Below are 144,179 nucleotides of genomic sequence, written 5' to 3' on the forward strand. Positions count from 1 at the left end.
AGAGTCAATCATCTCTGCGCCAAATTGTCAAAGTGCCAATTTGGAATACAAGAGGTCTCATTTTGGATGTATAAGATAACCTCGAATTCTTTCAGTATGGAGCCTCTAAAGGTCATAGCCATTGAAAACTGAGAGCAACCAAATAACCTTAAAGCTCTGCAGAGGTTCTTAGGTTTCGCTAACTATTATAGGAAATTCATCAAGGGGTTCTCGCTCATAGCCAAACCCCTTACAGATCTAACTAAGAAAGGGGTGGATCTCGAAAACTGGACCCCAGATGCTATCATGGCATTTAACCCTTAGAGGACCTGGCCAATTTCAATTTTTGCGTTTTTGTTTTTTCCTCCTTCTGCTTAAAAGGCCATAGCACTTGCATTTTTTCACCTAGAAACCCACATGAGCCCTAATTTTTGGCGCCACTAATTGTTCTTTGCAATGACAAGCTGAATTTTTTCATAAAGTACACTGCGAAACCAGAAAGAAATTCAAAGTGTGGTGAAATTGAAAAAAAAAAACGCATTTCTTTTATTTATTTATTTTTTTTCGTTTTTACGCCGTTCGCCCAGGGGTAAAACTGACTTGTTATATATGTTCCTCAAGTTGTTACAATTACAAAGATATGTAACATGTATAACTTTCATTGTATCTGATGGCCTGTAAAAAATTCAAACCATTGTTAAAAAATACATGTTCCTAAAACTCACTCCATTCCCAGGCTTATAACGCTTTTATCCTTTGGTCTATGGGGCTGTATGAGGGGTCATTTTTTTGCGCCATGATGTGTTCTTTCTATCGGTACCTTGATTGCGCATATGCGACTTTTTGATCGCTTTTTATTACAAATTTTCTGGATTTGATGCAACCAAACAATTTTAAACGTTGGGATTTTTTTGCACTTACGCCATTCACCGTGCGAGATCGGGAATGGGATAAATTAATAGTTTGGGCGATTACACACGCGGCGATACCAAACATGTTTGTTTATTTATTTATTTGTTTATTTATAACATGGGAAAAGGGGGGTGATTCTGACTTTTATTAGGAGGGGTTTTTTTTTATTAATAATAACACTTTTATTTGTACTTTTATACTTATACTAGAAGCCCCCCTGGGGGACTTCTAGTATAAGTGCACTGATCTCTCATTGAGATCTGTGCTGCATAGATATGCAGCACAGATCGATGAGATAGGCACATCAATTGCTTCCAGCTGCTGCAGCTGAAACCAATCGAGTGCCAAGCCGGGATCAGCGCCACCAAGGCGCTGATCCCGGATGGGGTAAGATGTGACGGGGTAAGATGTGAGCGATCCACCCCACTAGACACCAGGGAACGGCTGCATCAAGTAGTCGGATGCAGCTGTCAACTTTGACAGCTGCATCCAATTACTCTATTAGCGGGCACGGCGATCGGACCGTGCCCGCTAATAGCCGCGGTCCTGGACTACAAGCGGCACCCGGGACCGTGGCGGTTCAGAGCGCGGCCCCGCTTTGGACGCGTGTAGGCGGCCCTGGACGTGCGGGTACGTCCAGGGTTGCCTTGCGGTTAACCAACTCAGAAGGTGTTTCTCAGTGGCTTCAGTACTGACACAGTGGATGCATCCGAGGTGGTGGTAGGAGCTGTTCTATCTCAAGGGTCCGCAGATCTTACCAACCTCCGACCAGTTGCATTCTTCTCTAGGAAGTTCTTCAAGGCCGAATTCAACTACGATATAGGTAACAGAGAGTTGCTAGCTATTAAAATGGCTTTTGATAAATGGGGACACTTCCTAGAGGGTGCAAAACATAAGGTCGTGGTTCTTACTGATCATAAGAATATCATGTATTTGGACAAAGCCAAACGTCTCACACCACGCTGGGCCATATGGGCTTTGTTTTTCACTAGGTTCAATTTTGAGATAACCTACCGGCCTGGTTCCAAGAATGTCAAGGCTGACACCCTGTCTCACAGCTTTGACACATTGACACGCCCAGGGTCCAACCAGATACCATCCTGTCCCCTGGTGCGGTAGTGGCCATTTTGCAGCCGAACCTAGTGACTCAGATCGCTGAGTCTCAGTCCCTGGCACCCCAGAACACTTCAGAATCATTACTATTTGTACCTCTGAATCTTCGCCTCAGGGTCTTGGAGGAAATTCACAGCTCCGTGTTGGCAGGTCACCCAGGGGTGGCGGGAACCAGGTACTTGCTCTCCCGCCATTACAGGTGGCCTTCCTGGGCTCAAAATGTCCTTTGTGGATGCATGTGAGACCTGTGCTTTGTCCAAGGTCCCTCATAGGCCACCTGAGGGTTTATTACACCCTCTACCAGTGCCTACAAGACTGTGGACACACATCTCGATGGACTTTGTTACAGACTTGCCCCTATCTAAGGCTACGTTCACACAGAGCAAAAGGGGCGGATTACACAAGGAAATATTTCCGCCTGAAATCAACTGACGCTGAATTCTGAGCAGAATATAAGCAGAATGTAAGCAGAATCCCTGCGTATTCTGCTAGGAAAGTGTTCAGCTCGTAATCAGCTCTTGACAAATTCAGCGCGGAATACTCGAGGAATCCGCGCTGAATCAGCATGCACTCAGCGCTGAAACTCAGCGAGTATTTGGTGAGTAAACTAGACTATACCAGAACATATACTAGAATCCTCCCCCCCCCTTTTCCCCATTTCCGCGCTGATTCAGTGAGTAATTTCCGCTTGTATTACGCTTGTATTTCGCGCTGAATACGCTTGTATTCCGCGCTGAAACAGAAAATCAGAGCCCCATTGGTTTGTATAGGCTTCCGCTAGCAGAAGAATGAACATGTTCATTCTTCTGGCGGAAAGCGGATTAGTTCAGTGCGGAAATTCCACTGTGTGAACTGCAGAGCAGAATTTCCATTCAACACAATGGAAATTAGTTTTGCACCTATTTTAACGGCTGAAATTTCAGCGCTGATTCAGCGCAGAAATTCAGCTGCTTTTGCTCAGTGGGAACGAGCCCTAAGGGGAAGACAGTTATTTGGGTTGTGATTGACCGATTCTCCAAAATGTGTCATCTTATCCCTCTGTGTAAATTTCCTAATGCTCATATCTTAGTCACACTTTTCATAAACCACATTTTGCGCCTGCATGGTATTCCTGAAAATATTGTGTCTGATCGAGGTGTTAAATTAGTGGCTAAGTTCTGGAGAGAGTTCTTTGGTCGATTGGGTATCTCCTTGTCCTTTTCATCTGCCTTTCACCCGCAAAAGAACTGACAGGAAAGGATTTACCTATCTCTCAAACAGTTTCTGAGATGTTTTGTGGCTGATGCCCAAGACAAATGAAGGGACTTTATATCTCTAGCTGAATTTGCTTTAAACAATCATGAGCAGCGCTCGCTTAAGATGTCACCGTTCTTCTGCAATTATTGTTTTAACCCGAGGTACTCCTCTATTCATGCCCTTGAATCAGTTAACCCCTCAGCTGAAGCCATATTTTCTAAACTGCGCACAGTTTGGGCCCAAGTTCACCAGAGCTTGGTCAAAGCCCAAGAACAATCCCAAAAGCATGCTAATAAAAGATGCATACCTGGCCATCAGTACTTGTTAGGTGAAAAGTTTTGGCTCTCTACGAAGATCCTAAGCTTAAGGGTGCAGTCCGGCAAACTGGCACCCAAATATATTAGTCCATATACCATTGTGGAGATAATGAACCCAGTTACTTTTAGATTAAAATTGCTTGCTTCTTTCTGAATCCATAACGTGTTCCATAAAGCACTTCTGAAAAAATATGTTCCTCCAGTTTCTTCATCTACTCCTCCTGTTCCACTGGTCATCCAGGGGGAGTTAGAATATGAGATAGAAAAAATTCTAAATTCTTGCTGAGCACAGGGTTCCATACAGTACCTGGTTGACTAGAAACGTTTGGGACCAGAGGAACGTATGTGAGTTTCTGGTAAGGATATGCATGCCCCACATCTGGTTCGGCAATATCACGCACGCAATCCATCTAAACCTGGTCTGTTGAATAAGGGTCCTGAGGCCCCTCATTAGAGAGGGGGGGAACTGTCAGGAATGTGCAGTAGCCTGATGTAAACTGGGCCTGTTTTTACTTTTGTGTGACACACCTGCTTGCTACTCAGCTTACGGCAATGCAGGAGTTACAATAAGCTCTGCTAGACTTGATTGCTGCAGCTGAGCAAGTCTTTTGATTGGCATATTTCTCTGCCTGTCCGGAACCTTGAGATGACCTTTCTGTCCTGACACCTAAGGAAAATATTAGAACTCCTGCCCTTCTTAGAAAGTTTATTCCCTAATTTGTACTTATGAAGAGTTTGTGTTGAAGAAGAAGAGGGTACTGTAAAGCCATTGGTCTGCTTTTGCTGTATCAAGCAGCAATATCTGCTCTACCTTGCCTGAGCATTGTGTTCCAGTGAAGATGAAGATTTGTTTTCTTCCTATGTTTGACCTGTGTTTGACCTGGACTCTTTACCACATGCTTGTACTGCCTGCTCTAACATATTTACCTGTTCCTACTAAAAAAAACTGCCAGCCCAAAAGCTATTCTGACATTGCTTCTGTCTTACACCTCATTGTTTTGTATAAGTGTGTCTTGGTTTGCTTGGACACCCACCACACACACTCTCAGAGGGGGTGACCTGGTAACCCCTGGCAGCAAAGACCAGATCCTTATAGAAAAGGGTTAAAGGGTTAAAATGGGGTGTCCTGGCTAGGGTGGCAGATTACTGCTGTCAAGGATGCGTGGCCATCCCATACAACAGCTGGGCATCTAATCAGTAGTTATGGGAGTATAAGGCTTGGTGGGCCAAATAATGTGGTGGTCTAGCAGTCCATCAGGAGCTCCAGCGTGACTTTTGCAGAAGATTTAGATGGGCAGCTTAGCATAGTTGAGATAGTTGAGGTTTTGCCCTCTACACTTATATATCATATCTCTAAATTATATTTCGTATATCTCTGACATATACTGTATACTGTAGCTGACCCTTTGCTTGTTCTCCCCTGACCTGAGCTTTGTCTATTGATTTTGTACCTCAATGCTGACAGTGTTTCTGACCTCGACCTGTTTAATGTTTTCTGACTAATCTCTGGATTCTAATTTTTGTTTTTGGTTGTTTCTGTCTGTTGACTATTCTTCCCTTGATGGCCTCGGCATTAAGCAGTGTAGGGACCGTCCCCAGTTCGGGTCTGCCACTTAGGGCAGCACATCAAGTAGGCGAACAGGGCCAGGTTCAGTTAGTGCTCACTGTGCCTCCCTGACTTGACACATAGGTGTGTGGTGTCCCACCACGGGTGTTTTGTGTCTCTCCTATGAACCTCTCAAAATGCTTCTCATTCCAGGTTAAGTGGTGATGGAGCACTTTACAGTTTCACCACTAGATGTCAGTATTTTGTGTTCTTATGTATTGCACAGCTGTGGAAGGTAAAGGGTTAGTGTTTTATATGTACCGTGTGCTCTTATTGACCTATAGGAGGTGCTTTCTACTTCTGACCTATCTCTTTTTATTTTCTCTTGTGAACACACCCCTCCTCACCACTCACAGGATAGGTTACTTAGCCCTTGTAGGAAATCAGTTACTTGGTGGAGGAAGTTCAGGGAATCTTATTCAGATTCTCGTGGAAGAAGGACACACAGAGCAAACATCCCTGCTGTAGCCAAGAGTCTAGGAACAACCTGACCCACGCAGAGAACCAGTCTAAAAAGTGCAGGGCAATATCCTAGGAGCCAGAGGAACAAGCCTGGATAGGACAAAGCTACCAAGGGAGGTCTATGTATGCTATCTCACAGTGCAGGTAACTAAAACACCCCCAGAAACTTAGCCTCACCCAGGTAACCACGTCTGGGGCTTGTATCACCTTATTAGGATGGGTCATTCGAAACTGTAGGGCATAAGGTGGTCAGACACAGTCTAAACACGGGTACAAGTAAACTTCTCACTCTACAAATATTCTCTAAAGTTCCGGCAGAGTACATTGCTACATTGGGTTGGGATTCCATCAACAAAGTCTTCTCCTCTACTCTCCACTTTCCAAGCGCCGCTACAACTACCTCTCTTCTACTCTACTTCTTCACGCACCTCCTCGGGTACAAACAAGTTCAAGCACTAAAGTCTGTGTGAAGAGCTATTTATTTTACCAAACTGTGTTGTACTATTGAAAGACTGCACAGTAAAGCTGTTTTATTTTTTATATCATTGGGACTCCGTCATCCTTTACACGCACCAGCACCCATAAACACCAACCGCACACCTTGGGCTATTTTTCCCCCTTCTGTGGGTGGTGATAGCGATAGTCCGGGTGGGTAAATTGCCACTCAGGACTACCATGACAACAGCCCAAGGGACCCACTACAACCTGGCAGGTTCCCAACCACTGGGGAATACAACAAGCCACCTAAATAAGCAGGTACCAACATCACACCTGTGTGCCGGACAAGCACTGGCATTATGACAATACCATATTTGGCTGAGCTGATATAACAATTCCATGAACAAAACTAAGCCACCAAAGGAACAACTTCGAGAACACCCTCAAGGGTGGCCCAAAGCCAAACTGATTGAATGGCACCGTTGGTCCACACCCACCCCACTACACTAATAGTTGGTTTAAATGGAAAGCCCTATAACACATATATTATCTGCCAAATGAGGCAGGGACACTTTTGTGTAATAGAGCCAGTGATTACAAGACAAGCGAGCAAATGCTCCTCAGTTGATTACTACAGTATCTTTCAACACATCAAAAGATAATCTGCCACTGGCCGCACATCTCTGCAAGTAATACAAGATACACTGCTGACTAGGGATGGTCCGAACCTGCCGAGGTTCGGGTTCGTATGAACCCGAATGCTCGGCAGCAGACTCCCGCTGTCTGGCCGCTCCGTGGAGTGGGCGGATACAGCGGGAGGAACGCCTGGAAAACTGGGATACAGCCTATGGCTATGGCTGTATCCCAGTTTTCCAGGCGGTCCTCCCACTGGATCCGCCCGCTCCACGGAGCGGCAGACAGCTAGAATAATTACCGAGGGTTCGGGTAATGATGTTAGTGCATCCCTTGTTGCACGATTATCAGACTGTCTCAGCAAACAATTATCAAACTGTCTCTTATCAAACTAGCTCTGTAAGCAAGCGCTGATCATGCAGATCGGCCTTCCCTTGCACAGTCAACCGGACGGTTTAATATGGTCTTTAAACTAGAGAGTTTGCGGATGTGTCAGAGCCACAACATAAGCTACTGTGATAAGATAACATACTCGAAGTGGAATTTTCATCCGGCTGCGAGTATGTAAATGCTGGCCCCCTTAACCTGAGGCAGCCCTGTGCCTACCAGTCTACACTCCGGTTTACTTCTGGGGCTCCTGACATCATGACCCACTGAGCCAATCACTGAGCTGTCCTGCCACAGCAGATTTCACGTTACATGGGAACCAACCCTTAGCCCTCATTCACACTATGTATTTTTTTTTTATTAAACAACGGCCATTGTTGCATGTTTGCAACAATGGCTGTTGTTTAATCGAAGTGGCTGATCACATTAACCCCTATGGTATCCCGGCCGCAGTGTGCACACACTGTATACACTGTGTCCAGGATTCCATGCAGTCACCCAGAAAACTGCCATGTCTATTTTGTGAGGCCACTGCTCATCAAAAGCGGCCACTCAATGTAAAATACGGCTCCCAGCATTCCAATTAAGTTCAAGTGTTGTTGTTTACTGCAGTATCGGCTGGGTTGAACATCTCAGACAGCAGCCGTTCTGTGACACGGCCATGTCACAGAACGGCTGCTGTTTTGAAATGTCTGAACATGGCCTTGCTGTTCTTTTAGACCTAACAATCTTTGGCCAGACATGTGCAGCTGATAGTGATATATTTTGCCGCCGTACAAAAGATGCGATCAGTCGTGTTTTCCCGCTCCACGGCGCATCGCTGTCAATTTTTCATGGGCCAATTATTGTCCGAAGGAGCGTTTCTAGCAATGTTTTTAACCGCATTTGTTTTTTAATTAAGGATATGATCGAAAGAAGAAATCTTGAAAGTTGCAAAAAATTTTACACAAAGTACATACTGTAAGTAAATGGAATATCCATTTAACAATTTATAGTAATCAGTCCTGAATACTTTATTTTAGCTTGTGTTGTCTTACTAAGGTTTTGTCATTCAACAATAGGGAAAAGTACATAATTTCCTCTTAATTAAGACTTAATTTAGATTCTGGCATGGAAGGACATAATGCACAAAGCGCTCTTCCTGTAAAGGAAGGCTCCTGTCTTATTACAAATGCACCAGTGGCTCAGAACCTGGAGCTGCCACTCTCATATTGTCTAATAATTGTATATATTTTTTGTTGACATTGTTTAGGAATATTAATGGCTTGGTAGATACAGTGTATTAGAGCCAATATCTTCTAGATGTAAATTGTAATGAAATATTTACAATCTACAGGATAAAATATTGCAGCTTTCATTTGTCTACTTTGTCTAATAATAAGCTGAAACTATAAAGATCACTTGCCAGTAGTGCCCTCCTCATCATCACAGACAGGACCTGTACAGTGAAGAAAACACCAGAGTATAGATAATAGGCCATTCAAAATAGCTGAAGCTCATAGTTCAGCCTCCCCTTCCTATGACACATACCCTGGTGACATAAAATGCTCCTATTCTAGTGAGTAGTACCTGGGACAGCCTATTGCGTTTATATTCATGTGTTATTAGTGAAATAAAACAAATGTAATCAGTTGGATTTCACCTAAAATAGTGCAGTATGCAATACTTTTATCCAATAAAATGCAGTTTTGTTGTTCATTTTGTTGTTCCACTCCTATAACAGAGAAAAAAAACAAGGATGGTGTGAACCCAGCATTCTGCCCTAATATTATCTATTGCTTTGTGTTTATTAGGGTATTTTCACACAACTGATTTCTAATGGAAAAAGGTTTGAATGTGGATTTGCAAGAGAATCCAAAGCAGAGGTCCAAGGTAGATCCTCAGATTTATGTCATGTGTAGCAAATGGTCAGCTTTTTCAACCAGAATCCAGGCAAAATCCATCGAAGGGTCCATTTACACAGAAAGATTATCTGACAGATTATCTGCCAAAGATTTGAAGCCAAAGCCAGAAACAGACTATAAACAGAGATCAGGTCATAAAGGAAACACTGAGATTTCTCCTCTTTTCAAATCCAGTCCTGGCTTTGGCTTCAAATCTTTGGCAGATAATCTGTCAGATAATCTCTCTGTGTAAATGCACCATAAGGGAAGTCACATTTATTTTCTATAGTGCAGTGCAAATAGCGTGGAAAAACATGGCTGTTTAGAGATCAGTGTGGATTTCCCATTTAAGGCTATGTTCACACTACGTAAAACTACGGCCGTAGTTCTCGCCGCAGAACTACGGCCGTAGTTTTGAGGGTGGAACATAGCCTTATTTTTTAATGGGTTCCCGGCCGGAGCGTACACACATCGTATGTGCTCTGGCCGGGATCCCATGCAGCGCCGGAAAAAACTGACACGTCAGTTTTCTGCGGCCGGAATTCAGTGAATTCCGGCCGCAGAAAGACCTGTCAGTTCACACAGTGAAGCAAGCGGCTCCGGCCACTTGCTTCACTGTGGGCTATGGGAAGCTCTAATGCGGGCGCGCGCTGACGCACCCGCATCAGAGCTCCGTGGCCGGAAAGATCACCCGGCCGGTACTTAAGTACCGGCCGGGATGATCTGGGCTGAGACCGGCTGTTCCGTGACCCTGCCGGGGTCACGGAACGGCCGGTCTCACACACCGTGTGAACATAGCCTAAATCAAAGGGAGTCAGTTTGTGGGCAAAAGTCACATGGATTTCTATGCAGAACACACTGCAGAAACTGCATAAAAATGTTGTCATGTGAACACACCCTCAGCATATTACTATGCATGCAGATAAAACCCTCTTTGAATGGTACAATGCATTTTTTTCCGACTTTTCAGCTGTCAGATTTTATACTTTATTGCTAGCTTTACAAGTACCGGATTCGCAACGGATTTGCAGTGGATTTTCATTCCGCTGCCAGTATGTGACCCGGCCCCGTTAACCCCCGCATGCCACCGTCCACAGCTTGTGACCGTCGCATACATTACCTGTTCGGCGATGCGGTTGCATGTGAGGCTCCCGTCGGTCCCCATCAGCCAATCAGTGCACAGGGACCGACAGAATATGTCATAGCTCCTGACAGATGTAGGTCCCATCTCTGGGACTCTCACCAACTGGAAAGATGTGGGTCAGGTGCCCCCAGTATGCTGATTAACAGCTGCAGCCTTTAGTAGAGTATATTAGTAGAGTTATGGAAAAGCCTAGCCAGCAGTGCTCAGCATTTCTCATTTTGACTTTAATTGAAAGGGCCACACATGGGTGCACTCATCTCTCCCCAGAGGTCTATGGGGATGTGTGAATCATTAAACAAATAGGGGCAACAACAACAGGTTAATTCTATGTTTCAGTTAAAAAAAAAAACCTTTAAATTTACAGTTTGCAAGAAAGAAGTCACAAATTGCATTATTAAAGGGGTTGGCCACTTTATAGTAAAATAGGTCAGTACAAAGTATTAGTAAGTGTGCTCACTGTATATACTGACAGCAGCTCTCTGTGTACCTCATAGAGCTAATATCAGACTCCCCTCCTCCAGGCTGGGCTGCCCTGCTGTGTTTTGTTTCTGTCCATAAAATGGCCGACATGGAGGAGCATGTGACCATGCCCTGTCCCCTGTGTCCTCCATAGACATATACAGGCTCAGTGGCGGACACTGGGGGACGGGGCTTGGTCACATGCTTCTCCATGTAAGCAATCTTATGGACCAAAACACCACAGAGCAGGACAGCCCAGCCTGGAGGAGGGGAGTCTGATATTACCTCTATGAGGTACATATGGAGCTGCTGTCAATATATACAGTGAGTACACTTAGTAATACTGTACACTGAGCAATTTTACTATAAAGTGGCCAACCCCTTTAAATACCTTATCAATATATAGAGTATTTGTGCCCTCCAGATTCTGCTGCCTGCGTCGATAGCATCACGATAGGGTCAGCCCTGGTTGCTATGTAGCATTTAAGGATAGATGAGAAGTGAAATGTGGATCCTAATACTGACTCAGCATAATTGCATATTTTATTTGGTTATTAGTCATCAATGTGTGGCTGTAATTTAATAGTCAAATGAGATTCTCTATTGTACTGTATCCTATTCAGTATAAGATTATGACATCCCATCTCATAGTTTTTGTCATTTAGGGAATTATTCTGAACATCTGAAATGATTAAAAATATCTTTCTGAGCTGGAGTCTTGTGATAAGTTATGATCGTTTCAAAGTGCAGCGTAGAGCACTGCTTTGGACTGGATGCCTGTGAGCAAAATCATTTTTCAGTGGAGGGTTTTTACGTACGTTCAGACCGCAGAAAATAGAGCTGGAGAAATGATTTGTGGATCCATGGTAGAAATCTGTATGCCGCAGATGGATTACACATATTCACTTGTCATTTAGAGTGAATTCTATTGATAACTATGTTTATATGTGAAGGAATCCACTTGGAATGGTAAAGGGGTAGTGCGGCGCTAAACAATTATTCACAAAATAACACACATTACAAAGTTATACAACTTTGTAATGTATGTTATGTATGTGAATGGCCCTCTTCCCCGTGTTTCCCCCCACCCACGCTAGACCCGGAAGTGTGGTGCATTATACTCACTGCATCTCGTGTCGACCCCCCTGTCCGCCATCTTGGAACAATGACATAGTCTTCGGGAGGCCGGCCGAACAACTCCATGCATCCCTCATGCCGGCCCCCCTCTGCCGCATAATTGTGGCCAATCGTGGCTGAGCACAGTTATGACGCGGCAGAGGGGGGCCGGCATGAGGGATGGATGGAGCGGTTCGGCCGGCCTCCCGAAAAACTACGTCATTGTCCCAAGATGGCGGACGGGGGTCGACACGAGATGCGGTGAGTATAATGCACCACACTTCCGGGTCTAGCGTGGGTGGGGGGAAACACGGGGAAGAGGGCCATTCACATACATAACATACATTACAAAGTTTGGTGTGCGATTTTTTCATGTGAGTTTTGATTTTCACAGGAGAGTTTAACACCACAAAAACCGCAGCTACTTTTGTGCGAGTTTCATGCCAGTTTTGTGCGATAAATACGCAGCGATACGCATACCTCCCAACTTTTGCAAAGAGGGACATGTGCGCCGTGGTCCCCATAGCCACGCCCCCATTGCGACCCTCTATAGCCACGCCCCCATAGCGACCCTCCATAGCCACACCCCCATAGCAACCCTTCATAGCCACTCCCCTACAGTCACCACATGCTGCTGACTAAATAGTGCCCTATACAGTATCCAATCCCCCCCAAAATGCCCTATATAGTATCCAATCCCCCCATCCAATATACAGTATCCAATCCCCCCAATAGTGTCACACATAGTATCCAATCCCCCACATAGTATCCAATGCCCCCATATAGTGCCCCACATAGTAGCCAATGCCCCCATATAGTGCCCCACATAGTATCCAATTCCCCATATAGTGCCCCACATAGTAGCCAATGCCCCCATATAGTGCCCCACATAGTAGCCAATCCCCCCATATAGTGCCCCACATAGTAGCCAATCCCCATATAGTGCCCCACATAGTAGCCAATCCCTCCATATAGTGCCCCACATAGTAGCCAATCCCCCATAGAGTGCCCCACATAGTAACCAATGCCCCATATAGTGCCCACATAGTAGCCAATGCCCCCATATATGCCCCACATAGTAGCAAATCCCCAATATAGTGCCCACATAGTAGCCAATGCCCACATATATGCCCCACATAGTATCCAATCCCCCATATAGCTCCCCACATAGTAGCCAATCCCCCCATATAGTGCCCCACATAGTAGCCAATGCCCCCATATAGTGCCCCACATAGTAGCCAATCTCCATATAGTTCCCCACATAGTAGCCAATCCCCCAATATAGTGCCCCACATAGTAGCCAATCCCCATATAGTGCCCCACATAGTAGCCAATCCCCCCATATAGTGCCCCACATAGTAGCTAATTCCCCCATATAGTGCCCCACATAGTAGCTAATCCCCCATATAGTGCCCACATAGTAGCTAATCCCCCATATAGTGCCCACATAGTAGCTAGTGCCCCCATATATGCCCCACATAGTAGCCAATCCCCCATATAGAGCCCCACATAGTAGCCAATGCCCCCATATATGCCCCACATAGTAGCCAATCCCCCATATAGAGCCCCACATAGTAGCCAATGCCCCCATATAGTGCCCCACATAGTAGCCAATCCCCCATATAGTGCCCACATAGTAGCCAATCCCCCCATATAGTAGCCAATCCCCCTTATAGCGCCCCACATAGTAGCTAATCCTCCCATTTGTGTGGCCTGACCAGAAAAACAATAAACCAGTAACTCACCTGTCCGCCGGTCCCAGCAGCTCCTCTCCCGGCAGAGCGCGCACTCCCGTCATCCTCTGGGGCGGGCAGCGGGGTATACAGACACTGACTGTGCCGGAAGTAATTCATGATAGAGGCTGCAGGTCACTTCCGGCAGTCAGTGTCGGTATACCCCGCTGCCCGCTCCGGAGGATGACGGGAGTGCGCGCTCTGCCGGAAGAGGAGCTGCTGGGACCGGCGGACAGGTGAGTTACTGGTTTATTGTTTTTTTTCGGTGGGGCCACATATAATGCAGGACGCTGGGTGCCGTTCCGGGGCTGCGGGACAGCACCCCAAAAACGGAACTGTCCCGCGGAAGCTATGCGATACGGTATGTGTGAAGGCACCCTAAGAGCCTGTCTACACGTACAGACTCACAAAGTAAATCTCGGTGCGAGTCTGTCAGGTCCTGGCAGTTCACTGTCACTACATACCCGCAGCAGTCTGAACAACCGCTGCGTGTATGTAATTCTGCCGCCCTTCGGCTCCCGCCCCGCTGTGTCTGTATATACGTTACCTGTCCTCGCTGCACGGGGTCCCACTGACCTGCTCGCCCACCCAGCCAATGAGTGGCTGCGGCTGGGCAACACACTGGCCGGGCGGGAGAGCAGGACGCCGCGACCCCGTGCAGGAGACAGGTAATGTATATACAGACACAGTAGAGCGGGAGCTGAAGGGGTTAAGGGGCCGGCAGAATTACATACACGCATCAGTGCGAGTATATGGTGACAGTAAACTGCCACTACCTGACAGACTTGCAGCGAGATTTACGCTGCGAGTCTGTACGTGTGGACAGACCCTTAAGCAGAGTTGCCCAACTGTTCAGGTTTAGCAATGTTCTGCAAACCCAAACGCTCTGAATTTGACTCAGCCTAAGGGGAAGTTGGAAGCCACCCTAGGGAGTCCTGGAAAACATGATACAGCCATAGGGCAGCATCCAACTTCTCCAGATGGCAAGAGTCAAATGCTGAGTGTTTTGGTCCGGAAAACGTTGCCGAACCTAAACAGTTCAACAACTCCGCTCAACACTATGGGGGAGATTTATCAAGCATGGTGTTAAGTGAGACTGTCTCAGTTGCCCCTAGCAACCAATCAGATTCCACCTTTCATTTTCCAAAGAGTCTGTGAGGAATGAAAGGTGGAATCTGATTGGTTGCTAGGGGCGACTGAGGCAGTTTCACTTTACACCACGTTTGATAAATCTCCCCCTATGTATTTCCTGATCATCATGTGCGAGTGAAACCATGCCCCTATGCAATTTTCAATATTGCATGCAGGAAATACTGGGTTTTCCACCTAGACCAAATTGTAGTCTCTGATTGGGGCTGATCACTGGGCTCCTAACAATTGCTGAAATAAAGGGGCTTCACACATATCCAAGGACTGTTTGCTTTACTGAAAACATAAATCCATTTAGTGTAATAGAATAGACCAACCTCGTGTCTAACTACTAATGCCAAATGTGGCCACTAGAATTTCAGACGGTCTAATATAACCTATAAATATACTGTATACTATATACCTGAATACTGTGACTTCTATTACCTTCTAAAGGGAAAACAATCCTATATTATATATGTTTAGCCCTTTATATATATACACAGATAGATAGATAGATAGATAGATAGATATAGGCACATCATGAGTAAAGTAAACATAAAGCGATATGGTGATAGGCATACTGAGGGTACATTGGGTTACAAAGAGTTAGGCCATGTTCACATAGTGTATGGGAACGGCCGGAGCAGCCGGTCTCAGAAAAGATCATCCCGGCCGGTACTGCAGTACCGGCTGGATGATCTTTCTGGCCGCAGTGTTCTGATGCGGGCGCATCAGCATGCGCCCGCATCAGAACTCCTCACAGCTTTAGCTTCACTGAATTGCGGCCACAGAAAACTGACATGTTAGTTGTTTGCGGCGCCGTATGGGATCCTGGCCGGAGCGTATAATATGTGTATACGCTCAGGCCGGGATCCTATAGAAGAGCATGCAGCGTTCCTAGTGTTACAAAGTACAGCCGTTGTTGCTGATTGCAACAACGGCAGTACTTTTACGCTGTGTGAACACGGATGTGGAATCCCTGTAACGGACTCTCCCCTGGGGGAGAACTGTACTGATGTGCGCCGCACACAGCGCTCCGCATATTTGTACAGTTCCCCCGCTCCCAGCATCTAATTACAGATGCTACCCGGACAGGGGAGAGTCCGTTACAGGCATTCCACATCCGTGTTTCGTCTGGAACGCGGATGGTGTGAATATAGCCTTATGTAGGCAGCTGGGAATTATCCAGCATGTACGGGGTTACCTATGGGAAGCACAACAGAGTGTCAGACACTAGTACACTAGGGTATGGGGGTGGAACATGTTAGGATGGTAGTGGCAGCATTCAAGGTAGGGAAAGAAATACAGTCAGGGGGTAAAAAATGCAAAGTGAGAGCATGGGAAGATGAACAATACCTGTATACTGTGCGGAGAAGCAGGCTGGTGCGCTATGGCAGTAATCCTCCGCACTAGTAAAGTGTCTGACACTCTGTTGTGCTTCCCAGATGTAATCCCTTACATGCTGGAGTCTCCAGCTGCCTACTTAATTCTTTGTAACCTTATGTACCCTCAGTATGCCTATCACCATATCACTTTACATATACTTAAAGGGGTATTCCCCCCCAAAAGCTAAAAAATGAAATGCTCCCAAACCTAGCTGACCTTACTCACCAAGTCCCCCTGAGTATTTAGAGCCGTCTCCCATCTTTCTAGCTGCTGTGGTTCCTGAGTTACAAGTTTTTCTAAAAGCCGATCTATATCCAAGATAGGAAACTATATTTCCCATCATGCAATGCTTATGCCTGATGATGGTGAAGTAGCAGAGCTGAGACAATGAAGGAGATGATGACGGTGTAGCAGAGCTGAGTTGGCGGTGACTGTGTAGCAGAGCTGAGTTGGGGATGACAGTGTAGCAGAGCTGAGTTGGCGGTGACTGTAGCAGAGGTGAGTTGGTGATGACGGTGTAGCAGAGCTGAGTTGGCGGTGACTGTGTAGCAGAGCTGAGTTGGGGATGACAGTGTAGCAGAGCTGAGTTGGCGGTGACTGTAGCAGAGCTGAGTTGGCGATGACGGTGCAGCAGAGCTGAGTTGGCGGTGACGGTGCAGCAGAGCTGAGTTGGCGGTGACGGTGTAGCAGAGCTGAGTTGGCGGTGACGGTGTAGCAGAGCTGTTGGGGAACGGTGTAGCAGAGCTGAGTTGGCGGTGACGGTGTAGCACAGCTGAGTTGGCCGTGACGGTGTAGCAGAGCTGAGTTGGCGGTGACGGTGTAGCAGAGCTGTTGGGAAATGGTGTAGCAGAGCTGAGTTGGGGGGGGGCGGTGTAGCAGAGCTGAGTTGGGGGGGGACGGTGTAGCAGAGCTGAGTTGGTGACGCGGGCGATTGCCAGGGGTGGAGCTTGCCTCGGGCAATCACGCGGGGGCGGAGCTTGTCGCGGGTGATCGCGCGTGGGGCGGAGCTTGCCGTGGGCGATCGCGGAGAGCGGAGCTTGTCGCAAGCGATTGCGGGGGCGGAGCTTGCCGGGGGGGGGGGTGCCACGGGTGAGTGCCGAGGAGGCTATGCCGCAAGTGAGTGAGGGATGCCACGGGTGATGGGGGGGCGGGGGGCTGTGTGCTGCGGGTGAGTGCTGGACACAGGGGGTGAGCTCTGGGCTGGGGGTGACCGGGTGGCTGCTGTTAGTTAGCTGCGCTGATCACTGTCTCCCTCTCTAACAGCAGCCACCCCATCAGTGTTCTCAGTCACTTCACTGTGCTGGGACTGAGGACACGTGATGCCGTCTCGGAGGGTCGGGAGCAGGGAACGTGTCGGAGTGGACTGAGGTCTGATGATTCTATGCAATCGGTGGGGGTGAATGCAGCTGGATAACAGCAAAACTCTGCAGAATCCATAATAACTTTATATTGGAAAGATGGAAAGCTACGGGGTGGGCAGCGTATTAATGCAAAAATAATTTTGGGGGGAATACCCCTTAAACTCATGATGTGCCATTACCTTACATATAAACATCATAGGGGACGTTTATTAAGTCAGTCGTTCTTTGCGTCGAGCTTAAAAATGTCCCCACAGCGCCGACTGTTCGGCTGCCTCTACATAAATCCTGTGTGCACCAGTGTGCACATGGAGGGAAAGCAATGTTTCAGGCAATGTAGCGTGTATTTCAGGCAATGATGTAGCGTGTGCTTTTAAATGTGTGTGTTTCATTATCATTTTTTATTTGTTGTAGTTCTAATAAAGTTATCCCATTATTCCGTATCACATTACAGTGGTACCTTGGTTTAAGAGTAACTTGGTTTAATAGCGTTTTGGTTTAAAGGGGTTATCCAGTGCTACAAAAACATGGCCACTTTCTTTCAGAGACAGCACCACTCTTGCCTCCAGCTTGGGTGGGGTTTTGCTGCTCAGTTCCATTGAAGTGAATGGAGCTTAATTGCAAACCGCACCTGAACTGGAGACAAGAGTCGTGCTGTCTCTGAAAGAAAGTGGCAATGTTTTTGTAGCACTGGATAACCCCTTTAAGAGCTCACAGTTTTTCAAAATTGTCACTTGTTTTAAGAGCATTGCTTTGGTTTAAGAGCTCCCTGTACTGGGTGGGAGGGGGGGATGGGCATGGTCTGCAAAGCGGGGTCTACAGCACTGTACTCTGACCCAGGAGGTCTCCTTCACCTTCCAATTTATAGCAGATCCACTTCTCATTCCTTCATGCTCCCTGCAGTCTCTGTCAGCCCTTGTGTTTCCCATCCTCTCTATTCCTGTACAGTAACTTATAATGGAAAAAAAAAAAAAGACAAATTTGGTCAGCTCTTCTAGAACACCATTCACACCAGGCAGGAGCACGTTGCTATGGCTGAAGTTGCAAACACACAAAAACACACAAAAATGCAACAGCTCACTGCAATGGCAAGATACAGACCCACTACAGACATGAAACTAGTTAAAAGCAGCCCCCCCCCCCAACTGCTAAAAAAAAAAACGTCCATAAAAATAATGAGGCTCTTGGTTACCATTTGAAAATGGTGTAAACTACCCCACCACGTTACGGTGGTCTCATTGCCATTGCGGTGAGCTGTTGCATTTTTTTGTGTTTTTGTGTGTTTACAACTTCAGCCATAGCAACGTGCTCCTGCCTAGTGTGAATGGTGTTCTAGGAGAGCTGACCAAATTTGTCTTTTTTTTTTTTTTTTTTCTGTGTTCCAGATGGGGGAGTGGCTGCCTCTACTTGGTCGTGCACTCCACCTACCCCACCCAGGTGGTGTAATTACTTGTGCCGGTATAAGACAGATCTTGCATGTCTAGAGCATAGACGTATTTCATGCCATAATACAGTGTAGGACTGCCCCGGAATGAGGCCACCGTAACGTGGTGGGGCAGTTTACACCATTTTCAAATGGTAACCAAGAGCCTCATTATTTTTGTGGAAGTTTTTTTTGCAGTTGGGGGGGGGGGGGCTGCTTTTAACTATTTTCATGTCTGTAGTGGGTCTGTATCTTGCCATTGCGGTGAGCTGTTGCATTTTTTTGTGTTTTTGTGTGTTAGTAACTTATAATACCATATATTCTGCTGTTTCTGAATGTTTGTTTCATTGGTTTTACATGTTAGTCAGACTAATAAATCATTATATTTGGGGTGCCGAACCAATTGTCTGCATTTCTATGATTTCTTATGGGAAAACTTGCTTTGGTTTAAGAGTGGATTCGGATTACAAGCACGGTGTGTATGGAGCAATTCTTGCATATTACACTGCCCATATTACACTTCCCAGTGCCCCGATCCCCTCATATTGCACTGCCCGGAGTGTACTCATACTACCCGCTCCCCTCTTATTGCACTGCTTGAAGTCCAGTCCCATCACCCAATCCCCTCACATTGCACTGCTGGGAGTATAGTCCCACCACCCAGTCCCCTCATGTTGCACTGCTGGGAGTATAGTCCCACCACCCAGTCCCCTCACGTTGCACTGCCTGGAGTATAGTCAAACTACCCAATCCCCTCACATTGCATTGCCGGGCGTATAGGTCCCACCACCCACTCACCTCACAGTTGGCACAGGTGAGCACTTTAGTGGTCCAGGACTTTGGCCCCAGCACCTCTGTATGGGTGTCCCTCAACGATGCTGAAGTTGGTTTCTTATTCACGGGATTTATCTTTTTGATTTTTTTAGCCATTATTCTTACAGAAAATTTATAATAAGGGTAACTTACCTAAGTACGTGAGGTGCCCTAAGGGGAACAGAGTTAAAAATGGCCAAAGTACCCAATGGTTGGCATTAAAATAGGCATCAAAGTGAAAAAAAAAAATCTCACACTGATCTCACACTGCCAACATGCGGAGAAGGATAACCCGTATCACAAAGAAAAAAGTACAGCCTGGCCCAAAGTGGTTCTTGGTGTAAAACCTGGTATCAAAGTGGGCAGATAGGCATTTATTCCTGATTTGAAGGAAGGGTTAAATGAGTTTGGGCAACTGATCTGCCCACTTTGATGCCAGTTTTTACAACCAGAACCACTTTGGGCCAGGCTAGACTCCTTTGGGTGTGATGAGGGTTATCCCTCTGTGTGTATTATCAGTGTAAGATCAGTGGCCCAAACTCATTTAACCCATTAAAAACACCAGTTATGTATTCAAATCAGGGAAAATGCCCGTCTGCCCATTTTGATGCCAGCTTTTAAACCCACAAATACTTTGGGCCAGGCTGGACTAATTTAGATGTGATGAGGGTTATCCCTCTCTGTGTATTACCAGTGTGAGATCAGTGGCCCAAACTCATGTAACCCTTTGAAAACACAGTTGCTTATTAATATTAGTTTTAAGAAATGCCCATCTGCCCACTTTGATGGCAGGTTTTACACCCAGAACCACTTTGGGCCAGGCTGTGGGGCAGCCCTCCCTGTGTGCTGGCAGTGCGAGATTAGTTGCCCAAAGCCAATTTTTCTTTTAAATCGCAATCTTTTGGTTTTACTTTGATGCCCATTTTCTGGCAACCTTTGGTACTGTGACCATTCTTAACTCCCTTACCACCAGGGCTCCTCACTTATGGGGAAGTTGTGATTATTATACATTTTCTGTTAGAATAATGGCTAAAAAATGAAAAGAAAAATCCTGTGAATAAGCAACTGCTGAATAAGAAAGCAACTTCAGCCCTGAATAAGAAACTGGCCGAATAAGAAAGCAACTTCAGCATGGTCGTCCCTCACATGGGAGGTGCAGTGGGCGGCATCCTCCCCACACTGAGCACCGTGTACAGAGCTGGAGGGTGTGGGGCTTCTCACTTGTCTCTGTGCTCCTGGCTGCTGCCAGATCAGTGTACGGGACAGGAGCAGAGGATCTGCAGGTAGTGCAGGAGGAGGAGGAGGAGGACGGGACAGGAGCAGAGGATCTGCAGGTAGTGCAGGAGGAGGAGGACGGGACAGGAGCAGAGGATCTGCAGGTAGTGCAGGAGGAGGAGGAGGAGGAGGACGGGACAGGAGCAGAGGATCTGCAGGTAGTGCAGGAGGAGGAGGAGGACGGGACAGGAGCAGAGGATCTGCAGGTAGTGCAGGAGGAGGAGGAGGAGGACGGGACAGGAGCAGAGGATCTGCAGGTAGTGCAGGAGGAGGAGGACGGGACCTCAGCAGCAACTGGTGAGTAATCACAATCTTCTCCTGTATACTACGGTATGTATAGTTGTCTGCTGATCACCCTGTATACTACGGTATGTATAGATGTCTGCTGATCACCCTGTATACTACAGTATGTATAGTTGTCTGCTGATCACCCTGTATACTACGGTATGTATAGATGTCTGCTGATCATTCTGTATACTATATATATGTCTGCTGATCATCCTGTATACTATGTATAGATCTCTGCTGATCATCCTGTATACTATATATAATGTAGGTGGCTGCTGATCACCCTGTATACTATGTATAGATGTCTGCTGATCATCATGTATACTATGTATAGATGTCTGCTGATCATCATGTATACTATGTATAGATGTCTGCTGATCATCATGTATACTATGTATAGATGTCTGCTGATCATCATGTATACTATGTATAGATGTCTGCTGATCATTCTGTATACTATATATATGTCTGCTGATCATTCTGTATACTATATATATGTCTGCTGATCATTCTGTATACTATATATATGTCTGCTGATCATCCTGTATACTATATATATGTCTGCTGATCATCATGTATACTATGTATAGATGACTGCTGATCATTCTGTATACTATATATATGTCTGCTGATCATCCTGTATACTATGTATAGATGTCTGCTGATCATTCTGTATACAATGTATAGGTCTCTGCTGATCATCATGTATACTATGTATAGATGTCTGCTGATCATCCTGTATACTATGTATAGATCTCTGCTGATCATCATGCATGTACCACACCAGACTCTCCTGTTCCTCCTACACCAGGACATCCAGTACAGGTCTGGAGCAGGATATCACATGGGGTGCTGTGTCCACTGCACTAGAATGGGACAGCAGAAGTTCTGCTGGTCAGTTGTAGCAGAGCTGATTTGTTTCACATGTCCATATGTCTTATATCCTGACACAAAAAGCAGCCCTAGAGAGATATAAGACAAACTCAGCTCTGCTTCATCAGTGCAGCCACTTAGCAGGCTGGGAGGCTAGTACTGATTTACTACAAGAGCTATGGGTCATCAGGCAGGGAGATCACTAGTGCTGCCGCCCGCATGCTGGTGATTCATTCACCCTTTACCATCCTGGCACCCTGACAGTGCTGCCATATGTACTATACACATTAGAGAACCTTGGAGGGATAGGGATGTATTCTAGATATTAACAATGTGCGGTTTCTGGGGATGATAACCAGGATGTGATCTGTCCTGATTATGATCATACATGAGCTTTATTACTGACATGTTGGGATTATATGAGACTTCGGCTATTAAGTTTTTAATAAAAAGTTATAGATCACTGTGGCTTGTTGTAGCGTCACACTGACACCCTGGAGATGAGCGTTTCCACAGGAGGTTGATTTGCAGTAATACATCTGTACTGGACAGCCATAGACCTCCTCCTCTCTGTAATGAATTTACACTTCACAATTACATGAATTACATTCCCAGTAGGGATATAACCATTAGCGTCTCCACTCTATGGCAATGAACTCATTATATGCACTTCAAAAGATAGCTTTATGTACAGTACCCAGAAATATCTATCATGTGTAATATTATAGACAATAAAGGATGGTGAGCAGAAGGTCTGTGTGTACAGTGTAGACCCATCATTATCCTCTTAGGCAGCATGGGGTGAATGGACCAAACTGTGCTGTCGGGTATTTGCCCATGTGCCCTGTAAAGCAGGTACATTAGTATTGGTATTAGTGATTGCCAAAGGATCTAATCATTTGTGGATGCATTTCCCACAGTCGGTGGATTCCGGCATTGGGCTCATTCTGTTCAGCAAGTGAGTCATTTGTGATTCACAACAGTGTATGGGAGAAAAGTATTGGAGGTGGCACAACACCCACATTCAGAAGTGGGGCAGAATATTGCACAATAAACAAGGGAATAGGACAACTCTGAAGAAGTTCTGGTAAAATGAATGATCACTAATGGTAATCACCATGTCTACAGTAATAGGAAAGATCCCAGCACCAACATACTTGTCATTTCCAAGCACTCTCAGATGTTATTTAGTTGATAAATTTATTTTACTATTGTCCAGTGCAAATCATCCATATCTCCCACCATACAGACAGTTCATGGCTAAAGACTCTTCCGAAGAAAGTGATCATTAAAACATCTGTTGATCTGAATGAAATTGAGAGCCAAAAGCTATCTGTACTCTAAAATAGCTGTGGGTTAAATGCCTATATTTTAATAATTATGGATATGCTTGTTCATCCGTAAGCTGTCCGTCCCAATCCCCCCCCCCCCATATACATGCATGCTCTGTCTAGCTGAATATGCATGTGCTTTGATTGGAGTGTGGGAGTAATTTGCTGCCAGACATATCTGGTGATGGCTTGTCTCCCTGGGAACAAAAGGATTGGCACTAAAATTCTACATGCTCAATCCTTATCTCCGTGACATCACAGGAAACCATCAGACCACCATATACCTTATATACCATATACCTGAGATGGTCAGCCAGTCCAATTTTGAAAACTTATTTCCATATGCAACATTAGAGTTAATAGAGGGTGTTTCACATTCAGGATGAGCCACTTTCTCTCTGCCCTATCCTGTGTACAAGTGGAGATGTACAGCCAACTCACAATGATTCGTAGAGGTTCAAAACTAAGGCAATCAGCGAACAAACAAGCTTTTACTCTTTGATAGGCTTATCACTAGCTCTGTTACACAATACAATATTGGCCCTTTAAGCGTATAGTCACCCTGTGTAATAGGCTCTTCATTTGTACAGGGATAGCCATATGCAGTTTGATAGCCAATGCGATTCTTAACATATCTGTAAATACTTTTATTACCAGAAATGACTACCCACCCAAGAAAAACAGTTCTTAGGTTTTGGCCACTAGGTGTCTCATTTCTCTGCAATCTGCTGCCCACAGTCTGTCCTCTGGAAATTAAGCCAGATTTATCAAAGGGTGTAATATATACAATGTTGTTAACTGACCACAGCAACCAATCACAGCTCAGCTTTCATTTTACCAGAGCTGAAAGCTGAGCTGTGATTGGTGGCTATGGCCAGTTTATACCAGTGTATATTTACACCCTTTGATAAATTTCCCCCTTAGTCTCTGGTAATAGACCAGGACAACTTACAGAAAGTGAGGGCAGTGATTAGCATGTGCAACGCCTGGGTCTTTACCTGCAATCTGTGAGCTTGTTTCTTTGCTGAAGATTATCTGCACTGTTCCTCAAAGGTAAATCAAGGATTCTCTAACATCTCTTACTACCCTTAAAGTTCTGGGCAGCTGTCTCACCTTGTGCTGCAATGTACTCCCGACCCCCCCCCCCCACACACACACACACACACACACACACACAACCTCTCAGAAGCAACTGTAGCAGGTCAATACTTAGTGTAAACCCTTAGCTGCTGCTGTTTCTTTCCTTTCTGCTCACATAACACTTTGCAAGCACAGTGCATCAATGCACATTTTTCTACTATCTTAAAGGACAGAAACTAACATATGAAAGGAATAATGCATGTCCTCTCCCTAACAGCATCAGCAGTTTGGAACATGATTTGCAGCTGACACCTTCGCTTTTAGATATATGTAATCATTGCTACAAAAGATCTCCCCACCTAGCAGGAGTGTGCAATGTAGCCAAAATACATGGAGCAAACTGCACATGGTTTTACAGTAAAGTAACATGGTTTTATAATGGGATTTTGGCCACGTTTCAGCTGTACAAGCTGCACAGCCAAAAGCTGGTACCATTGTGACAGTAAAATATTGAGCATTTCCTTCGAAAATCCTTGAAGTTTTGTCAAGTTGTTAAAATGTCTATTTGGCTATTTTTATTGTTAAGTTATATTTGTTTTCCTAGAAAGCTGGTACAGAACCAGCAAGGATGGGGCTGTCCTTAAAGTGGTTAGCCAGGAATAGAAACAACACAGCTACTTTCTTACAAAGACAGCACCTCTCTTGTCCTCAGATTGTATGTGGTACTGCAATTTAGCTCCATATAAATAGAAAAATCTTCCTACATATGTAGCTGCTAGTAGTTAGTAGATTTGCTTTTCACACACTGGGAAAGGGTGGGGGGAACACTTCAAGGGAGCAATGACCACAGTTATACCCTTGCATTTAAAAAAGAACAGCAATAGAACCATCATATTCTAAACTGTTGACTCTATTAGACACATTTTAGGTCAAGGAGACGCATGATACCTTTCATGTATCCGTCTGTGCCCCCATAGCATAGAAAATGGCTTTTATTGTCCTGCAAAGTTTTTAGAGTCTTTTTCCAAGCTCCTAATCTGTTGCAAAGTGGAATGCATCCTCACTCTCCCATCCCTGACCCTGCTTAGGACTTTGCTTCCAGCTAACTGTCAATCATACTGTCTTATGTATGGGACGGGGAGCAAGGAGACATTCTAGCTTGCAACACTTCAGGAGCTTGGGAAATTCTCACTGACATCTTGCACTAGAGAATAAAAGCATTTTTATTTAATGTAGCGATATTGGTTAATTTATTCTGGGACAACATATCAAACTGCCTAATTTACATATTAATAAAACATGGGATTTAACTAAAATGGTGCTAAGGATAAAAGGTAAGAAAATTATGTTAAAGAGTTATTCCAGGAAAATTCAACTTTACACTAGGGGAAAAGTTCCCCCGCTTCTGTGTAATGAATGGAGCTGCGTGTATATAGACCCGCGGCTCTATTTATTCTTATGGAGCCAACAGAAAGAGCAGAGTACAGTGCTCTTCCAGCATACTCAGCACTTTCCATCACTCCATAGGAATGAATAGAGCTGCGGGTCACGTGCCGTACCTGTGGCTTTATTAATAATACAGCAGCAGCTCAGTTCCAGTCTGTGCTACTAATTCAAGCTGCTAACAGAAGTCTATGGAGAGGGGAGGGGTGAGTGGGAGAGGGAGAGGGTAGACTTAAAGTGTCACTGTCGTTTATTTATTTATTTTCAGAAATCAATAGTCCAGGCAATTTTAAGAAACTTTGTAATTGTGTTTATTAGCTGAAAATGCATTTTTATAATGAAAAATCAGTTTGAAGCTCTCCCCCCCTGTCTTCATGGTTCTCTATGGATAGGGGAGGGGTGGAAAGAGATGAGGCACTAAAACAGAACAACAAAGAGTTAATTTACAGCTAAATCACTGGCTCCCCTGAAGTCAGCACTGACCTCTCTGACTTCTGAATACCGGCTTTCACATAGTTCCCACTGTGTAATCCTTTGATCTCTTCTCTCTGCTGGCGACTAATTTCCCTCCTCCCCCCTCCCCTGTTCATAGATTAGACAGGGCTCGACTGATGTAAACTAGTTGAGATTTCCTGATAATAAGCAGTAAAAGGGAGAGAGAGGAGGGAGGGACCTGGGGAAAGTCTTTTTGAATGCAGATAATGGCATACTTGCCTAATAAACCTAATTACATTGATTTCTGCAAAAAAATTAAAGATGAAATGACAGTGACACTTTAACCCTTAGAGGACCGGGCCAATTTCAATTTTTGCGTTTTCTTTTTTTCCTCCTTGTGCTTAAAAGACCATAGCACTTGCATTTTTTCACCTAGAAACCCACATGAGCCCTTATTTTTTGCACCACTAATTGTACTTTGCAATGACAGGCTGAATTATACAGTAAAGTATACTGCAGAAGCAGGAAAAAGTTAAATGTGTGGTGAAATTAAAAAAAAAAAAAAAACTTTTTTTTATTTGGAGGGTTTTTGTTTTTACGCTGTTCGCCCTGTGGTAAAACTGTCTTGTTATATATTACAACATGGAGAGAAAGGAGCTGTTGCACATCACACCTATGACTGACACTAATGCCACTCGGCTATATTTAAAAACCAACGCCAGGATGTTGGTATATAATTTGATCAAACCATATTGCCCCATGTACCACGTGTCGGTCTCCTGGTTCACTGTCTTGTTATATATGTTCCTCAAGTCGTTACGATTATAATGATATGTAACATGTATAACTTTATTTTATTTGATGGCTTTTAAAAAATTCAAACCATTGTTAACAAATATGTGTTTCTTAAAATCGCTCTATTCTAGCGCTTTTATGCTTTGGTCTATGGGGCTGTGGGAGGTGTAATTTTTTGCACCATGATGTGTTCTTTCTATCAGCACCTTCATTCCGCATATGCAACTTTTTGATCGCTTTTTATTACAATTTTTCTGGATTTGATGCGACCAAAAATGCACAATTTTGCACTTTGGGATTTTTTTGCACTTACGCAGTTTACCATGCGAGATCAGGAATGGGAAAAATTTATATTTTGGGCAATTATGCACGCGGCAATACCAAACATGTTTATTTATTTATTTTTATTTATAACATGGTAAAAGGGGGGTGATTCAAACTTTTATTAGGGGAGGGGGATTTTTATTAATAAAAACACTTTTTTTTTTTTTTTTTTTACACATATACTAGAAGCCCTCCTGGGGGACTTCTAGTATAAGCACGCTGATCTCTCATTGAGATCTATGCAGTATAGTTATACTGCATAGATCCATGAAATCGGCACTTGATTGCTTTCGGCTGCTTCGGCTGCTTTTTGGTTGTTTTCGACAGCCGAAAACAACCAAGTGCCAAGCCGGGATTAGCGCCATTACGGCGCAGACCCCGGCTGGGTAAGGACACGGGGATCGCGCCTAGACACTAGACACCAGGGATAAGGCTGCAAGTGGTAATCAGATGCAGCTATCAACTTTGACAGCTGCATCTGATTACTGAATTAGCGGGCACGGTGATCGGACCGTGCCCGCTAATAGCCGCGGCCCTGAGCTACATGTGGCCCCCGGGACCGCGGCGGTTCAAAGCTGGGTCGGCGAGTGGCTCCGCTCTGAACACCCCTAGGTGGCCCAGGATGTACAGGTACGCCCAGGGTCGTCTCGGAGTTAAGGTACTCCGGTACTAAGGTACTTAAGGACACTCCGGAATCCTGGATAGCAAAGAGGTGACATCCGGACCAGAGAGGTAGAACTGAGTGTCATTGGCGTAGAGATGGTACCTAAAGCCATGGGATTCTATGATATTTCACAGGCCAGAAGTATAGATGGAGAAGAGAAGAGGTCCGAGTACAGAGCCTTGGGGAACACCAACAGTAAGAGGACGAGGAGGTGGTGTGGGAGTGGGAGACACTAAAAGTGTGGTTGGAAAGGTAAGAGGAGATCCAGGAGAGGGCTAGGCTAGTGACACCAAGATATGAGAGAATTTGTAGGAGAGAATGGTCAACTGTGTCGAAGGCAGAAGATAGGTCAAGGAGAAGGAGCACAGAGTATTGACGTGAGGTTTTGTCAGTCAGCAGGTCATTAGCCACTTTGGTGAGGGCAGTTTCTGTGGAGTGGTGGGGGAGGAAGCCAGATTGCAGGGAGTCAAAAAGCGAGTTGGATGAAAAGTGGGAGGATAGTTCATGGTAGATATGTTGTTCCAGGAGTTTTGAGGCAAAGGGAAGAAGTGAGATGGGGCGGTATGTGGATAAGGAGGTAGGGTCAAGGGATGGCTTTTTAAGGATGATGGTGATGGTTGCATTGAGATGGAAAGACGCCAGAAGTTAATGGTAGATTGAAGAGATGAGTTAGTGCTGGGACAAGTGCTGAGGAGAGGTTGGGGATAAGGTTGGATGGGATAATAATAATAATGCTTTTATTTGTATAGCGCACACAGACTCCGCAGCACTTTACATAGTTTCGCCAATTATTGCTCCCTGTCCCCAATAGGGCTTACAATCTAAATCCACCTATCTGTATGTTTTGGGTGTGGGAGGAAACCGGAGTACCCAGAGGAAACCCACGCAAACACGGAGAGAACTTACAAACTCTTTTCAGATGTTGCCGTTGGTGGGATTTGTACCCAGGACCCCAGCGCTGCAAGGCTACAGTGCTAACCACTGATGAGATTGGGTCAAGTGCGCAGGTGGTGAGATGTGATTTGGAGAGTAGTTTGGAGAGACGTTCTTCAGTGACGGTGGAGAGGTGAGTTAGTGGGGAAGAGAACTGGACAGGCATGAGGGGGGGCTGAGGGGACTGTAAGGTGAAGCTTACTCTGATGTCATCGATTTTCTGCTTGAAGAATGTGGCAAAGTCCTCAGCAGAGATGAGAGAAGTGGGGGTGGCAGTGGGGGGCGGAGAAGGGAGTTGAAGGTGTTAAACAGTTGCCTAGGGTTGTGAGATAAGGAAGATATGAGGGAAAAAAAGTAGTCCTGTTTAACAGAGGTGAGGACAGATTTGAATTTAAGGAGAGCTCGCCTGTATGTCTGGAAGTCTTCCTGTTTTCTTCAAGTGCCGCTAAGCAGCTCTGGACACTCGCCTTAGTTGTTTGGTTAGGTCAGTGTGCCAGGGCTGTCTGTTGATGCGTCGTGTTGTCTTTTTCGTGAAAGGGGCGACAGAGTCAAGGGCAGAGGTTATTGTGGAATTGTAGAAGGTTGTGGCTGTTTCAGTGTCGTTCAGAGTGTCTATGGTGGAGAGTGGCAGAAGGGAGTCAGAGAGTGTTTGAATTTTAAGGTTTCTGAGGTTCCTGCAAGGGTGGGAAAAGTTCTGCACTGGGGGGGGGGGGCAAATGAGGAGATTAGAGAAGAGAATGTTAGGAGGTTGTGGTCAGAGATGTGGAGAGGTGTGCTGGTGAGGTCAGATATAGGGCAGAGGCGGGAAAATATAAGGTCCAGTCAGGCCCGCTTCTGCCATAAGGCGGAATGAGCCTTCCGCCTCAGGCGGCAGATTTTGCGGTCTGGCAGGTGGGCGGCATTATGTCCCCCCTGCTGTCATTTTTGTTAAGTATCACTTAACAAAAATGACAGCGGCCGCTCACCTGTCCCGTCGCCCGCGCTCTCCACATCCCGTCAGATCCCGCGATGTCACCCTGCAGCTGTCACGGACCTCCAGGCTGTGGTGAGTGCCCAGGGTCGGTGGGGGATGCGCTGGGGTGATCGGGTCGCGCGAGACCCGATCACCCCACTCACTCACCACAGCATGGAGGTCCGTGACAGCTGCAGGGTGACGTCGTGGGACCTGACGGGATGTGGAGACAGCGGAGAGCGCGGGCCGGCTGCGGCGTGGGACAGGTAAGCGGCTGGCTGCGGGGCGGGGGAGATGCCGGCCATCACTCGGGGCGGCCGCCTGAGGTTTGCCTCAGGCGGCAGAAACCCCAGAATCGGCCCTGGGTCCAGTGTGTGCCCCCTTTTGTGAGTGGCCATAGAGGATCAATGTGTGAGGCCGAATGAGGAGGCTAGGCATAGGAATTTAGAGGCGGCTGATTTGGTTGTGTCAATGCGGATGTTGAAGTCGCCCATGATGATGGTGAGAATATCCGTTGAGAGGAAATGCAATAGCCAAGTGTTGAATTGGTCTAGGAAGGTGGTTGCGAAGCCTGGTGGTCGGTAGATGATGGCTACTTGGAGGTTAGAGGGGGAATAGATAGGGATAAAGTGTACTTCAAAAGAGGTGAGGGTGAGGGCTGGGAGAGCGGGGGTTGGGGTAAAGGAGCAGTTGTGCATTAACATGTCATAAAGTTATGTCAAAAGCTTTGATCAGCTGGGTATTGGTTTTTCAAATCCCATTGATGAACGAGTGGGAAAAAGCACCCAGCTGAGCACTTCTCTCCTAGTTTCTCTCCTTGCTGCATAAGATGGGCTCCATAGGTTTTCTATAGAATCCATCTCCTGTAGAAAGCAGAAAAAGAAGCACTTAGAAAATGTAGGTGACACATTCCCTTTTTTACTAATAAAATTAGATACAAAAACTTGTTCTTTTATTCTAATCTGTTTCTATTTTCTGACTGTAATTAATTTTATTTCACTATTTGTACATTGTTATGGGGACTGCCATCTTGCCTGGGCTGTTCTTAACAACATTAGTGAGATGCTTTACAACAAGCCTCATGGACATAGACGACAATAGACAAAGTCTGTGATGAATGTGAATCATTAGCGAGCGTACTCTGTCACCTGTGAAGAGATCATTCCACAGGGAGTTGCTATTGTCTCCTTTATCTACTGGTGTCACATGTCGCTGCAGTGCTCTACAGATCACTTTACAGCAGTCTCTTCTTACCACCACAGGCACAACAGTATGTCTCAGCCAGGGGCGTAGCTAGGATTCATGGGGCCCCATAGCAAAAAACTGTATGGGGCCCCATAAATCCTGTACGCCCCCCCCCCCCCCCCGCCAAACACAGACATTGACGCACATATACACACACAGAGGCACCATTAACATATATACAGATACGCCACTGACATACACACATATATACGCTGTAATGTGATTACACTAATGCTGATGTATACACCATGAATAGACTGTACACAGGAAAATCATCTCAGTGTAATAAGAAATACTCAACCAGAAATAAAAGAAAATGCTGCAGATATTAATGGTGGGTTCTTTTATTAGCGCCCAGCATTAATAGAAGCTGCTGCAGAACATCTTTGGGAGCAAACACACACATATACACCAGTGCTACAGACATTGCTGACATACACACACACACATATATACACCAGTGCTACAGACATTGCTGACATACACACACACACATATATACACCAGTGCTACAGACATTGGTGACATACACACACATATAGCCCCAGATACATACACTGACATATAAATATATACACAGATACATATATACACACACTGACATATACATATACCCACAGATACATATATACACTCACTGACACAAATACACAGCACTTACAGCTCCCAGGCTTCCCCCTCCTCCTCCTCCTGTAGTCCGAACTGATCTTCACATAGGTATTGAGGACCTTTCGGTCATGTGACCCAAAGGTCCTTAAAGGGGTATTCCCCCAAAATTATTTTTGCATTAACCCTTAGGGGACACAGCCAGTTTTCATTTTTGCGTTTTCGTTTTTCCCTCCTCGTGTATATAAGGCCATAGCGCCTGCATTTTTCCACCTAGAGACCCAAATGAGCCCTTATTTTTTGCGCAACTAATTGTACTTTGCTAAGGCAGATGTAATTTTTGCCTAAAATGTGCCGGGAAACCAGAAAAAAATTATATGTGTGGTGAAATTGAAAAAAAAAACGCATTTCTTTTATTTGGGGGAAATGTGTTTTTACGCCATTCGCCCTGGGGTAAAACTGACTTGTTATGCATGTTCCTCAAGTCGTTACGATTAAAACGATATGTAACATGTATAACTTATATTGTATCTGATGGCCTGTATAAAATTCAAACCGTTGTTAACCAATATACGTTCCTTAAAATCGCTCCATTCCCATGCTTATAGCGCTTTTATCCTTTGGTCTATGGGTCTGTGTGAGGTGTCATTTTTTGCGCCATGATGTGATCTTTCTATCGGTACCTTGATTGCGCATATATGACTTTTTGATCGCTTTTTATTACAATTATTCTGGATTTGATGCGACCAAAAATGCGCAATTTTGCACTTTGGGATTTTTTTGTGCTGACGCCGTTTACCGTGTGAGATCAGGAATGTGATTAATTAATAGTTCGGGCGATTACGCACGCGGCGATAGCAAACATGTTTGTTTATTAATTTATTTATTTATTTTTATTTATAAAATGGGGAAAGGGGGGTGATTCAGACTTTTATTAGGGGAGGGGGTTTTGTGTTATTAAAAATACTTTTTTCTTTTACTTTAGACATATACTAGAAGCCCCCCTGGGGGGCTTCTAGTATATGCACTCTGATCTCTCATAGAGATCCATGCAGTATAGTTATACTGCATGAATCCATGAGATCGGTGTTCTATTACTTTTGGCTGCTGCAGCCAAAAGCAATAGAATGCCGAGCCGGGATCAGCGCCATTACGGAGCAGACCCCGGCCCGGTATGGATGCAGGGATCGCCCCCCCGCAATCGCGCCGCAGGGGGGCGATCCCCCCACTAGACCACCAGGGATGTGTAACCGCAAGTATTTAGAAGCAGCTGTCAACTTTGACAGCTGCTTCTAAGTACTTAATTAGCGGGCACGGCGATCGGACCGTGCCCGCTAATAGCCGCGAGCCCGGGCTACTCGCGGCACCCGGGATCGCGGCAGTTCAGAGGGTGGTCGCCGCGCGACCCCCCTCTGAACTCCCATAGCGGCACGAGGACGTTAAATAACGTCCTGGTGCAGCTATGGGTTAATACGCTGCCTACCCGTAGCTTTCCATCTTTCCAATATAAAGTTAGTATGGATTCTGCACAGTTTTGCTGTTATCCAGCTGCATTGACCTCCACGGATTGCAGAGAATCATCAGACCTCAGTCCACTCCGAGATGCTCCCTGCTCCTGGCCCCCACCCTCCGTGTCGGCATCATATGTCCTCAGTCCCAGCACAGTGAAGTGACTGAGAACACTGATGGGGTGGCTGCTGTTAGAGAGGGAGACAGTGATTAGCGCAGCTGTGACTGTCTCCCTCTCTAACAGCAGTCACCCGGTCACCCCCAGCCCAGAGCTCACCCCCTGTGTCCAGAGCCTCCCGGCACCGTCCAGCACTCACCCGCAGCACAAACCTTTCCCCCCCTGGCATTTCTCACTCACCCGCAGCATAGCCTCCGCACTCACCCACTTCAAGCTTCGCCCCCCGCAATTGCCCGTGACTAGCTCCGCCCCCCGCAATGGCCCGCGACTAGCTCCGCCCCCGCAATCGCCCGCGACTAGCTCCGCCCCCCGCAATCGCCCGCGACTAGTTCAGCCCCCGCAATCGCCCGCGACTAGCTCCGCCCCCCTCAATCGCCCGCGACTAGCTCCGCCCCTCCGCAATCGCCCGGGGCAAGCTCTGTCCCCCCCCCCCCCCCCCCCGCGACAAGCCCTGCCCCTCGCAATTGCCCGCATCACCGCCAACTCAGCTCTGCTACACCGGCGTCCCCGCCAACTCAGCTCTGCTACACCGGCGTCCCCGCCAACTTAGCTCTGCTACACCGTCACTGCCATCTCAGCTCTGCTACACCGTCCCCGCTAACTCAGCTCTGCTACACCGGCGTCCCCGCCAACTCAGCTCTGCTACACCGGCGTCCCCGCCAACTCAGCTCTGCTACACCGGCGTCCCCGCCTACTCAGCTTTGCTACACCGTCCCCGCCAACTCAGGGCTGCTACACCGGCGTCCCCGCCAACTCAGCGCTGCTACACCGGCGTCCCCGCCAACTCAGCTCTGCTACACAGTCCCCCCAACTCAGCTCTGCTGTCACCGCTAACTCAGCTCTGCTACGACGTCACCGCCAACTCAGCTCTGCTACACCTTCCTTGCCAACTCAGCTCTGCTACACCGTCCCCCCCAACTCAGCTCTGCTGTCACCGCTAACTCAGCTCTGCTACACCGTCCCCCCAACTCAGGTATACACCATGAATAGACTGTACACAGGAAAATCATCTCAGTGTAATAAGAAATACTCAACCAGAAATAAAAGAAAATGCTGCAGATATTAATGGTGGGTTCTTTTATTAGCGCCCAGCATTAATAGAAGCTGCTGCAGAACATCTTTGGGAGCAAACACACACATATACACCAGTGCTACAGACATTGCTGACATACACACACACACATATATACACCAGTGCTACAGACATTGGTGACATACACACACATATAGCCCCAGATACATACACTGACATATAAATATATACACAGATACATATATACACACACTGACATATACATATACCCACAGATACATATATACACTCACTGACACAAATACACAGCACTTACAGCTCCCAGGCTTCCCCCTCCTCCTCCTCCTGTAGTCCGAACTGATCTTCACATAGGTATTGAGGACCTTTCGGTCATGTGACCCAAAGGTCCTTAAAGGGGTATTCCCCCAAAATTATTTTTGCATTAACCCTTAGGGGACACAGCCAGTTTTCATTTTTGCGTTTTCGTTTTTCCCTCCTCGTGTATATAAGGCCATAGCGCCTGCATTTTTTCCACCTAGAGACCCAAATGAGCCCTTATTTTTTGCGCAACTAATTGTACTTTGCTAAGGCAGATGTAATTTTTGCCTAAAATGTGCCGGGAAACCAGAAAAAAATTATATGTGTGGTGAAATTGAAAAAAAAAAACGCATTTCTTTTATTTGGGGGAAATGTGTTTTTACGCCATTCGCCCTGGGGTAAAACTGACTTGTTATGCATGTTCCTCAAGTCGTTACGATTAAAACGATATGTAACATGTATAACTTATATTGTATCTGATGGCCTGTATAAAATTCAAACCGTTGTTAACCAATATACGTTCCTTAAAATCGCTCCATTCCCATGCTTATAGCGCTTTTATCCTTTGGTCTATGGGTCTGTGTGAGGTGTCATTTTTTGCGCCATGATGTGATCTTTCTATCGGTACCTTGATTGCGCATATATGACTTTTTGATCGCTTTTTATTACAATTATTCTGGATTTGATGCGACCAAAAATGCGCAATTTTGCACTTTGGGATTTTTTTGTGCTGACGCCGTTTACCGTGTGAGATCAGGAATGTGATTAATTAATAGTTCGGGCGATTACGCATGCGGCGATAGCAAACATGTTTGTTTATTAATTTATTTATTTATTTTTATTTATAAAATGGGGAAAGGGGGGTGATTCAGACTTTTATTAGGGGAGGGGGTTTTGTGTTATTAAAAATACTTTTTTCTTTTACTTTAGACATATACTAGAAGCCCCCCTGGGGGGCTTCTAGTATATGCACTCTGATCTCTCATAGAGATCCATGCAGTATAGTTATACTGCATGAATCCATGAGATCGGTGTTCTATTACTTTTGGCTGCTGCAGCCAAAAGCAATAGAATGCCGAGCCGGGATCAGCGCCATTACGGAGCAGACCCCGGCCCGGTATGGATGCAGGGATCGCCCCCCCGCAATCGCGCCGCAGGGGGGCGATCCCCCCACTAGACCACCAGGGATGTGTAACCGCAAGTATTTAGAAGCAGCTGTCAACTTTGACAGCTGCTTCTAAGTACTTAATTAGCGGGCACGGCGATCGGACCGTGCCCGCTAATAGCCGCGAGCCCGGGCTACTCGCGGCACCCGGGATCGCGGCAGTTCAGAGGGTGGTCGCCGCGCGACCCCCCTCTGAACTCCCATAGCGGCACGAGGACGTTAAATAACGTCCTGGTGCAGCTATGGGTTAATACGCTGCCTACCCGTAGCTTTCCATCTTTCCAATATAAAGTTAGTATGGATTCTGCACAGTTTTGCTGTTATCCAGCTGCATTGACCTCCACGGATTGCAGAGAATCATCAGACCTCAGTCCACTCCGAGATGCTCCCTGCTCCTGGCCCCCACCCTCCGTGTCGGCATCATATGTCCTCAGTCCCAGCACAGTGAAGTGACTGAGAACACTGATGGGGTGGCTGCTGTTAGAGAGGGAGACAGTGATTAGCGCAGCTGTGACTGTCTCCCTCTCTAACAGCAGTCACCCGGTCACCCCCAGCCCAGAGCTCACCCCCTGTGTCCAGAGCCTCCCGGCACCGTCCAGCACTCACCCGCAGCACAAACCTTTCCCCCCCTGGCATTTCTCACTCACCCGCAGCATAGCCTCCGCACTCACCCACTTCAAGCTTCGCCCCCCGCAATTGCCCGTGACTAGCTCCGCCCCCCGCAAGGGCCCGCGACTAGCTCCGCCCCCGCAATCGCCCGCGACTAGCTCCGCCCCCCGCAATCGCCCGCGACTAGTTCAGCCCCCGCAATCGCCCGCGACTAGCTCCGCCCCCCTCAATCGCCCGCGACTAGCTCCGCCCCTCCGCAATCGCCCGTGGCAAGCTCTGTCCCCCCCCCCCCCCCCGCGACAAGCCCTGCCCCTCGCAATTGCCCGCATCACCGCCAACTCAGCTCTGCTACACCGGCGTCCCCGCCAACTCAGCTCTGCTACACCGGCGTCCCCGCCAACTTAGCTCTGCTACACCGTCACTGCCATCTCAGCTCTGCTACACCGTCCCCGCTAACTCAGCTCTGCTACACCGGCGTCCCCGCCAACTCAGCTCTGCTACACCGGCGTCCCCGCCAACTCAGCTCTGCTACACCGGCGTCCCCGCCTACTCAGCTTTGCTACACCGTCCCCGCCAACTCAGGGCTGCTACACCGGCGTCCCCGCCAACTCAGCGCTGCTACACCGGCGTCCCCGCCAACTCAGCTCTGCTACACAGTCCCCCCAACTCAGCTCTGCTGTCACCGCTAACTCAGCTCTGCTACGACGTCACCGCCAACTCAGCTCTGCTACACCTTCCTTGCCAACTCAGCTCTGCTACACCGTCCCCCCCAACTCAGCTCTGCTGTCACCGCTAACTCAGCTCTGCTACACCGTCCCCCCAACTCAGCTCTGCTGTCACCGCTAACTCAGCTCTGCTACGACGTCACCGTCACCGCCAACGCAGCTCTGCTACACTGTCATCCCCAACTCAGCTCTGCTACACTCTCCCCTCAGCTCTAGTACACCTTCTCCCCAACTCAGCTCTGCTACACCGTCACTTCCAACTCAGCTTTGCTACACCATCACCGCTAACTCAGCTCTGCTACACTCTCATCATCTCCTTCATTGTCTCAGCTCTGCTACTTCACCATCATCAGGCAGAAGCATTGCATGATGGGAAATGTAGTTTCCTATCTTGGATATAGACCATGTTTTAGAAAAAGTTGTAACTCAGGAACGGCAGCAGCTAGAAAGATGGGAGACGGCTCAAAATACTCAGGGGGACATGGTGAGTAAGGCCAGCTAGGTTTGGGAGCATTACATTTTTTTTTAGCTCTTGGGGGGAATACCCCTTTAATCCCTCTCCTGTGCCGTCTGGCAGGTCCTGCTCCTCTGTTCAGCCCGCTAACCCGGCACTACAGTGAGGGGGCTGAACAGTGCAGTGGGGGTCCCTCTTCCTCTCTGGACCCCTGGGGGAGCGGGGTACCTACCATGAAGGCAGGGCAGGTTTCCTTGGGCCCCCTTCATGCAGGGGCCTCATAGCAGTCGCCTTCCCTGCCTTCACTGTAGCTACGCCACTGGTCTCAGCTTAGTTTTATCCTCAGGGGTGACAGTAAAAACTGCAAGATTTCAGCATTATTCTATAATATAGATAGAAAAATGGAAAGTTAGAAAAAGAAGTCACCAAAAACTCTTTAAAAATATGTTTAACACAAAAACATTATTTAAACAATACATCATTTTCTGATGACATATGCTCTTTAAGGTACCCATACATTTTAAATAACTGTTGGCCAAATGATAGTTCAGCCGACAGTTATCTTTCCCAGCTTTCCCAGACACATGAATATTCATGTGTTCCATGACCAATCAAAACTTTTGACATCTTTATGACATGTGAAAAGTTTTTTAAATGACTGTGACATGTTAAAGCGACTCTGTACCCATAATCTGTCCCCCCTCAAACCACGTGTACCTTTAGATAGCTGCTTTTAATCCAAGATCTGTCCTGGGGTCCGTTTGACAGTTGATGCAGTTATTGTCCTAAAAAACTATTTTTAAACTTTTTTTTTTTCAGCCCTGTGCCCAACAGCTGTGACCTAGAGTATCTGTGCCCTAACCTTGCACCGTCCCTCCTCCCCGCCCTCTTCATCATTAGGAATGCCACTGGCAGGATTTTTCCTATTCCTCTGCAGTGAAAACTGCACAGGTGCCTTAACGATCCAGCCCATGTGCAGTGTTCTCCAGCCCATGTGCAGCTGACGAATAGGCGGCAATCTGCCTGGAGCATTCCTAAAGATGAAGAGGGCGGGGAGGAGGGACAGAGAGGTTGTGCCAGCCTAATGCACAGACACTCTAGGCCACGCCAGTTTGACACAGGGCTGCAAGTTTAAAAGTTGTTTTTTAGGACAATAACTACATCACCTGCTAAACGGACCCCAGGACAGATCTTGGATTAAAAGCAGCTATCCGAAGGTACAAGTGGTTTGGGGTGGGCAGATTGTGGGTACAGAGTTACTTTAAAGATTCCAATTACTCATGAAGAAAGCCTGATTTACATAGCAGTTACTAGGTGTCCACACATATAGACAAACACAATTTACATCTCACAGTATCTTGTTGTGAAAAGCTGGTAATCGAACACCATACATCTCACAGTATGTGAAGCTTGGAAATTAGTTGACAAAAGACACAACTGTAGCATTATTTAGATGTTATGCGTGCCTAGCAATTTCAGGTTCACTTTGTAAGGGGACTTTACACTTAGGATTGGTTCTTTGCTAGCAGGGGATTTGAGGTTTCAGGTGACCCTCCAGAAAAAAAGCTGAAAAAGCTTTTTTTTCACAGAGGGAAGCATCCAATGTCACTAGACACCTATTACCCTGTGCAGGAAACAAATCTACAATCTGCCTGCAGCACCCAAGTGTGATATATTATATGCTAGCCCATTAAAAAAGTTATGTGGAAAAACTCAGCATGTTTAGTGAGTAATATTGCAGTATGGTATTGATTGAATGCCATACATTGACATACTAAAAACTGGTATTTTACCCAAACTGACCCAACATGAGTTCAGGAGAATTTTCTAAATATGGAAATAAATTAAAACGATATTGCTTTTATTAAAGGACTTGGCTCTCATTTGTGTCAGAACTGTTTAATGGAACTCTACCTCCCCTGGTGTCTCCATTAGCTCATACCACAATCAATCTCATTAATGATGTCGACACAAGACGTCTCAAAGATTAGCTGAGAAGCGCAAGATAAAATAGTAACATCCATTCCATTCAGAATGCAATTGAAGATAGAACGTAACAAATTAATGGTGTGAAGGAATTTGTATTACACTTCTAGAAAAAAAAAAACTTTTATAACAACCTAAGAACTCGATGTCTTGAAACTTAAAGAAAACCGTGAAGAAGGGATGGCACGGACGGAGAACAGTTTGTCATGCCAGATGCAGGAATTTAGCTGTGCAAGGACACTTCTGCTATTGCTCAAATCTTTGTGGCCTTCTGGCTAAACTTAGTATAGCATTGCCTACACTTAAAGGAGAAATCAATCAGGGGAAACAAAATCAGTTCAGCTATGGCCCAGCTTATGGATGCTCCGCTCAGCCAGTCAGCACAGGGTCCAGGAAGTATACTTTCTTTATTATGTTTCTTTATTTATTTATTTTTTCCGCCGGACTTCTCTTTTAACTGTCTTTAGCGTATACCTTACAATAGGGAATTATGTTGACCCTAACCATAAATATCCAAGTATCTCAAACCAACACCAGTGTTTGCCAACCTATGTAGGCCCTCTACAATGGCAAATAAATAAATTAGATTTCATATACAGTATATTTCCCCAACAACTTAGTACTTAATGGAGTCATTCAGTAAAAACTTTTTTTTTTTTTTTTTTTGTTACAGAGCTTAGGCAACCCCTTTAAAGCATATTCATAGACTTTCAGGCAGTAAAACTGCTTACAGAGCAACAGCTTGTATGCTCCACATTATAGGTACTGTTTTCATTACACAGTGAGTTATTATTTATGTATATTTCCTTAGATGCCTGTGCATTACTGTTTATTTGAACATATGGATGCCATATATGATTGATATGTATGGTGTGAACATATGCAATGGTCTCCACTCTAACTATACATAGCGGATTTGATTACCGCATCTTATATCTGTCCCGGGGGCTTTCACAGTGATCTATCCCTTTTGTCAACATACTGTATGCTAACTGGTTTTGTGCTTTGGGTGGTTTGCATTTGCACAGTTGCTCACTTTTGAGTATGCTTGATAAAGACCACATCGTTTAAAACATCACACCCTACTTGTAACTGGACATGTGAATAAAGCTTTGTAAACTCTACTACAGCTTCAAAGTTGTGGAGTCGAAGATAAATTTGGTTAGAGTCGGAAGTCGAAAGAGTTGGAGTCGGAAAAAGTGTGCCGGCTCTGACTAAAGCTTTAAAAAACATCTTTCAAAATTTTTTTTTGAGTTTTCATATAAATTTTACAAAAATCTCTCATTAATATTTTTTATGTTCTATCAATCTAAGGAATTTTGGGAAGGTTACTTAATAGACTGTTTTTTTAGCATTGAAAATTCACTAAATTTTGTGCAAATTTTTGCAGCTTTCCCCCGATGTAGCTTATACTGTGTGCTGTTAGAGGAGACAGTTGACCACGGAAGGTGGAGGGGCAAGCAGTGGCACTCTGCACAGCCACCGTGAGCCTGTACAGACTCTGTTGAGCTTCTTTCTGTTGTGCCCTGGCTGCAGTAGTCTTACTTCCTGACTGCAGATTTCCCTGTACAAAGCATACTCTGGACTATTGCACTGTATAAATGAGGATTATTAATCCTTACTTACACAGTCATAATAGTGCAGTGAGCATGGGGAAACCTGCACTCAAGCACACACACTTACTGAACAATATACACGCACACAAAAGATCCTGTGCTCTGCCCTCTCCCCCACCCATCCCAGCAACACACAAGGTTGCTGAGAGAGGCAGTACTGCTGCCTGATCAATGAGGATGGAGGGGGAGGAACTGTCTGCACAGAGTCTGCTGTCCTCTAGGGTATGTGCACACTGAGGAATAGGTAAAGAGGAAGAGGAAAGTTTTCTGCTTGAAATTCCTCGCCCATTCAACTCAGAATAGGAGCAGAATTTGAGCAGAATTCAAGCCTCATTGACTTCTATACCATTTCTCTAGTGGAATCTGCCCATAGAATTGACATGTCAATTATTTGAGTGGAAAGCTGATCCACTGCAGAAAATTCTGCTTAAACATTATGCCGTGTGAACAACAGAGCAGAAATCCCATTGAATACAATGGGACATTGCTCTGTTCATATTTTATGAGTGGAATTTCAAGCAGAATCCGCAGGAAATTAGGAGCAGGCTCCGCTTCAATTTCTTTGCCTGTTCCTCAGTGTGTTTAAAAGAAGTCAAGGGACTGTGGTAGAATTACTATAATATGTCTTGCAGCATGTATTTATTATAAATGACAAACAGTGGTGGTATTACACACAAATCCAAACAGATTTCCTGACCCAAAGGGTTGTATTGGTTGTGGACAACCTTCAGAATTGTTCCTGAAGGGTGCTGTTCTGGAAAAGAGGTCAGAAAATTATAGAACTTGTCCTATTTTCATCCGGAGTCCTGTCATGGATGCCCCATAGAAGTCCGGAGCGGGAGCGTCCGGAATTCCAGATGCTTTCCGGATGTGCATCTGGGAAGCATCCAGAATTCCAGATGATCAAGAAATCCTGAAGGCATGCCTGATGGTTTCCTAAATGTAAATACTGAATAGTGTATGAAAATCCTGATGGTTACCTGAAGCCTCCTGGAGGCTTCCTGATCAGGATTTCCTGACGGTAAAAATTTGCACGGGCATGTGAAGGGGCCTTAGGTTTGTAATACAAAGTATAATCTTTTCTCATGTTGTGGCTTAAGAGTTTTATTTATAAAAAGGTTAATAACTACTTGTTCTAGCACATTAATAAAAAAAATTTAACAAGAAGTATCTAACTTTTCTTTGTAATATAACAATTCTTCATTTATCTAAAGCTATGGAGAACTTTGTGGCACACTACATTACAGAACTTTTTATGTTATTTTTGTTTTTTTGGGGTTTTTTTGCATAGAAGCCACAAAGATCTAAAAATCATTCACGAGTTTATAAAATAGAACAAATATATAATGATAAAAGATACTGGCATGATATTAATGTAACATTGTCAAGAGCATCAATTATTCATTCCCTGACAGAGCTGACCTACTTGTTGGCCAGTGTGACCAGTGTTTGTTTTGACCATGATTTCTGTTTTGTTTGTATATTTGTATTGTATTATATTGTATATTTCTATTCTTAACTGCGTTCCCCAGCATACATTATGCCCCTTAATTCCCAAGTAGTTTGTTTTTAGTTGGACTAGTTGTACTTTTTATTGCTACCTTGCTGAAATACATATGATTTGTTAATATATTTTTTTTTGATAGGTGGATTATCAAAATACATCACTCCTAGCTGTTTTTTTAATCTTTATAAATTTTTTTTTTACCACGTTTGCCATGTGAGATAAATAATAAAATATTGTTCTTGTTAAGGTTGCTGTGAATGTGGCAATACCTAATTGTGTATTTCCTCTTATGAAGACATGACCGTAAGCCTGCAAGTGTTATGTTGACAAGCTAAATACAGTATTGATCTAATCCAACGTCTTTAGCCACCGGTAATCAAATGCTTAGAAATCAGGTTTGGGCAAACCTAAGCGTGCCCAAGGATCGCTCATCTCAAGAAGGGACATATTAGTCAAGCTACTATGAGCAGAGAGGACTGTGCAGCAGACACTTCTCCCACAGTAAAGGAGAAGTTGCAATCATTGTAATGAGGAAGCCTGTCACAGTTTCATGCTGCTCATAGCATGAATAGATTCCTTTCAAAATACTGCTGTTGACTGTATTGCCTATGAATTAAATCTACTTGCCAAAATAAAGTGAAAGCACAGTATAGGATTCTAATTATGTCATCTTACATCAAACTTTTTAATAATATTTTCGCTACATATAGGTGTACATTTGTCATTGCATTGTCATGGCCCCTTATTCCCTGCCATTATAGCTTTAAAGTTTAAGGTTAAGTTCACACACACAATAAAATAAAAGTAAAAAATGGCCGTAAAATAGGTCTATCTGCTTGTCCTTAGACTTTAATGTGGTACTTTATTAGATTAAAAATACTGCCTTACTATTTTACGTCCGTTTACTGTGTGTTATCATAACCTAAATGTTATTGCTGAGCAGTACCACCACATCACCATCCCGCCGGGACCCATCACATCCTACTTGCAATGCTGCTGTTAAGAATATAAAATAGACATTATCAAGTATAAAAAGTGTATAATCAATCGTTTCTTTTCATTACTTATTTCTGACAGTGGCTTAAAGGATCCTCACTTAGGCTATGTTTACACAACATCAAAAATTGAGAAAAGACAGACGAATTTGATATTTACAAAAACGTCCGTTTATACCTCGATTTAAAGGGGTATTCCCCCTAAGAGCTAAAAAAAAAATGCTCCCAAACCTAGCTGGTCTCACTCGACAGTCCCCCTGAGTATTTTGAGCCGTCTCCCATCTTTCTAGCTGCTTCCGTTCCATAGTTACAAGTTTTTTAGAAAGTCGCACTATATCCAACATGGCGCCGGCCAGAAAACTACATCTCCCATCATGCAATGCTAATGCCTGATTGGTCCATGATGTAGCAGAGCTGATATCCACAATATATAGCAGAGTGACATAGTAGAGCTGTGAGTGTTGCATAGCAGAGTTGTGAGTGTTGCAAAGCAGAGCGGGGGTGAGGGAAGGGGTGCCGGTCACCGGTGGCATCAGGAGTGATGCGGGTGGGTAGGGAAGGGGTGCCAGCCACTGGTGGCATCGGGAGTGATGCGGGGGGGAGGGAAGGTGTGCCGGTCCCCGGTGGCATCGGGAGTATGCGGGGGGAGGGAAGGGGTGCTGGTCACCAGTGGCATCGGGAGTGATGCAGGGGGGGGAGGGGTGCCAGTCACCATCGGGAGTGATGCGGGGGGGGGGGAAGGGGTGCTGGTCACCAGCGGCATCGGGAGTAATGTGGGGGTTTGCAGGTCACCATCGGGCGTGATGCGGGCGGCCGTCCGTGATGCAGGGGAGGGGGGGTTAGTTAGTGCTGCTGGCAGTCACCGAAGAGATGCCGGTAACTCAGGGGAAGGCCACTGTCAGATGGGATTCGGTCGGGTGCCGGTTACTGGACATGTCAGATGAGATTTGGGGGGGGTTGTTCGTGCCGCTGCCGGTCACCATCGGGAGTGATGCGGGGGGGGAGGGAAGGGGTGCCGGTCACTGGTGGCATCGGGAGTGATGCGGGGGGGAGGGAAGGCGTGCCAGTCATCAGTGGCATCGGGAGTTATGCGGGGGGGGGGAGGGAAGGGGTGCCGGTCACCGGTGGCATCGGGAGTCATGCGGGGGAGGGAAGGGCTTCCGGTCACCGGTGGCATCGGGAGTGATGCGGGGGGGGAGGGAAGGGGTGCCGGTCACCAGTGGCATCGGGAGAGATGCAGGGGGGAGGGAAGGTGTGCAAGTCACCATCGGGAGTGATCCGGGGGGGGGAGGGGTGCCAGTCACCATCGGGAGTGATGCGGGGGGGGGAAGGGGTGCTGGTCACCGGCGGCATCGGGAGTGATGCGGGGATTTGCCGGTCACCATCAGGCGTGATGCGGGCGGCCATCCATGATGCAGGGGAGGGGGGGTTGGTTAGTGTCGCTGGCGGTCACCGAAGAGATGCCGGTGAGCTCCGGGGGAGGCCACTGTCAGATGGGATCCGGTCGCGTGCCGGTTACTGGACATGTCAGATGAGATTGGGGGGGGGGGGTTGTTCGTGCCGCTGACGGTCACCATCGGGAGTGATGCGGGGGTGCCACTGGCGGCCGTCCCCGATGCCGGGTGAGTTTCAGGGGGGGGAATGGGTTTACACACTGGGGGGGGCTGCTTTCAGAGTGGGAGACAGCGATCAGCAGCAGCAGCTGTCACTGTCTCAGTGTCCTCCCTTACTTAAGTGTGCAGGGTTAAAAGCTGCCCATTGAAGAGACTGAGGACACGTGATGCCATCTCGGAGGGTGCGGGTCAGGAGCAGGGAGCGTGTCGGGTTGGACTGAGAGCTGATGATTCTATGCATTTGGTGGGGGTGAATGCATCTAGATAACAGCAAAACTGTCCAGAATCCATAATAACTTTATATTGGAAAGATGGAAAGCTATGGGTGGGCAATATATTAATGCAAAAATAATTTTAGGGGGAATACCCCTTTAACTGACTGCTATGGCAATGAATTGAAGTCAATGGGAAGACGGAAGTTCAATGCACACATTGCATTGAATAACAAAACGGACGTCAAAATAATGAACATGACCATTATTTTCGGAAGTCGTTTGCAAATAACGGACGTTTATTATTAGTTGTTCACACACAGTTTTTCTTTTGTCCCCGTTCTTTCTCCATTTTTACTAATAAATTCAATGGACTTTTCAATTAAGACACACCCAAAGTCCAATTAGTAACCCCAAACTACAATAATGTACCAACAGCTGTCATTGTACTAAGGGGAAGCCAGACAGCTAAATAACGTCCGTTATTTCAGACTCAAAATAACGGACGCCATTTTAAATGGAACTGAAAAAACGTTGTGTGAACATAGAGAGATTTATCTGACAGATTTTTTAAGCCAAAGCCAGGAATGGATTTGAAAAGAGGAGAAATCTCAGTCTTTCCTTTATGACCTGTTCTCTGCTTATAGTCTGTTACTGGCTGTGGCTTTCTGGCCCAGACTATTTTCTTTTTTTTTCCTCTTTGTTCTTTAAGAGCCAGAGTTCTCCTATTTTTCTTAATTTAATCATATGGGAGCTTTTTGTACAGTACTTCATATTACTATAAAACATATTGTGGAACAAACAAAATCTTTATTCTATTTTTATTCTTTGGGTCAGTACGATTACAGTAATACCCACTTTATATTGTTTTTGTTACGTTTTACTACTTTAAAAAAGTTAAAACTCTTTTTTTTAAATATGTTGCAGGCCTATATTGTAGCCCCAATAAATTGTTCATTTTTCTCTCTACAGAGCTCTATAGGGTTTATTGCACTCTGATCCCTAGTTTGTATTAACACGACTTGAGGATAGATGGCATTTTTTTAATCACTTTTTTATTCCCTTTTTTTCTGACCTTTTGATATGATGTGGGTGACAGCCCACTCAGCACCCGCATCCCAATTCAGCACAAATGAAGTTCATCCGGCCGGTACTGCAGTATCGGCTGGGATGATCTTCACTGTCACCGGCCATTGTCATCCTGCTGCAAGTACACTACCATTCAAAAGTTTGGGGTCACATTGAAATGTCCTTATTTTTGAAGGAAAAGCACTGTACTTTTCAATGAAGATAACTTTAAACTAGTCCTAACTTTAAAGAAATACACTCTATACATTGCTAATGTGGTAAATGACTATTCTAGCTGCAAATGTCTGGTTTTTTGTGCAATATCTACATAGGTGTATAGAGGCCCATTTCCAGCAACTATCACTCCAGTGTTCTAATGGTACAATGTGTTTGCTCATTGGCTCAGAAGGCTAATTGATGATTAGAAAACCCTTGTGCAATCATGTTCACACATCTGAAAACAGTCTAGCTCGTTATAGAAGCTACAAAACTGACCTTCCTTTGAGCAGATTGTGTTTCTGGAGCATCACATTTGTGGGGTCAATTAAACGCTCAAAATGGCCAGAAAAAGAGAACTTTCATCTGAAACTCGACAGTCTATTCTTGTTCTTAGAAATGAAGGCTATTCCATGCGAGAAATTGCTAAGAAATTGAAGATTTCCTACAACAGTGTGTACTACTGCCTTCAGAGGACAGCACAAACAGGCTCTAACCAGAGTAGAAAAAGAAGTGGGAGGCCGCGTTGCACAACTAAGTAAGAAGATAAGCACATTAGAGTCTCTAGTTTGAGAAACAGACGCCTCACAGGTCCCCAACTGGCATCTTCATCAAATAGTACCTGCAAAACACCAGTGTCAACATCTACAGTGAAGAGGCGGCTGCAGGATTTTGGGCTTCATGTCAGAGTGGCAAAGAAAAAGCCATATCTGAGACTAGCCAATAAAAGAAAAAGATTAAGATGGGCAAAAGAACACAGACATTGGACAGAGGAAGACTGGAAAAAAGTGTTGTGGACGGATGAATCCAAGTTTGAGGTGTTTGGATCACAAAGAAGAACGTTTGTGAGACGCAGAACAAATGAAAAGATGCTGGAAGAATGCCTGACGCCATCTGTTAAGCATGGTGGAGGTAATGTGATGGTCTGGGGTTGCTTTGGTGCTGGTAAGGTGGGAGATTTGTACAGGGTAAAAGGGATTCTGAATAAGGAAGGCTATCACTCAATTTTGCAACGCCATGCCATACCCAGTGGACAGTGCTTGATTGGAGCCAATTTCATCCTACAACAGGACAATGACCCTAAACACACCTCCAAATTGTGCTAGAACTACTTACAGCAGAAGCAGGCAGCTGGTATTCTATCGGCAATGGAGTGACCAGCGCAGTCACCAGATCTGAACCCCATTGAGCTGTTGTGGGAGCAGCTTGACCGTATGGTACGCCAGAAGTGCCCATCCAACCAATCCAACTTGTGGGAGCAGCTTCTAGAAGCGTGGGGTGCAATTTCTCCAGGTTACCTCAACAGATTAATAGCTAGAATGCCAAAGGTGTGCAATGCTGTAATTGCTGCAAAAGGAGGATTCTCTGACGAAAGCAAAGTTTGATGTAAAAACAATGTTATTTCAAATACAAATCATTATTTCTAACCTTGTCAATGTCTTGACTCTATTTTCTATTCATTTCACAACGTATGGTGGTGAAGAATTGTGACTTTTCATGGAAAACACAAAATTGTTTGGGTGACCCCAAACTTTTGAACGGTAGTGTATGTAAGTGGCAGCACTGATTGGCTGAGCAGGACGTCCAAACGCTGGGAGCCACAGAACAAGCCAGAGAGCGCAGACAGGGTAATGTATGCACCAGGCTACAGGGGGTTAAGGAGGGTGGCATTAACATACTCACAGCAGGATGATAATCAGGTTAAGGAGAAGGAGCACAGAGTATTGGCGTGAGGCTTTGGCAGTAAGCAGGTAATTGGCCACTTTAGCGACTGCAGTTTCTGTAGAGTGGTAAGGGCAGAAGCCGGATTTTAGGAGGTCAAAGAGCGAGTTGGATGAATAGTGGAAGGATAGTTCAAGTTAGGGCCTTATTCCACGGAGTAGTAATCGGCCGGATCAGGCCGATTCTGGGGATTATCACTCTGTGGAATAGAGACAACGATCAGCCGATGATCGTTGTCATCAGCTGATCGTTGTTATAGGTAAGGACCTATATTTGTCGGGCACCGACCGCGCACCACTACGTGGAATAGCGTTGCGCGGCCGGCGACTGACGATATACATTACCTATGCATGGTGCAGGGCTCCTCTTCTCCTGCTTCTCCCGAGTCCCACGCGCTCCTCCAGCATCAGGGCTGCCTGTCTCAGCTCAGGCCTCTCAGCCAATCACTCAGGCCGCTCAGACAATCACTTGCCGCCCTGACGCTGGAGGACCCGGGAGAAGCAGGAGAAGAGTAGCCCTGCACCATGCATAGGTAATGTATACTGGTTAAGCTAGGGCTGCAAGGACATCGGTAACGATGTCCCTGCAGCTCTTGTTTAACAATAATCGGGCCGTGGAAAAGGCCCAGTAAACGAGCGACGATCTATCAGATCGGCGCTCGTTTAACGGGCCCCATCGGCCCGTGGAATACCACCCTTAGACAAGGATGGGTCAAGGATTGACATTTAAACCTTTTAAGGACGGAGACAATTTTCATTTTTGCGTTTTCGTTTTTTCCTCCTTGTGTTTAAAAGGCCATAGCACTTGCATTTTTCCACCTAGAGACCCACATGAGCCCTTATTTTTTGTGTCCCTAGGGGACTTCTAGTTTATACTTTCTGATCTCTCATACAGATCTATGCTGCATAGTAAAACAGCATAGATCGGCTGCAGCCGAAAACAACCAAGTGCCGAGCCGGGATCAGCGCCATTTTGGCGAAGACCTCGGCAGGTATTAGACACGGAGATTGCTCCTCGGGGACAATGACCTGGGGGGGGGGCAATCTCCGCCACTAGACACCAGGGACGGCTGCATACAAGTGATCGGATGCAGCTGTCAACTTTGGCAGCTGCCTCCGATTACTTAATTAGCGGGCACGGCGATCGGACCGTGCCTGCTAATAGCCGCAGCCCCGCAGCCCGCGGGATCGCGGCGGTTCAGAGCGCGGCCCCGCTCTGAACGCGGGAAGGCGGCCCAGGACATACGGGTATATATAGCACGGCTTCAGTTCCTGAGTCTGCTCTATATGCAATGTAAATGCGTATGGACACTTGTTAAGAGCTTAATTATCCTGAATTTATGTTGACAATTTTCTGTGGCAGAGTGATTCCAGACTGCAGTTTATGTTACACATAGTATATTACAGAATAATTTAGCAATGAAAGAATCCTTTGATGGTGGTAAAGCACGCACGAGTCTCATCACATATTTTTTAGATTCTGTAGCCAAGAAGAATTGTTTTATACCTGACTCATGGAATATCTAGTTTGCTGAAAAGTGTTTTTTTTTTTTTACCCTGTAATTTAAATTTATGAAGCTAGCAGGTCATACATTTTACATTTATTTTAATGGTTAAGTTGTTATCATCCTTTGGAAAAAAAAAAATCAATTTGTCTCTAACAAACATCCATCCACAGGTGTTGAACATAACATTTTCATTTACACTACAGTTAATCTCCAGGGGAAAGCACGTTATTTAGCATTTTGGTTCTTTGCAGAGATAGTTATTTACTCCCATTTATAATTACATGTCAAGGTGTCAGGGTGAAGGTTGTGCTTAGAACAGGCTGATTATACAAGGCAACGATCCACAGGGGGATACAAGGATTTCTTATTCCAAACTCTGCTCCAGCAGATGATACTTGGTCAGCAGGGACAGTCTTACCAAGGGGTAGTGTCACTTTTCTAAGTCTATAGCATTTCTTTCCCAAACTTCTAACTAGTACAATATAAAAAAGAGAAGTCAATTAAGCTAGCTTCACACAGTAAAATAAAATTTTAATACAACCATCATTTTGAGTGAAAATAAAACAGTGTGTCAACAAATGTAAAAAAAAAAAATCTGTATTTCGCAAAAGCAGGTCGTAAATAATGAGCATGTTCATTATATGGACAATTAAAATTAATTACAGCCATTATTCTATACAGTGTGGGTGTCGTCCAATTTCCCATTGACTTCAATGGGCTAGGTTAATGCTATGTAGAAATTACGTCCATCTTTCTTAACAACGGCCGCAAATGATATCATGTATTTTCAAAATATCTGACATTTTTTGCTCAATAATGGCCTTTGTTATGAAAGACGGACATCATTTTTACATTGTGTGAACCTAGTCATGAAGTGTATTAGATCAAAAAGCAGCTGTATTTTCTGTCTTTCTGATTAACAAGGAATGGGGTTTCCAAACTAAGGCCAACGTATGTGTTGCCTAAATCAAGGACGTTCTTGGAATTTACAACAGCGCCCATGATTTATACAAAACATACGTTGTATGTGAACGAATGGAATCCCGGCCGGAGCGTATACACGTAGGGGGACTCAAAAATGTCCCCGCAGCTCAGACGGTACGGAGATTTATGTAGAGGTGGACTTCCTCTACATAAATCCCGTGCGCAGCAGTGTGCGCTCCAGGAAATGTACGCCAGCTTAGAGCTGGAGCAGGTTTTCTGCTTATTTCTTTGCTAATCTAATGAAGTATAGCGCGGACTCTGAGTCCACGCCCCCCTTTCCGCCCCCTCCACACCCCCTCCCCGCCCCCCTGGCGTACCTGGCGAAAAGTGTCCAGATGCAAATATTTGGCCCCTTTAAATACGCTTTTTCAGCTTGATACATGTCCGCATAGTATACACTTCGTCTGGGATTCCATCCGGCTGCATAAAAAATTGACATTTCAAGAAGCATGAACCCTCCCATAGACTGCCTGTATGACACGGAGACTTGTGGGGTTCCACTGTGGAATTTCGCCTGTTTTCCTCCGTGTGAACTGACCCTCAGGGAAGAAAGGTCTTCTTGGTGGCAGTCAATAAAATGTTTCAATAGACCAGATAATGTGCCACTGAAAGTGAGCCGGGATGCAGCAACCACATGGGAAACATGTTCCGTGAGTCTCTTCAATTTCCGTGTAGTACAGCCCATATATTGTAGTGTACAAATAGTGCATTCTGCAAGATAAATTACGAAAAAAAAGAGTCGCAATTAATACATTTTATATTGTACTTTCTCTTAGTAACTGTGGATGCAAACTGCTTAATTTTGTAAGCAAATTTACAAAGCGAACTTTTGGGTAGCGTACAGGGAAAAATGGAACATATCTCCCCAAACTGATTACTGAACAGAGTGGCTACAGAAACACTTCAATCCTGTAAATGGAAAGTTCTATCTTTAGATTCACCAATAGCCTTGGCGCTATTAACCATTTTATGCCCATAGCCACATCTGCGCAATTTCAATTGCAAATCCTTAGTAGCCATACTATACGACGCATGGTCGCAACAGGCCTATTTTTCTCTATGCTACCATTCTGGCAGCACAACAGGCACTGTGACATGGTGATTCCTAGCCATGCCATGTAGTCCTAGCCTTATTTTGGTTTATCTTTTTTACTTTGATGTATGACCTTTACAAGACCTTTGAAGGTGTCCTGTTATATCTAGAACCAAGATGTTAATAGTAGATCCCATAAGTCCCATCAGTTGTAAAGTAGGGCCTTGGGGTCTGAATCTTATTTGTTTCCCTGAATGTTCCACAGATGCTTGATTGTATTGATTTAAAGAGCATTCTGACACATAGGGTCCTTTTACACTGACCAATTATCAAGAAGTAGGAACGCTCACTGACGATAATCGGGCTAGCAATTAGTTGAATTACAAATAATGGCTAATTTGTTGACTAATCACATCTTTTGTGTGGGCATTATCGCTAGTTGGCTGCACATCTTCTAATGTAAACAGGACTATGCATCTGACTATGATGAAGTTAATAGGCCACAAGAACAATCCAGCAATTGTTGTTTGAGCCAGAACAGTGTCCAGACCACCACAATGCCTATGCTGGCTTGTGTTTCTATAGTGCATCATGATGTCATCTATGCTCCAGGGAAGCAACTTGCACACACCCATCCCATTCAAATGGGATTAGTTAGACTAGACCGTAATATTCCATTACTCCATTGTCCATTACTGACATATTTCTGTTATACAAGCATTAGGTATGTTTGTATGTTTTGTGTTTTTGCTTTTTACAATTTGTGCTACAGTTTTTATGGTGGATTGTACCAGACAGACTAACCTTCACTAACTAATGCATACATGACCCTGTTGCTGATTCTCCCTCCTTGGTCTACTTTGGGAGTTACTAAACACTGCATATCAGGAAGACCTGCTTTTTTGGTTAGGGTCTGATCCACTGGTCTAGCCATTACAAGTCACTCAGTTCCATAGGCTTGCCATTTTTTCTACTTCCAAAACAGGTAGCATTGTAACAAGATCAGAAATGTTATTCACTTCACCTGTCAGTGTTTTTAATATTATGGCTGGTCACTGTATATATATATGTATTTTTAGATTTTAATGTCTTGAACGTCTTACAGTGTTTTAAAATTGCCAAACCGCTGTCTTTTATTTTTCTAAGAAGAACACCAATTCTGGTAAATATACAGATTCTTTTATTTAACCATGATCTTTCCGTAGAAACATCTAATCTATACAAGATTTACATGGATCAAATCCATGGGCATGTTTATTAATGTCTATTGAGCCTAAGCTTTTCTTAATGGCCAAGCCTGCTGTTCTGACATGTTCTGTTCTTTATGGTTCAGCCATCTGATTATTTTTATTTTACAAGTATTTTTATAGTAAGCATTAGCAGGATTGTGTACTCTGATCACTTCTCCTGAGGTAATCACTTTGTACTTTATAGCAATCTGTCCCAGTCTACTGACTAAATAGAATTATTAATCAACTCCAAATATTGATTAAAATTAGTGCCATCTGCATTTCATTTGGGGAGACATTGGGTCTTATGACTCCAGAATCTGCTTTGCTCTTTTCTTTTCCTTGGGTCAGTGATGTAGAACGTGACTTTATAGAATGATTAGTCAATATTACCTTAATTTTTTTTTTATACTAATCTTTATATGTAGGAAACTAAAATTGGAGTTTCTATTGCCCTCCCATCAGGACATTAAGGTGGCATTCCCATCTTAAAGGTAACCTGTCACATGGGGGACCAGAGCAAACAGCACCATAACCAAGTAATAAAGATTTTTATACCTACCCTCTGGACCAGTGTTTCCCAACCTTTTCCAACTCAGGGCACCCTGTCGTGTAGTCATAACATAATGTAATGTAATAATGTACCCTCTGCTGTGCCCCTTATAGTAATGATGCCCCCATGCTGTGTTCCTCATAGTAATAATGTCCCCTTACTGTACCCGTCATACTAATAATGTCCCCATACTGTGCCTCTCATAGCCTTAGCCTTTAGCCTGCTTAACTTGCGTTACAGTGAGCGGGCAGATCATCAAGGTGAGCAGTGCATTCCTAAGAGCTGCATGGCCGGAGGTTCTAGGGATGCTTAAAGTGACAGTGTCACAAACCCATCGGGTCTTGGTTTGGGACCGCTGCTCTGGTCACTGCTGACACTCTGGACGCTAGTCACACTGCTGAGAAATCACTGCTTTTCTTCACACTCATTATGCTAATGAGATGAGTCCAACGTCCATAGGAAATCACTGATCAGACTGGTCCGCCGCATGACAGGTTTCCTTTAACTTTATCTCTTACACCAGCAGTCAGACCCCCAGCAATCCCAAATATGAATGGTGAGTCCGAAATTAATGGTGTGCAGCCAGTGTTCTATTCATTCTCTATGGAGCAGCCAAACATTTCAGAGCACTTTTCTCAGCAATGTTGGGTGACCAAATAAAGAGTAAAATGGGATCCTTTTATTATGTGTACAATTTTGTCCCTGCTTTCAGAACTGATGGGGGCTCTAGTGGTCAGATAGTGGTCAGATTCCAGATTCCGTATACTATGGATAGTAAATAAATACCAAGTTGAGCTGGGATACCCCTTTCAGATAGTTGTCAAATGAAACTTCTCATAGCTGCCTCCCTGCTCCTTCATTCTGATGGTGAAAATAGACATAACTATAAGCAACCAATAATTAATCCAGTATTTTTGCCACTAGCCCATAATAAATTTACTATGGTCTAGTGTCATATCAATGTATTCTGTTTAAGGAGATTATATACATCTAACCTATTGTAGAATAATAGATAAGGTACAAGTCTGCAAGTGAGCGGGGGGGGGGGGGGGTTGCTATAATGACACAAAGATCTAGCTGGTAGAAGGAGAAGTGGCACTGTATCTTCCTAGCTGCGCTGCCACTTTCTTCTCGCAATCAGCACAGGTCAAGGCCATCAGACCCCCATTAATTCATGGTATAGTCTAGTAACATGTTGTCAATGTGTACTCAGACAACCCTTTTTAATCTTTTTCTTAGCTGGGTTTATTGTGTTGGTCCTCTCAGTTTAATGTAATGAGTATTTTTTATGCTATACCATAATATTATATTATACTTTTATTCTATGTTTTAATTCCATTTTATAGTGTACTACTTTCCTTGAAATTAATTAGTATGATCAATAAGTTCTTCCTCAGAGGAGAAATCTCAGTCTTTCCTTTATGACCTGTTCCCTGCTTATAGTCTTTTCCTGGCTTTGGCTTCAAAAATCTGTCAGATAAATCTCTCTGTGTAAAGGCACCCTAACTCCTGGGGTGTGGAGGAGACCTGAGCTTTATGTGCTACAAGGCCCTGATTTGCATAATGGGTGGGTATGAAACTTCCAGAAGATGTGGTAGGTAAATCAATAACAGAATGTAAACATGCCTGGGATAAACATATATATATCCTAACATAATAATAAAGTAAATAATAAAAGGGCAGACTAGATGGACCCAGTGATCTTTTTCTGCTGACAATCTTCTATATTTCTAAATAGAAACTGGTGTTAACTGCCCATAGCAACCAATCACTGCTCAGCTTTCATTTTACCAGAGCTGAGAGCTGGTCTGTGATTGGTTGTTGGAAGTTACCAGTTTCTTCTTACACCCTTAGATAAATATGGGCCTAGGTATACAGAAACTTCACTATTATTAACAACTAAATTCATTCTTCCTACTTAGAATAGGGGGTATTTTGTGCTGTTTGAGGGAAGGGGGTTGTTTACCTGCAGTTTAACCAATTTTATTTTCTACTGTTTTACTTTTTCTTACTGTCACAAAGTTGATCTTTTCATATGTTATTGTCTCTGTTGTAGCATTGACTGGCAGCTGCGATATGGAGTGAAATAGTTCCCCATCTTGTTTGGTTTACATTTTTAAGGAAGCTGTCATGTCCTCAGACTCTGACATTTAGTGGGATAAATTAAATAATGCATATTGTCGTACACAAGTGTCCTGGACCAAGCCCCAAACTAAAATATGACCTTCCATCTAGAGGTAAGCTCATGTTCTGCCTGATGAAAATGTTACCAAAATGCTGTTTGTTTCCCTTCAGGACCCTGCCTGGCTTGAGTCAGCAGAACATGCTTTGTATATCCGTCCTTGGGGAATCTCTGTGAAGGCACTCGCTTTCTTAGCTGCCAAGAAAAATTTGTGTAACTCCTGCCTGTTTCTGACACTTCTGTTGACTAGAACATTGTGGATAGAGATTGTTAGTTAAACTAGCTTGTGTAGTGGAGAGCTATACTATACGTTTTATTAACCTCAGAGCAAGAATTCTACGTTTTGTTTTGCCAGGCCCATTTTATTGCTTGCAGTAGAAAATTTTTCGAAAAACCTAGTTTAGTAAATATTTTTATTACTGCATATATCTTATTGTTATTGTTATTCTCTATTATAATAGAAAATGGTCTTATTTTTACTATTTAAAGCCAATACAAACCTTGTTTTTTGTTTCTGTAATTTAAATAATCACTTTAAGAAAATTAAAATTTGATTTTGCTTTCTGTATTTAGCCAATTCGCCAAGTTCATCAAAGTTACTTACAGGGCATGGTGTATAAACTTTCTGCAAATCGAACAAACAGGAACAGCAATCTGTGGGGTTTTCAGCATCCAGCCCCCACCAATCAAACGTTTATAAATATCACTATGACATGTCAGAAGTTTTTTAAAGAGTATGTCCATATTTTCACTCCTATCCAGTTGGATTGCCAAGGAAACCATATAATGTCCAGCTAGTTCTATGTACTCAGTACTTGTGCACAGAATTCACTAGGCATTGTGCATTTGCTTTAGCAATGCACTAGAGTGTGTAGTATTTCTCAATACTTAGGTTTGCAGAATGTCCCAGGAGAGCTATGCTGAGCTCCACTTTAAAGTAATAGGTGCACTTTAAAGGCAACCGTTCAGTAGGTTCAGGCTCCTTTGTTACGAACATGTATATCTCATGCTAAAACGCCTAAGTTTGTAATATTTTTGTATTACTTTAAAAACATTTCAATGAAAATTATTGAACAGGAAAGAGGTTCTTTCTTTTCTCCACTGATAGAAAGGTCTTTCCCTATGTACAAATGGGGAGAGAATTGTCACTCCAGCCGGGCAGAGAGAAGTTGACAGAGAGTTGCCCCTATTACTCTTATCCCGATCCTTAGAATATGTTCACACTGTGTCTTTTAAGGCAAAACAACAGCCGTCATCATCAAAGAATGACTGTTTTTTCTACTATAAAAAGACATTGTGTTAGCATAGCCTTAAACTGTAATCCACCACAGCATTTCCGGATAAAACTATGGAAACTTTTCTCTTTTTTATTATTACTATTTAAAAGCTTTCTGTTGAAAATTACACATTCCACTGCCATCGAAAGAGAATATTTTTATTCCATCTCAAAAACACAAGTATATCACATCAGTAATTGCCGCTCTGTCAGGATTGCACCTTTAAGTCTTATTAATACTTAAGATGCAGGGCTGACAGGCTCCACAAATCTTAATAGTGATCATGGAATAGTGATGCCTCTCAATACAATGTGCATACTTTATTATCCGTTGAGGTAAAATATATGTTAAATCCTCCCCCTCATCCGTTCATGTTATTAGCTTTTCAGTGTCCTTCCCTCAGTTTGGAGCCTGCAGCCCCCTCTTTTCTGAGACAGCACATGCAAACAACTTCCTGGCCGGCTGTTTCTGCACTGTTTCTTCTCTCTGTACAGCAGGAAGGGATAATCACACTAAGGGCCAGTTCACACAGAGTTAAACAGGCAGTCTATAGGAGGGCCCACATGCCTCCTCTCTCCGCACAGAAAAATTGACATGTCAATTCTGAGCAGAGAGGCACAGAGAGAGGAGGCACATGAGCCCTCCCATAGACTGCCTGGATGACACGGAGGCTGGTGGGATTCCACGGCGGAGAGTTCCACCGCAGAATTCCGTCAGTTTTTCTACGTGTGAACTGGCCCTTAGGTCACAAGTAACTCGACCTGAGATTACCCTCCTGGCTTCACACAGTGTATAAACAGCCAGCCAGGAATGTTGTTTACATGAGCTGTCTCATAAGGGAGGGGAGGAGGGGGTTGAGAGCAGAAATGGCTCAAATACAGTTTTCTGTGTCTTATGCTGAAAGTTGCAGGCTCAGAACTGGGGGAAGGAGGTTGAAAAGGTAATAACATGTATAAAAAAGGAATTGTTAGTCTCCAGGAGGGGGGTGAATCAATCTATATTTTACCTAACCAGATAACCCCTTTAAGCTTCAGCCATACTTTCTTACTTAAATATTTTTTTTTGCTGTCAGAATTCATCACCATCTGAAAAGCCTCCCATAGATGTGTTTCTCAATCTGGATTAAAAGTTATAAATTGACTCCTTTAACATTTTAATGCAGCATAAAAAAATATATTTTTGGAATGTGTGACAACAAGTACAAAATACAATTTACTGTAACCTAGCATATTCATCCAAGAGCAACATCTGCTTGTGTGACAACCTCCCAGGCTCAACCAGCATAGCGATATCACAGCAGTGGCATGGTAGCCAGGCTTGGGGGCTATCTCACCACCAGTTTTGTCAACTACTCTTTTCAGGGGTGTCAATCTGGGGGTGACTCAAAATATGAAATATACAGCACATGCAGTGGTGGTGCTTTGCAGGCTCTGCACACAATGAATAGTATATAAAAAAGTAATATAAAAAAAGTTCTTCAAAGTAAAAAGGCACAGTTAAATAGACAGGTACAATCAAACAGCTTGTTCAGGCACTTTCTGTGCTGCCGGCTTTCACAAACCCACATTCAGATCAGAAGTCTCATATTATTCTGGCGGCCTGTGTGTTGGTGATTTACTCCACAATCAGTACTCACAGCCTTAACTCAACTGTCCTCTATTATGCTGAGCTGACTCCAGCAGTATATACTGGCTTGCATAGAAGGCCTGTACCCCATGTAAGGGATAGGGGTCCCAGGCTCACTGGCTTGCCAGTTGGAACTGGCAGTGCCCAGGCTTTGCCCATCCTAAACTATGTGTAAACTCTGTATAGTCTTTGACTATTCCCATCCATGGCCAACTATGGCATTATAGTAGAACACTCTAGAATTCTCTTAGCTCAAAGGGGGCAGGGCTACAGCACAAGCAACAATTAATTAACGCTGTAGAATCTTCTAGAGCATTCCTACAGCCACACATTACAGCAGACCGCTATCTCCAGTGGCTCCATAGAGAATTAATGGAGTGATGGGCACCACTCTAGAGATGCCCAGGAAGCACACACACAAGTAATACAAGTACTACAAGTAATAATAAATCAGAAAACGTCTTTAAACAATGCATACATAACTTTACATACAACTTTGTATGTAGATTATTCTTGTTTTGTAAAATGGCTTTAAAAGTGCATTCGTTCTTGAGGCCTTACCTAAAGGTAAAACATACAGAGGACAGAACTGGTCTGAATCTGTCATTTGTAGCGGGACAGGTTAATGTTAGAATGTGTATGGGGGTCACCCAACTCTCCCCTACAGGCAGATATGAAGAAAAGGTGTCTGACGTATTTAGTCACATTTATCTAGTATATGGACACAATTAATATAACATTATATCTTTTTTTTGTTCTTTTCTTTTGCATTGTGCTCAGAGAATCATGCGGTGGGGATTGGATAATCTGAAATGTAAATGTAATGTTCATTGTAGCTGTTAGTAAAAGTAAGACACTAGAAAAAGGAAGAGAACATGTTGGTGACGTGTATTCCCATTGTCGCTGCTGAAGAAAGAGTAGAGTATGTGTCATTGGGATGAGAGAAGGAAACGTTACTCTTGTACTGGACTTCTGGTGAATGCTTTAACTTTTTGTATCTTTTTCTTGTTCTGCTGTATATACAAATAGTGTTTACAAGCACCTGTTTATCACTGTGGAGTAATAGTGTTCTGTGCCACTGTCAGCAGCAACCTAGACTTCTGAAACACTTGTCACAATGTTGCCTGAGGACCTTCTCTATGAGTTGAGCATGTCAAAGTGTTTGATGAATCACTAAAAATCATGGTTGCAGCTTTGTATAAATAACCTTAAATACCTTCTAGCAAAAGCAACAATGCTTCTTGAAGGACTTTGCATACGGATGTAAGAATTTACTGTTCTCCACGAGTCAGCTCTCTCTAAAAAAATTGCTGCAAATTGGTTAAGACAGATCAAGTGATGACACTTGTATTCTGGAATGAGTGAGATGTTCCTGCAAGCAGTGTCTGAAGCTTCAGGTGCCATACAAGATCATACACTGTATGATCAAGCCCTGGCTTCTGATGTTCATGAAACATTTGGAGTTCAAGAAGTGACAGCAGATTATAGGAGATTAAATGATAAGACTTTTCTCAAATACATATCCTTAGCAAATCCGAAATTATTTTTACAATGCATACCAACGGGCAGTAAACCAGTGAAATGCAAATCAGGTAAAAATTTTCTTCGCCTGCCCTTAAGAACACACACAGCCTGCTGCAGCCATAGCACACGCACAGCCTGCTGCAGCCATAGCACACACACAGCCTGCTGCAGCCATAGCACACACAAAGCCTGCTGCAGCCATAGCACACACACAGCCTGCTGCAGCCATACTACACACACACAGCCTGCTGCAGCCATACTACACACACACAGCCTGCTGCAGCCATACTACACACACACAGCCTGCTGCAGCCATAGCACACACAGACACAGCCTGCTGCAGCCATAGCACACACACACAGCCTGCTGCAGCCATAGCACACACACACAGCCTGCTGCAGCCATAGCGCGCACACACACACACAGCCTGCTGCAGCCAAAGCACACACACAGCCTACTGCAGTCATAGCACACTGAAGAAAAACACATCATCTTCGCTCAGAGAGTAAACACCACACTGAGGACAGAGGTTACTGCTACACTACTTATGGCTTCACCCCCTCCTCCTTCTCTATATTACACAGAATATCTTCCTATTACACTGCTCCTCATATACAATCATCCAGCATCCAGGAAAAAAACAGCACAGATCTCCCCACACACAATGGACTCTTCCAGCTCAGAAACAAGCTGCCAAATAGAGACCAGATTACTTATATGTGGAGGAAACTAAATGTATGGGAGAAAGGGTTTTTCTCGTTGTTATAAATTAAGGGCTTAGATTAATTGAACATAAACTATATTAATGAGCAACATTTATAGAATCCACATGAAAACTCAACTATAAAATTATAAAAGATTTTTGTTATAGCCAGAGTCTGTACATTTTTTCTGACTCCGACTCAAGCCAAAACTAGTTCTGACTCCGACTCCACAGCCCTGGGTACAAATGTAACTAAGATTAACTTTCATAATAAAAAAAAAGTTAAGGAAATGATGATAATTTTATTTTAGAATGTAGAAACTAAAACTCAATATTTTATGAAATAAAAAAATAAAAACATTTTAAATAATAAACTATTGTAATACCATTTTGTAACCCTCAAGGGAGCAGCCGATGAAACTACAGATATGGTCTTAGAAAATAAAAGCTAAATATAGCATACTAGCTATAGTAAGTAAGGAATGGAGACATCCTACAGACATCAATCCTGAAAGCCAGAGAAATATCATGGGACATTTCTTTAAAGGGGAACTATCAGCAGGTTAGACGAATCTGAACTGCTGATATGTCCCTATTGCACAAGAGACGCTGAGGAGGAAGGTATGTCTCTTAGCTTCCCCCTCTGTGCCATTCCTGTGCAGTTAGTCATGTGCTCCACGGCCCAGCAAGACTGTTAGGAGCACTGCCCGCACCCATAGCTCCGATCCGACCCACCCTCAGCCAGACCACTTCATTTATTATCATTAGAAAGGGGCGGGCTGGCCGGGGGCGAATCAGCGCTATAGGGACAGACAGAGCTCCACGTCTCACGTGATTAACTTCACAGGAACGGTGCAGAGGAGGAAGGTAAGGGACACACCTTCCTCCTTGATTTCTCCTGTGCAATAGGGACATATCAGCAGGTTAGATTAACCTGCTGATAGTTCCCCTTTAAAATCTGGGATTATCTACTGAATGTAAGGGTAGTTGACAGGTTAACATGTTGGTATGTTCCTGTAAGGTAAATGAGGTTGTGTGCTCCGCTGGGACAAGGACTAATATGCTGAATATAATGTTCTGCACTGTGCTCTTGGAATATATTGGTTTTATAGAAGTGATTGATTGGCTATGCATATATTGCAGGAAATTCAATCTAATTCTAGCTGTGTTTTTAAAATCTATTTGCGTGTTGTTCATTCTGCGGTGACCATAATTGCGCTTTATGCTAGGCTGTGCGTCTCTTCACCTCTCCCCTGTGGGGTTATAATATAAATTACCTTACCGTGTCTTGCAGGTCAGTGTACCAGCAAAGCAGTTAAGTGTTATCTGCACTTGCATTATTACTATTATTATTAGCATCAATTCTATTCCGCTTACTGCTGATATAAAAAGACTTTTAGGAACAAAAACAGTGTATTTCACAGCGTCCCAGAAATTGATTTTTCCCAAGCCTTTTGCAAGCCTGGGGTTTGGAGATTGGAGGTTGAGGATAAAGCAATGTATTTGTTACTCTTTCAAGATTACCGCTTAAGTAGGAATGAAAATATCTATTGTGTTTGTGATTGTACATATTAAATCTAATCCACGGTCTGTGATATTAGGAGTCTTGGTGCCCTGCAGTGAACTTCATACACACTGTTATTTCTTAATCTTCTATGAGAAAATGTCTCCAGCTAGACAAAAGAAAGCAGAAGTGGTAGAAGCAGGATTACAAATAAAGAGCTATAAATTAAAGGATGAATTGAGAGAAGAAAGAAAAAAAAAAAGGAAACAACAAGGTTATGACTACACGGGCAGAAATAATGTGGTCCAGTAAGGGGTAACAAAGATTCAGCTATACAAAGAGAATTCTTATAATAACTATTACCAAGTCCTCCAAAGCCTTATCTCTTTTACTAGATATCAGGAATATGTGTCCCAATGTATGCAGTAGCTGAGGGAGATTTGTGCTTACAAGGAAGAATTACATTGATTGATTATGTGGGATGACAGTATTCTAATAGAATGTAGCGGAAGAAATATGGCTTAGAGTGTTTTCCCCCTTTATGTCCATCAGCTTTCTGATGCTGGGTCTTGTGGCTCGTGTTGTTTGTAACGACAAATGTTTTACCTAGGGCAGGCACTGTAAACACTACTACTTAATGATCTGAAAGATGGAAAAATTGTTTGGTACAGAAAGTGTCACATGCATGCTGATGGGGCAAGAGTTTCGTTTCTTATGTGTTATTAGTGTAATGGCCCCCATACTTCTCATCATAAGTCATAGTACATTTATTTTGTGCCTTATTTTGTGCCAGGTCCTTGCAGATCACTTTCACTACATACACGCTGCGTGTATGTAATTCTGCCGGCCCCTTAACCCCTTCAGCTGCCGCCCGGCTCCCACTCTGTATACATTACCTGTCCTCGCTGCACGGGGTCCCGGCGTACTGCTCTCCCGCCTGGCCAATCAGTGGCTGTGGCAGGGCCACACACTGATTGGCCGGGCGTGAGAGCAGTACGCCGGGACCCCGTGCAGCAAGGAGAGGTAATGTATACAGAGCGGGAGCGGAGCAGGAGCCGGGCGGCAGCAGAAGGGGCTAAGGGGCCGGCAGAATTACAGTCGTTCAGACCGCTGCGTGTATGTAGTGAAAGTGATCTGCCAGGACCTAGCCGACTCTCAGCGTAATTTACCCTGCGAGTCGCTAGGTGTGAAGGCACCCTTATGCAAATATTGCTATCAGTAAATTAGAATTAATATCTAAGGGCTGTATTACATGGCCGGATATTCCGGCAATTTGCTAGATTGGCGCTCGCTTACTGAGCCTATTACACAGCATGATAATCGTGCATCAAGGGCTGCTTGAACATCCATAGCGATGTCCGCACAGCCCTTACCTTAGGTGTAAAATAATAAACTTTATACATACCTCTCAACACTCCTAGTGTTCTAGCTCCTGCCCACTCCCTGCAGCCACTTATAATTTTTTTTATACATTCATCGGCCATTGGCCGTACATCGTCATCACCAACCGATAATTTTTAGGCAAAATTAAACAACAGAAGCTAGTGGCCAGATATGCATAATGTCTATAGTTTTTTTTTTAACTCACCATGTCCCTCCGAGTATTTTGAGCCATCTCCTGTCTTTCTAGCTATAGCTGTTGCCGAGTTACAAGTTTTTCGAAAAGCCGATATTGGTCCATTTGCATATTCGCCCCCTTAGCTTTCTATCCTGCCCACTGCTGTCATTACTATTGCAGCGTAAATACAGGCTGACGTATGCATGGTGTAACTATATGCTGCTAAATGGACATCTGTTTACCAGGGGTTGGGGGTGTAGTGTAGGTTTAGATCTCTGTTTGCTGACTGTGAATGAAAACATTCTAGTTCCATCCAGACTCTAAGAATATCCATAACACTTACAATATACAGGGCTGTGACACAAAGACAGGTACATATGCCTGCATTCACTGACAACAAACAGAGAACTATAACTTTTCATATTACAGAGACCTAGGCTCAGGGACACATGTAAGTCTATGAAACTAGCACAGGTGCATGGAGATGATGCAGATTATGTCTCCTGGGGGTCGGGTTACCAAGTCATTAGACAGGTAATCTGGCCCCAGAGAGGTGATCACATGTCTTCAGACTACAAAGTAGGGGGGGAGGGAGCCGAGCGTGGTCTGAGTGGACTGAGAGTAGAAGATTTTAGACAAGAGTCGATAAAAATTAGAAGAGAAAACAGGGAAAGGATGCAAGATAGGTTATGCATGTATATTAGACATAGGGTGGTATTGGGAAGGGGGATTGTTTACAATATTGTTTTTGCTACCTGGATAACCCCTTTATGGTGCGTTCACACCTACAGGATCTGCAGCTGATTTTCTGCAACAGATTTCATTAAATAACTGAACACAGCATCAAATCAGCTGCAGATCTGCTGCAGATCCTGTAGGTGTGAACGCACCCTCAAGGTCCTTTTACACGGGCAACAAGCATTCATAGGAACACTCATTCAGCTGATCATGATCCTGTGTAAAAGCGCCATTGATCAGCCGACGAGTGAGCAAACATCCACTTGTCAGCTGATTTGATCCTTTGTGCAGCTGTAAAAATCTTTATCGGCCACATATCTCTCTGTCTAAACAGGAGGTGTGTAGCCGATAACAATGCATGTTAATGGCTGCACAAAGAACATAGTTTGTAACATCCTTTTCTGAAGACCCTAAAGAGAAAGCACTCTAATCTTCCAGTTCCTGGTTATTTAGGGGTACTCCAGAGAAAAAAAAAAATAAAATAAAATATATATATATATATATATATATATATATATATATATATATATATACAGATTTGCGAATGATGTCTATTTAAAAAAAATGTAAGTATTCTAGTACTTATAAACTGCTGTATGTCATGCAGGAAGTAGAGTTTTTTTTTCCAGTCTTACACAGTGCTCTCTGCTGCCACCTCTGTCCTAAGCTCCTTATAGAGTAGTACGAAAGTTTTTCTGTAATAAAAGGAAAGAAACTTAGTCATTTGACAATAACGTGTTCACATACATCCTTAATTCATAGGATATCTTCAAAAAAAGTTTAATTTAAGGTACATCCCTATAGAGATAAGTGAGTGGCACAATGCCTCCATTAACTTCATTTGGCTGTCAAAAACACTTTAACTTCATAAAAGCTTTACGAATAAAGAAAGTTGAATCACTTGGAACAAACAAGACACATAGAGTTCCTTATTCCATTCTCTATGGAACACCACTTTTCTTTTTCCTCTTCCATTGTTACCTTTTAATTTTTATACAGATTAGCCAATCTACAAATGATAGCAAGCCATTTCAGGCACAGTTACACATTTATTGTAAGATACTGTATAAAATTCTGTATGGTAAGAGCCACCATATATCATGTAATTATTTGTTTTTCTTTGGGACCAATTACACTTTGCATTTATTTATTTTTATATTTGTAGTTTTCTTTCTGTGCTTATTGGTGCCAATTTTGGATAGATAGCACATTTTGATCATTTTTATAAAACATATTCTGGACTGTCATGTGAATCAGCAATTCTAGCATTTTGTATATTTTTTGCATCTACGGTTCACAGTGCCAGATCAATAAACATTATATTTTAATTGTTTGGACATACCAAATATCATCAGACAACCACGTTGATGTAGAGATAGCAATGACTAGAATCAACAAGATCACTGACGTCAGTCATTAGCAGATGGCATTCTCCTCTTTCCCTGCCTGTCACGTTAATTTGTGTCTTGCAGTCGGCAAGGGGTTAAGACTGTCTGTGTAGGTTAGTACTTTTTAGTAGTAATCCCAAAAAACATACAATGTGAATGGGGGCAGCATTATACATTTGAACAGTGGGTATCAAAGCCTAAGGTGTATGGGGACCTTTAAACCAAAGGTACACTCAGTGTAGTAGAATAGAAAATCTATAATTCTATAATTCTTTCCCTATGTTCTCCGTGATTCTGCATGTATTCTCTTTATTTTAGAAAATCTCTTTAAACTGTTACTTGCTTCAGCATGAACAACTTGCCACCCTGAGAAAGTAGAGAGCAGATGTTTTATGATTCATCCCATTCATGTAGTAGATTAGAAGTTATATATAGTGCTTGCTATAACAATTTTACCTCTAAATAATGGACACATAAAATAGTCGCAAGAAGTCTTTAAAATCGGATTTGGCATTCTGCCCCTGTTTGTGATGTTTGCTCAGGCAACTGGCACAGAAGATAAAAACAAGGACCAGCATCATGTCAAAGATTAAATATAGTGCTGCTTTACTTTATCTGGTCTGTAATCACACGTGTCAATGAGTAGGCCTTATAATTTACTAGTGCAATCCGACTCATGAAAGCAGAGTGACCAGTTTGTTACATACAAGTTTCTTTCCCATATAATTGACTGTTCCATCAGTACTGACATATATCCAGACAATGTTTTTTAAATCAAGTACAATCTGATCTTGTATCTTGTAATTTACAACACAGAGAAACAAATTATCTGACTTTTTCACATTTATAATTATCAAATAGCCCACATGGGTGTAACAGTAATAGTGATTGTTGTCAGAGGTGTACATCGTAGTAAAACAGAGATTCTGACATGTTTATCCCAATTAGGTTTTTCCTTATCCTGTTTGCTAATAAGATGCCTATTGAAATAACCATAACTGTACAGGTTACTAATAGCCATAGGTTTGCCATGTGCCTGTAAAGGTGGTGTTACACAAGACCCTAGAAAAAAAAATTGTCCTAAAGGGCTACATCAGGTTTCTGATCTGTGAGCCAAATCTTTAATTTTCAATTGTCCCTGTGCTCAGGGATGGAGCCTAGTGTCTATGATGGCTCCTCTGCACACACATAGAATAGGGGACCTGCTCTCCTATGCCCCCATACACACCCCTAGAAGCAGCAGCATTATAGGCTTAATCAGGCCCAGTGAGACTATGGAACTTTCTGCCAGAGGAAGTTGTCATGGACAACTCACTAAAAAGTTAAACTAGGCCTCAATACATTTCTAGATTTTACACATTACACATTATAGTTACTGAAGTCTGGAGAAGGGTTGTTGATCCAGGGATATACTTTGATTTCTCTCTTTTTACCACAAGGTTGTTTTTTTTTTACCTTCCTTTGGACCAACATTACAGGATAATAGCATAAACCAGATAAAAAAAATGTAATCTTTGAGCCTTATAAACAGTGTTACTATGTTACTTACCTAAGTGTTGGATATAAGCCTCGCTATGCATTGTATCCTATTGTGAGCAAAGTAGTTATTGCCAAGTTTCTACAAGAACTGTGTGCTACGATCAAATAGAAGTCTATAGCAGATGAGAAAAAGTCAAAATGTATCAGTCTGATAAGGGTTATAAAGCCATTTAAAGCTGCGGGACTCCAGGGAGGTACAGTGAGAGTAATTACCTTAAAATGGAGACAATTTGGAACAGTGATAAATCATCCCCGTTGTGGCCAGATTGCAAAATGACTCCAAGGGTGCAAAAAAGACTCATCTAAGTGCTCAAAAACATCCTAAAGGAACATGCACAGTTCTGTAAGCCACAATGGTAAGAACAGTTTTTATGACTACACAGAAAGAAAGTGAGTAGTCGAAGAGGAGATATACAAGAGAGTAGCAAGGTAGTAGCTGCTGCTGCTGAGCAAGGGCAATGATAATGTTACATATGCCGCAAAAATAGCTGAAGCCAGTGATTGACTGCAGTGTGCATGGAGATGTCATCAGGGGTGCAGGGAGAGGGTATTATCTACCACCATGCCATATTGTTGTGTGTTGTCCACTTCATTACTGGATCCATAGGCTAGGCTCAGACTAGATGCCTTTTGAAAAAAATGACACTAAAACAGCAAATGTGGTGCATGGCTTTTAGGGTCAAAAACACTTAGGCCAGATGTTAGCTGAGAGAAATGAGGAAAAATGAAACACAATACCCACATAACCCTTTTTACTATGGCTTTTTAGTGCATTTGCAGTTTTTTTAAAGGGAATCTGTCAACACCCAGACCCAACTTGAGGTGCTGACAATCTGCATTAAATGGCGGTAGACTATTGGGAATTTTATCTTTGCCTAATGTGTCAGTAGAGGCAATGTTGCACAATATCATTTCTCCAACTGTAATGAAGAGTGAAAAAGCAGTTGTGGTGTAGCGCTTGTGTCGCACTCTGGCACATCTCACCACTTCTCCCTCTTCTCCATGAGTAATCTGTTCTGCCAAGTCTCATGCACTCTCGCTTTCCAGTCCAAACATGCGCTGCTGATGTCAGAGGCCGTACACCTTCAGCCTGTGCTATCTTTGTTGACATCAGCAGTGCATGCTGGGATTGGGAAAATGACATTAGCACACAGGAGTCCAGACAGCACAGAATATACATACAGAAGAGGGAGGAAGGAGTGCTGACAGCAAGTGCTACACCACGACTCCTCTTTGACTCTTTATTATAGTAAGAGAAATTATATTGTGCAACATCGCCTTCACTGACACGTTAGACAAAGGTAACATACCAACTAGTGTACTAGCACTTAATGCACATCACAGATTCTCTGTAAATTGCAGCAGGGAATGCATTTCGTGTTTTTCCACAGAAAATGTTTTCCCCATAGAATTCTATCAACGCTAAAAAAAGTACTGTCTATATGCATTTTTTTCCCCCAATTTTTCAATAGAAAACCCAGAATAACATTATAAAGAATTACATTACTTTTACAGAAAGAATTAAAAAAAGTGAACATAAAACGCCAGAGAAAAAAAAAATGCCTACAGGCTATGTGCCCACTTTGGTAACATATTGGGGAAGCATGGCTGTCTTGTTAAATAGACAGCCACTAATAAAGAACATGATCTTTATTAGCAGCCATCTACTTAAAGAGGAAGTCCCAGGAACAGTAAAAAAAAAACTCTCCATGCCTCTGTTACACTGATCCGGGGTCCTATTCATTGCCACCAGCTGTCTTCTTCTGCAGGAAACCTGCAGCAGCTAGATGAGCGAGTGCCCTTTCAGCCAGTCAGTGACTGGGGCGATGTCCCACCACAGTCACTGATTGGCTGGTCGGGCAATCACTCAGCCGGTGTTGTGACATTGCAGTTAACTGAGTTGCAGGACCCCGGTTGATATGAACAGGACCCGGGAGCAGCTCTACAGAGGTACAAGGATGGATGAGTTCACATTTTTGTTATTTTTTTACCCACCTTTGCCTGCTGTTTGTACAGTTTGTGGGACTTCTACTTTAACAAGACAGCTGAGGATGGATGGGTGAGTTCACATTTTTGTTATTTTCTTACCCACTTTTGCCTGCTGTTTTTACAGTTTGTGGGACTTCTACTTTAACAAGACAGCTGCCTTAACCCAATATGTTTCTGAGGTGGGAATAAAGCCATAGTAATTTACACTAAAATGAGAAAAGGCCAGAAAAACTTAAAAAAAAAAAAAAAACTACGCTGTATAAAAGTTTTTAACTGGTCTGTTGCCATGTGTCCTCATTCAACTCTCTGGATAGGATGGCTGCTTCTACTTCAGGACTTTCAACTCAGGTAGCATCTTCCCTTTTAACACACAAAGGTGAGCCTTGCTATACTCACTTACACTCAATGTACACCAAGTATCAACTTATCAACTAAGGCTGAGTGCAAACAGCCTTTTTATGTCCATTTAACGGATTAGTTTACTGGTAAAACAGATTTAAAAAAAAATATTTTAAAAAATTGCTGCATTTGTGTGCATCCATTTGGATTTGTTTTTTCATTGACTTCCATTATTTAAAAAAACGGATGACACAAAGGCATGCGTTTTTTTATTATTTTTTTACATTAGACAGCCAAATGTAGTGTGAACCCAGCCTAATGCTGCAGCTTTGGGCTATGTTCCCACACAGTATTTTTGCTCAGTAGTTTGCTCAGTGTTTTGTAACCAAAACCAGGAGTGAATTGAAAACCCAGAAAGGCTATGTTCACACATTGTTAAAATTAAGTGATTGACCTCCATTTAACGGACGTTGTTTTAAACTAACGGCAATTAGGAACAATGACACGGCATATAAGTAATGTTACTCCAATTACCTATTATGATGCTACCACATGCACCAGTATCTTCAGATAATCGATCACCCCCTGTACCTCTTGTCTTTGGTGACAGTAAGTAACTTTGTAAACACATTGATTTGCAAGTGTCTTATACTGATTCCAAGTTATATCAGATATTATAGTCCAGACTTGCATTGATAATTCTGCTGTCTTCAATGCTGAACTCTCCTATAATTTCTTTCTGGCTCAGTATATGCACAGATCCTACTCTGGTTAGAGGGGTATGGGTTACTGACGCTACCCAACAACTAAAAGAATGGCACTGTATGATGTACTCTGGACTAGTACAATAAGCATTGTAATCTGTCTGCAATATTATAATATATATATATATATATATATATATATATATATATATATATATATATATATATATATTACTGTAATGTTAAAGGTAAAAACATTTTTCAACTTCCAATAGTGCAATCTGACCTTGTGACCTTGTTTATAACTATACATTAGGAAACGGAGTGTTCAACTCTGTGCACATAGCAGCCTTAAGCAGCACGAGACCTAGTGCCATAGAATCACATCTTGTTCTGGCCTCAGCTGCCATGGAGACAGAGGAAGACGCTTTGTCTCCTAATGTATAGTTGTGAGTAGCTGGAAAACCACAGCCACTCTTTAAAGCCATTTACAGGCTGAATTGAAAACTAATTTAATTTTAAGAAATGATTATTGTGCACAGAGCTTAACTATACATTTTTCATCTAACTTTACAGATACACTTTAAAATATCACTTTTTCTGTACTTCTTAATGTCAAGGTCCATAATGGATGTGTATGTAAGCAGACACACACATGCATACTGATAAGCCCCTAAGATCCTGATATGGGAATAGCCTTGGTATATGATATACTGTGGAGTATATCAGGAGCTTGGACATGGAGACAGTTATATTTTATGCCTCCCTCCTATAAAATGGTATTACTGTCTTATACAACATAGGGGCTATTTTATAGTACTACATTCCTACAAATTAAATGTTCTTTATGTCGTTGTTTTGAACTTTTGATATTCAATGTACAAATTCTTTAGACAACTGCCCACTCAGCAAAGCAGTGCAAGCATTAAGGTGCACAATTCTAGGGCTCTAAGAAAAGATAATTGGAATGATTCTCTAAGCAATGTAAGAGAAATTATTTGGAATACTAATAAAAGAGAAGATTAAGTTGTCTCCTAGTCCTGGCAGCAGAACGTTCTGTGAAATTTACGGCTATTGTGAACGCAGCAAGGAAGCCGGAGTAACTCCTTATAAAGGTTTTCATACAAGAACATAAAATATGTGAGAGTATCATTTGTCGCAGGATGGATTATATGAACACATTATTTTGTGACCACAATTTAAGACTTTCGGTAATACATCTGTCTTACTTGCAATAATAATGAAGTAATACAAACGGTTGGAGCTTTCAATATAGGAGATAAGTTCCCCTCTGGTAGCAATAATCACTCATTGTCAGCTGAAGTCTAGCACAATTTTCATTAGGAAGAAAACAGTGTATCAGATTTAGATCCATCATCAATTATTTCCCAGACAGAACTCTTTCCAGAGCTCTTTCACCTTGACAGCTACATTACACTTAACAATAAATAAAATAAAAACATGCAATCATTTGATTCTCCTCTTAACAAACACTGGTAGTGTAGGAAGCTTTCTGACAGCAGCTTGGAAGCAGGCAACTAGAGACTGTACATGATGGGTCCTTCAAGCATAGGCGTAAAATAGGCTAACGTTTACAACCTGGTTAAAATGTGTCATGTGTGAAGTTGGTTCTTCATAAGGGTCTGACACTAATAGGCTTTAAATGTATCTATAGAAAACAGCCTTAAAGGTTTTATTTGAATTTTTATAACCCTTGCATATTTAATTAGGAGTCTTTGAATATGCGTCGTAATAAACAGAAATATGACATTTATGGACAAACTTTATCTTGATCTAGGAATCAAATTCTACTAGTGAGGGGGTGTTCCTCATTAGTTATAAACAGACTCTCTTCTTTACGTGGTCGAGATTGTGGGGGCCACCTTTAACAATTAAAGATAGAGAATTGTCTTTATTTCCACAACATGAATGGGTTAAAGAAGTTTTAATTATTCAAACCTTTCCTTAGGTCATGACTAATGTCTTCTACTAATGACATAGATTTGTTCTTCCTATATGTGAGATTAAAAAAAAATCTGACATGGAACACAATGTAGTATCTATAGTTTTACTGATTCGTTTAAAAAAAAATTAAAGATCACATATATATATATATATATATATATATATATATATATATATATATATATATATGAATATTAAAATGGACTATTAGTAAAGAAAAGAAAAATAAAGTCTGAGTACACGATACACATTCCTGTATGTTAGATGATGTGTGGCACTACTGCAAATGTTAGTGAGAAAAATTCCAGAAGCCAGGAAAGCTTCCTTTTTATTAATAACACCATCTGTAGATTTAATTTCCATCATAGCATACGACTCAACAGTTTCCGAAAAGTGTTTAGAAAGCAGTATTACCTATAAATAACAGCTGGCTCCAGCCTGTGCTAAGGTACCAGACACTGTGTAAATACTAGCACTCTGTATACTGCAATGGACTTGTGTAAACAAAACTAGAATTAGTAGCCAAAGTCATCATGTGGTTCCTGTTAGTATATACTTTATTTATGTATATATGGTTCATAAAGTACTTGGGCTTTGCTTCAGCAATCTATCCAGATCACAACAAGAAGCTGAAGTTAAAGGGGTTGGCCACTTTATATTAAAATTGCTCAGTGTACAGTAGGTGTACTCACAGCACTTACTGACAGCAGCTCCCGGTGTACCTCATAGAGCTAAAATCATACTCCTCTAATCCAGGTGGTGCTGTCCTGCTCTGTGGTGATTCTGTCCATTAGATGGCTGACATGGAGGAGCATGTGACCATGCCACAGTGTCCTCCATAGATATATACAGGCTCAGGTGTGGGCAAAGAGAGCATGGTGACATGCTTCTCCATGTCGACCGTCCAATGGACAGACTTACGACAGAGTGGAGTCTGATTTTAGCTCTATGAGGTACGCAGGGAGCTCCTGTCAGTATATACAGTGAGTACAGTTACTAAGGGCCCTATTACACGGGACGAATATCGTGCAAAAAATCGTTAAATTGTTCGAATTTAAATGATAAATTCCCACCCCATTAACCCCGCCGGAGCTGATACTTCACCTGATCCTGGCTCCGGCGGTTCCCGATGTCTTCAGCAAGTGGGAGCGGGGACCAGGTGAAGTATATGCTCCAGCCAGCCGCCCGCAGCCCAGGCCGCCCGATCGACCCCCCCCCCCCCCCCCCCCCCCGCAGCACTGATCGCACGCCCCCCCAATCGCCCCCCCCCCCCCCCGCAGCACCGATTGCTCGCACGCCCCCCCAATCGCCCCCCCCGCAGCACCGATTGCTCGCACGCCCCCCCCCCCGCAGCACCGATCGCTCGCACGCCCCCCCCCAATCGCCCCCCTGCAGCCCCGGCCGCCAGATCGCCCCCCCCCCCCGATGGGGACTGCAGGGGGGCGATCGGTGCTGCCGGGGGGCGATCGAGCGGCCGGGGCTGCAGGGGGGCGATTGGGGGGGCGTGCGAGCGATCGTGCTGCAGGGGGGCGATTGGGGGGGGGGGCGTGTGATCGGTGCTGCGGGGGGCGATCGGGCAGCCTGGGCTGCGGGAGGTGTTAAAGGGGCTGCGGGCGGCTGGCTGGAGCATATACTTCACCTGGTACCCGCTCCGGCTTGCTGAAGACATTGGGAACCGCCGGAGCCGGGATCAGGTGAAGTATCAGCTCCAGCGGGGTTAATGGGGTGGGCTGCAGACAAACTCGCAGCAGGGATGTACATCCCTGCTGTGTGTTTGTCTGCCATTAAAAGTATAGGGCCGGGATCTGCAGCGAGTCTCGCTGCAAATACGCAGCAAGGGGACTCGCTGCAGACCCGCCAAATGGGTTTGTAGCCTAAGGCAATGTTTTTAGGATCTTAGCTCAAAATGACTACTGTCTATTGATAATGACGGCTGCAAATAATAATTACGAACTTTGAGTCTGTCACTATCAATAGATGGCCGTCATTTTGTGCCAAAATCCCATAGTGTGAACATAGCCTAAAAGAGATGTGCTAAGGTTCTTTAAGAGCTAATAATTAACAGGATATAGTGACGAATATAGTAAGCATCAAGCATCTATCAAAATAGGGCCTCTGAAAAGATACAGTAAAGATTTTTGGAATGTCCCATTAAATGCTGCCTTTATAGGTTAGTTTACAACCTGGCATACAGGTGATAGAAAGTGATATCTTTATTAGGTGGTTTCCACATTACTAAAAGCAACCTATTATTGGGATTAAAGGGGAACCCAGAGGTTGATTTTATATCAGTAAGTCTGCCTAAGTATGTAATGCAGACTGCAGATATGATGGTAACTTGTAATGTTTCTGAGCTGTAGTATGGGTTCCCCTATGTAACAATCTGATCTGAGAAGCTAAAAATTGACAACTACACTGGGGATGTGGCCTATCTGCCCAACAGAATTTCACAGGAACCTGTCACTGTGCAAACCATGTTTGTTTATAGCGGAAATGTTCTGCCATGTCTGATTAGATTTTAAAAGTGGAAAAACATACAATGTTACAAAAATATTGTTCTATTTATAGATCCGCTATTTGTTCCTGCTGAATGCTATCATTGCCCAAATGATCTCTCCAGCATATCACAGTGTAAATTAAGTCATGGTTTAATTGTTCATAATGGAACATCACATGAGCTGTTGTAATCACCGGATGAAAGAAAATTCTAGTTTCCAGCCCCAGACATATAACTTATTTGCATCAATATGCTGTTAGAACTCAGAATCTTATTCTGACAGTCTCTAGTAGTTGTTGTGAAAACTGCGTAGTCAGAAAATGATGCCTAATTATACAGACAAGAATTACACTTACATTGTTATATATGTATTTTATAGGTAAATTTGCATACTTAGTATGCACATAGTACTGAATAGTGGCTTAGTGGCCTAACTTATGTTTAATGTATGAACTTGATATTTAAAAAAATATATAAAAAGAGGTTCTTTAAATTACTTCTATTTAAAAACCTTCCAGGACTTATCAGCTTCTGTATGTCCTGCAGAAAAATGGTGTGTGTTTTTTTTCCCACGTGACCCAGTGCTCTCTGCTGCCACCTCTGTCCATTCTAGGAACTGTCCAGATATTTTCTATGGGAATATACTACTGCTCTGGACAGTTCCTGACATGGACAGCAGAGAGCACCATGTCAAGCTGGAAAGAAAACACTGCTTCCTGCAGGACATACAGCAGCTGCAAAGTACTAAAAGACTTGAGATTTTTAACTTGAAGTAATTTATAAATTTTTATAATTTTATGACACCGGTTAATTTGAAAGCTATTTTTCCCCACTGGAGTACCACTTTAAAGAAAATAACATACAACCCAGTGTACGGATCACCAGCAGATATATATGTAAATATTTAAAATATTAAAGTTTAACATCTACATGCAGACAGTGTCCATAATTCCATAAGAAGATTATGAGTCTGTACTATACTCTTAAGGCCTATTACACAGAGAGATTATGTGCCAAATGAGGTAGACATCTCCCTGTATAATAGAGACCGAAATCAGCAGACCAGCTAGCAAACACTTAAGGCCCTATTACACACACAGATTTATCTGACAGATTATTGAAGCCAAAGCCAGGAACAGACTATAAACAGAGAACAGGTCATAAAGGCAAGGCTGAGATTTCTCCTCTTTCCAAATCCATTCCTGGCTTTGGCTCCAAGAATCTGTCAGATAAATGTGTGTGTGTAATAGGGCCTTTACTCATGGGCTGATCACTGTCTTTCAGTATGTTAAAAAATAATCTGCCGCTGGCCCTGCAATTCTTTTGAGTTGTTTAGCCACAATCACAAGCAGAGAGACCCATGCCCGGTACAGCACAACATGCTCATAAATAATAGGCGAGTATATAAGACTAGATCTGCTGTAACTGGGATCTCATCTTGGAGAAGCCAAACTCCACTACCGGTTCCCACTGATTGATACATTGTGATCATTCCCTCACTCTAGCACCAGGAGTTTTGTGAACACATACAGCGTTGAGCAGCATCCTAAGTTTATTGCGTTAGGATGTACTGTTCTTTGTCTTGTTTACATTCCATTCATTTTCATGTACCCTATCTCCATAAACAATACTAAAATGACAAACGCATGCTCTTCTCTTTCAGATCTGGCGCTGCTCTGCTCTCTAGAGCATCTACTGTTTCTTCTGGAAAGCGTGGTTGCCTAAATGAAGAAAGCCAATGTATCAGGAAATGGCATTACTGGCAGGGAAAGCAGAGGCCGATTTCACCTCCTTCAGGTTTAAGAACGTGGAAAACTTATGTGAAGTGCGGACCAGGAAAGGAGTGTTCTACAAAACAGCGAAGCTCCTCAGACCTGGAGAAGAGAGATGTTATAGAGGCCAAGTGGATGATAGAATGCGACATGTCATCATCAACGTAGGGGGCATAAAGTACCGGATCCCATGGACTACACTAGAAGACTGTCCACTGACACGGCTGGGAAAACTTAAAGCTTGTAACAATTATGATGAATTCATGGATGTTTGTGATGATTATGATATCAACTGCAATGAGTTCTTCTTTGATCGTAACCCATGTGCCTTTAGGACTATCATGACTTTTTTGGCAGCCGGGAAGCTAAGGATATTGAGAGAGATGTGTGCCCTTTCTTTCCAGGATGAACTTATATACTGGGGGATAGAGGAAGAACAATTGGAGTGGTGCTGCCTTAGAAAGCTGCAGCAGAAGGAGGAGGAATTAGCTGAGGCGAAGATGTACGAAGGGGAATATGGCACCTCCAAGGAGAATTCCCAAAGTGCCTTGCAGGACAGTGGGCGTTTAGCCCAGTGCATGAAGCATCTCAGGGACATGGTAGAGAACCCTCATTCAGGGATTCCAGGGAAGATTTTTGCTTGCTTGTCAGTTTCTTTTGTGGCAATCACAGCAGTAAGCCTCTGTATTAGCACCATGCCAGATTTCAGAGACGAAGAAGATAGGGTAAGTCTGGTAAAGAAAGTTTTGATGTTTATGGTTACAAATATTATAGATACGTATAGGTGGTACTAGAGAGATGGTTTTCTCTCATCTGCTGGAGAGCTTGTTTTTATAATTAAAATGTAAAACAGAATCTGCACATAAGTAGTATGTATATATATATATATATATATATATATATATATATATATATATAAATGATTTCAATCAAATGGTAAATATACAACTTTAATAACTAAAATATTTTTTATTTTATTCCAGTTCAGGGAGTAAAATGTGAATATTCTTTTGATCATTATGGGGTACATGTCTTAAACAAAGCCTCACCCCCATTCACCCCACCAGATTTCTTAAAAGGACGCACGCTTTTAATAAATCTGCGGGGACCCATGACTTTCAGACAGGCGCAGAAATCTACACCTGAGCAGGTGCAAATTTCTGCCATGATTAACCCATGTTTGATGGCATAAATCATGATAAATTAGGCGCAGGAGGAGACCACACCTCCTCCCTGCCTTGCCACTCCCCTGTCTGCCCATCAGGAAAAATGTGTACCTTTTCCATGGCATTGTCCAGGGCTCATCTTGATAAATGTCTCCCTATGTTACCATGATGAAAGTCCACAATAGGAGCCACAATAAATAATTTAGCTCCTTAAACTGTGATCCCATTGTATAGCATTTCACTAAGATGTAGGAAAGACAGGAAGAAACTCTGTGGATCATCTCACCAAACTGGAGCTTTAATAGTTGTAAAACTGGGCATAGACGGTAGTGACGGTATTGAAGACTTCCTGGCCCCTCCGGCCTGTGTGTGGCTGCCAGAGGGGGCCAGAAAAACTAAAACAGCCTGTCCTATGATTTGATACTGTAAGACCAATTAATTTCCACATTTTTATTGCATAAAAAGGTTTTGTCAGTAGGTTTTATTTAAAATAACATATATTTGCCTCAGAGTTTGAAAAAAATAGAAGACTTATAAATCTGCAACCTACTTTAACTAAAATAGAAATGATGTTTTGTTATACAGTAAATCAATTTTTAGGCTGTCTCTGTAGTGGTTTCTGCATTTTTTACGCACTGAAAAAGTGAAGAAATCCCGACACTCGCTGTATTCTGCTCCTGTAATTTTATTTAAACAATTGTGACGCTGCATAATAAAGACCGAGATAGGCCGAAACGCGTGCAGCGTGACAATTGTTTAAATAAAATTACAAGAGCAGAATACAGAGAGTGTCGGGATTTCCTCACTTTTGCTATATGATCGACTTTGTGTACCGCACCGTGGATACAAATAGAGGGCCAGTTATTTCGCTACTTCATTTTTTATATACTGTATATCCCACAAGTCACATATTCATGAATGGACAAACACCATGTTTTTTAGTTTACAATTATTGAAAATCAGGCTGAAATTCCACGTTTTAAAATGCGACATAAATACAAAAACCGCAGCGCAAATTAGGTGTAAAAAGTTTTATTTCCCCATTGTGTTTCAGAATCCACACTTGTGGATTTTGCTATGGATTTTAATTTCCCCAAATTAATGAAGACAATGTGCACCATTTCTGATACCAAAATTGACATGTTTAGAATTGGAAATTCATTCCTGAAGTTGAGCTACATTAAAGGGGAAGGAGCTTCAGTTTTTGAGACATACCTGTATCTCCTCCAGAATGATTGACAGCTGGAGGAGGCAGGGCCAGAGAGCAGGATGGGAGAGTCGGAGAGGGGGATGCTGGATCACACAGCAACATTCTAGGTTTGTATGCACTGCTGGTGATCTGGAAACTGGCAGCACGAATAAATGCAAATCTGTCCTGTCAGTTTCCATGGCTGCATGAATGATACAAGGCTCAATTTGTTGTGCTGTTTAAAGGCACAGCAAATGACCGCTGATTAAGGCCTTATGCACACGTTCAGTATTTTTTTCTGGTCCTGAAACAACCCGTGAGAAATTGCGGATTGCACATCCGTATTCCATTTCCGTAATTCCATTTTTTTACTACTCATTGCTTTTCAATGCACTTCATCCGGATTTTTTTGCGGAAATACGGATGCCAACATGTTACAATCCGTAAACAATCCGTAACCAATTGATTTCAATGAGAGGATCCGCAAAAAAAAAATGGGTCCGCACCCGGTCCGCACTAGGACATGTCCTTTTTTTTGTACGGATTGATTTTTATGCATTTCTGCTACTGATCGTGTGAATAGCCCAATAGACTTCAATGTGCACTAACTCGGATCCGGAAATACGGATCCGTAAATTACGGAACGTGTGAATAAGGCCTAACTCTAATTTCCATCCTTGCACGGCCCCATGTTGGGCCATGTAAAAGGACCCTCAGTCATGGTGTCGCTAAGGGTGTATGGAGCAGGCTTAAGAGCCGAGCCCACTTCATTCCAAGTGTCTGTAAGCAGCTGCTAGACAGTGGTAATAGCTGGCAAGCTCAGTTGTGGTTATTTAACAGTTTAAATACTGCTGTCAAAGCTGTGTACATTTGTATCTTTGGTGGTATAGTTGGTTGGATCACTCCCTGTGACACAATCTTGAGCAGATCCATTGTTATGGCAGCCTGATGCCTCCATGGCTGACATTTGCGGTCTCCACGCACAGCCAGGCTGCACAGTACAAGCAGATCACCAACTAAAATGATCAGTTTAATACTAGGGTAGGTTATGAAATGAACAATTCCTTGAAGAAAAAAAGTATTGTTTTAACAATAGGCATTGTGTAATACATTTAAATACTCTACTGATTAAATTTCTTTTCACAAGATGTTTGCCATAGAGAGCCAGAGAGGGCCAGAGTTCAGGCATTCAGAAGAGGGCCAGACACAGTGATGTCCTCCAGCTCAATAAGTGGTGTCTCTTACCTGGTAATTGCCCCAAAGCCAATCAATACATTCCAGCACAAAGATGAGTAGGGGCTTGTTATGTGGTTATAATGTCACTCAATGCCAAAAGCCACATGATTGATGGTGATCATACAATGCATAATTGTTAGGATGTTCATATTACTTATATGTGATTGTTGGGGCACATATAATATCATGCTATTGATGTGTGCTGATACACATAATTGACTCTTATTTAACAATACCCTGGGGTTCAAATGCCCTGTAACTATGAAGCCAAATTGTCAGCTGTCGGTCCTGACATTTTTAGTTGTAGCATCCTTGTCTGTGTTATAGACATGCAATCAAATTCTGTTTTACTTGATATTTAATTCTTGAGCTGCTTTAATTACTGCTTCTTCTTTTTCCAACAATGGTAGCGTCCTGGCATATTGCTATAGCTTCCATTTAGCAGCAACCTAAAGCAAAGGTCTGATAAAGGCGTCAAAACACGTCCCCAATAAAGAGCTGTGCTTATATGGATTCTGTGCATAGTTATCATCACTGCTATTTGTCTTCCAAATAATGTGTTATTATACTAAACATAGCATTGTATTAGCAGTGTTGTCATACATTAAAAAATAGATAATATTGTTCATTCTTTAATGAAAATATCAGTGTTCCTGAACCTGGCCTAAAGTTATTATAAATTTCCCTTGTCACTTATGATCACAGGGTGTCCAGGACCATGTAGATTGTGTTATATTTTCTGTACTGGTAACAATAACACTACTTTTCCAGCATGAAGTTATCATGGAAAGTTAAAGGGGTACTTCAGCATTTTCTTTCTTTCAAATTAACTGGTTTCAGAAAGTTATATAGATTTGTAATTTACTTCTATTTAAAAATCTCAAGTCTTCCCATACTTATCAGCTGCTGTTTGCCCTGCAGGAAGTGCTGTGTTCCATCCAGTCTGACACAGTGCTCTCTACTGACACCTGTATCCAAGACAAGAACTATCCAAGGAAGGAAAGGTTTTCTAGAGGAATTTGCTAAAGCTCTAGACAGTTCCTGTCTCAGAAAGAGGTGGCAGCAGAAAGTGCTGTGTCAGACTGGAAATAAAACAACATTTCCTGCAGGACATACAACAGCTGATAAGTACTGAAAGACTGTGGATTTTTATATACAAATAATGTATAAATCTATATAACTTTCTAAAACCAGTTGATTTGAAAGGATTTGATGGAGTACTACTTTAAAAACAGTGAAATATCTGAAAAGTGTGGGAAAAAATTGCATCCATATTATAGAAGGCTCATTTGAAGCCGCCTAAGGCTATGTTCCCACAATGTCTTTTTTTCACGTTAAAAATGTCCATCTTTTGATAAAGAAGAATGTCTTTAATGATCACGATCATTAAAAAGTCTGTCTTTATGAAAAGACAGACATTTTTCACGTAAAAAGACATTGTGGGAACATAGCCTAACAGTGATCAGAAGTAGAAATACAGAGCTGTTACTAGACCACTGTTCACACCATTTGCAGGTTTAAAATATACATACATATACTTGAATGACCCTTTCATATATATTTATATAAAAGTAGACAGCAATAAAGGCTTCAGTATTTTGTATTTTTCTCACCAGGTCCTTATCCCTTAGTTACTTATACAATAGATGATCAATGTAAAATGTAAATTCACTGTTATGACAGCTTGATCATTTACCATGGTGGATTTTACTGTCAGGATTCAAATTTAAAATACAAATTCTTAAATATAATAACTACATAAACCATTTGCATGGTAATAATCAAAAGGTAGACAGATCTAAAATGTGGGGTAAAAGCACGAGGGATGAGATGCTGGAACATGCTGGAACTCATTGGCTGCTTCATTCCAGCCACATTGATCACCTTATGTATCATTTGGAAACATCATTGCAGTTGTCACAAGTAACAGAGGGATAAGGACCTGGGGAGGAAAGCAGGCATATTACTGACACACAATACTGCCAAAGCCTTGCTGTATAATGTGTATGTAAAGGAATTAAGGAAGGCTGTAATTCTACATATTAAGGCTAGGTTCACACAATGTATATTTTCTATTACCGGCCGGGTCACAGAACGGCCGGTGTCTTACCAAGTGTGAACCCGGCCCAAACATGCAGCATACTATTAGTTTGCTGAATAATTAAAATGAACAAGCAGAAACATCTTTCAGATATGCAGGAAAAAAATTAAATAAAATTAAATTAAAAAAAAAAAAAAAAATATATATATATATATATATATATATATATATACACACACACACACATATATTGTGATATAGTATTCAATAATCAATATACTAATATAGTAACCAGGAATAGCAGCATGTTATTTGGGACTCAAGTGACATTTCTTTATTTGACAATCCATTATTCTTCTCACTAATTGCAGGTGGAAACATTATCAATTGCTTTTTCTTTAAATCTCACCCAATCATATGGTTTAACAGTAGTTATTGCATAGAGCCCACAGTACAGCCCAATGTCGACAAGATTATTCAGTGTAATGTGAAAGCATACTTTCAGAGATTCATGTGCATAGTAGTGCAGTTTTCATGCTCCCTATGTAAAATTAGTTCTCTGTACCTTATTACAAGTTCAGTCCACTTGCAGGCTCCATTTCAATATGAGGCAGAATAGGAGGAGATTTAAATTACTTTCCTTTCTCTTTGCTGAAATAGATGAAGCTAAGTGAATATATTCTCCATACAGAGAATTGCAAGCTGTCCATGTGTCTGTAGAAGAAACTGTGTACAGTACTCGTCCCTACCTCACCTCCTCACAGGCAAACAGGTGGTCTTCAGTTCTATTATGGTTGGTGCATTAATGCCTGAGATCTTTGGCCCCTGTGGCCCATCTGGACCTGTCTTCTTAGCATCTAAGTTAGCCAGAAGCTTCCACCACCCTGGCCAGCAATTGACTATGCTGGGCACATCCTAGACTTTAGTTGGCTTGGATAATTTGGCCAACAAGACACCATGCACATTATGCCGAATTCATTCTGGTCTCCAGAGTGCAAATTTTGCAACCTCTCTGGTATCTTGTTCCACTTTAAAAACAGTATTCAAACAGATGTGTCCTTACCATTGTTAGCTATTTGTATGAAGTTAAACCCTCTTTTTCAGTGGAACCAGACCCCCATCCCAGTCTATTAAGCCACCCTGGTGTCAGAAGCATTCACCCCTAGGCCATCCATTGCAGCCTAGAGGTGATATTCCAACCAGTAATAGGCCTACTCCGCCATTAGGACCAGGGAGTTGTGTCACTTGTGCAAGTCTCTTACATCCCATACCAGTCTTAGCTGAGCCTTGATTTGGCCTCCGCATGAGCTGCACCTTCCTTCTTCATCTGCAGGAAATGAACTTGGCCTCGGTCTCGGGCATATGCTTGCTGACCACCATCATGGATGGCTCCACACTGGTTTATTTAACTCCATGAATACCAAAGCAGTCTCCTCGGCCCACACCAGCCTCCAATCCAGCTTCAGTCAGTCAGTCAGCTCTCAGGATTATGGGCGAGTCAGCATCTCTTCAGATTTGTCTCCCCAATACCACCACCTTGTTAAATAAGTGCCTCTTAGGAAAAAACTGCCACTTTCTTGCAAAACAGCACCACTCCTGTCCCCAGGTTGTGTGTGGTATTACATGTGCTATTTACTTCAATGGAACTGAGCTACAGAACCACACCCAAATTGAGGTCAGGAGCGGTGCTGTTTCTGGAAGAAAGATGACTTTCATGTATGCAGTAATTGTCCAAATCAGAAAACCACAGTAACCCTCATTTTGCTGGCACTTTTCAGAGACTGAAAGCTGTTTTTAGTGACCTATTTGTGAAGAATACATGAATAGGAATTTGCATAATTGAGTCCCTGGAAGTTGATCAGTGCTATACAATTCCTTATGACTATCCATATCATATGCACTATTACCAGACATTTTCTAAAAGCTATTTATTCTTTCCTAGCAGTGGTCTATTTAAAAATGAAGTAATAAGGAACGACTGAGTCCATAGTAATTCCAGCCTTTCAAGAAATACATTTTAGCAGTCATGTATTGTCTGAGTTTCTGTGACTGTCTTCTTTGTATATATACCATTTGTATAGAAATAGCTTTCTATCTGTTCCTAACAGATGTGACTATTGAATTGATGCAATACTATAGTACAATAAGATTATACAATTCACTATACGCTTCTAATATCTTATTGCATCACCTTTTGCACTTTTACATATTCAAAGAGCAGATAAATAATGAGTATATTTGATGTCAGCCAGAGAACATTGAAGATTTCAATGGTATTGGAAACTTTTCTATAGACCCTAGAAGTTTTTGTATGCCATTATTTATAGTTTAGCTTGTAAAATTAAAGTACAAACCCAATGTTTTTTGTTGGAGTAGTATTATTATAGAAGTTCTTTATGGCTTTAGCACTTTACAGTGTCTGGTGGTATTATTTGGAACGGTCTAGTCATTTATTTATGAGGGCATTACTGGACACTGTATGATTATTCTTTGTCAGTGTATTACAGTTTTGTTTAGGCTATGTGTGGCTACACTATTTTGGACTGCATGGTCTATTATTTGGATAGTGTGTCTTGGTATTACTTTAGTGGTGGGTACCTGTATTAATAGCATATATCAGTAACATTAGCAGACTGTGTCTAAACCTGTCAACACTGCAAGACCCTTTGCAATTTCTGAGATACGGCCAGTGTGAGCGCGCAGGAGTGCATCTCTCCCTGGCTGTCAATTAAATCTGACTCATTCGCTTCGTTACAGTCTATTGAGCAAACACGGATGTTCTGCCGGATGGAGAGTGGAGTGCAATGCCACACACTGCCCCAGGCTGTATCTCAGGATTGCAGCGGGTCTCCAGAGTGAGACTCTGTGCAATCAATAACTTTTGATGATGTGTAAGAAGTTACTTCAGTAACTGTCAGTACATATAGCAGTTAGCATACATTTAGAAGATATAGGTGGGCATTTATTAAGACCAGCGCACCCCTACTCACCCCGCCGGATTTACTCCAGCAGGTGCAGAAATTTACACCTGATCCTGAGCAGGTGTAGATTTCAGCCATGATTTACACATGGTGGCAGATGTACAGTAAATTATGGTACAGTAAAGCAGGCGTGGGAGGAGACCCCCAAACCCTCCATGACTCTTTATAGGAAATGTTTTTTTTAAAATGTAGCAAAAAGCAGTAAATCCCAGCAGTTAGGCTTTTTCATTTCCAGACATTATCATTTTCCCCAAAAGTTCACTTTACTGATTAAAAGGGACTCTGTCTCTTTAACAAACATCACGTGACCATAGCAGGAAACTTCTCTAGTTTTTATAGAACATTTGAATGCTTTGAGCAGATCCATACATTATAGAACAATGCCACGTCTTTTAGTGCTGTGTGGGCAACATAAAGAGCAAAATGGTAGAAAATTGGACTTCATAAAACCAGGATTTCAACTATAGCTGGGAAATTAACTGCATTTACAATTTTATATTCATTCACTTGCATAAAATGTTCTTTATATTGTTTACCAAGGAAAGTACAGGCGCTTGCCTTGAAATAACCCTTAATTGCCAAATACCTGCGGAGATCCATACACAGTGTGAAACAGAGTGGTCACAGCCTACAGAGCAGAGATACATTAATGCTTCCTTATAACCTGGGAACTGGAATGCAGATACATGTGGCTCTATCCAACAGCCTAGATTATTGCATTCTGCACAAGGACACTGTCTGCCAGGCTTTTGTTTCCCTGTACAACCAAAGTGCATTCAGTACTTGTTATTGTACATCTTCTGCTTGACTATTGTACAGGCAGGCATTCTTCTTTATAATGCTGTTAGAAAGAAAGCACTTACCTCCCCCTCCTATTATTCACAATGTGCAAATGACATAATTAAGTCAATATAACTCTAATTACTTTGAACCTAAATGGAAAGAAAGAATAAAAACATTTTATGCACTCAGTAAAGCAAACAGACACTTTCTGACAGCTAAAGCTTTAGTTTTAAGCTCATCTGTGGTTAGGTCTCAGATAAGTACTGTAAAATCCACAGTAAACATAAAACCAATACAAATGACAGCAAGATAATAGGTTTGCACAGAGCCTCTGCCTGTGTACCTACTAGGCACTTCATATCTAAAGTGGACTGAAATCCTTGGTTCCATGGTAAAAAGGAAGTAGGCTTAGTGCAAGTGGCCTTATCTATCGTTTAACTAGAAAGATCCATACGGCATGACTGGAAGTGCTAATCTCCTATGTTTTTGGATTATAAAATCGGGTCTTAGTGCATAAAAGTAGGCAAAAAGTAGTAATATAGTGGAGTAAAGTAGTCATCCCGAGCATGTTAGCCAATATGGGTAGATTTGACCAGTAAAATAGTTACACAGTACAAGCAGTACAACAGTATTTGCCTTATAGCAGGAACAGATAAATTCTGTGGGATTGCAGCAGGGATGTCAGGACCCCCCTTCCCACTTTTCTGAGTTTTTTTTTTTTTAAGCTAAGCCTAAGGTATATTGAAGCCCATGTGGTGGCCAGTGACAAATGTATCTATTATGTATGCATACCAAGCAGCAAGTAATGTGTTGATAGGTATTCGGGATGGTCCAAACCGAGTTTGGTTCGGGTTCATACGAACCCGAACCCTCGGTAATGATTCCCGCTGTCTGTCCGCTCCGTGGAGAGGGTGGATACAGCGAGAGGACCGCCTGGAAAACTGGGATAAAGCCATAGCCATAGGCTGTATCCCAGTTTTCCAGGCGTTTCTCCCGCTGTATCCGCCCGCTCCACGGAGCGGGCAGACAGTGGGAATCTGCTGCCGAGCATTCGGGTTCATACGAACCCAAACCTCGGCAGGTTCGGACCATCCCTAATAGGTATCTGTTCATAGTGCATTGCGTCTGTCAGAGGTGTTTAGCTGCATGTTTTCCAAGTGCGTATTATAAACATATGTTGTATGAACACAGCCCGACTACTGTTCTTGGTGCAGTATGCTGAACTGGGTTTCCCTAAGGCTGAGCAGAGAATGGGCCTGAATTTTATTTGTATATGTTTATTAATAGGTATTTGTTTTCTTGTGTCCTATAGAGATGAGCTGAGATAGAGATGGGTCACCATTTACACATGCACCACATTCAGGGAGTTAGACAACAGCACCACCAACTGTCACCTGGAAGAAGTGCAGCTGTTGGCAGAGAAACATCCAGAAAGTGGGTGGAGCTATTTAAATTAGCTCCCCACAAAAGCTCAGGAGCGACAGGAATTCCTGCTGAGCATGAGGTTAGCTGTGATAGAATCTGTAGTACTGAGGAGAATCGGGTACTGAGGTACTGAGGTGAGTCAGCTTACCAAGGACTGAGTGCACCTAATAGGAACCTGATGGTCTATAACTGAGAGGACCGAGGCACCAGCTTTCCTGTGCCGATGCCGTTCTATTCATACCGCCGTTTTACCTCAGAAGGAGGAAAGTTGCTCTCGGCCTGTGACAGGGATAGTATTTATTTATTTATTTAGAGATTCCCTCTCATAGCTGATTTCCCCTTACTCTAGTCTGCTACATTGGTAGTTGATGTTGCACTTTTAATTGTATTACATAGCTACTGGTAGAGGAACAGTGCTGTTACAGTGGTTGTATGGTTAAGAAAACCAGTTTCCAAATACCCTATTAGGGAATCTTGTTGCACTATAAATTTCACCTCTGACCCCCCCCCCCCCCCCCCTGCCCTTTTGGACCCTCATTCATTAGGCAGAGCAGAAAGTGGCTACAAAAAATGTTTTGTGCTCCACACTGATCTCATCTGTGCATTATCACGGTAACCTATTGATTTCAACAAGTAATAACCTTTCTAATTTGTTTACTCATAGATTAGAGGGTTTTTGTCAGGGGGAAACCACGTTATCAGTGACAATAACATATATAGTTCAATGCTTTTAGTTTATATTCTAGAGTGGCCTTAAAGAGGTACTCCGAAGAAAATGTTTCTTTTTCAAATAAACTTGTACGAGTAAGTTAAACAGATTATAAAATCACTTCTATTTAAATGTCTCAAGTCTTCCAGTACTTATCAATTGCTGTATGTCTTGCAGGAAATTTTCTTTGCAGCCTAAAATGGTGCTCTCTGCTGCCACCTCTGTCTGAGACAGGAACTGACCAGAGCAGTAGCAAATCTACATAGAAAACTTCACCTACTTCAGACTGGAAAGAATACACCACTTCCTGCAGAAGATAATAGAAGTTATTTACAAATCTGTATAATTTTCTGACACCACTTTAAAAAAAAATAAAAAGAAACATTTTCTCCGGATTGCCCCTTTAACGTTCTGTTTAGAATGATATGAGAGTTACATAACTTGCCACAGTGGTACAGCCAACTCTGGGAATGAGGCCTCACCAAGTATTGCAATACCTGTTCCAGATATGTTCTCAGAACAGTTCCACACATCACTGTTTAATATTATTTATGACTATCAGGGGCAAAATGTAAAGATGGATACAGTCATATGACCTAAATACATTGTGTCCTGTGAGTAAATTGTAATTTCAGATTGTACAGCACTCTCAGGAGCACATCTCAATATGAAATGTAACTATAACAACTATAAAAACATATAAACTATAACAACTATAAAAATGGAATGTATAATAAGCAGAAGTAGCAAAGAATGTGGAAATGGAACAAAGAGTCAAGTATGTGCTGCGATAGGCAGTGATAAAACAGCTGGAAAATGGAAATTAAATTAGTTTACACTGAGCTGCGGGGGATAATCATAGTATACATTAATCCGATGCTATGGGGAAGATGGAATGCACAAGCTGAGTGTGATTACATGGGAGATATTGATGGTGCTGAAGCATGTTAAAGCCTCACAAGATAGCTATAAAATAACATATTCATAGTGCTTCATACAGACTATTTATCCCAACTCTATCATTTCACTATATTGGTAAACCCCTTGTCTTTAGTTTATAGTTTAAATAACTTTGACCGATGGTATAAACTTTTCTATTAGAAAATTAGCCAGGATGTATGACAGCCGGAGGCTATGTTCCCACTTCGGGTACATATCGGACAAAGACGTCCGCCTTGTTATATAGTGATATACTGTATATACACTCACCGGCCACTTTATTAGGTACACCATGCTAGTAACGGGTTGGACCCCCTTTTGCCTTCAGAACTGCCTCAATTCTTCGTGGCATAGATACAACAAGGTGCTGGAAGCATTCCTCAGAGATTTTGGTCCATATTGACATGATGGCATCACACAGTTGCCGCAGATTTGTCGGCTGCACATCCATGATGCGAATCTCCCGTTCCACCACATCCCAAAGATGCTCTATTGGATTGAGATCTGGTGACTGTGGAGGCCATTTGAGTACAGTGACCTCATTGTCATGTTCAAGAAACCAGTCTGAGATGATTCTAGCTTTATGACATGGCGCATTATCCTGCTGAAAGTAGCCATCAGATGTTGGGTACATTGTGGTCATAAAGGGATGGACATGGTCAGCAACAATACTCAGGTAGGCTGTGGCGTTGCAACGATGCTCAATTGGTACCAAGGGGCCCAAAGAGTGCCAAGAAAATATTCCCCACACCATGACACCACCAGCCTGAACCGTTGATACAAGGCAGGATGGATCCATGCTTTCATGTTGTTGACGCCAAATTCTGACCCTACCATCCGAATGTTGCAGCAGAAATCGAGACTCATCAGACCAGGCAACGTTTTTCCAATCTTCTACTGTCCAATTTCGATGAGCTTGTGCAAATTGTAGCCTCAGTTCCCTGTTCTTAGCTGAAAGGAGTGGCACCCGGTGTGGTCTTCTGCTGCTGTAGCCCATCTGCCTCAAAGTTCGACGTACTGTGCGTTCAGAGATGCTCTTCTGCCTACCTTGGTTGTAACCGTTGGTTATTTGAGTCACTGTTGCCTTTCTATCAGCTCGAACCAGTCTGCCCATTCTCCTCTGACCTCTGGCATCAACAAGGCATTTCCGCCCAGAGAACTGCCGCTCACTGGATGTTTTTTCTTTTTCGGACCATTCTCTGTAAACCCTAGAGATGGTTGTGGGTGAAAATCCCAGTAGATCAGCAGTTTCTGAAATACTCAGACCAGCCCGTCTGGCACCAACAACCATGCCACGTTCAAAGGCACTCAAATCATCTTTCTTCCCATACTGATGCTCAGTTTGAACTGCAGGAGATTGTCTTGACCATGTCTACATGCTTAAATGCACTGAGTTGCCGCCATGTGATTGGCTGATTAGAAATTAAGTGGTAACGTGCAGTTGGACAGGTGTACCTAATAAAGTGGCCGGTGAGTGTATAATCATCATTATAAGTGGCTGTCTATATAACAAGAAGGCTGTCTTTGCCCAATTTGTTCCTGAAGTGGAAACATAGCCTGAAGCTGAACCTATATTTCATTTAAGGCAGTGTATATGTATAGGCTAGATGTACCACTGTTGTAAAATCTGCCGTGCATTTCTGTAATTAGAAGGGAGGACATGGACACAGTACTGATTTCAGGTGGGAAAAATGAGAATGGTGACAATACCAGTTCTACCAGTGATACTTCATTGTGTTTGGCACTGTTCGACGTACTTTGTGCTACTCTTTGGTATTTGTTTAGTGCTGCCGAAGTATTATTTAGTGCTGCACTGTGGTATATGGTGCTGGTGGGGAGGGATTTAGCGCTGCACTGTGGTATTTGGTGCTGGTGGGGAGGGTTTTAGTGCTGCACTGTTGTATTTGGTGCTGGTGGGGAGGGTTTTAGTGCTGCACTGTGGTATTTGGTGCTGGTGGGGAGGGATTTAATGTTGCACTGTGATATGTGCCTCTGTTGGAGAAGTATTTTGTGCTGGTTTGTGGTATTTGTTTAGTGCTGCAAGAGAGGTATTTAGCTCTGCATTGTGGTATTTGGTGTTGCTGTATTGTGCCAGCTCACATTATATTAATGTAATCTTTACAGCCATCCCTCCAGCAAACACATGGCAGGCCTGGGGGCCTTCACAATTCCCCAGCTGCCATGAGAACTGATCAGCAGTCGGCCAGGATCAAAGGTTTCCTCAGTTGTTGCTGCGGCTGGGGATTCTAGTGATTATGACTGGCAGCTGTCACCGCCAGTCAACTCTGGTTAGGGGTTGGGGGCTGGGGTCTCTGCCAAATTACACCAGCCTCCATAAGACTACTTCCCTCATCATCCTACTTGCCTGCAATTGAGCCTTGTATCTTGACCTAGTGTTCCTTACTGATTGTTATTCTGATTCCCCTTGGCTTCTGGCTTTGACTTCTGACTACTCTTCTGGATTTCGTATTTGTGCGTCGCAGACCACTAGTTCCCGACCCAGACCTCTGACTTTTGTGTTTTTTTACTGTTTTGTCTGTTTTGTGTACACTTATACAGGCTAGGGATTGTCGACAAGCTGTCAGCTGCCACCTAGGGCAATTAGGCAGGAACAGCGGGGCTGGTGACAGTGCCAGGGCATTACCTGTTTCTTGCCGTCCAGTTCCCTAGCCCTGACAGACATATTGACGGCCACTAAAGGTTCAATAACCATCCTCTGTTTTCTGTCATTGAGCTGGTTACCTGCCCACTTTCACAATTTTTTTTCAGTCCAAGCTTTCTTATTTTATATACCAATCTTTTTGAATATTACAGGGCCATCTGGACCAGGTGATTTGTCTATTTTAGTCTATTTTAGTCTTTTTAAGTGTAGGTTCACACTGGCAAAATCCATGCCGTGTCACAGCCGTCTCCAGAGGCAATGCTGGTGGGGGCAGCTCTGAAACTCCCATTAACTTCAATGTTAGATATACCAGTAAAATATCGATCACATAGATCAATGCATTGCATACACTGCATTGATCTAAAAAGGCAATTGAGTGGTTGTTTATAAAAGTCCCCTAGGGGGACAAATAAAAGGAAAAAAAATCCTCCCATGACAAAAAAAATTTACATCAACCCCCCCCCCCCCCTCCTCCGTTCTCCGAATAAATAAAATAGAAACTAAAAACAAAAATGTAAATTTTGTATCACTGCCTGCATAATTGTCTAAACTGTTAAAATATACCATTAATGATCCTGCACAACTGTATAAATAAGAGAAAAATATCAAAATTAAGCTACAGTAAATATCTTAAAATTGATTATTTTAACATCACATCACTAACGATGAAAAATGGAATAAATTGTTCAAAAAGTCACATCTACACTTAAGTTTTATTAATTAAAAATACAGATCACTGTAAAAAAAAAAAATATGAGCCTCCACATATTTGGGTAGAAAAATTAAAAAGTTATAGGTATAGCGCACAGATTTTTTTTAAATGTTTACAACGCACAGTAAAATTGACAAGCTAAATGTATTCTTTGGGTCAGTACAATTCCAGTGACACATCTTCTATGTTACAAATTTGGTATCACTGGGATCGTACTGACCCATAGAATACATTTAGCTTGTCAGTTTTACTGTATATTGAACTCAAAAACATTTTACACCACAAATTTGTACTATTGTGGATCCACTGAGCTGCCACTAGTGATGCCATGAGCCATACCAGGGAGCAAAGTCTAAGTGGCTGCTGGTATTCAACAGAGCCCGCCGCAATGTGGGATGGATTTGCTGCAGCAGGTAACCCCCAAGTCACTATCCCTGGCTTGGCTTGCTAGCTGTGGTGGACGAGATGCAGCTGGAGACACATAGGCAGGTCAGCAAGCAGGAACCTAGCAGGACTTATGGGCAGGAACCACAGGCGGGAATCACGGAAAGTTGGGAAAGGTAGCATATTCAGAGGCACGATAAAACTTTTGATATAATGCTGCCCCTATATGAAACATCTTATCTTAACCTTTCCAGAGTAAAGGCAGCAATATATAAAAAAAAAATTTAAAGTCCAGCCGTTTCCAAAATATGACAGCCGGCAGTGGCAGGGGAGAAAATAACAAGTAAACATTGCTTACCTCTCCCCATGCCCCCGATGGGCTATGTGACCGGCCCTGGGACCCCTGCCAGAAGGCATTTCCTCAGAGTTGAAATGCCCGTCCTGGCTAATGGACAGCCCGCTCAGCTAATCAATGACTGGAGCAGCGTTCCACCCCAATCGCTGACTGGCTGAGCGGCCAGTCTATCACCTGGGTTGTGACGTTGGCTCTGGTGTAGATCCTGGAGCCCGACAGGGAGCAGTGAAACTGTGCTGGAGAGGCATGGGGAGTGGTGGGTTTGTTATGCCGTGCCCTGCAGTTAAAAGAGAAGTTCGACCTCGCGAAAATTGTTTAAAGTACTAGAGTATCCCTTTAAGATCCCATTTTAGTTTATGTACCACCTCTCCAAGTGTTCACTCAGTGAACTGCATATTGGGTGGCAGTACTGCCCATGTTAGCAGTATGTACAAGGCATTATAGACCTTTTGTTTTGAAAAAATTTAAATAAAATGCTGTAAGGATTCATATTTTAGACTTTTCATGTACACACAGTGTAGTAATATCAGTGACTTTGTAAGATTCAGCAAGGGTTATTTGGCAGATAGTTTCTGGCAGTACCTAATACTAGACTGTGTACTGCTGAATAGATGTAAGACGACACTAGAAAAAAAGATAATCTAAATGGATGGGACTATAAATCATGTTTTTATAATAAGCGCTTATGGGTCCAGGTTTCCTTCTATTAATATTGGAATGTAAACAGTGAAGGCATAAAACAAATGGATATTACTTGCCAAGCTATCACAGGATGCTGCTTAAAAGGAGTCCTAGTCATAGGGCGATCACATTAAAAGCAAAATGCTTTTATAATATAAAAGCTGACATGGTCTAAACACGATCAGCTGTGAACCAGCCTCTGTTTCTAATGGTTTATTCGCGAGACCTTTGTTTTTTGCATTCTGCTAAACCTTATGTGACTCACTTAAATTTGGACTCCATGCTCATTTAAGCTCTTTCCTTTATATTGAGCAGGTCATAATTTCCAAAGAATTCTAGCTACATAGTGTTGCAGAATATTCTTAAAGAGGACGACCACCTGGTACATCCTCTTTAACCTAAACCCACTGATCGAACGGCGCCGGCACGGGGAAGCCGGTGCCGCGGTCCGTTTTTCGGACCGAGGCCCGATTCCCATGCACGGCGCCGTTCTATGCACCGGAACCGGACGGTGCTCAAGCACTGGAGGCGGGCCGAGCCGCCCCCAGTGGGAGGGAATTCCCTCCCCTGTATGAAGCGGCTGCCTTAGAATGAATGGAGCCATGTCATAGAGGGGAAGGAATTTCCTCCCACTGGGGGTGGCCCGGCCCGCCTCCAGTGCTTGAGCATCGGCCAGTTTCGGTGCATAGAACGGCGCCGTGAACGAGGCCTCGGCCCGAAAAACGGACCACGGCACTGGCTTCCCCGTGCTGGCGCCGTTCGATCAGTGGGTTTTGGTTAAAGAGGATGTACCAGGTGGTACATCCTCTTTAAGTAAAGCATTAAAAAAAATAATGTACTGATCTGAATGGTGACAATCTGTACAGCACCATGTAATATGTGGCATGCTGCATTTGATTAATGGTGGCTGAAGAAGTTAGATGCAGCCCTAGGGAGTCTTGGAAAACATGGATACAGCCTAAGGCCTTTGGGCTGCATCCAACAACTTCAGCCACTGGTAATCAAATGCTGCATGCTCAGGGTGCTTGAGATTCGCTCATCTCTAGTTATTACTGTATAGGCAATTCCTCTGATGATGTTTAAATGATCTATCCTATAGTTTCTTGTCTCATTGGTGCTTACTGTACACAATATTCCATGTGTGATCTCACAACTGATTTGTTGTTCTTATATGCATCTATGTCCCTTTCTGATACATCACAAGCTGCAGCTGTCAGATACTAGTTGCTACATTTCAATTTGCTGTCAAGAAATGTCCCTAGATCCTCCTCAATGTCAGTTTTACCCAATATGTCTAAATTTAGATCTAATAGTGACATTTGACATTCCAACCCAGGTGTATAATCTTATATTTAACAGTGTAAACCTCATTTGTCTCTTCTCTACCCAAGCCTTCATCATATACAAATCCAACTGTAATATATTATACTCTTTTCTATGTCACTTGACACAGTTTATTGAACCCTCAAGGTATTGACCTTTTACTTTGTATACCTTCTTTAAACCTTTCCATGCCAGAAATCTCATACAGAGCTCATATAAGCTGTCAGTAGTACCTCAATCAGCAGCAGTATAATATGAAGATATCCTGTGTAGTATAGAAAAGGAGGAGAAGCCATTAGTATTGTAGCAGTAGCCTCTATCCTCAATGTGGAGTGTTCTCTCTGAGAGAAGATTTTGGGGGAGATTTATCAAACATGGTGTAAAGTGAAACTGGCTCAGTTGCCCCTAGCAACCAATCAGATTCCACCTTTCATTCCTCAAAGATTCTTTGGAAAATGAAAGGTGGAATCTGATTGGTTGCTAGGGGCAACTAAGACAGTTTCACTTTACACCATGTTTGATAAATCTTCCCTTTTGTGGTTTTCTTCAGTGTGCTATGGCTGCAGCAGGTTGTGTGTGTGCGTGCTATGGCTGCAGCAGGCTGCATGTGTGTGTGTGTGAGAGAGAGGCAGAAACTAAAGGGCTATCTGGGGGGGCATAATAAAGAGGTCCTAATTACACATACCCATGCCCCTGCAGTGCAGCATCATGACTTATGGACCCCTGTCAGGCTCCCAATCCTGTGATGTCATGGCCCCACTCAGTGATGCCCACTCAGTCAGTCAATCAGTGAGTGAGGCCAGGACACAGCTGCAGTCACTGACTGGCTGAGGGGGTAGTTCCTATGGGGCCTTGATGATTCAAGAGTGCAGATACTGAAAGAGAGCTGATAAATCTGGGGCTATGGCTGACCCCTCTATATCACTATATCTGACCTCTATCACAGGTATCTGGCATTGTTAGCAGTTTTACTCTGTGTGTATGGTGAATATTAGTTAGAAACATAGAAGACTGTCAGCAGAAATGACCACCTGCTCCATCCAGTCTAGTTTTGAGTTCTTCAGGACGTGGTGGCTGGAGACTGGCTGCATCCACTGAGAATCTTCTTTATATATTTGCCTTATTCACTCAGAAGTCGCCCTAGGATTATGTAGGGCACTAGGAGGAGACAGTTGTACTTAAAGAGAACCAATCACCTAAATGTAACTGTCCCTATTATGAAAGTACATCTCTCCCTAAGTCTATTCATGAAGATACAGACTGCATTTGCAGTCTGTATCTTTATACTTTACCCGATCCTCTGTTCCCTGGCTGTTCCGGTAGGCGCCGCCATCTTGATGACGTCACTTGCGTTCCAGCGGTGCGTTCCAGCGTGATGTCATCAAGATGGCGCCGCCACCGGAACAGCCAGGGAACAGAGGATCGGGTAAAGTATAAAGATACAGACTGCAAAGGCAGTCTGTATCTTCATAGATAGACTTCATGAAGATACAGACTGTATTTGCAGTCTGTATCTTTATACTTTACCTATCCTCTGCTTCAGTGCCGCACGGCCTGGCGCCGCCATCTTGATTACGGGCCTTGCGTTCCACCGCTGGAACGCAAGTGACGTAATCAGGATGGCGGCGCCGGCCTTGCTGCACCGAAGAAGAGGATAGGTAAAGTATAAAGATACAGACTGCAGAGGCAGTCTGTATCTTCATAAATAGATTAGAGAAGAGGGACTTTAGAAAATACACAGCGATCTTGCGCTGTATAGCGCGAGATCACTGTGTATTAACGGAGCGGCGGGCAAAGGATCATGGGAACCTTTCCCGCCGCTCTGCATGACGGGAGTTTCCTGTCTCGCGCCGGCTCTTTTGAAAAGAGCCGGCTCGAGACAGGAAAGTAAAAAGTGAATAATTAAAAAACGTGGCAATAAAAATAATGAATTATATTTACAAATGTCAATAAAATGATTATTTACATCTAATTAGGGAATAAAAAATTTTTAACTTTCGTCCATGATTGGTTCTCTTTAAGGGTAACTTCACATGTACAGGATCCGCAGCAGATTTAATGCTCAGGCTCCTAGCTCCCTGACATCCAGCGCACTGATTGGCTGAGCAGGTTTGCATATATGAACTTTGAACACAATGGGGGAGATTCCTGGAGGCTGCGGCCGGGGCGTAACTCAGGGTGAAGGCACAGATTTGCCCCTTCTCTCTGGGGTACACCTGCCGTATCCCCCGCTCACCTGATGGGCAGACAGGGGGTGTGGCAAGGCAAAGAGGAGGTGTGGCCTCCTCCAGTACTTCGCAGGTGTGAATTAGTAAATTATGATACAAATCTCCCCCGCTTAAAGCAGGTGTAAATTTGTTCCACAGGGCCGTCCAGGTTTACTAAGATGTGTGCGTCTCCTAAATCCAGCATGAAAAAAGAGTCATGTAGATCTGTTTTGACTTTGACACCGGAATAGAGCCAGATCTGCCTGCTCCCTGTTACATTACTATCCAGCACAGTGCTGTCAGCATGACTATACGTATGGTGAGAGTTCCGGCCGGCACTAACTACAAGGTACACCCAATGTGGGAAACCCGGGACTGGAGTATATAGCACACAAACTGTATCCAAACCGTGGAGCGGCGGTGCAGAGACAAAAAAGGCAGGATAAATGAACAAGGATCAAGAAACAGAGTCTCGCACTCACCGGACTGAAGATGCAAGTGGTTTTATTTCCGATACATCAGAGTAGGCTAGGCGGGGAGAGGGGAGATGGTGAAGCAGGTGTGTTCAGCAGGAGCAACAAAATGTTTCACGCCTACAGAGGCGCTTCGTCGGGCTAGGAACGCCCTGTAAGTGCTGGGGAGGTGCTTAAATAGCAATGCAGGTAACAATAAAGTTGTTGAAAGACAATCAATAAAGTTGTTACAAAGGACAAGAATAAAAAAACCATCAATAAAGTTGTTACAAAAGACAAGAATAAAAAAACCTACAACAAAAGCAAATAGACATTGCGGTCAGTTATAACAAAGTATTTAGATCGTTCCTCTCGTTCAGGCCACTTGGCCGGTAGCATCTAAGCGTAGAAACCATCGGGTTTCTCGCTTAAGGAGAAGTTTTAGTCTATCCTCTCCATTGCTGGGGGGATCTATACGTTCTAGACCTATGAACCGTAATGACTTAGTGTCACTGTTATGAGCAGTACGTATATGATCGATCAACCTGGGGACACCCTTACCCGTGCGGACAGAATACTGATGTTCTTTAAAACGTGTCCACATCGGACGTTTAGTTTTACCGACATAGTATCTGCCGCACGGGCAAAGGATGGCATAGACGACGTGGGTCGTTCTGCAGGTTATAAAGTCGCGGACAAAACACTCTCTGCCTCCAAGGTTGACATAGGCTTTGTTCAACAGTTGGGGGCAGTAATGACAAGTGCCACATCGCTTGTTGCCTTCCGGCAGGTTGCGATCTAGCCAGTTCCTATTCGGAGTGGCGCGATTCTCAGTCAGGGAGTCGGCTATGGTGATGTTCTTTCTGAAAGTGATAAGTGGCTTCCGGTCAACTACCTCTCTAAGGTCACTATCATGCTGTAACAAAAACCAGTGTCTTTTAATAATGTTGGTCACCATATCGTTTTAGTTGCTGTTCTGTAGCGCAAAAGTGAATCTTTTATTGCTAGGGTCGAAGACCTTCTTGGATTGTTCACACATAGTATTTCTGTCAGTCTTTTGGTCAGTCTTTTTTCAACTAAAACCAGGAGTTAGTTAAAAACATAGAAACTGCAAATATTTCCATTATAGTTTTGCCCTGTCAGTTTCACTACTGTTTGACTACAAATACTGACCAAAAGACTGACAGAAACACGGGCCAAAATACCATGTATGAACAAAGCCGTAATAAGAAGTTAAAAACTGAGTTGAGAGAAGACTAAAATATCTTGACATTTTATAGCTTTTTCCTAATATCGCAGTGACACTAAAATGTACACAGAACAAGTTACCTGCAGACAACAATCATAATCTGCAACAAGAGATGGGTATCTGAAGATAATTGCAGGTTTGTCTATGAAGGGAGCTCAACATGGTGCAATTCTAACTGAGAGAAATACTGCAATCATTAAAACCTTGGGTACATACAGTAAAACAGAATAATCATAGATTTAGCAAAAACAGAAACTATAATGAACTGTTGGTCATAATCAAATATTAAGGGGAGGCTAACAATACAAGAAATCCATATATATATATATATATATATATATATATATATACACACGCACACACACACAAGTACTGTATATAAAATCACTTTAAGATTATTGTTGATGTGGACAGCTCACTGCTACAAATGCTAGATGGGTTCATCCATTATGTTAATAGATTCAGTATGTAGCCATTTGTCTTGTGAGTTGACTGCTGCCCAGTACATGGAAAGAGGCATTATGGTAATGCATTATGTGCAGTTTAGTAGTGGTGATATGAATAATCACACTTCAGGCTTATTACAGAACAGACACTTTTGTCTTTTTTTTGGTTGGATAACTGTATACTGATAGGCCCATAGGAACCAGTGCATAGATAATCTGGAGACTCACTTTAAATTAAAGCAAAAGTATGACTAAAACAAATAGGTTATCAAAGTCATAAATCAAAGTTGATGGTGGTCTACTTTCATCACGGAGGCGTCAATAATTATTAACGACCCAAATTAGAAATTGCTTGGATAGTTAATCTAATGTGTCAATTAGATGTGAGAGCAATGGAGTAGTAAATGCACAGAATCTAGTTTTGTACACAGCTTGACTATTCTCTGAGTGAAGCTAGTCAGAGTTACCATACAGAATTCATGTTAAAGCGTACCCACAATCTGCCCACCCCAAAACGCTTTTACCTTCAGATAGCTGCTTTTAATCCAAGATCTGTCCTGCGGTCCGTTCGGCAGGTGATGCAGTTATTGTCCTAAAAAACAACTTTTAAACTTGCAGCCCTGTGTCAAATTGGTGTGGCCTAGATTGTCTGTGCATTAGGCTTGCACCACCTCTCTGTCCCTCCTCCCCACCATCTTCATCATTAGGAATGCCCCAGGCAGGTATTCTCCCACATGGGCTGGATCATTAAGGCACCTGTGCAGTTTTCACTGCAGAGGAATAGGAAAAATCCTGCCTGTGGCATTCCTAATGATGAAGAGGGCGGGGAGGAGGGACGGAGGGGTGGTGCAAGGTTAGGGTAATATGCTACTGGAGCAGAAGGAAAATAGGAAAAAAGGATACAGTATATTCACCTAGCATTGATAACCCATTGGTTTCCTGCAGCACCCATTCTTTTTCTTCCAACCCCCCAATCTTCTCTCTTTTTTCTGCTTCCAAGATGAGTGCTTGGTGCAGGAAAATCAATCACCGGCTCTAGTTGTGTCTCGGCCAGTGATTGGCTGTGTCGGTACACCAAGCACTTATCTCAAAAGCAGAAATGACATGGGAACGGGGACCCTAGGAGTAGAACCGGAGCTGCGGGGGACCAGGGCTAGGTAAGTCTGCTGTTTCTTTCTGTTTACCTCTGCCCCACCAGCATATTTTTATATAAAAACTATTTGAATACCGCTTTAGGCTATGTTCACACTACGTAAGAGACCGGCCGGCCGTCTCTGGCCGGATCATCTCCGCCGGTACTTAAGTACAGACCGGATGATCTTTCTGGCCACAGAGCTCTGATGCGAGCGCATCAGCGTGCCCGCATCAGAGCTTCCCATAGCGCACAGTGAAGCGAGCAGCCGGAGCCGCTTTCTTCTCCGTGTGAACTGACAGGTCTTTCTGCGGCCGGAATTCACTGAATTCGGGCCGCAGAAAACTGACATGTCAGTTATTTGCGGCCCCGTATGGGATCCCGGCCGGAGCGTACAAGATGTGTATACGCTCCGACCAGGATCCCATTGAAAGTAAGGCATTGTTCCACCGCGCCAAAAGTACAGCCGTTGTTGCCATCGGCAACAACAGCCGTACTTTTACGTAGTGTGAACATAGCCTCAAACTGGTGTTGCCTAAATCCTTTTCTCTCTGACATGTTGCTTCTTCTTGAATTTATTCCCAGCGAATCGCAAAAGCCACTGCAATTTAGCCGTAATGCAGAATGTAAGCACAGTACACGGATAATGGATCAGTAGATTATTTAGTAGAGTCCATAATATAACATTCACTAGCAGGCAAAGTAATAGGGGGATGTGTATATCCTGCTTGTAGTCTCTGGTGTGTACTGTTACTTTTGTTGTGCCTCCGAATTACATGATGATATTACATTCTTCCAGTTATCTAGAGTCAGTCATGATTAGTTGGCCTTGTTATTACGCCCTTGAGATTTTCTTTTGTATTTTCTGAGACACTGTAGTAGCATAATATTATCTACTCCCAAAAGTGCTTGTTGTGAATATTGCATTGCACACTGTAATCAGCATACAGCAAGGTCGAAATTATGACAGTTATGGATTAATAAAGGTTTATTGGCCCTCGGTATTGTACTGGGGGATGTAAATACCATGCCTGCCGTATCCTGAGAGATGGCTGCATGCCACCATCTTTATTTGTCATATCATTTCAGTAAATCAGGTTAAACCTTAACCGTAACCACCAATTGAAGATTAATTATAAAATAATATGGGACGCTATGGTGCACCCACGTGGACAGATTTCAGTGAAACATGAGTCACTCAAGAGATTGATTTCCATTATTATAATTAAAAGAAATAATCCTTGGCTCCGTTACCAACCCGCAAGGAAATGCTGTTTAGATCATGGCTGACATGAACCTATAATATACTGTATACCGATATTGCAATGGTTGCTCTATTGTAAACAGAAAAAAATCATTATCTTCCCACCGAGCTGAGGTAGCCTACTAACATAACCTGGAGGAAAGACATCCAAAGCAATGGCCTAAAGGGCATCATAAATGTCACCTGTATTATCCAGATGGCTGTTAAAAATAAATATATAAACAAAAAAAAAACATATGCCATAATCTATCTTTAAATTTGAAAAGAACCTCAACATAGAAAATGTTTGTGGTCCCTACGATCCCTATGATAGATTTACAATACTGTTAATAATACATCAGATGGTATTTTATATAGTAAAAGAAAAGAAAGTTTTAAAATCATCTTTAGTTTTCCATCTAACGAAAAGAGATTCAGTAGGAATGGGAGTTTGATATCAAGAGCTGTATTCAGGCAACAGTTCTACATAAAAGCCAATATTAGGGTATGTGCACACTATGGAATTTCCGCTGAGACTTCACACGGATTCCACCGTGCAGCCTCCGCTTGATGATCCGCTCGTTCCATAGACTCAGTGATATTTGCTGGTGGATTCCGCCGTTCGCCCAAAGAATTAACATGTCAAATCTCTATCGGTCCCCGCTAGCTATGTTATAAATAGAGCCATGGGTCCAGCACATGTTCCCCTGCAATCCCACTACTTTTCCCCTATCCTGTGGGGGTAAAGCAACTCTAGCATTAACCTTCCACTTACAATATATAGTTTTTAGCATGTGTAGGTTGGTGCAGCTGTCCTGATTTCCTGAAAGTCCTACTTTCTAAAATCTAGAGTCCGGTTCTTGAGATGTAGTGACCTTGAAGTCGTCCCAGTGCCCCTAATGCACTGCTTTGCTTACCCACTGATGTTGATGCCCAATGAATCTGAAATAGGCTGGGAGTGTTGTTATTGATTCAGCCTCTTGTTTATTCATTAGGCATTGTCATGAGCTGACGGGGAAAGCAGTGCACCTAGCTCGTTTGAAATTTGGGGCATCTCAGGAACTGGACCTTGGATTTTAAAAGTGGAACATACTAGATTCAGTCTGGTGCCAATCTGCATATAAAACTCAATGGCCCAAATTGGTATAAAATGCTCACAGCAAACAATCACAGCACAGCTCTAATTTTTCCACAGCTGAAAGGTGAGATGTGATTGGTTGCTATGGCAGTTTGCACCAGTTTTTATTTTGTACAAATTGATCCATTTCGGCCTTTGGCTATGTTCACACAACGTCTTTTCATCTCCGTTTAAAATGATGTCCGTCATTTTGAGTCTAAAATAACGGATGTTATTTAGCAGCCTGACCTCCCCTTAGTGCACTGACGAGTGTTTGTGCATTATACTAGTTTGGTTACTAATTGGACTTTGGATGCGGCCTAATTGAAAAGTCCATTGAATTTAATAGTAAAAACAGAGACAGAACGGTGACAAAAGGAAAACTGTGTGTGAACTACAAATAAAAACCGTCCGCTGTTTGCAAAAGACGTCCAAAAATAATGATCATGTTCATTATTTTGACGTCCGCAGCAAAAACGTCCGTTCAATACGCTGTGTGCATTGGATGTCTGTCTTCCCATTGCCTTCATTGCATTGCATTGCAGTCAGTTAAATCTTGGCAAAAACGGACGTTATTTTAAATATGAAAATCGGCCGCCTTTTTAATATTTTTGACATTATGTGAACATAGCCTATATGTGCAAGGTTTGTAATTACCTCACTTTAAGACAACAAAAAATTGGGGGGGGGGGATTTATGAATGCTTATACCAGAAAACTTTGATAAAAAAGTAGGCCATTTTTAAGCAAAGATAGGCTAGGTTCACACAACGTTTTTTTCCACTTCCGACTTTTGAAAGAAAAACTACATCCGTCATTTTGAGTTTAAAATGACCTCCATCATTTTACTGTTTGGCCGCCATCAGCGTAATGACGGCTGTTGGTACATTATCCTAGTTCAGGTGGAATGATTGCCGTTTGAGTGTGTCTTTAATTGAAACGTCCATTGAATTTTATAGCAAGAACGGTGAAAAATGAAAAACTGTGTGTGAACTGAAATATAACGTTCAGTATGACTTCCAAAAATAATTGACATGATCATTATTTTGACGTCCGCGCAGACAATGTCTGTCATTTTATGCACTGTGTGCATTGGACGTCTGTCATTCCATTGACTTCAATATATTTCAATACATTTTTTATCTAATTTGCATGATCCTTGCAAAGTTGATGCCACCATCGATGGCTATTTTAAAGGTACATGGCTTAGAGAAGTCAAGTGTTTTCTTTGTCCCTTCCGCTGCTCTGAGCTCTGTTAGAGAAATAATGCTGCCTTCTTTTTCAGGCACGCAGACAGTGTTTTCCTGCATTGTTTCACACTTTGCCTTGGGCTTCTGTAGCGCGCATAGATCTTGGCACCAGACCATACTCTTTTTCAACCTTCTATCTAGCTCTTTCTGGGTCTCCAAGATACTGACATCATGCAGTACAATTCCTTCTCGTCTTCTCTGGGGCCGTCAAAAGAAGTTGATTTTCCTGTGAACAATCACAGTCATTAAATGCTTTTAAGAAAAGCCCAGGCTATATGGCAGCCCCCATGACAATGTGCAAAAAATGACAAAATTATAGTCAGAAAATAGAAAAAGATTAGAATAAAAGAACATTTTTGTATCTGATTCTAACCAGTAAAATAAAAATGTAGGTGACAAATTTCCTTTAACATACTGACATGGGGGGACATTTATGAAGTCTGGCGTTTTTTACGCCGGGCTTACAAATGTCTCCGCAGCTCCGGGCTCAGGGGATTTATGTAGAGGAGCATTGCACAGGAGTTGGTGTAGGTTTCAGTATAATTTTTCCACTGAAAAAATGATAAATGCGGCGCACGCAGAAGCCGCGCCCCCTCTGTGTGCTGCTGCACCCCCTGTAACACCCCCTCTCTGCCCCACTGGGGAAGGTGGCGCAGATGGGGCAGATGCAAAAAAAAATTCGCAAAAATACAGTTTGCAAATATTTTTATGCCAATTTGCCCCTACATACATGTCCCCCATGTACGCTGAAAATCTCCTAATTTTTAATATGATCAGCATTTTCTAATAAATAAGTATATGTATTGGATATCTTTTTGAAAATATTTTAAAGGGAAACTGGAAGGTTTTCTTTGTGTCCTCAGAAGATCTTTCAGTTTAATTAACACTTGAAATGATTTTTTTCTTCCTGCGGGAATTGTTATCACTGGAAGAAGGGTAACAACCATACTGCTGTAGGAATTGTTAGACCTACTGTGTAGATCAATTGCAATTTCATGGTATCAGTACAATGTTAGCAGTAATGTAAGGCAGCTTTATGTAACACTACTGTACCAAAGCAAGATTTGTGGTCTCAGAGAAGCGTGAAGCAGAACAAGTAGTTGAGTAATTGAATTTTGTTTACTTACTTACAAACATTCACTATGGAGTAAAATTCATTGCCACGTATTTATTACCTGTGAGAGGGAAAAAAAATTGTAAATTAATATACTCTTTAAGGTTGTTGAGTTAGTTTCCAAATGTAACTAAAATACACATATTTTGGTACACTTTAAAGCAGGAATTAATCATTTGCTGAAAAATACAGGTTACCCGATGTAATATATTATATTTTATCAGTATACATACTGCTAGGTTCTTGTGATAGATCATTTATTTTATTTTGTGGCAGAGATGAGCAAGTTCCTCTCTGTCCGAACCCGAACACTCTGCATTTGATACCGGTGGCTGAAGACATTGGATGCAGCCCTAGGGAGACCTGGAAAACATGGATACAGCCTATGGCTATGTTCACACATAGTATTTAGCTCACTCTTTTGCTCAGTATTTTTTCAATCAAAACCAGGAGTGGGTTAAAAATCCAGAAAATGTGCTAATCTTTCCTTTATAGTGTTTTTTGTTTCACTCCTAATTCTGGCTACAAATACTGACCAAAATACTATGTGTGAACATAGCCTATGGCTGTATGGCAGACACCCCAAGCCCCCCCCGGATGCTGATACGTGTAATACCAGCGGCAGCAAGCAGGGAGCGAGGAGCATCAGCGCTCGTTTGCTCCTCACCGTCGCCCCGTGTAATAGGGGCTTTACTGACTTAAATGGAACCTATTCCCATGAAAATGCTATCTAATCTTTCAGCATCATCTTTTAGAGCAGGAGGTGCTGAGCAGATCGATATATATCTATGAGGGAAGAGATTCTGTCTAGCTTGTCATTTTCTGATTGAAATCACTGTTCTTTCCATTCTAAGGAGTACCGTGAGTGATCCTAAGAATAGAAAGAGCTGAAATTTTAATCAATAAGCTACAAGTTATACTGAATCTTCCTGCTTTAGACCATGATGCCGATGGATTATGTCACATTCTCATAATTACAGGTTTCCTTTAAATAGTGACATCATATTTACAGATGTCTCAGAAATGACTTGGTTTTTAGCACAGATTTTACACTAAATTCCCCATTAAATCTTAAGACCACTGTGACAATAATTTTTGTATCCCATCAACGTACATCCCATAAAAAAAAAAAAAGTAATGGACATGCTGTCACTAGAGAGGTGGCGAAAATTTCCAGAAACAACATTGATATATATTAGAATAAGGGCCGGTTCACACTGAGCAAACACGCTCTCCCATTCAATCAAAACAGCACACTGAGCACGGCGGGATTTCGCGGCAGAGAGCTCCGCCGCGAAATTGCGCCGTGTTTGCTCAGTGTGAACTGGCCCTAAAAGAGAATGTGTCATCAGAAAGTTACCTATTATTTAAATAATGTTGATATGTTAAACATTTTTAAAGAATTTTTGGTAACAGTTCTGAGACTTTCTGATGTGTCTCTGGTAATAAGAGGAGGCAGCTGTAAAGTGATCTGTACAGCATTGCAGCAACATGTGACACTAGTAGATAGAGGAGACTATATCAGATCCCTGTGGAATGACCGTTTCAGAGGGCACTGTAATGTTTCACATTCATTTAAAGGGGACAGAGTGTCTGTTTTCCTCTATATCCATGAGTTTTTTCTGTAAAGCATGTCACTAAATGCTGTTAAAACAGCATGGCCTAGATGGCAGCCCCTATAACAATGTATAAAAAGTGAAATAAAAAGAATACAGTCAGATCATAGAAACAGATTAGAATAAAAAAAAAAAACTTTTAATATATGACTCAAATCAGTAAAAGAAAATGTAGGTGACACGTTCCCTTTAACTGAATTGAAATAAATACTGTGGAATCTCCTATTTTCTGAGTATTCCAGTGTTTATGGTTTATTATTCACAATAATAATAATAATCATGATAATAATGTATGTCTGTTTTATAGTGGGTTGGCGGCAGAATACTGTGTCATATGGGTGCATATTCCTACAGATATAGTATAATGTTCATTACAAGGACCTTGAGCTGAGAATGCATTGACAATACCCACATCATCGCTGACTGTATTCGGCTCATCAAGTCAACGGCAGGATGACAGATTGTTCAGCTGGTTTCACAATGTATTTATCAGCTATGTGCAGTGTAGGTAAGCAATACTGATATACTGAGCCAACAAGACAGCTATATTACACCCAGTATCTGTGAGTGATGTTGTGTGACCTTCTCCGTCTCACTGATTTCCATCAGCCTCAAGATCCACCTGAGTTTTCTAAACACAGAACTGTGAGGACACCTTCGAGCCTGACGGGTGACATTTTTGGATCTGGATATAGTAATCTAACTCAATGTGTGTAAAGAACAAACATGACGTTTTGAGGACGGGAAAAAAAAGCAAAGCCAACATTTTTATTTGGATTTATTACAGAAAAGTTTTCTCTTATCGTGCCGCTAGTTGGCCAGTAATATGACAGGTAGGGAATTACATCCAAATCAGGCGGCAGTATGCATTCAGGAGATATGTGTTCTTGGTTAAATAATATCATAATTCCTTACAAAGTGTTTGGTGCTGATATATGCCCTGCAGCACAACATGAGGGAATTATAAGCAGCAGGCTGATGGAAAAGTAGGGAAATTGAGAGTATGTGATGATAAACTGGGTCATGTCATCTTCAATAGGGCACACTGGGTGTTTACAAGGCAGAAGATGAATTATTTCACAGTCGAAGTATACTTGTCATTAAGTCGATCTTTAGTTGTGACATTGATAAAACATAAATCCAGTTTTATGGACAGCTCTGAACACACTAGGCAATGTGTTGGCTGCACACTCCATTCACATCTATAAAAGCAGTATAAGTACCAAACCGGCACTTCTGGACTCAACAATGCCAAGTTTCAGTAGCACTGAATAAAAGAGAATAGTTATCAATTGTCTATTAAAGTGACTGGAAATCTGGCAATCATAATAGATATTCAACCTAAACTGCTATCTCAAGCAATGGGGCACAGATAATGTTTAAAGGGGTTGTCCAGCGAATATTTTTCTTTGAAATCATCTAATTTCAGAAAGTTATATAGATTTGTATTTTACTTTTATTTAAAAAAAACATAAGCCTTCCCGTACGTATCAGCTGCTATATGTCCTGCAGGAAGTGGTGTTTTCTTTTCAGTCTGACACAGTGCTCTCCGCTGCCACCTCTGCCAGAGACAGGAACTGTGGAGACGAGGAGAGATTTTTCTATGGGGATTTGCTGCTGCTTTGAATAGTTCCTGTCTGGGACAGAGGTGGCAGTAGAGAGCAGTGTGTCAGACTGAAAAGAAAACAACATTTCCTGCAGGACATACAGCAGCTGAGATTTTTAAATAAAACTAAATTACAAATCTATATAACTTTCTGAAAACAGTTGACTTAAAAGAAAAAGATTTTGCTGGATGACCCCTTTAATATCATTTATAATATCAAGCCCTGTCAGAATGTTATCACTGTTAAATGTTTATGTGTTAGGGGTTGTCAAACTTGTATGTCTGAAAACTACAAAAAAAAAAGTGTAGATTCACTTTATAATGATTCACCTCTGTAGCTTCAGGCATGGATTCAGTCAGGCACTGAGAGGGATGCAGATAGAGACTCAGGCTGCATTCCCAGGTTCCGTGATCCTGACGGAACATGGACGTGGAATGCATGTACCGGGGGAGACTGTATTCATAAGCGCCGTGCTGTAATGAATCAGCCGTATCATTCATGTTGATAATTCACCAAATAAACCAATGTATAATAGCAAAAGCTCAGCAATCAGCCAATGAACAAGTAACTTGGCAACAATCTGCACGACCAATGAATGGTGGAAGCAAATAGCCGCACGGACAGTGATGGTTAGTGCAGCCCTTCTCACATGAGGGAAACAGACAGCTAAGCTTGGAGGAGAAATGCTGCAAATAATTACTGTACAGGATTTATGACCACTCGTGTGTTCTGTTGTTTTGTTATAATACTTAGCCAGGCAAGTGGTGACCAAATAGGAATTATAATGTATTAAACATACAGAGTAAAATAAAATAAAACATATATATACAGATGAGCAATTAGGCCACTTAAAAAATGTAAGAGATATGGATAAGTAAATGTAATATTGCTGAGCTTCAAGGTTCTCGACATGGGAGTACAATGACATAAAAACTGCCAGATATTTCACTTTAACCTATTAATGTATAGACTATATTCTGTGAGGCTGGTCAGGATTATAAACATATTAATGTATAGAATATATTCTGTAAAGCAGGTCGGGATTATAAACATATTAATGTATAAAATATATTCTGTAAGGCAGTTAGGGATTATAATCATATTAATGTATGGAATATATCCTGTGAGGCTGGTCGGGATTATAAACATATTAATGTATAGAATATATACTGTAAGGCAGGTAGGGATTATAATCATATTAATGTATAGAATATATACTGTAAGGCAGGTAGGGATTATAATCATATTAATGTATAGAATATATTCTGTGAGGTTGGTCAGGATTATAAACATATTAATGTATAGAATATATTCTGTGAGGCTGGTTGGGATTATAAACATATTAATGTATAGAATATATTCTGTGAGGCTGGTCGGGATTTTAAACAAATTAATGTATAGAATATATACTGTGAGGCTGGTTGGGATTATAAACATATTAATCTATAGAATATATTCTGTGAGGCTGGTCGGGATTATAAACATATTAATGTATAGAATATATACTGTGAGGCTGGTCGGGATTATAAACATATTAATGTATAGAATATATTCTGTGAGGCTGGTTGGGATTATAAACATATTAATGTATAGAATATATACTGTAAGGCAGGTAGGGATTATAATCATATTAATGTATAGAATATATTCTGTGAGGTTGGTCAGGATTATAAACATATTAATGTATAGAATATATTCTGTGAGGCTGGTCGGGATTACAAACATATTACTATACAGAATATATCCTGTGAGGCTGGTTGGGATTATAAACATATTAATCTATAGAATATATTCTGTGAGGCTGGTCGGGATTATAAACATATTAATGTATAGAATATATTCTGTGAGTCAGGTCGGAATTACCAACAATAACAGTTTACTCTTTCTGTTTTTCCTTTTCAGGGAGAATGTTCACAGAAGTGCTACAATATTTTTGTACTAGAGACAGTTTGCGTTGCTTGGTTTTCCCTGGAATTCATCCTACGCTTTATCCAGGCTGAGAGCAAGTGTGTATTCTTAAGAACGCCACTCAACATAATTGACATGATGGCCATCTTGCCTTACTACATCACTCTAATAGTGGATTCTCTTTCTACTGAAAAAACTGGAGGGACAGGAAACAATTACTTGGAGAAGGTGGGCCTGGTTCTTCGTGTACTCCGGGCTTTGCGCATCTTGTATGTCATGAGGCTGGCCAGACATTCTCTTGGATTGCAGACACTTGGTCTCACAGTAAAAAGGTGCACAAGAGAATTTGGACTCCTTTTACTTTTTTTGTGTGTTGCTATGGCCTTGTTTTCTCCTCTTGTTTATTTGGCCGAGAATGAACTTGGTGCAAAACAAGAGTTTACCAGTATCCCCGGAAGTTACTGGTGGGCAGTAATTTCTATGACAACTGTTGGCTATGGAGACATGGTTCCACGAAGCATCCCAGGACAGGTAGTGGCATTGAGCAGCATATTAAGTGGAATATTACTTATGGCGTTTCCTGTCACCTCCATATTTCACACATTTTCTCGTTCTTATACTGAATTGAAGGAACAACAACAAAGAGCAAGCAGACAGCTACACAGATTAGAAGAAAGGGAGCAGTGCGCAGGGATGGACTAAGACATCCTCCCACAGTGCAATGGTACCTGAGCGGGAGAGTTTCCTGAACTAATATCAGCAAATAAACTGGATTAGGACTTAATATACACTTGTAGGTAAAAATGGAAACTTTCACCTGCAGAACACGCTAAAGACAATTTAATGATTACATTTTTTGTTGGGTTTTGTATTGTTTAAAATTGTCAAAGAATTGGACTCTATTGTACTAAATAAACCATAATAAATAAATAAATAAAAAAATAAATAAACCATTATACTATTAACAAATACTACTTTTTTCTGCAACAAATGTAGATGTAGACTGAGCTTGGCACCTGCCTCTGACTTCTGCTTTTCTGTTCCATCATAGGAGCAGAAAAAGGGCATTAAAGCAATGATGGATCTGGTTCTGCCATAATGTCGGTTATTTTCAGGGGACAAACAGTGCTGTATCCTGCACTAGTCGTCTTGTCAAAGATGACAGAATCTGCAATGGAGGCTCACAATGTGGATGGGAACAAAGCTTTAGCTGTACTCTTGTGTACTATTATATAAGAAAATATAAAATCTATAAATCTAATATATAATGTTCATCCGAGAAAACCGTTTTTTGTTTTTTAAGCTTTAATGTAAAATGAAAACCTATTGCGATTAATATATTTGTATGTGTAATTCTGTAAAGGAATTTATATTTTTACTGGCTACAAAAAAATGTTCTTCCTATAGGAAAGAAAATGAAAGAATAAGTAAAGTATCTAAAAGGATAATGGGCTGTGTGTGAGTTATTTCTTTTACTGTTATGTGGAGGTTTCTGACAACAAACTTGACATGTTGATGGTTTTCAAGGATGATCAGAAGAATTGTGAATGCAGCTCTTGGCCGTGTAAGTAGTAGCTAGCCGGACATTGGCTATTTTCACACGCAGCATTTTTGTTCTGGGAAAATGTGTCCAATAAACCTGAATGTGGTTGTGTCTGCAGCATTTGCATGGATTTCTGCAAACCCCATTCATATGAAACTAATACAGAATTGTATGCAGTGTGTAAACGTACCCATATCTTTATATGCTTCAACATTAAGGTTAAGTTTACACAAAGTGGTAGTCTGCCATTCAGGCAGTATTTCATTGGTTTATAGATACATAGGTACTAAGGTAGGAGCTGCCAGGATGGATCCTGTAGATCTTGGTGTGATCCTAAAGTTTAAAGAAAGTCCTAGAGAAAAGGGAGACTGACATGCTGCCTAAAAATTGTGTACTTTACTGCTGGTCTGAGTGGGGATCACATGACCTCAACTGCAGTAATAAAAGAGCTTGGAATTTATGGACTTATCTTGGCTGGGAATAAATTGCTAATTGTTAGGAAGTTAGCTTTATATGTAGAAAAAAAAATTGTATGGAGTGCTTCTTTGGGCTATGTTCACACACTAGTAAAATAAATGCAAAATACAACAGTAAAATAGGTATTAAACACTGCTGTAGTCTGAGAAAATATTTTTTTACAATGTGTACATGGACAGCTGTTTCTCCATAGACTTTAATCTAGCACATTATTTTTAGTTGTGAATGTGTGAACATTGCCTTGAGATTAAGAAAATGACTATTTTCCTTTCTTTGGTGTTAGTGCTCATTGGCATAAGAGATTTTTTATTTGTTAGTTTTAACAAGTCTATATACACATACACTTGCACATTTTTTATACAGTTGAGTATATGAACAATGCTTTAGGGCCAGTTCACACTGAGCAAAAACAGTGGAATTCAGTGGCAGAGCTCTCCACCGCGGAATCCCACCGTGCTTAGTGTCCTGAAGTGTTCCTCCCCTCTCCGCTCAAAGAATAGACAAGTAAATTCTTTGAGCGGAGAGCAGCGGAAGCAGAGGCGTGCGTGCCCTCCCATTAAGACGCTGCATGACACTGAGCATGGCGGGTATCCGCAGAGGAGAGCTCCGCCACGGAATTCTGCCGTTTTTGCTTAGTGAGAACTCGCCCTTATAGCTCTTAAATGTATAACTCAATAAGCAAGTGGTACTACCAGTTGGTGCTTGTCCCTACACCATCTGGCACTGTCAGCTTGAATAGTGGCACACAGTGTAAGGACACATTCCCACTTGGTAATACACTGTGGTTTATTCAATCATAGACCAAGTTCCCCTGAGAAAATACCAGGGAAGGCAGCTGTGTTTTAACATAGATGGACGCCAATAATGATCATTATTAGTCTATTTAACGAAACAGACGCCTTCCCTGATATTTTCCCGTAGCGGGAACATAGCCATACATTTTAGTAAGAATATCAGAGAAACAGCCCAAAACAGAGCTGTAAGAGAAGACGTTCTAGAAGTGTTAGTTCATGGGAATTGTGTGTATTTGCTAAAACAGACCAGGAGTGGTGACAGCTCCTCTTTATTAAAATGTATTGAATATAACCTGTACAAGGATCCAGGACTTGATTTATTTATGCGGCCACAAGAACACAGCATGTAAGGACTTATTTAGCCTTCAGTTATGCTGCTGACTGGCAGTTATACTGACTCATTTTTACTTATATTGCATTTTAGTTTCATTCACATCTCAAAAAAATCAATGTTAATAAATATCAGATCATGAAATAAACATTCTTTGTTCAATGGTAAAAAAGAGACATTCATCATCAAGTTTAAAGACATAATCTGACTATAAATCTTGGCAAACGGATAGTATAACAAGTATGAAAAGGGGGAACAGTAGAATCCAACAAAAATAAGAAGGGTCACTCATATCCTGCATGATAAAAAAAAAAAAAAAAAGATATAAGGTGTTCATTGCTATTTGGCAGAGGTTCACAATGTGTAAGCCATATGCAACTTTTTATAGATGGTTAGAAGAAACAGTCACAAAAAGGTGGGGAGAAAATTACAAATGTGAAGAAACAAGAAATCATCTTGTAAACATTTACGAATAAATATTTGTTTTACACTAGTATTATACCAATCACTTTGGCATTGGTTGGTGGTTGGGATATGTCTACAATAATTTTAACTGCCAATACAAATGGTATAGGATCATAATTAAGAATCCCCATCCCGAGCCATACAGCTACTTTATGATATCAAATTGCTGTTCTTTTAACATTTAAGACTGGAAACCTTTATGTAATATCTACAACAATAAGGAGGCATTCCAGAGACCTATAATATAAAGACTCATCTCTGTGTATGTCCTTACTGCATCCTGTTACAGCAGCAGCATATTCACATGTAGCAGTCCATCCTAAAAGTCTTCAAAAATTTAAAAAGCAAGAGAACTGTAAGTTCCAACTCAACCCTATTTAAAAGAGAAGTTTTCCTGAGCATTTTTCCAGCATCTTCTGACACGCTGCACAGGATAGATCATTGTTATACCCACAGATTTTCAGCAAGAGTCACATCCAATCAACTTGCACACTTGGGAGATGGGAGAGTTGTTTAAAGTGGGATTATCAGCAGGTTATAAGTATCTAACCTGCAGATATCTCCCTTTAGTGCATAGTGTGCTGAGTATGAAGGTACATTTCTTACCTTCATACTCAATGCATTTCTGTAATATTAGGAGTTTATAAGTTGTTTTGGTGCACTGGGGGCCACACTACCCACCTCCTAATGAATATGAGTAGAACAGGGGAGGCGGCTGGCTGGGGCTGATCAGTGTGCTGGGGCCAGTAGTCCCACCTCCAGTGCACCAAAACAACTTACCTTCACCCTCAGTGCCCTATGCACTGTAGGGACAAATCAGCAGGTTAGATACTTCTGATACTTGCTGATAATTTCCTTTTAATTATTTTAGATGTTCATTCCTCACATAATAAGCTTTGAGCTACTATTATAATCTAGAAACAAGTAAAAAGATTTATTAACACCCTGCAATTTGTGATTTACTAGAGGCACTTTAGCAATGACAACAGCTATTCCAACAGCAGAGGTATTCCTTAACCAAACATTAAATAGGCTTATTTAGCTTTGAATGATTCTAACATTAATATGTGGATCAAGTGGATCCAATGGTTGATGCATATAAAGAAAAAGAAATTTGCCTTAGCAACAAGGAATGTGCAAACCCAGCTTTACACAGTTATTGAGATTTTATTAAACATTTTAAAACAGTTGCTCTTAGGCTATATTTACATTTATACACTGAATAGATAAAGGTACTACCCTTAAAGGGGTTTTCTAATTTAACAATACTTGTCCTCTACCCACAGAATAGAAGACAAGTAAGAAATCGCTTGGGGTCCGACCTCTGTGCCAAACGGCAATCTCTTTATCAGCAAACTGGCTCCATTTAGAATGAATGGAGCCATGGGTCACACATCGACGCGCAGCTTGAGACTGGTTGCCGATAGATCCCTGAGGGGCACGGAGGCCAGATCCCCCCACTCCCTGTGATCTCACAATTGTCCCTTATGTTATGGAGAGGGACCAAGTATTTTTAAATCGGAAAAAACCCTTTAATTGACAAGTAGTGATATTAAAAAAGAGGAATATCACTGTTTATTGAGCGATACAAAAATAGTTTATTATAAAAGACTAGAAAGAATCTTATATATGTATAAATAATATATATATACCACTTAAGGCTATGTTCATACTATGTAAGAGACTGGCTGTTCCGTGACCCGGCCAGGTTACAGAAACGGGCAGTCTCTGAAAAGATCACCCCGACTGGTACTGCAGTATTGGCCGGATGATCTTTAGCCCCGCAGAGTTCTGATGCGGGCACATCCGTGCACGCCCGCATCAGAGTTCCCCACTGCATGCTATGGAGCGTGCGGGCGGAGCCGCTCATTCCATAGTGTGCACTGACAGGGTTTTTTGTCAGTTGTTTGCAGTGCCGCTAGGAATCCCTGCCAGAGCGTATACTATGTGTATGCGCTCCGGCCAGGATTCCATAGACGAGAATGCAACATATATTTTCGTATTAATCATGGCCGTTGTACAACGGACGTGATTTTACAGAAATATACCTTGTGTGAACAACGATTCCTTTATTAGATAAATATTAATTACACAGAAAAATTTTGTAAATATACTGATTAAAAACGGATGTGCAGGGATAACATAGATAAACCACAGATAACACCTGGACCCTACTTATATATTAGGGAACATCTGAGCAGCATTGGAGGAAAACTGGATAAAGTGCAAGTGCAGTCCATAAGCTAATACCAATAGCATAAACTCCAATGTTTTCAATCACATAATTATATAGGTTCCCAACCATAGGATATGCCCAGCTCCAGTAAAGTGCATCAATGCAAAGTGCTACATATACCTGGTATCCGGTGGTCTATGGCTCCTCTCCCTCCCCAACTCACGTTTCGCGTGGCAGCTTGATCACGGGGCTATGTATATACCGCTGCCCGCCGGTATTTATACTGTATCATCCTCCCTCATTAGCGGACACCTCCGCCATGCGTCACTACGCCGATGACGCGGCGCCGCTCCGTCCTAAACCCCGCCCCCGTAACAACGTCACAGAGCGGCTGGGCCGGACTTCAAGGCGGCGCGTTGTCATGGGCACAGGGACGCGATCTGCACTGGGTTCGGCGTCAAACGAGAAGGTCTCTGGTACAAATTAAAGATTAAGTCTGGAAATGGGCACATCCTGTGGAGAACATGCTATATCAATAGAACATTATTCAACATATTTAACACAGAGAATGCGATGCAATTCATCACTACCTATATAAGTGCAACTCAAAAATATGTAATACAGTGCATAAATAATAATTTACTATTGCACATGATTAAAAATATGTGTAAAATAAAAATAATAATAAAACTATTATTAATATGAAATTTCAAATTAAAGTGCAAGTGCATATATAATATATTGTCATGACCAATCATTTAATGAAAAACATCCAAGTGACTGTATATATATCTTAGATGACCATGTGTATAATTAATATGGTGTACAAATGAGTGAAAAAAATGGTAAATGTGCTACCTATTATATTATGTGAAAGTGAACACAGCAACAACCAAAAAGGAGGGTACGAACATCCCATCCATGAGTGTACCCCGTGTATATAATAGGTAGCACATTTACCATTTTTTTCACTTATTTGTACACCATATTAATTATACACATGGTCATCTAAGATATATATACAGTCACTTGGATGTTTTTCATTAAATGATTGGTCATGACAATATATTATATATGCACTTGCACTTTAATTTGAAATTTCATATTGATAATAGTTTTATTATTATTTTTATTTTACACATATTTTTAATCATGTGCAATAGTAAATTATTATTTATGCACTGTATTACATATTTTTGAGTTGCACTTATATAGGTAGTGATGAATTGCACCGCATTCTCTGTGTTAAATATGTTGAATAATGTTCTATTGATATAGCATGTTCTCCACAGGATGTGCCCATTTCCAGACTTAATCTTTAATTTGTACCAGAGACCTTCTCGTTTGACGCCGAACCCTGTGCAGATCGCGTCCCTGTGCCCATGACAACGCGCCGCCTTGAAGTCCGGCCCAGCCGCTCTGTGACGTTGTTACAGGGGCGGGGTTTAGGACGGAGCGGTGCCGCGTCATCGGCGTAGTGACGTCTGTGACGCATGGCGGAGGCGTCCGCTAATGAGGGAGGATGATACAGTATAAATACCGGCGGGCCAGGGTATATACATAGCCCCGTGATCAAGCTGCCACGCAAAACGTGCGTTGGGGAGGGAGAGGAGCCATAGACCACCGGATACCAGGTATATGTAGCACTTTGCATTGATGCACTTTACTGGAGCTGGGCATATCCTATGGTTGGGAACCTATATACTTATGTGATTGAAAACATTGGAGTTTATGCTATTGGTATTAGCTTATGGACTGCACTTGCACTTTATCCAGTTTTCCTCCAATGCTGCTCAGATGTTCCCTAATATATAAGTAGGGTCCAGGTGTTATCTGTGGTTTATCTATGTTATCTCTGCACATCCGTTTTTAATCAGTATATTTACAAAATTTTTCTGTGTAATTAATATTTATCTAATAAAGGAATCATTGATATTTATTAGTTGTTGTACATTTTTTGGCGTGAGCCATTTTTCTTGTAGGATTTGTATGTTGTTGGCAGGCTACGCCAGACATATACGTTGTGCTGTTGTTTGGTCTTAATAGGATTTATATACTTGTGTGAACAACGAAAGAAAATTTAATTTATATTATCCTGTCCTGCTGATAGATTCTAAAAGGACAGGAACAGGGAGGCTGCATGCACCTTTAGGCTATGTGCCCACAATATTCTTTTAAGGCTGTTTAGTAGTTTTTAAAATAATGTCCGTCATTTTACAGTTTGGGCCAGGAACAGACTATAAACACAGAACAGGTCACAAAGGAAAAACTGAGACTTCTCCTTTTTTCAAATCCATTCCTGGCTTTGGCTTCAAAAATCTGTCAGATAATTCTCTCTGTGTAAACACACCAATAAGCCTTTGGGTGTGTCTGTAATTGAAAAGGCCATTGAATTTTATAGTAAAGACGGTGAAAATATGCTGGAAAAAAAACAATGTGTGTAAACAACTAAAAATTAATGTCGGTTTACAAAATACGTCCGTAAATAATTGTCATGCTCATTATTTTGCCGTCCGCCAGACAATGTCCATCATTTAATACACAGTGTGCATTGGATGTCCGTCATTCCATTGACTTCAATGCATTAATGTTAGTGTGCTGCGGCATTATTAAGTAATCTTAATCTTTTAAAAAGAGGTAAAAAAAAGAGTGTTTGGTGCTTCAAGAGCTGTTCTTTAGCCCTCACTGCCCCAATCCATCTTCCCTCCAATTTCTGTAGTAGCCTACTAATGAATATTCAAGCCATAAAACATATTAGGTGCATCATACACTTCACTATAGAACACAAGATGGATAATGCAGTCAAGATCTCCACTGACGCGTCTTGTTTTCTAGGTAACAGGAAAAGTAAGTAATTCTTTAGAAAAAAAAAACCCACAATCATAAGAATATTAATCAGCATCCTCTAAGGTGTGCTATTTATAATCTGGGCTCCAGAACTGCTTGTCTGGCACAGAATGTGTCTATTGGATAAGAAAATACCTGTCACACAGATTCAGTCTATTGCAAGAACTCCGCTGCAGATGTGCATTGCCGGTGTTTTCTCCTGGCAGGATGACAGTTTTTAGAACCAGCCCACTGTCTTTATTTCCTTTATTATGGAGATAACTAGCAGCTCACTGCCAATTATTTGCACTTTCTCCCTAAAGTTTTAATTTGCTCTTCACGGCTTTTCCTTCTTCCTTAAAACATTTTTAAGACGGCAATGGGGGTTTTAGTATTTTAGAACCTACAGAGCTGTCAGACAATATTTCAGCAGACAGAATTCTCTGTCACAAATCTAAACCCTGGAAATAAAAATGCATGCTATTTGTTCGGTTGTTGGGCCTCTTTATGACTTCAAGATTTCACCTTGAATGAAGTATTTGTGGCAGAAAAGTGTATTTTTGTATTACCTCTATGAAATAATCATAATTTCTAGAAATCTCAACGTTAGCTACAGTACTGTACATTTTTGAGCATTTTTGCACTTACTCTACTACCATATTACATGAAATACAGTACATAAACCAATATTTATAGCTGATTCTTACCTGTCATTTTCTTTAGAATTGGCAGGGTTTTATTTAGCTCTGCAAGGGCTAAGATATAATCAGTTCCTTTAAATTTAAACTGCTCATATATCCTTATTGCACAGGAGAAACCGAGGAGGAAGGTATGTCTTTACCTTCGTCCTCTGTGCCGTTCCGTTGCAGTTAGTTGTGTGCTTCACAGTCTGGTGAGACCATTAGGAGCACTGGGGCACCCGTTAGGAGCACTGCCTGCCCCCATAGCACTGATCTGGCCCGCTCCATTTATTATTATTGGAAAGGGGCAGATTGGCGTTATGGGGGCGGGCAGTGCTCCTAACGGGTGCCCCAGTGCTCCTAATGGTCTCACTGGACTGGCGCACATGACTAACTGCACCTGAACGGCGCAGAGGAGGAAGGTATGATACGTACCTTCCTTCTCAGTGTTTCCTGTGCAATAGGGACATATAATCAGGTTAGATTCGTCTAACCTGCTGATAGTTCCCCTTTAACTTAAAGTCAAATAACCTGAAACACATTTCCCTATCCTATACTTTATACTGCAGCTCTGCTTCTTCAGAATGTCTCCAGTGTATAAGCACAAGCTCAATAGAAAGTCAGTGTCAGTTTCCTTTATAGTAAAGATAACGTGATAACGTGAAGTACAAGAAAGTAAAACAATTGCATCAGGAAAGGCTGTCTCTACCACCAGGCAGGGGGTGCAGCTGCTCAAGGTACCAATCAGATAGGGGTACAGAGTACAGAATTGTTTCTACCTATTAACCCTTTAGGGACCAAGCCTATTTGGTTTCCATAAAGTTTTATTAATTTTGAAATAAATAAACAACAAATAAGCAGACAAATTGGGTAGACAACAATAGCCCAAAATAACTGTGCAGTGAGTCTAACATGACTCAGATAAAGATTTAAGCAGGCAATCATGTGGTACTCTTTGTAACAATACATTTCGCGAAAACTCTCCACAATACCAAACTGGGCCTCAACGCAGGCCAATTATAACCGTGCTTCAAACTTCCGCCCAATCATAGCTAAATCGAACCCCTTGGTTCCATCTCCTGAGTGGGACTAGAGGTAATAAAGAAAAGAGTAGAGAAAAAAGGGAAGAGGGATGGAAAAGGGATGGGCCAGAAAAGAAGGAAATAGGTAGAGGAGGGAGGGGAAGGGAGGGAAGTGGAGAAGGGGAGACTCACATGGTCCCCTGCTCCTCCTCACAGAATGCCCTTTGCAAAATTCAATCTCACACTGCCGCTACCACCCCCAAGGGTTATCAGATAAATATGAAATCCAGGGACGCCAGACCTTTTGAAATTTGTCCTCCCTGTCATTTAAGATAGCGTGTAGTCCCCAGCCAGACTCGAATGCCCACCACAAATCAAGCGACCCACGAAATGAGGCGCTAAAGATTGAAACATAGATTGGAGAAATTGCACTTGCCCAGAGTTTGGGGCATAATAGGAAAGAAAGGAGATAGGGGAACCTTGTAGCGATCCCATCAGCAGAAGATAACAACCATCCGGATCACTGTGTGTGGATGTCAGTGTGAAATTAACTGATTTGGAGAATAAGATGCCCACTCCTTTCTTCTTTTCATCTGCAAGAGCTAAATAAAACACAGGAAAATGTTTATGCATAAATTTAGGAGCAGAATTAACAGAAAAATGAAGTTATTGCAAAAAAGACCACATCAGCTTTCATGGAATGATACAATTGAAATGCCTTTTTCCTCTTCGTGGGACTATTAAGGCCCTGTACATTTTGCGTAACTATTTTAATATCAGATCTAAGAGATTACATCTTCCCCAGCTGAGAAAATCCTTAACACTGCCACAAGGAGGGACAGGGGGAGGGAAAAGAGGGGGGGGAGAGAGGAGAGGCAGAAGTCAGAAAAGCATAGAGTCAGAAAAGGAGAAAGAAGTAGATACCCCTTGAGGGGCCGAAGCCCCCACAACAGGACCTCAAGAAACCGCTAGCCCATATTTAGACAGGCGAGCTCCGGAGATCAGCGAGAGCACAAGGGCATAACCCCACCCGCCCATAGCAGACCTCAAAGGACCAGTCCACCTCAACTATAACATACACAAACAACCTGTGCAAAATAAAACAAGGTTAACGGGTCACCGAAGGTACACTTAAACAATTGCAATTCAGGGTAGCAGGCAATGGGTGCAACCAGTCACACTCCGCGTCAGCGCTGCGAAGACGTGCGGACAGGACCTTTCCACAAGGGAAAGAGCAGAGGCCTCTCCAGTCCATAGGGTCTGATTGAGAGGATCTTGACGGCGAGTCCTGTGGATCCTTTGCAAGAAAGCCTAGGGAGAGAAACAGTGATTCCCCCTCCCGGAGGGATGCAAAGCTGTGTGGGCGATTCTTGTAGGTAAAGACCAGACGGAAAGGAAAGGCCCATCTATAGCGAATTTCCTTCTTTTGCAATATCTGCAGGAGCGGTCTCAGGGTGCGGCGTTTCTGAATAGTACTAGGTGCCAGATCCGCATATATTTGTAGTGGTGTATCTCGGAGATGTAGGTCAGGAGTATCCCGAGCGGCTTTCAGCAATTTTTCTTTGGTAGTATAGTAATGCGGTTTTACCACAACATCTTTCGGCAGTCCATCTGCTCTCAGTGCAGTCAGGGCCCTATGGACCCTGTCCAGATCATAATGGCGCTCAGGGAGATCTGAGATGAGCTCATGAAACAAGTCAGTCAGTCACGTTTTCTGGCAAGCCACAAATGCGGAAATTCTCCCTTCTGGACCTATTTTCAAGGTCTTCAGTTTTGGCATGGGCCTCATCTAGTTGATCATAAAGTTCGCTTTTAGATCATCAGTGATTTTAGAGCATGCTTTATCCAGTTCTTGTAGAAGTAGGGAGAATCTGGATAACAGTACTTTATCAGCAGAATATTGTACTGCAAATACAAAAACAGTGTACCCCCCATCCACACTCAGCGTGTCTCCCTCTGGCTGACTGGGGCTATTCTGACTAAGAGCCAGATCATTTCTGGACTGGCTAAGTGCCATGTCCGCCATTACCTTGTCGAGGGAGGAGGCCTGGGAGAACTGTTCCCCAAATAGATCCGTGGGACTGGAGGATCTGGGGGCGTTGTAGGCTGCTGGGCAGGAGTTACCTCCATTCTGGGGGAAGTTGGAGGACCCGCGCGCCGAGTCAAGATGGCGCCCGTCAGCCTCTGAGGAGGAGAGGGCCGGCTGCTGTGCAGCTGCAGAGGACGGTGTGGCCTGGGCCAGCGACTTTGTCTTTTTCCCTGCTTTTGTGGCCATTTGCCTCCGGGCCTTTACTAAGCCGTGCAGGGGGAAGATGGACCGGACCGGAGCAGGTACTCGCTCTAAATTGCTGCTAAAGGTGGGTGGGAGTGCGGAGCTCAGCAGCACACGTCCGCCATAGACCCGGCGCGCATGCGCTGTCTTAGGGACCAAGCCTATTTGAGCCTTAACGACCAGGCTCATTTTTTAAAATCTGACCTGTCTCACTTTATGCGCTTATAGCTCAGTGATGCTTCGTAACATATGGTACTTTATGTTAGTGGAAAAATTTGGTCACTGTCTTGTGTGTTTTTTGTGAAAAACATCAAAATATGAAAAATTTGAAAAATTTGCACTTTACTAACTTTGAAATTCTTTGCTTCTAAAAAAAGAAAGTCACATGACAAAAAAATTAGTTCGTAAGTCACATTATTAATATGTCTTCTTTATTCTGGCTTCATTTCGTAAACAAATTTTACTTTTTTAGGGTGTTACGGGGCTTAGAAATGTATCAGTAAATTATCAAATTTTGATGAAATATCCAAAACTGATTTTTTTTAGGGACCAGTTTTTTTTTAAGTTGATTTAGGAGGCTTGTATACTGGACACCCCCATAAGTGACCCCATTTTAGAAACTAGACACCTTAAAGAATTAATCTAGGGGTATAATGAGCATTTTAACCCTACAGGGGCTGAAGGAAAGTATTCACAATTAGGCCGGGAAAAAATGGAAAATAGAAATTTTCCAATAATATATTTGTTAAGATTAAAGTATCTCATTTTCATAATAAGCATGAGAGAAAATACACCCCAAGTTTTGTAACGCAGGATCTCCTGAGTACAACGGTACCTCATATGTGGGTGTAAACCACTGTATGGGCGCACAGCAGGGCTCAGAAGGGAAGGAGCGCAGATTTTTCAGATTTTTCTGAAGAAGTTTCTGAGCCCCAGGTGCGTTTGTAGTGCCCCTGTAGTGTCAGCAGAATAGAACCCCCCCAAAAGTCACCCTATTTTGAAAAGTACACCCCTCAAAGAATACATCTTGGGGTGTGGTGACCATTTTGACCCCACAGGTATTAGAGGAAAGTATTCAAAAGAAGACAGTAAAAATGAAAAAATAGCATTTTTCCAATAATATGTTTGTTTAGTTTGAAATGTTTCAATTTCACTAGGAACAGGGGAGAAAAAGCACCCCAACATTTCTCAATTTCACGAAAAAAGGGGGAGAAAACTCACCCCATTATATGTAATGCAGGTTCTCCTGAGTAGAACAGTACCCCATATGTGGGCATAAACCACTGTATGGGCACACAGCAGGGCTCAGAACGGAAGGAGCGCCAATTAGCATTTTCAATGCCGATTTTTCTGAAGAAGTTTCTGAGCGCCAGGTAAGTTTGCAGTGCCCCTGTAGTGTCAGCAGAATAAAAAAAAAAAAAAAAAAAGTCACCCCATTTAGGAAAGTACACCCCTCAAAGAATTCATCTTAGGGTGTGGTGAGCATTTTGACCCCACAGGTATTGGAGGAAAGTATTCAAAACTAGACCGTAAAAAAGAAAAAAAATTAATTTTTCCAATAACATGTTTGTTTAGTTTGAAATGTTTCAATTTCACTAGGAACAGGGGAGAAAAAGCACCCCAACATTTGTAACATAGCTTCTCCTGATTACAATGGTACCCCATATGTGGGCATAAACCACTGTATGGGCACACAGCAGAGCTCAGAAGAGAAGGAGTGTCATTTTAGTTACAGGCAATATGTGGGTGTTTACTGGTTATCTAGGGTGGTAATGGACAATATTGGGGTGTTTACTGGCTATCTGAGGTTGCGAAAGGCAATCTGGTGTGGCTATGGGCAATCTGGGGTGGTTACGAGCAGTCTGTGCCAATCTGGGGTGGTTAGGGGCAATCTGGGGGTGTTTACTGGCTATATGGGGTGGATACGAGCAATCTGGGGGTGTTTACGGGCTATCTGGGGTGGCAACCGGCAATCTGGGGAGGCAACGGGCAATCTGGGGAGGCGACGGGCAATCTGGGGAGGGGACGGGGAATCTGGGGAGGTGACGGGCAATCTGGGGAGGTGACGGGCAATCTGGGGTGGTTGCGAGCAATCTGGGGTGGTTGCGAGCAATCTGGGGTGGTTACAGGCAATTTGGGGTAGCTACGGGCAGTCTGTGGCAATCTGTGGTGGTTATGGGCTGTCTGGGACGGTTACGGGCAATCTGGGATGACTACGAGCTGTCTGGGATGGTTACGGGCTATCTGGGGGGTTACAGGCAATCTGGGGTGGTTACAGGCAATCTGGGGAGGTGATGGGCAATCTGGGGTGGTTACAGGTAATCTGGGGAGGTGATGGGCAATCTGAGGTGGTTACAGGTAATCTGGGGTGGTTACGGGTAATCCGGGGCACTTGACTTTGGTGACAGGGGTAAAAAAGTGCCAGCACCATTTGGAACAAGCGATCTGTGGTATATAGTATATACCGCTTATCGCTTGTACCGGGACAACACTGGGTGGTCCCCGATCATTGCCCCATGCTCTCCGCCACCTACGGTGTTGGAGAGAATGGAGTTTTGATCATTTTTAGGAATCCATCACTATGAACAGAGTCTGTTCACAGTGATGGCGGCGGCCATCTTGGATCAGATGGCCGCCCAGGGAGGGGAGGGTCAGTGACCATGTCACTAGGGTTAATTCTGGGGACATGGGGGGACATGTTTTCATCTCCTCTCACCGTGGATTCACGGTGAGAAGAGATTAAAGCGTTTAGCTGCGCTGGCAATGTCTGTTACCGGTGGCCGCCGTTATACTGGTAATAACGGCGATCGTCGGTGAGGGGACTGGCCGGGACTGAGCCCACACTCTTCCCCAACCCCTCAGCAACCTCCGATAGCTGAGAGGAGGGGGCTGCGGGCATTACCGGCACCGCTGCACTATTCTGCACCATCGCCATAAAGAGCTAATGGCAGCAGTATAGAGCCCATTAGTGATCGCCGTAAAAATCCGAATCGGCGGTCACTAATAACATAATACATGTATTCTCTGGGTCACTACGGTTACGGCGATACCACATTTGTATAGGTTTTTTTTAACTATTACCACTTTGGCGCAATAGAAACTAGCGTTTTTAGATAGAAACTATCTAGCGTTTTTAGATAGAAATAGCTTTCTTATCTTTTGCGCGACAGAGCTGGTTTTGGTCTTATTTTTTGTGGGAAGATCTGTAGTTTTTATTGATACCAAGTTTTATATGTATATGACTTTTTCATCTCTTTTATGACGAATTTTCTAAAGTGGATTGATAAAATACAGCTATTCTGGTACTGTTTTTTCTTGTTTTTTTTTTACAGCGTGTGTCGTGCGGTATAATTATTGATATAGTTTTATAGATTGGGTCGTTGCGGACGTAACAATACCAAATATGTATAGGATTTGTGTTTTTGATCACTTTTATGTAATGTTTGATAGTGTATGGGGAATGTAATGAATTTTTATTATTGGGGGGGCTGGGGAGGGCTGTGTTGTGTTTGGTGCACATTTTTTCACTTTTTTTTTTACTTTTACACTAGTGTACATTACTGTACACTAGTGTAAAATACTTAGATTACTTATACAATACACTGCAGTACCTAATGTACTGCAGTGTATTGTATCATGCATCATGCTGACAGGCAATAGCCACGGCCACCCCTGTCAGCATGAGGCATCTCCATGGTGACCCAGGGGACCTTCATTAGGATCCTGGGATTACCATGGAGACACCGGACGGCGCCGCGGGACATTGCGATCACGTAAGTGACCCATGGCGCCGACTGGAACCCGATAAATGCCGCTGTCATGGTTTGACAGCGGCATTTAACGGGTTAAACTGCTCTGCTCCGCTCCGGGCAGTTTCAGGGTGGGGTCAGCGGTCACACTGACCGCTGATCCCCCGCTCTGCTGCCGCCGGCGGGCGGTATTTAAACCGATGCGTCCGCCGTTAAAAGGCGTACGCATCGGAATAAAGCCCATTAGTGGCCGCCGTTAAAATACGTGCGGCGGTCACTAAGGGGTTACACACTGCTCTGAGGTAAAAGGATTAGAACGCTAGGCCGCAGCAGAGCAGAGATGAAGGCCAGGTTGAAAGCGCATCTGCGGTCGAGAGGTGGAGGGCAATTATTAAAGGAGAAGTCCGGCCAAAATGTATTTTTTATATGTTATTACTTATGGAAAGTTATACAATTTTCTAATGTACATTAATTATGGGAAATGTTCATATACTGCTATTTCCCTAAATTTAGTGTATCAGGAAGTGTTAGAATTCTCTCAGAACCAGTGACGTCACGACAAATGGTGTAATTCCTATGGAGTGTCCAGCAGGGGGCGCTCTATATATAGAAGTCAATGAGTACCATTGACTTCTATATATAGTAAACCCCTGCTGGACACTCCATTGGAATTACAATGGATGTGTGTATGTAATGTAATGTACTGTACTTTGCGATTGAATACATTTATGGAATACTTTGGGGAGTAAGTGTCCTTGCTCCCCAAAGTATCCCATAAATGTATTCAATAAATACATTTGCAGGGCACCAAGCAGGGAGGGAGAGAGGTGCCATCTACCTCCCCCCTCCTTGCTCAGTGCTGGGAACATATACAAAGTACTACTCCCCCATTATCTGCAGATAATGGGGGAGTAGTAGCTGTGCTATCGCCGCCCGCGCCGCCGCCGCTCATAGAGATGCCGCTCCGCCGCCGCCGTTCACAGAAGTGCCCCCTCCTCCTCCGCTCCCCCTCCTCTACCCGGCTTGAAACACTATGGTCGCGCTGAGTCCCCGCCGCCCGTGCCGCTGACTCCTCGCCGCCACTCACACTATCCGGCCCTCTGTCCACTATCCGGCTCTCTGTACCTGCAGGCTGGCCGCGTCAGCCCTCACCCCCCCCCCCGGCCTGGGACACCAGGAAGCACCAGGAGCGCCGTGCTCCCGGCCGGGGTGGGTGAGGGCTGACGCGGCCGGCCTGCAGGAGCAGAGAGCGGCAGCGGGCCGGATAGTGTCAGTTGTGGCGGGGAGTCAATGCGACCATAGTGTTTGAAGCTGGGAGAAGGAGGGGGAGCGGAGGAGGAGGGGGCGGCATTTCTGTGAGTGGCGGCGGCGGCGGAGCGGGCAGCACTTCTGTGAGCGGCGGCGGAGCGGGCGGCACTTCTGTGAGCGGCGGCGGCGGAGCAGCACATCTATGAGCGGCGGCGGCGTGGGCGGCGATAGATAGCACAGCTACTACTCCCCCATTATCTGCAGATAATGGGGGAGTAGTACTTTGTATATGTTCCCAGCACCGAGCAAGGAGGGGGGAGGTAGATGGCACTTCTCTCCCTCCCTGCTCGGTGCCCTGCAAATGTATTTATTGAATACATTTATGGGATACTTTGGGGAGCAAGGACACTTGCTCCCCAAAGTATTCCATAAATGTATTCAATCGCAAAGTACAGTGCATAACATTACATTACATACACACATCCATTGTAATCCCAATGGAGTGTCCAGCAGGGGCGCACTATATATAGAAGTCAATGGTACTCATTGACTTCTATATATAGAGCGCCCCCTGCTGGACACTCCATAGGAATTACACCGTTCGTCGTGACGTCACTGGTTCTGAGAGAATTCTAACACTTCCTGATACACTAAATTTAGGGAAATAGCAGTATATGAGCATTTCCCATAATTAATGTACATTAGAAAATTGTATAACTTTCCATAAGTGATAACATATAAAAAATAAATTTTGTCCAGACTTCTCCTTTAAATATTCGAGGTCATGTAGTTCAGCCATCTAATGAGGGTAGACGCCGTTTTCGCACTGCGTGCATACTCCCAGGGTCCCTTACGGCCTCCCTGCATGGCGATTTAAAAAAGCTCCAAGTGCAATGGGAGGGCTTTCGAATGTTTCCCACGTATTCATCACATTACTCGATTGAATTCGAATTTGCTCATCTCTAATCCCCGACATTCTCTTCACTTCTCCCTGCAACCGCCAGTGCAACTTCTCTGGTCGGGATGGGACCGCTGCGGTCAGTGATTCGCTGAGTGGGCAGTCACTTCATAGACTTGTCTAGAAGCTTTAGCCGCGCCTGCAGAGAGGGTGAAGAAGTGAAAAGAACACCAGGGACCACGGTGAGGTAATGCAAGAACTTTTATTTTACAATTTTTTATTTTACTGCATGATAATCGAGCTGTGTAATAGGCTCAGTAGACAAGCGACAATCTAGCAATTTACTATAGTGATTGGGCTATGTAATACAGCCCTAACCCTTTAAATGGTCCCTCAGTCTGGTTAAAGGAGAAGTCCGGGGTCCGTCATTTGTTTTAAAACAGCCAGGGAGGTGGTGGCTGATCACAACATGCACTTACCTCTCCGGCTCAAGCGCAAGGGTCCGCTGTCCTCCGATCCAGTTCCCCAGGTTGTGACGGGTCAACCCCGCTACAGCGACTGACTGGCTGAGCAGGCCTGACACATCACTTCCTGGGTCCCTGCTCAGACCAGGAAGTGGCTGGGGCACCAGGAACCGGAGCAGAGGACAGCAGACCCCTGCCTAGAGCCGGGGAAGGAAGTGTGTGCTGTTATGTGTTCAGCCATCTCCTCCCTGACTTTCAAAAAGTCAGACCCCAGACTTCTCTGTTAAGTACACTAAATCAATCATGGGGACGACTGATGACATGACGGATGTCCAGAAGTCCCCCTCCACAGGAGAGAAGCCACAAAAGATATTTGATAAAGAAGCTGACAGCTGGTATTTAGGCATCTTAATGGGAAGTTAAATTGAAGAAAAAGATGTGGTAGAAAAAGGTGTACAAGCAATAGGATAGTAGCTTTTAAAGCCATCCAAGAATTTGGGAGAGAGTCGCAAGGAGTGGACTGCGGCTGAAGTCAGTGCTTCAAGAGCCACCACACATAGACATATCCAGGATATAAGCTACAACTGTTGCAATTCCTTGTGTCAAGCAAGGGGCGTAGCGAGGGGGGAGCAGGGGGGGCAGCTGCCCCAGGCGCAAGGGGGGGGCGCCAGCCTCCCTGCACACACTACACACACCAGCCCCCTCTGCTATGCCTGTTCTTAATAAGGCAACGCTGTTGTTACTGGAGGCTAGGCAGGAGCAGGACCAGGCACTTGGGGGAGAGGGAAGGGGGTTGATGTGGAGTGATGGCCCCTGACACACACAACAGACAGGCAGGATGCTGTACGGGGCAGACAAGAAGTGCCCCTCCCCAACCTCTGAGTGTCCTCACACAGCCTCAGCCTCCTGCACTGTATGCTTCTTCCCTGTGTCGGGACACAGGAGGAGGGGAGAATGCAGCTGGGAGCAGGTCCTGGAGAAGATGATTTATTCATTCTGTGGGCCCTCAAGTATGTATGTGTGTACAAAAAGTATGTATGTCAGTATGTATTGTCTATGTGTGTGTGTACTGTGTACTGTATGTATGTATGTGCTCTGTGTATTGTCTATGTGTGTGTACTGTATAATGTATGTATATATGTATGTGCTCTGTGTATTGTCTGTGTGTGTGTGTACTGTGTACTGTATGTATATATGTATGAAAATTCCGCTGCGAGTATGTAAACCCATTCAAACTGACAGTACAGGGAATCACAGTGGATTTCGCACTGTGAGTTCCTGTCATTTTCTATGGATGTACATTATAATGTAGAGCAGGGGTGGGGAACCTCCGGCCCGCGGGCCCCATCCGGCCCCTGAGACCTCCCGATGCGGCCCGCGGCTCCCCTGTGATGCGCGCCGCTCTGGAGGAGGAAGGAGCCGGCATACACAGCATCCTCCGGTGTCTGTGACAGCTGCCGGACACAGGAGGATGCTGTCTATGCCGGCTTCTTCCTCAGCAGAGCGGCGCGTGTCTTCAGTCTCCTGCGGGCCGCGCGCGATGACGTAATTTCATTGCGCGCCGCCTGCAGGAGAAAGACCGGCACAGAGGACCTGGGACAGAAGAGGACATGGGCAGCGTGGGAGCGGAGGTAAGGTGAGAGGGATGTTTATTTTTTTTTTATTTGGGGGTTAACTAGGCCACCAGGGACATGCCTGATGGGGGTTAACTAGGCCACCAGGGACATGCCTGATGGGGGTTAACTAGGCCACCAGGGACATGCCTGATGGGGGTTAACTAGGCCACCAGGGACATGCCTGATGGGGGTTAACTAGGCCACCAGGGATATGCCTGATGGGGGTTAACTAGGCCACCAGGGATATGCCTGATGGAGGGTTAAATAGGCCACCAGGGACATGCCTGATGGGGGTTAACTAGGCCACCAGGGACATGCCTGATGGGGGTTAACTAGGCCACCAGGGACATGCCTGATGGGGGTTAACTAGGCCACCAGGGACATGACTGATGGGGGTTAACTAGGCCACCAGGGACATGCCTGATGGGGGTTAACTAGGCCACCAGGGACATGCCTGATGGGGGTTAACTAGGCCACCTGGGACATGACTGATAGGGGTTAACTAGGCCACCAGGGACATGCCTGATGGGGGTTAACTAGGCCACCAGGGACATGCCTGATGGGGGTTAACTAGGCCACCAGGGACATGACTGATGGGGGTTAACTAGTCCACCAGTGACATGCCTGATGGGGGTTAACTAGGCCACCAGGGACATGCCTGATGGGGGTTAACTAGGCCACCTGGGACATGACTGATAGGGGTTAACTAGGCCACCAGGGACATGCCTGATGGGGGTTAACTAGGCCTACCAGAGGCATCACTGGGGGGGTTAACTAGGCTACCTGGGACATGACTGATGGGGGTTAACTAGGCTACCAGGGACATGACTGATGGGGGTTAACTAGGCCTACCAGAGGCATCACTGGGGGGGTTAACTAGGCTACCAGGGACATGACTTGGGGGTTAACTAGACTACAAGGGGCATCACTGGGGGGGTTAACTACAATAGCAGGGGAACTAGGGGAACAATACTTTCTGAGGAGATGTACAGAGAAGAACTCTTCCCCCTAAACATACAGAAAATGTTTCTCACCTGTGCCCCCCATTTCCAGTGTGTCCATTCTCCTTCTCTGCTCTTCTCCTCTAGAGTGTTTAGTAGTCCCCCCTAAACTACTACACCCTTGGGTTACATGGTGGTTTTGGCTATGATAGGAGACGTAGGACTATAAATTGCTGTCTCTCTATGCAGGGGATCATGCTGTGTTAGGTTAAATGGGCACTGACACAACAAAAAACTTAAAGGGGGGGGGGGGGGGGGGGGTCGCAAAACTGAATGTTTGCCCAAGGTGCAGGAAAGGCTAGCTAGACCTCTGTGTCAAGCCACTCATGACCCAGACATAACGTCAGAGGTGTCTTACCGGACCTATGGAGAAAAAGCACCGGTATGTTGGTCAAAAATCCTGTTTTAAAAAAAACATGAATTTTGCATATTTTGGCCTCAGGGTCTGGAGGAAGAGTAGAAAGGTTTAATTCAAGCTGTTTGAGGTCCATTGTGAAGTTTCCACAGTCAGCAATGGTTTGGGGAGCCATGTCATCTGCTGGTGTTGGTCCACTGTGTTATATCAAGACCAAAGTCAGTGCAGTCATATACTAAAAGTGCCAATGCCGGGTTTAATAACCACAGTATCAAGGTGTTAATTGGCCAGCAAACTTGCCTGACCTAAATCCCATAGATAATCTATGAGGTATTGTCAAGAGGAAGATGAGGCAACAGACCCAAGAATATTTGTAAGCTGAAGACTGCTATAAAAGCAACTTGGGCTTCCAAAACACGCTGTCATTGCCTCAGTGCCTTGCCGCATTAATGCAAGGATTCCTGCAAAAGGAGCCCCGGCCAAGTATTGAGTGCATATATACTTTTCAGAAGGCCAACACATTTCTGTATTAAAAATATATTTTTTTATTGGTCTAATATTTTAAATTTCTTTTTGGGTTTTCAATAGCCGTTTCACTTTTTTTTCTGAATTACTGAAATAAATTAACTCTTTAATCATATTCTAATTTATTGAGATGGATCTGTGTTGTTTTCAACAATTCTGATTTACAGAATCATTTTTCTTTTCTATTATTAACATCACATATATAATATGGCAATAGACAATAAAGATCAACGGTATACAGAAATCAAGAACACTGCAACCTAGGTTCTTATTTTCGATTGCTGCACTACTCCATAAGCAGTGTAATACCCCTGCAGCATGTGTGTGTTTCCAGGCACTCCCCCTTCAATTTTTTTCCTCCCCACTCTAGACTTGTTTTGCTTACATTCTCTTATACTATTGATCCATTCAAAGTCTGTTAAAATCAGTGCCTATTTAATATCCAGAATATTACTGTACAATTCTAGAATGCTACTCAGCCCAAGGTTCGGTGACACACTAAGTGACTTTAATTAATGCATTACCTTCCATGATGTACCAGTACATCTAGAGATGAGCGGAACTTTCGGACTTTCAGTCCGAAAGCCGCTCACTCCAGTGCGATGCCTGGTAGTGCCTGGAAATCCAGGTAATGTATCTTGAATTACCTGGAAGATCCTGCCCGCAGATTCCCGGTAGCGCCACTACGCTCCCGGGATCGCAGGCATCTCAGGCATTGTAATTGAGCGTTGGACCAAAAGTCTGACGGTTCGCTCATCTCTAAGTACATCATGGGGCAATTAAAGTGTCACTGTGATTATAACTTTCAAAATCTAAATCATCAGTAGACGTGATATAAAGCAAGTTTGCAATTTACATTCATTATTTTTTTTAAGTTATCATGGAAAACACGGCACTTCCGGTTTTCTTACTTTTTTTCTCAAAAGTCAGAAAACAGGAAGTCCTGTGTATCCCAGGCCATCTGAGCGCCCACAGAGAGAAGGCAGTCATGTAATTGAAAATCTGCCTTCTGGAGACTGGACCTGGATTCCTGGTAAGTTCAGCTTTATTTTACAGCATGATAACAACAAAAATAATTAATGTATATTATCCCATATTGTCCCATACTTAGTGGCTATAGTCCACACAGTGCAATCAGAACATGCTGAAAGCAGCACTTGAATGGGGATTATGGGTAGTATAGTGAGACAGTTCAGCTCCCTGCAACATGATGACAGGGAGCTGATCTGTTGCTGTGACAGGCCAGAGTTTTTACTTGGCCTTTGTGGCTGCAATGACTGATTCATTGCCATAAGAAGGCTGTAGAAATGTAGTGCCAATCTGATAGAAGTCCCCTTGTAAAAAAATTTATAAATCCCCTCCCTAATAAATATAACATTATATTTTAATAGTCCAAACTATTAAAATATAATGTTATTAATCCTCTTTGGCAAGCAGTGTATACAGAATAAATACCAAATGCCAGAAAGCATTACATCCCATCTGCATAAAAATTGTACACATAAAAATCACATATCATGGCTCAAAAACTGAGCCCCTATACAGCTCCCTAGGTGTAAAAATAAAAAAGTTATAGAAGCATTGTGGTTTTTAAGAGGATAAAAGGACCCCCCCCACACACACACACATTAAAAAAAAAAAAAAAAAAAAAAGTCATCATCCTAAAGGGGTTAAAGCAGTTGTCCAAAAATAAAATACTATATTCCTCTATTAGGCAAGAACATTTAAAAATTCCTGCATTAACATTGTTGTTTCCCCTTTAGAAATGTTTGCACAATTATGCTGATATGTAAAAAAAAATTGATCTGAGAATATTACTGTATTTTAACCTACAAATCCTGACCACTGCCTTCATCCACAATACTCCATTTTGTGGTTCAGCTGCCATTAAATTTGAAAGCTGCACTTTTGTGTGAGGTTTCGATGACAGGTTCGTGTTCACTTGTCCACCAATTGCTATATAATGAAGGAAAAAAGTTCCTTACTGTGTAATAACCATGAAGCACCCTGAAGCTAAACTGTGTAACTCCCTATCTCAATTTGTTAGCTTCTGCAAGTAATAGAAATGTAGATCTAATGAGCACAGTGTGAGCATTTAAATATTGACACAAAAGGAAGCAGAATTATAATAATTACACATTGGTAAATGGACTGAATAATTGCATTTAAATGCACAGAACGCAACCTCCAAAGCCTCAACTTTTAGAAAGATCAGGAAATAGGTAGTGGAGAATTGAGCTAGGTTATAGGACAACCTACCAAAGTTTGAAGCACTATAAAAGTAAATGTAGCGTCAATAATGGTCCAAAGAAAAGAGTAATTACAATATAATTACTATAAGTAACTATTACATCAAAGTAGATAGTTACATAGATAAGAAAATGACTGACCCATCGAGGCATTGCTCTCAAACAGAGATGAACGAATTTACAGTAGGAATGAAGCAAAGCACTTTGTTTCTACCAGTATTCTGCTCATCAGGCTGCGGGCTTTGAAGTCTGCTCTGCTCAGTGCCGCTCCTCCGCAGGTGCTGGGGAAAGATGGATCCCATCCTGGAAAACTTCTCCCAGTTTCCCAGGACTGGATCCATCTTCTTTCCAGCACCTGGGGAGTAGAGGCAGTAGAATAGAGCAGACTTCAAAGCCCCGCAGCCCAATGAGCTGAATACAGAAAGGAACAAAGCGATTTGAGTCGTTCCTACTGTAAATTCCCTCATCCCTACTCTCAGACATATGCCATATGCTTAGCCCACCTATCCTTAACTATTATTGAACTACTAAAGCTTTACATATCAGCTCAAAACCTTCCTTATGTTGCTTACCCAAGCCAACAAAGGGACCCCCTAACAGGCCACAAGGCTGTATCCATGTTTTCCAGGACTCCCTGGAACTGCATCCAACTTCTTCAGCAACCAGGATTCAAATGCCGAATGATCGGACCAGGCTGGCTGAATAATATACTCTTAATTGGGGAATTTACTCTAATCAATCCAATATCTATCCAACTGTGCTGCAGACCTAGGTGGTCAGGGGGTGCCAGATTCAACGTATATTCTGTATATACAGTGGTGCCTTGGATTCCGAGCATAATTCATTCCAGGACCATGCTTGTAATCCAAATCCTCTTAAACCAACCAAGAAATCATTGAAATGCAGACAACTGGTTCCACACATGCCAAAAAGTGATTTTTTTTTTTTATTCTGAACATGTAGAACAGATAAAACAAACAATGAGAAACAGCTGGATATGTCATATTATAAGTTACTGTACAGTATAGCAATCAGCATGTGGTGTATAATGTATAGTAAGTGCATAAATCTGAAAAACAGCAGCTGTTTGTAGATACAGGATGGAACTGCAGGACCTCTAAGCAGGGCTGCTGTCAGAGGTCTGTGTGGTCACATGACAGCAATGGGGAAGGGGTGTGTGTTTAGCATGGACCAATCAGGAAGTGAGAATCACAGAGCTGTGCAGGAGGACAGCAACAGAAACTTCTCCATACAGCAGTGTGTATAGTTGAGCGTGAAGGAATGAGCAGGACATATGTGGGCACATATATGCAGCACTCTGTCCAGAGTTGTTAAAAGAACTGTATTAATGCTCAGTTTTTCTGGGTGTGCAGCCTGTAGCCTAAACAAATGTGTTAAATATTATCTTGAAAATGGGTGTGAAGACAGATGTAAAGAAAAAAAATATTCAGTTTTCTTTTGTTTCAGTGTCTCTTTCACATCCAAAACACCCTCTAAAGATAAATTACCAATAAATAGATAACCCTGGTGCTGAATATGCAACTTTTATCTTTCTATGTTCTTGCATTGCTTTGCTATAAGCCCACAAAAAGAGGAATTCGAGCAGTCCTCTTCATTATATTCTTGAGCTAAGTAGTCCTCTTCATGCATTAACATGGCCAGTCTGTAGGCTTACAGTGGGGAAATACAAAGGAGTAGAAAGCTTCAAATTACAGATTTGGGGTCAGCATTTTTTTCTCCTATTTACAGATTACTTCAGTTTAAAGGACAACTCCCGTGCTAAGAAAAAAAAAAAAAGATCAGAAACATAGTTTATATACTTATCATCCCTCCTGAGTTGTTACTGTTTGAATTTCCCACCGTCTGTGTCCCCCCTGATTTCCATTCTTGGTCTTCATTTCTTCCTTACTTCCTGGTTTCAGCTTCCCATGATGCACTTTGGCTGCTGTGACGTTGCAAGTGCCTGCCCCTCCATTAACTTCAACTCCCATCATACACTAAACATGACCTCTCTCTCTCTTCAATCAGGCTGCTGTATAGACACACAGGTTGTCAGTCCCTGCACTGAAGCTGCACACACATACTTTCACTTTGCAGGATGGCCTCCCTAATTAGGTCAGGGCAGCAGGGGAGAGATAAGATGGGGTCAGTCATGAGGGAAGATAAACTAGTGACATGACTCATCCACTCACTGAGTCCACTCGGCAGCAGGAGAGGGGGTCCTGTAGCTGGCTATGTGCTGGGAGTCAGTCCTGAGGAAAGATAAGCAAGTGACATGACTCAGATGGCTTGCAGTTGCTCAGCCAATCGGAGCTGAGCGAGCAGAGACACCTGACAAGGTAGGGGAGGGGGAGGCTGGTGTAACAGGAGCTAGACCAGTACTCCTCCTGATGACGCATCGTCACAAGTAGGAGCTGAGAGAAGAGCCTGGGGACGACAGTAATTAGGTATGTGTGAGTTTCCTACACTTCCTGGTGGGGGGTTGAGGGGGGAAAAGACAGGGAAGGGAGGCAGATAGGTAATTGAAGCACATTACAGAGTTATATAACTTTGTAATGTGATTCAATTACTGGGAAAAAGTTTTTCATGGGAGTTGTCCTTTAAGGGTGGGTTGGAGTGAAAGTTTGCCTTTAAACTAACGGGTGAAAAGAGAAGTCTAAAAACATCTGTCAGCTGTAATTCATATTCCAAACTGCTGTCACCGTTAGATAGCTATTATGGCAAGGAGACACATAGTACCTTTCATATATCCATCTGTGCTTCCAGAACGTAGAAACATGATTTTATTCTATAGAACAAAGAGTCAAAAAGGCTTCCCCAACCTGCTGATTAGTAGCAAGCTGTAACACCTCGTTTCTTACCTTACTCTACTTGGGACTCAGCTTCCAGGTATCAATCAAGCAGGGAGGGGGGATAAGAGGAAGCATTAGAGCTTGCTGCATATTGGACGCTTGGAAAAGCCTCTTTGACTCCTTGTACCAGAGAATAAAATAAATTTTTATTATAAATAATATTTATTTGTATAAGCATTTTTCTAAATCCTAGAAGCACAGCTGAAAATATGAAAGGAACCAGGTGTCTCCTTGTCCCAACATCCATCTAACAGTGTCAGCAGTTTGGAACATGAAATACAGCTGACAGATTCCCTTTAAAACATAGAATATTCTATTATGCTCTTTATCTTCTCTCTCATTTCTCGAGTTCTTTCTATTCATTTCCATACAGTACATTTTTATAATGTATAAAAAAGGCATTGAGTGAACAAAACCTACCTTCCACATGAACACATACAACAAATTCATTTTTCATGTCTTTATTCTAGGAGAAGAAACCAGGGATAGTTTAGTGTCATGCCTAGTGTGAGGACAAGGGAGCAGGCAATAAATCTGTACTTGGCCTTGAGAGCCCATACTGCGAGGTTTACTAACTGAAAGGATAGGGCTTGACTGATAGGAAAGCAAAAGTACTGGTAAAGCAAAAATATGCTCGCATTCATCCTAAACTTGGGATAGAAATATATACAAGAGAGAAAAGATGAAGAAAAGATGTATAATCTGCAGCGTGATTAATGGAAACATAAAGATTAAAAATAATTACAACAAAATTTACAATCTTTATATAGAAGAAAGAAGACATCGCTGCCAATCCTTAAAGTGTCCCTAACGTTATAAAAAATGTTTGACATGTCACAGAGACAAATGGTATGCCAAGAGCCTCATTATTTTATGGAGATTTTCTTTAGCAGTTGGAGGGAGGGCTGTTTTTAGTCAGTCATTTTCATATCTGTATTGGGTCTGTGTCTTGCCATTAGCAGTGAGCTGCTGCACGTTTGTGTTTTTGTATGTCACAAATACTTGTAAAAAGCTTTGCCCAATCAGGGTCTAAAACCTCACTGATATACCCAGGAGAAGCACACAGAGCAAAGCTTAAAGGGGTTATCCAGCACTACAAAAACATAGCCAATTTCTTCCAGAGACAGCCCCACTCTTGTCTCCAGCTTGGGTGGGGTTTTGCTGCTCAGTTCCATTGAAGTAAATGGAGCTTAATCGCCAACCGCACCTGAACTGGAGACAATAGTCATAGAAACATAGAAGATTGTCGGCAGAAGAAGAGCACTGGGTCCATCTAGTCTGCCCTTTTAGTATTTCCATTCTTATTATCTTAGGATAGATATATGTTTATACCAGGCAGGTTTAAATTCTGTTATTGTAGATTTACCAACCACATCTGCTGGAAGTTTGTTCCAAGGATCTACTACTCTTTCAGTAAAGTTATTTTCTCACATTGCTTCTGATATTCCCCCCAGATAACCTCTCACTGTGTCCTCTTGTTCTTACAGGGAACCAGGACCGGCCCAGGACCCAGTGACTACATGACGAAGCCCCGCCCACCGTGACTGCTTGACCAGCCGCCCGCCCACCGTGACTACTTGTATGGTAATTTGCATAGAGCGCGGGACACGATTAAACAAACTTTGCAGGCTGAATGTTCATGGGACGGAGGGTACAGGGGGATGGTTAGGAAGCGTGCTGGCTGATGTACCAACACGTTTCCTTAGCTTTATGGCCAATATTTGTGTGATTTGTTCCCTTTAAGCTCAGTATTTTACTAAAAACACTTCCCTCCTGAACCTTATTTACTCCTTTAAGATACTTAAAGTTTTCAATCATGTCCCCCCTTTCCCTTCTTTACTCCAGACAGATTTAAATCCTTAAATCTTTCCTGATATGGTTTATGCCTCACACCTCCACCATTTTTGTAGCCCGTCTTTGGACCCATTCTATTTTATCAATGTCCTTTTTTAGGTGAGGTCTCCAGAACTGGACACAGTATTCCAAATGTGGTCTCACCAGAGCTCTAACCATAGCTCTTTTGTATCGTCAGCAAACAGACAAACTTTACCTAACAAACCTTCTCCTATGTAACTTACGATCATTTTAAAAAGAACAGAACCCAAAACAGACCCTTGCAACCAGTCTCTGCTCAGAATATACACCATTACAACCCTCTGATATCTATCCTTCAGCCAACCACAAATCCACTGAACTATCCAGGGATTAAGTCCAATTTTCTCTAACTTCTCCATCCATTGTGACATAATCAAAGAAATCAAAGAGATTAGTCTGACATGATCGGCCCGCAGTAAAGCTATGTTGATTCTTAGATTATCCATTATCTTCTTTTTTAGAAGAGTTTCCATCATTTTTTACTACTACAGATGTAAATCTCACTGGCCTGTAGTTACTGGGCTCTTTTCTACTTCCCTTCTTGTGGATTGGTATAACATTGGCCTTTCTCCAATCATCGTGGACATCTCCTGTTAGCAGGGATTGGTTATACAGATCTGTCAGGGGGGGCAACAATCACAGATCCAAGTTCTTTAAGAACCCTGGGATGGACACCATCTGGACCCATTGCCTTATTCAACTTTAAACGGGCAAGTTCCTCTGCAACTTCAGCCTCTGAAAATACTGGAGCTGAACCCATATAATTGGAGGCAATGCTGTGTCCAACCAGCCTGTGACTGTGAAGGCCTCCTTCTGTAAACACTGAGCAGAAGTTGCTATTTAAATAGTCAGCGACCGCCTTATCTCCATCAATGAATGTATTCTCCCCATTACTTATTTTAGTAGTGCTGCAGCCATTCTTCTTCTTCTTCCTGTCACTTATATATCTGAAGAAAGTTTTATTCCCCTCCTTAACAAATTTCGCTTTTTTTTTCTTCTTTTGAGGCTTTAGCAGCATTTATAATCTGTATACTTTTATACGTCTCTATGTCAGCTTCATTTCCAGTCTCTTTATACTTCCTATACGCTGCCTTTTTTCCCTTTACAATGGTCTTAACCTCTCTAGTAAACCATAATGGAATCTTCTTCCTTTTACTTTTGCTAACTTCTACAAGTAGTCCGAATTACATGGCAGATCTCTCCATCATGGAATCCTCAAGTGTGAAACTGCATCTCTATGGCAGGGCTCGCGTGCCTCTGCTCTCCTCCACTCTCCGTTCAAAGAATTGACCTGTCAATTCTTTAAGCGGAGAGCAGAGGCGCGTGAGCCTTCCCATAGAGCCTTTGTTTGACACTGAGGCAAATGGGACTCTGCCAAATTTACCCTAAGGGTATGTTCACACTGAGTAAAACTGGCCGAGTTCCGCCTGTCTCAGTGCCCCATAGGCCGTCTATGGGAGAGCGAGCGCTCCTCCGCAACCGCCGCTCTCCGCTCAAAGAAGTGACATGTTATTTCTTTGAGAAGAGAGTGGCGGCTGCTGGGGACCGCGCAATTTACTGTATAGACATGATTTTATCTTTTAACTTTATTGCTCTGCAGAGGATTAAAAAACATATGGTTGTATATGGGATACAGAAGAGATGCTGCCTTATATTCACATGTATGGTTCATGTCAGTGTTTCACTTTTTCTTCCTCCCCACACAGCATTACATGTACATTCATCAGCAACATAAAACACAGCCATGTTGGCAGCCCTTCATTCTTGAGCAGTGAGTGTCCATACACATGCTATTTAAATACTTCAAGCCTTCTTATAATAGATATAGTCAATGTAAATGACAAGTCTTTCAGTGGCTCGGTGCACATTCTGCAAAAAGACAAGGAAAACCAGGAAAATTAATCATATCAGGAGACAAATAAATCTCTGTGGAAATCACACATCCAAGTTTTAAAGTTTTCATCAGAAATGTGATTTATAGATTCATTTTTACTTAAATGAATGAGGTCTATGTGAATAGTGTGAACTGTTCTCTAAAGTTCACCTCCAGCAAGTCGATAAATCTGGTGAGCAGCTATGGAAAAAAACATTATGTCAGATAATGTCATCAATCTGGGCAGTATTACTCTCAAAAACACTGCTAGAACAATGGGATTCCCTGAGAATTGGATAATGAAAAACACTCCACCACAATCTGTTCTGAAAGGCTGTTTTGATAACCAAGCAGTTTTTACTCAATGAAAAATGTACAATGCAATCACTACAATACAGTACTAACCTTGTAAAACAAACTAGTGCACACAGGGTGCCTCACACCTCATTCTTATGGCGCATAAGCAGTAGGAGCCGGACAGTACAGATAATAGCTCCCTTGTCCTCCTCCTCTTCTTCTTCTTCTTCTTCTCTTCTTTTGGTTCACCAGAAGCATCATTGTATTTCATGGACCTAATAGAGAAAATTATTCCGGGGGCCAGCCCTTCATCTAGACATAACATGTGCATGTCTACAGTTTATTGCATTGTCCTCTTTGTTGTAATAATTACATGCATAGAAACATAGAAAATTGTCATCAGATAAAGGCCACCTGATCTATCTAGATATTTTTTAATATGCTTTTTATCATCTTAGGATAAGTATATGTTTATCCCAGGCATGTTTACATTCAGTTACTGTGGATTTACCTACCACATTCTCCCTGCGCATCCACTACTCTTTTAGTGAAATAATATTCTCTGACATTGCCTCCGATTACCCTTACAATGTGCCTCCTTGTATTCTTGAACCTTGTTTATACACGGGACATATTCATTAGATCTAATAGATGGCTAGTGAGTCTACCGACAAGAAAGAGATCCATGCTACTCCCTACAATGTACATTGAGTTCATTGAGTCTGTTATTGAAAAAAACATCTTGTAACACTTACAAAACATCATAATAGTAGAAATAGTAGAAACAACATAATAATTGTGAAGACAAGGGAGTGAAGGAGGCTACTGCAGTGCTCTAGCAGTGATGGCCGTTCATCCCGATGAAGTACTGATACATACAAAGCGGCCGTTGCTGCTAGAGCACCCCAATAGCGTTCACCGCTCCTTTCCCTGCACGACTATGAAGTTGTTTCTACAATAAAGTTGGACTGTGAGATAAAAGATTAGTGCCATAAACTGTTTTCTATTCTTTTTATACTTCATATTACCTGCTGGCTGCACCATATCACTGAGCACAACCTACCACATTTTATTTCATTGTGACTGCATACTCCTAGATCTGTTTTGGTGCAGTGCCAGGTGTATTTCTTCAGTTTTGCATGATTGTATCAGAACCTCATGCCCACCAGATAATCTTCATGTACATCCTGTTAGCCTGATGGGCAGGCAGGGGATGCGACAAGGCACAGAGGGGGTGTGGCCATTTTCTGCGCCAGATTTACACCATGTGTTTTGGTGGGTCAGTCCAACTCTGTATCTGCCTCTGAGAACATCCAGAAACATATATATATATGTGTAAGAATGGTATTTCAGGT

The 144,179-nt window shown here is 42.8% G+C and overlaps 1 protein-coding gene across 3 annotated transcripts; it reads left to right on the top strand.

Moving 5' to 3' along the window:
• Positions 1 to 20,768: 20,768 nt before the first annotated feature.
• Positions 20,769 to 112,613, top strand: KCNG2 (potassium voltage-gated channel modifier subfamily G member 2). 3 transcript variants are annotated; one of them, XM_069957894.1, is made up of 4 exons: positions 20,769 to 21,101; positions 56,062 to 56,242; positions 77,202 to 78,035; positions 111,231 to 112,613. In XM_069957894.1, the coding sequence occupies exons 3-4, from the start codon at positions 77,277 to 77,279 to the stop codon at positions 111,936 to 111,938; spliced, it is 1,467 nt and encodes a 488-aa protein (XP_069813995.1). In that variant the 5' UTR covers positions 20,769 to 21,101; positions 56,062 to 56,242; positions 77,202 to 77,276; the 3' UTR covers positions 111,939 to 112,613. The 3 variants fall into 3 exon arrangements, with proteins under 3 accessions (XP_069813995.1, XP_069813994.1, XP_069813996.1); XM_069957893.1 differs by lacking the exon at positions 56,062 to 56,242; XM_069957895.1 differs by lacking the exon at positions 56,062 to 56,242 and having other exon boundaries at positions 21,089 to 21,134.
• Positions 112,614 to 144,179: the final 31,566 nt, after the last annotated feature.

This window comes from Dendropsophus ebraccatus, chromosome 2 (genome assembly GCF_027789765.1).
Source record: "Dendropsophus ebraccatus isolate aDenEbr1 chromosome 2, aDenEbr1.pat, whole genome shotgun sequence".
NCBI classification, from domain to species: domain Eukaryota; kingdom Metazoa; phylum Chordata; class Amphibia; order Anura; family Hylidae; genus Dendropsophus; species Dendropsophus ebraccatus.

What these genes read in the sequence shown, in the direction of transcription:
- KCNG2 (XM_069957894.1), top strand. Translation starts at nt 77,277, where the DNA reads ATGTATCAGGAAATGGCATTACTGGCAGGGAAAGCAGAGGCCGATTTC. An exon ending in TCAGAGACGAAGAAGATAGG is followed by an intron (nt 78,036 to 111,230) that starts GTAAGTCTGGTA and finishes TTTCCTTTTCAG; the next exon opens with GGAGAATGTTCACAGAAGTG.